The sequence below is a fragment of the Neoarius graeffei genome, chromosome 22, assembly GCF_027579695.1.
Source record: "Neoarius graeffei isolate fNeoGra1 chromosome 22, fNeoGra1.pri, whole genome shotgun sequence".
NCBI classification, from domain to species: Eukaryota; Metazoa; Chordata; class Actinopteri; order Siluriformes; family Ariidae; genus Neoarius; species Neoarius graeffei.
Genome location: NC_083590.1, coordinates 44,094,609 through 44,214,907, shown reverse-complemented (window position 1 = coordinate 44,214,907; position 120,299 = coordinate 44,094,609). Strand labels below are relative to the sequence as shown.

The 120,299-nt window shown below is 42.7% G+C and overlaps 1 protein-coding gene across 1 annotated transcript; it reads right to left on the bottom strand.

Annotated features, from left to right (window-relative positions):
* Positions 1–8,914: 8,914 nt before the first annotated feature.
* On the bottom strand, positions 8,915–73,271 carry fam131ba (family with sequence similarity 131 member Ba). The gene is made up of 6 exons (XM_060904069.1): positions 73,175–73,271; positions 48,258–48,476; positions 45,000–45,140; positions 15,011–15,303; positions 14,508–14,765; positions 8,915–9,148 (listed from the first exon to the last, which is right to left on the bottom strand). The coding sequence occupies exons 1-6, from the start codon at positions 73,269–73,271 to the stop codon at positions 8,915–8,917; spliced, it is 1,242 nt and encodes a 413-aa protein (XP_060760052.1).
* Positions 73,272–120,299: the final 47,028 nt, after the last annotated feature.

The window sequence follows — 120,299 nt, the reverse complement described above, 5'->3', positions numbered from 1 at the left end:
TTATTTTAGTTCTGGTGGACTATGCAACACGATACCCGGAAGCAGTGCCTCTTCGCAATATCTCAGCACGCAGTATTGTGGAAGCACTCTTCCACGTCATCTCCCGAGTTGGAATCCCCAAAGAGATTCTGACTGATCAAGGCACTTTGTTTATGTCAAGCACACTGCGCGAATTGTATGGGTTACTGGGAATTAAGCCGATCCGCACCAGTGTTTATCACCCACAAACGGACGGTTTAGTCGAACAGTTCAATTGCACCCTTAAGAATATAATTAAAAAGTTTGTATGCGAGGACGCACGCAATTGGGATAAATGGCTTGAAACCCTGTTATTCGCAGTGCGAGAGGTCCCACAAGCCTCCACGGGGTTCTCCCCGTTCGAATTATTATATGGGCGTAAGCCGCATGGCATCCTAGCTGTATTGTGGGAAAATTGGGAGGAGGGACCTTCACCAAGCAATAATGAAATCCAATACGTTATTGACCTGCACGCAAAACTCCACACACTCACACACCTAACCCAGGAGAATTTGCGGCAGGCCCAAGAATGGCAAATCCGCCTGTACGACAGGGGTACGCGCCTTAGGGAGTTTGCACCAGGAGATAAAGTACTCGTACGTGTGCCCACGTCGAGCTCCAAATTGATCGCCAAGTGGCAAGGACCCTTTGAGGTCACACGGCGAGTCGGGGACGTTGACTATGAGGTGAGGCGAACAGACAGGGGTGGGGCGCTACAGATTTACCACCTCAATCTACTCAAACTCTGGAACGAGGAGGTCCCCGTGGCATTGGTGTTGTTGGTTCCGGAGTAGGCAGAGCTGGGGCCGGAGGTTCAAAAGGGAACATTGACATCGCGTACCTCTCCAGTCCCCTGTGGAGACCACCTCTCCCTGACCCAACTCACGGAGGTTGCCCAGTTGTAGACCGAATTTTCGGACGTGTTCTTGCCCCTGCCCGGCTGCACCCGTCTCATAGAACATCACATTGAGACGCCTCCGGGGGTGGTAGTGCGCAGCCGCTCTTACAGGCTACCCGAACACAAAAAAGGTGGTTCGGGAAGAACTCAAGTCCATGCTCGAAATGGGCATCGTCGAGGAGTCCTACAGTGACTGGAGCAGCCTGGTGGTCTTGGTTCCCAAGGCCGACAGGTCGGTCCGGTTCTGTGTGGACTATAGAAAAGTCAATGCGGTGTCTAAATTCAATGCGTACCCAATGCCTCGTATTGACGAGTTGCTGGATCGACTAGGCACGGCTCGCTTTTATTTGACACTGGATTTGACAAAGGGTTATTGGCAGATCCCTTTGACTCCACTAGCCCGAGAAACAAACGGCCTTTTCCACACCGTTTGGCTTACGCCAATTTGTCACACTTCCTTTTGGGCTGTTTGGGGCGCCCACTACGTTCCAGCGACTTATGGACAGGGTCCTCCACCCCCACTCCACCTACAAGGCCGCATACTTAGATGACATAATAATCTATAGTAATGACTGGCCATGGCATCTGCAACACCTGAGGGCTGTCTTTGGGTTGCTGAGGCGAGCGGGTCTCATGGCCAACACGAAGAAGTGTGCGATTGGGCGGGTGGAAGTACAGTATCTGGGCTTCCACTTGGGCAATGGGCAGGTGCATCCCCAAATTAATAAGACAGCAGCGATTGCAGCCTGCCTGAGGCCCAAGACCAAAAAGGGGGTGAGACAGTTCCTGGGGCTGGCTGGCTACTATCATAGGTTTATACCTAATTATTCGGACGTCACCAGCCCGCTGACTGATCTCACTAAAAAGGGGGCACCAGATCCGGTCCAGTGGATGGAGCAATGCCAGTGGGCTTTCTCTGAGGTAAAGGCTGCACTGTGTGGGGGGCCACTGTTACACTCCCCTGACTTTTCTCTCCCCTTTAGGTTGCAGACGGACACGTCGGACAGAGGGCTGGGGGCTGTTTTGTCCCAGGAGGTGGAGGGGGAGGATCGCCTCGTGCTGTATATCAGCAGGAAGCTGTCAGTGCATGAGGGGCACTACAGCACAATAGAGAAGGAGTGCCTAGCCATCAAGTGGGCGGTTCTCGCCTTCCGCTACTACCTGCTGGGACGCCCTTTCACCCTCTGTTCGGACCACGTGCCCCTCCAGTGGGTCCACCGCATGAAGGATGCCAGTGCGCGGATTACCCATTGGTATCTGGCACTCCAGGCCTTTAACTTCAAGGTGATCCACAGGCCGGGGGCGCAGATGGTCGTGGCGGACTTCCTCTCCCATCAAGGGGGGGGAGTCAGCTGCAGGCCGGACGGCTGCCCGGCCTGAGTCGGGCAGTGGGGGTATGTGGCAGCGGGGGTGTGGTCAAGCGTCGGTCTTTGACCGGAGGGCGGAGTTAGGGAAGGTAAGTGGCAGAATCACTGCACCTGATGTCAATTAACCTGTGTTTGTGTGTCTTACCCAGTAATCGCACCCGATAAAAGTAGAGAGAGAGCAGAGGAAGAGAGCTCTCTCCCCAACCAGATGAGTGATATGTGTGTGTTTGTCTGTGTGGCTGGGAGATTGTGTCGGCTGAAAAGTGTCACAATAAAGAGTTTTTGCAATTCAGTTCTGTCCTGCCATACTTCTGTGCTCCACCCACCCACCCACTCAAAGTCGTACAATGACATATCTGTGAGTGGCAAAAGTATGTGAACCTTTGCTTTCAGTATCTGGTGTGACCCCTTTGTGCAGCAATAACTGCAACTAAACGTTTCCGGTAACTGTTGATCAGTCCTGCACACCGGCTTGGAGAAATTTTAGTTCATTCCTCTGCACAGAACAACTTCAACTCTGGGATGTTAGTGGGTTTCCTCACATGAACTGCTCACTTCAGGTCCTTCCACAACATTTCGATTGGATTAAGGTCAGGACATTGACTTGGCCATTCCAAAACATTAACTTTATTCTTCTTTAACCATTCTTTGGTAGAACGACTTGTGTGCTTAGGGTCGTTGTCTTGCTGCATGACCCACCTTCTCTTGAGATTCAGTTCATGGAAAGATGTCCTGACGTTTTCCTTTATAATTCACTGGTATAATTCAGAATTCATTGTTCCATCAATGATGGCAAGCCGTCCAGGCCCAGATGCAGCAAAACAGTCCCAAACCATGATACTACTACCACCATGTTTCACAGATGGAATAAGGTTCTTATGCTGGAATGCAGGGCGGCACGGTGGTGTAGTGGTTAGCGCTGTCGCCTCACAGCAAGAAGGTCCTGGGTTCGAGCCCCGTGGCCGGCAAGGGCCTTTCTGTGTGGAGTTTGCATGTTCTCCCCGTGTCCGCGTGGGTTTCCTCCGGGTGCTCCGGTTTCCCCCACAGTCCAAAGACATGCAGGTTAGGTTAACTGGTGACTCTAAATTGACCGTAGGTGTGAATGTGAGTGTGAATGGTTGTCTGTGTCTATGTGTCAGCCCTGTGATGACCTGGCGACTTGTCCGGGGTGTACCCCGCCTTTCGCCCGTAGTCAGCTGGGATAGGCTCCAGCTTGCCTGCGACCCTGTAGAACAGGATAAAGCGGCTAGAGATAATGAGATGAGATGAGATGCTGGAATGCAGTTTTCCTTTCTTTCTCCAACATAATGCTTCTCATTTAAACCAAAAAGTTCTATTTTGGTCTCATCTGTCCACAAAACATTATTTCCAATAGCCTTCTGACTTGTCCATGTGATCTTTAGCAAACTGCAGATGAGCAGCAATGTTCTTTTTGGAGAGCAGTGGCTTTCTCCTTGCAACCCTGCCAGGCACACCATTGTTGTTCAGTGTTCTCCTGATGGTGGACTCATGAACATTAACATTAGCCAATGTGAGAGAGGCCCTCAGTTGCTTAGAAGTTACCTTGGGGTCCTTTGTGACCTCACCGACTATTACATGCCTTGCTCTTGGATTGATCTTTGTTGGTTGACCACTCCTGGGGAGGGTAACAATGGTATTGAATTTCCTCCATTTGTACACAATCTGTCTGACTGTGGATTGGTGGAGTCCAAACTCTTTAGAGATGGTTTTGCAACCTTTTCCAGCCTGATGAGCATCAACAATGCTTTTTCTGAGAGCCTCAGAAATCTCTTTTGTTTGTGCCATGATACACTTCCACAAACATGTGTTGTGAAGATCAGACTTTGATAGATCCCTGTTCTTTAAATAAAATGGGGTGCCCACTCACACCTGATTGTCATCCCATTGATTGAAAACACCTGACTCTAATTTCACCTTCAAATTAACTGCTAATTCTAGAGGTTCACATATTTTTGCCACTCACAGATATGTAATATTGGATAATTTTCCTCAATAAATAAATGACCAAGTAGAATCTTTTTTGTCTCATTTGTTTAGCTGGGTTCTCTTTATCTACTTTTAGGACTTGTGTGAAAATCTGATGATCTTTTAGGTCATATTTATGCAGAAATATAGAAAATTCTAAAAGGTTCACAAACTTTCACGCACCACTGTATGCATTGTCTGATTAATTTGTTAACATTGTTACTGTGATTGCAACCAAAAACATGATTCATTGCTCATTTGAATATTGTCTTCCTGTTAACAGCTGTCCCCCCCTCCTCACCCCCTTCACACACCCTAGTCTGGTCCTGGTCTTGACTCAGTGTCACCCTGCCTTGGTCTTAGTCTTGACTTGTTCTCAACCGCTCAAAGTCTTGGTCTTGTCTCAGTCTTGATACACTCTGGTCTTGTTCATGACTTACTCTCAGTTTAGGTAGTCTTAACTACAACACTCCTATCTATTTATCTCCTCAAACAGCGATCTATAATCTATAATGAATGTTATCGATTTAACAAGCAAATATGTCTGTTTGTTGATTTACCTAAAGCAAAAACTTGTATCTACAGTATAACTCATTTAAAGGTAAGAAGTGCTACTGTGTTTATTTCGGATGCTGTGTGCAGCCATGTTGATTTGACCTCAATCCAGAAACTGTGAAGAAACTTGTACAGTAGTTGAGAAGACTACCCCAAGTTGATGAGTAGGAATTTCAAGTGAGTGGCGTTTTCCTGATTGGAGGTTGGGAATTACAAGTTGTGACCTCAAGTCAACATTCTTTCTAGTACTGCTTCCTGATCCTTAAAAGATCTTTCTTGGACAGTATTTAGCTAGCAGGTGGTGTGGTATTAACTTTTTTTTTAGTGTTGTATGGTTCATTTTTCAGTTTTGAAACTTTATCTTAAACTTGCAGTGTGCTTAACTATTTCAGCTGCAGACCATAATTTTTACATAAACACTATATGGCCAAAAGTATGTGGACATCTGACCATTACACCCATATTTGAACCTTTGCCAAACTGTTGCCACAAAGTTTGAAGTACACAGTTGTCTCTCCAAAAGTCTTTGTATTCTGTAGCATTACAATGTCCCTTTACTGGGACTATGAGGCCCAAACCTATTCCAGCATGACAATGCCTCTGGGCACAAAGCAAGCTCCATGAAGACATGGTTTGCCAAGGTTGGAGTGGAAGAACCCAAGTGTCCTGTACAGAGCCCTAAATTAACTCAACCCCACTGAACACCTTTGGGGTGAACTGGAACACCGACTGCACCCCAGGCCTCCTCAGTATCTGATCTCACTCTTGTAGCTGAATGAACACAAATCCTCAGAGCCACGCCCCAAAATCTAGTGGAAAGCCTTTCCAGAAGAGTGGAGGTCATTACGTACATTGTAAAACAACAAAGAGGGAATAAATCTGGAATGGGATGTTCAACAAGAAAATATGAATATGGTGGTCAGGTCATTTTAGGTCATTTGTTTTACAATTAGAAAATCTGTGCAGAATCAGAAAAAAAAGAAAAAAAAAGAATTATTCAACCCGATTGCAACTTTATTTGGATGCTTTCCTGTGCAGACTTCAATGCAATTTAGATTACTGTTTAAGATGTCTAGGTCATTATTATGTTGACAGTTTTCTCTTCAAACTAATCATTATCTCACATCTCGAGTTCTACTTCTCTCAGGTTGCTCTAATGTCTTTAAACTAATGATTCTTACAATGTATTACATGGTCATGTGTATGATATATACTGATACGTTTTCTTCACTTTGAAGTACATACTGAAGGATGATTATAGTTGTTTAGAGGAAATCACAAGCACTTGGTTGTTTTTTTTGCCCCAATCCTGATGTTCATTCTATCTTTATTTATTTTTCTCTTTTTCATTCAGTCTGAAAAGAACTTGTATGTTTAGTATTGGGTATGCAGGTTTAGTACAACCCCAATTCCAAAAAAGTTGGGACACTGTGACATAAATAATAACAGAATGTGAAGATTTGCAAATCATGAAAACCCTATATTTCATTGAAAATAGTACAAAGACAACATATCAAATGTTGAAACTGAGAAATTTTTATTGTTTTTATGCTCTTTTTATACCCAATCATGTTACTGACCTGTTGCCAGTTAATCAAATTAGTTTTTGGGTTTTTTTAACATTACAACTTTTTCAGTCTTTTGTTGCCCCATCCCAACTTTTCTGAAATGTGTTGCTGACATCAAATTCAAAATGAGCATATATTTAAAAATAAATAAATAAATTCTTAGTTTCAACATTTGATATATTGTCTTTGTACTGTTTTCAATAAAATATAGGGTCTCCATGATTTGCAAATTATCGCATTCTCTTTTTATTGACAGTTTACAAAGTGTCCCAACTTTTTTGGAATTGGGGTTGTATTAGGAATGATTTTGTCAGTTTATTTTCAATATAAGAAATAAAATCAATGAATAGAATGTGATGTAACAAATTCGCATTCCGATGAATTATGTATACAGTAAACGTTTGTTGGGGGAGCTAATACTTATGCAATAAATCATGACAACGATCGTGGCATTTGCATCTGTCATATTTGGTCAATGTTGAAATTTATGATGAAGTATTATGACGGTAATTTATGTTTGCGTGTGTGTGTGTGTGTGCACGTACATGAATTTTTCATTTCTTCTAGTCTGACAACTTCCAATCATACAGTGGCAGTCACTCACAGCAAGGTTTTTATTTACAACACATAAAAATACACACATAGTGGATATCATGCTCCAAGCGACCATCACAGCTCACCTTAAATCACTTGTCCTTTGAGAACGCAAGTTCTTTTTTTTTTATAAGGTCATGGTTTTAATCCTGTTTTGTAAACCAAAACTAAACAAACAAATTTCTCCTGTGTAAGGTAGTAATGATGCATATCTGACATCTCTCCATAACCATTACAATAATACCATCCTCATGAAGCCTTTTCCCATCTTCTAGACATTTTTATAATAAATAAATAAATATTGCTCAAGTCGCATAATGGACTTTATCACCAAAAAATACATACCCCTTTGACACAGAATTGTACTTTAAACACAGGGTTACTCCTGTGTTAGTGAAACATAGCAACTGAAGAGTCCATTCTCCATATATATTTATCCATCTAGTTATCCAAGTACTGTATTGAGATACACATCTTCTCTTATTTCAGACATAATTATGTTTTGTCCATTGTCCATTCCTCAGATAATTAGAATAAAGCCTACAATCAGTGAATAGCACCTTCTTTCCTTCAATTTCATCCATTATGTCCACAGTCATCTGGTCTGTCATGACAACAAAATAATTCACAGTAGTAATTTGTAGATATCAAAATTCATCAATACTTCAGTTTTGTTTTTTTGTCAAATGATGTTGAAATAATCACAGTATGAATAAATTAGTTAATTGACTTTGTTGTAACACCGAAACACTGTTTACTTTCTGCCTCATTTTTATTTAAAAAAACAAACAAACAAAACCCTCTGCTTCACATCTAAGACATTTTTTGTTTGTTTGATTGTAGTCTGGTGGTTACACTACTCTTTGGTTACTTTTCCACACAGCATCAGCTTCTGTGTAAGAATGCTTTCTGTCTTCCGTTACACCATTCAGGTCTAGCAAATAGCATTCTTCAGCTTTTAGATTGAGACTAGTGAGTGATGGAAATTGTATCTGAACTTCTGATTTTGACTGTCCAGGTAAATAGTTTTATCAAAATGAAAGGAAAAGAAAGGCCCATGAGTAAAAAACAAAAACAGCCCAGTAACAAACTTGGGAAAAGGCCAGATGAAATAAAAATGTAGTCACCAGCCAAGAGACTATACATTATTTTATATTCATAATAGTGCATATGTCTTATAATGTATAGCTGTTGAACATTGAACAGTATAGCACTGTTTCCAGTTGGGCAGTATTGTGCTTGCTTATATATCGTGTGTGTGTGTGTGTGTGTGTGTGTGTATGGCTGCTGGAGTGTGTGTGGAGTGAAGTAAAATATATCGGCAATACTTCACACAACATTATTTCCAAATGGTGAACAAACAGATAATGGTTTTGAGAATATACCTTTATATATACATGCAGTCATACAGTCATACCAACATACACACACACATACATACATAGAAACATCCATATCGTATGTACATAGAAATACATAATATTTTGTTGGCTTTTAATTTTATTACAAAAATCAATTTCAGTTATTACTATATGTATACTGGTAATTCAGTCACTTAAATATTCAGAATGCATGCACTTTCTTTTGGTTGTCTTTGTATGTTAGTATTGCACTGTTTTCTTTAGTTTCTTTTAAATGTGTCCTTTTATACTGGAAGTGTCTCTTTCCCTGGTCAGCAGAACACATATCAGCTCTACATCTCCACTCATACCATCTCCTTTAGTGCATTTTCAGAATGACATTTTATGATTATGTGATTATGTCCTTTATCACTCTTTATGAACATATAAGTCAGTGCATCTCACTGCAGAGTCTTCCACTGAGTGATTGACAAAAATATGAGAACATACACCTTGGGTTTGGGTGGTTATACATTAGCATAATTAGTTGTTAGTAGATACCCTCCTGGAAAAAAAAAATCAAATCTGTTAATTGGTCGCAACAACAACCACCGCCCCGTCCTCCACTTCCTCTTCTTTCAGGTCCAGGGATTGGATGATGCAGGATGTGACCTCAAAGGGCGTATGCTCAGGCATTGGCTCTGTGTATGACAAGGATGGGCTCACGCCACCAGGCATCGGACCCTCTCTGTGAGGCTGTGAGGTCACAACTGGTGTCATGGACATTGCCTCAGATTCCAATGTTAATGTGATGTCATCCTCCTTAAATAAGACAATTGAGAAAAGGAAACCACTTAATTATCATCACCAAAACAACATGAATGTCATGGCAATATTGGGCTTTCCAGGATTTCTTTGAACTTTTTTTTCTTCTGTGGCAGAATGATTGTATAACACACAACTTTAATAAAAACAAAGCAAAAATTTGGTGCACAGGTTTTAATTTATTTTGGGTTTTCTGAAATCAACACAGGATCAAAATTATACATACAGGGTCACGAATTTACATATGCCTACTTACATTATTAATTCAGTGGTGCTGAAAGTTCCAAAATGTCTTAACTTGCTACGGTCAAGGCCTCTTAACATCCTGTTAGTGATCATGATTGACTACAGCTGGTAGCTTCTCTGTCAACAACATAAAGAGTTTGTTTGACAGCACTCATTGGATTGACCAACACACAGTACAATAGGAAAGTCCAAGGAGCTCAGTGCAGATCTGAGAGAGAGGATCATAGATTTACACATTCAGGAACATCTCCTGGAGCCATTTCTAAACAACTGCAGATTCCAGGACCCTCAGTTCAAACAACTGTATGTAAGTACAAGTTATTGGGAGGTGTAGCCAGTTTGCCAAGCCACTTTGCTAGAAGAAGACTCAAACTGTCCCCCTCAGCTGAGAGGAAACTGGTTTGGATGGTCAAGAAAAATCCTGGAAGCACCAAGGTATAGGCCTGTCATGAACTGGAAGCTGCTGGAACACTGTTTACAATCAAGTGAGTTTTACATCACTATGGACTGAGAGACTGCTGTCCAAGAAAGATGTCCCTGCTCCAAAATCAACACCTATAAGCTTTACAGCTGACCATGTGGACAAAGAAAAAGCCTTCTGGAGGAAGGTTTAATGGTCAGATGAGACAGAGATTAAGTTGTTTGTCCACAATGACCAGATATACAGAGGAACATTGTACCATCTGTTAAGCATGGTGGTGATAGTATCATGCCCTGGTGCTGTTTTGCTGCCAAAGGAACTGATGCACTGCAAAATGTGGATGGAATAATGAAGAAGGAGGACTACTTCAGAATTCTTCAGCATAACCTCAAACCAACAGAAACTTGGACACTTCGACATCAAAGCTGGTTGTGGAGGATAAAGCAGGCTAATAGTCAAGTCAAGTTTATTTGTATAGCGCTTTTAACAATAGACATTGTCGCAAAGCAGCTTTATAGAATTTGAATGACTTTAAACATGAACTAATTTTATCCCTAATCTATCCCCAATGAGCAAGCCTATGGCGATGATGGCAAGGAAAAACTCCCTCAGACGACATGAGGAAGAAACCTCGAGAGGAACCAGACTGAAAAGGGAACTCATCCTCATTTAGGCAACAACAGACAACATGATTAGAACATTAACAGTATTAACATGAAGTCAGTTTCATTGATGTTATAACTCTTCAACTGGTGGAAACTTGAGTGCAAAACTGTTCATGATAACTGCAGTCCTAAAGTTAGCAAGTCAACTGTAGTCCTCAGCCATAAAAGCATTACTGTAAGTGTCCAGAACATCTTCCAAGTGTGACTTTCAACTGTCCATATGGGGCCATCCTCCACAGGAGCGATGTGATGAGACTCTGACCAGACACAGGGCATCAGGATGGATCAGGTAGGTCCGAGGAGCAGAAGAGGTCAGCATCTCGAGCTCAGGATTGACATCCTAATAGTAAGCTTAATATTAAGCTTAAAACAAGAAGACAGAGTTATCTATATCCCCTCCCCTATATACCAACTATATACCAAGTTTCAAGATATTATTTGTCACATTTTTCAAGTTCTGCTGCAGGAAACCAACCTTACCTCTTTACACTGACCTCAGCAGCCCATGGCATAAGCTCACTGGACCTTTGGTCCAGGTGAGCTAAAAATTAAAATTTCTCACATTTCTTAGTATCAAAAGGCACATATACAACCCCGATTCCAAAAAAGTTGGGACAAAGTACAAATTGTAAATAAAAACGGAATGCAATAATTTACAAATCTCAAAAACTGATATGGTATTCACAATAGAACATAGACAACATATCAAATGTCAAAAGTGAGACATTTTGAAATTTCATGCCAAAAATATTGGCTCATTTGAAATTTCATGACAGCAACACATCTCAAAAAAGTTGGGACAGGGGCAATAAGAGGCTGGAAAAGTTAAAGGTACAAAAAAGGAACAGCTGGAGGACCAAACTGCAACTCATTAGGTCAATTGGCAATAGGTCATTAACATGACTGGGTATAAAAAGAGCATCTTGGAGTGGCAGTGGCTCTCAGAAGTAAAGATGGGAAGAGGATCACCAATCCCCCTAATTCTGCATTGACAAATAGTGGAGCAATATCAGAAAGGAGTTCGACAGCATAAAATTGCAAAGAATTTGAACATATCATCATCTACAGTGCATAATATCATCAAAAGATTCAGAGAATCTGGAAGAATCTCTGTATGTAAGGGTCAAGGCTGGAAAACCATACTGGGTGCCCGTGATCTTCGGGCCCTTAGATGGCACTGCATCACATACAGACATGCTTCTGTATTGGAAATCACAAAATGGGCTCAGGAATATTTCCAGAGAACATTACCTGTGAACACAATTCACCGTGCCATCCGCTGTTGCCAGCTAAAACTCTATAGTTCAAAGAAGAAGCCGTATGTAAACATGATCCAGAAGCGCAGACGTCTTCTCTGGGCCAAGGCTCATTTAAAATGGACTGTGGCAAAGTGGAAAACTGTTCTGTGGTCAGACAAATCAAAATTTGAAGTTCTTTATGGAAATCAGAGACGCCGTGTCATTCGGACTAAAGAGGAGAAGGACGACCCAAATTGTTATCAGCGCTCAGTTCAGAAGCCTGCATCTCCGATGGTAAGGGGTTGCATTAGTGCGTGTGGCATGGGCAGCTTACACATCTGGAAAGACACCATCAATGCTGAAAGGTATATCCAGGTTCTAGAGCAACATATGCTCCCATCCAGATGATGTCTCTTTCAGGGAAGACCTTGCATTTTCCAACATGACAATGCCAAACCACATACTGCATCAATTACAGCATTATGGCTGCATAGAAGAAGGGTCCGGGTACTGAACTGGCCAGCCTGCAGTCCAGATCTTTCACCCATAGAAAACATTTGGCACATCATAAAACACGACAAAAAAGACCTAAGACAGTTGAGCAACTAGAATCCTACATTAGACAAGAATGGGTTAACATTCCTATCCATAAACTTGAGCAACTTGTCTCCTCAGTCCCCAGACATTTACAGACTGTTGTAAAGAGAAAAGGGGATGTCTCACAGTGGTAAGCATGGCCTTGTCCCAACTTTTTTAAGATGTGTTGTTGTCATGAAATTTAAAATCACCTAATTTTTCTCTTTAAATGATACATTTTCTCAGTTTAAACATTTGATATGTCATCTATGTTCTATTCTGAATAAAATATGGAATTTTGAAACTTCCACATCATTGCATTCTGTTTTTATTTACAATTTGTACTTTGTCCCAACTTTTTTGGAATCGGGGTTGTACATTACTTAATCAACACATATACCAACTTTCAGTCCATACCACTCATAGTTTTCAAGTTCTGCTCTGGAAACAAAACCTACCCCTAAGACTAACCTGAGAGACTAAATCTGAAATTGTTTCCATGGAAACATGAAAAATTTAAATTTCTCAAATTTCTTAGTATGAAAAGGCACATCTACATCACCTTGTTAACATGTATACCAAGTTTCAAATCTGTATCATGAATAGTTTGGGATACATGCTCCAGAAAAAAACATTGCTCTTAGAATCTAATTCAAAATCTGTTTTTTATGTAAAAATTTGAAAAAAAATTTTTTTTAAAAAATCCAAAATAGCAAAAGGCACCAGTTCACATGTTGCTTGATATGTATACAAAGTTTCATGAAGATATCTTCAGTAGTTTTAAAGATATGGCCCAGAAATGAAAACTTGACCGGATGGACGGATGGAACCCGTTTCTATATCCCCCGCCAAACTTCGTTGGGGTGAGGGATAACAAGTCCTGACCTCAGCCCTATCAAAAATATGTTGACTGCGCTTAAAAGTTGGGTCTGTGCCAGGAAACATACAAATTGAACTCAGTAATTCTATCAAGAAGAGTGATCAAATGTCCAACCAGAATTCTGCCAGAAGTTTGTTGATGGCTACCAAAAGTATCTGGTCAAGGTGAAATTTACTAATATTTAACTGAATATTTGGTGTGCTATATGTATATTTTTGACCTGGTGTTGTTTTCAGAAAACCCAAAAATAAATTAAAACTTGTGCACCAAATTCTTGTTGTTTTTTTTCCTATTAAAGATGCCTGAGGTACAGTCAAAAAGTTCTGGGACTGTTCCTGTTGCAAATGAACAGAGAGTGGCATGGTCATGCACGCAGTAGGAACAAGCAGTAATTCTCATGAGTCAATATGCCACATGATATCACGCTCTCAACATTGAGATGCGTGTTAAACATGTTTTTGTGACAATGTGCATGTGTGCATTTGCGATTAGCAATGGAGACCCTTGAAATGCTTCGGCAAGCTTACAGCAATAAAGCAATAAATGTTGTCACTGGAGGATGATGTTCTGCCCCTCTTGACACACGAATGCCAAAACACCTCACCCAGTTCATTGCTTCACTGCCATAGGCTTGCTGAAGCATTTACAGGGTCTTTGTTTCTGATTTCCCGAGTTGGACCCAGAACTTGATGTTTGCTCTCTCTGAGCCATAATAAAATTGCAAATGTGTATGTTAATCTTTTCTTTTAGTTTTTCTTTCTTTTTTTGTCAAAATCGTGTCACTTTTTACAATTTTTGGCAGTATATGCTTGACTAATGTTAGCCAAGTTGAACACATATTGATAGATTTTATTTCATGCAATGAACTTTAAATAGTCCCCATTTACAGAAAGTGAGAGTGCTGAATCAGCGCAAACAAGAAAATCAATAGGAGATGCTTTTCCTTTCAAGCAGGAAAATCAAGAGGAGATGAGAAATTACTAATGTTTGATGTGGGGAAGGGGACAGGGCTTCGAGGGTGTCAAGTAGAAGAGTTCAAGACACCTGTTTAAAAACACAGTTCAAAACTGTCAGTTATTCTAGATTCACATGTCGATTGATACACATACATTTTTATGAGAAAAAAAAGACTCTGAAAAAGATTTTTAAAGTATTTTTTAGTGAAATCTCATAGCAGCTACTCTAATGTTCAAATGAAGAATGGCCAAAGTTATTTTAAGTCACTGCTTCATAGAGCAAATACAATGCAGATTATACACTAACATAGATACTATTATTATTATTATTATTATTATTATTATTATTTTATTAAAAATGGCAAAGAACATACCTTGGCTTCCTCCTCCTCTTGTTGTTCAGGGATGCACTCATTTTCTGTAACTAATTCCTCGCCATATGATTCTGGTGTGCCCATTTCTGCCAAAGTTATACTCATGTGTCCCATTATTTCCATCTGATGTGGCTCCACTTGTGCTGCTGCCCACAAATCAGCCAGTCGTGGATGTGTGGGTGGACACAAGCTATGAATGGTGCTGTTGGGCGTAGCTTGCAAAGAATGGGAGGTGCTGTGTAGCCGATGCTCCAGTGACTAGAAGAAACATAGTTTAAAGACAAAAAATGTCAAACAAATAAATTCAATAACTTACCCAAAAGCCGTCACAAATTTACTGAAGGAACAAAGAAAAGAAATACTGCACAGCCATAAAGCCATGAAGGATGTACTATGTAGTGTGTAAATTAATAGCTTTTGTGTTGCACTAGCCCTGGTTTTGCAACTGCTCACTGTCAGATCATTGCTTGTAGTATTACATGATATATTTGAATTGTTCTGACCTGTTGCTGGTACTGCATGAGTTGCTGTTGCTGGTACTGCTTCATCTGCTGCAGCTGCTGTAAATGGCTCTGCTGCTGAAGTGCAAGCTGCTGCTGGGACAGATAGTGGGGGGAGCAGTCATAGCCTTCTCCAGAAGCCCCACTGGCTATGTAGGAGCCTGCAGCAGGAGAGGCCATGCCTGATAGCTCATTGCTGATTGGGTCCCAGGCATCAGAGGACGAAAGGCAGTACAGACCCTGGGAGACATAGGTGTGAGGCCATACTTCTGCAGATGAATGATGCAAAGGCTGATCTAGAGTACAAAGAAGTAATCAGAAAAGGTGATAAAGAGGAATGAGTTCTTTGGTCATTGCATTCTGATTAAATACAAATCAGGGACCAATTCCGCGTATCAAAAATAAACAATAAATTATACATGAAACTGTATCTTCTTTGGTTTATAACCTCAGGGGAAAAAACATACAGCCCTGTAGCTTAGTTTAATTTAATATTAAATTCAATGTTGTCTCTCAGTATCTGCTTTAACTGTCTCAGTCTCAGAAAAATGAATAATTTCTGCTCATCTACTCCAACAACTGCCTTCTTTCAGTTTTTGGCTTTTCCATATTTCCATGTGCTCAATAAAACATGACCTAAACCTGTCAATTTGCCTAGAAGTAGTATCAGTCAAAAGCAAAGTCAACAAAATAAATTAGGACTGCTGATATATGAAATTTCTTGACTTCTTCTCAGCCCCACTTTGCATGCAGTGAAATGCTGAAAATATCCAACTGATCAAATGAGCTAAAAACGGACTCATACTCAGGGACTCAATGGATCTAGTGAAGAGAAGAGTGCATCTCACTGTTGACCAAAATGATTCACTGTGGCACATTGCCGTCCCAATTTAAGCACTCCACACCAATAACTAATCAGTTAAATGAAAGGACAAACATGTACCAAAATAGATCATGGTTTAAAAATGTTTCATGTTAATAAAAAATTAAATAAAATAGGAGAGAACTGTTGTTTTTACCAGTCAACTGCATTTTATTGTTGTCTTGTTGGAACACGATTTTTTGGTAAAAAATAATGTTGTAAATACGACTATTTAGTTATTGAGTGCTCCACAACAATGAAACAGAGAAAGTTCAAATTACATATACCAATAGATAATTTATTACTTTGAAAGATGACATGCAGCTTTTGTTGATATTGTCACTATTTTCTTTATATGAAGACTATTTTTGCACAATAGTTAGGATGCCAGTGTCTACACCACAAGGGGGCCTGAAGAAACAAGCTACAAAACACTGACAGATAAACCATTTGTTTAAATATAGCTTTAAAAAGTAATGACCTCAAGATTAGCTGATTAAAGCAACAACAGTCTGAATGCAAGAGCAGCCAATCTTGGCCATAGCCAAAAAAACATTGTGTCAGTAATGGCATAGAAAACACAAGCTCAGAACAGCCTCCAAACATGGCTGCTCTGGACTACAACACCCAACAGTCACAGCACCCTCTGTCACCTGATTACTAATAACACCTGTCTCTCGTTCCTCAGCAATCACCTCGCCTACTTAAACCCAGCTCTCACACACTCGCGCGAAGTATTGTTTAGTGTTTCCGTGCCTAACTTTACTGAGCCGTTTACTTTCTGCCTGACTTCCTGTGTTTAGACCAATATCTACATTCAGTCTCTGATCTCGCTGTATTGTTTTCTCTGCATTATCCTGTTTGCCGATCGACTGACCCCTGCCCGTTATTCTGACTATGATTCCTGCTCTTCGTTTTGGCTCAGTCTGCAGTTTGCTTCTCCCTGCTCTCCCCTGCGCCTGCATCCATAAGTGCCTGCACCCTGACAGGATACTTCGCCACCAATGGATGCAGCAGAGGAGGCGAAGCAGAGTGCACTAAATGCTCAGGGGTGCTTATTAGGTGAACATCAGCAGATGCTCAGTGATCTCAAAACTAGGATGGTGCAGCTCACTGCTGTTATGTCGCAGGCCCTCCTAACGCGCCCCGCATCTTCCTCCAGCACCGCTCAGCTCATTCCACTACTGGAGAAGTTCTCTGGTGAAGCATCAAACTGTAAAGGATTTCTTCTCCGATGTTCCCTATATTTCTCCTCACTCACCGGAATCTCTGACGAACAGAAGATCGCTAAATTTCTCATGTTACTCACAGGCAAGGCTCTACAGTGGGCTAGTGCAGTATGGGAGTGCGGTGGTGAACACACCATATCCTATGACCGTTTCTTGGATCTGTTTAAGTGAGTGTTTGATTGTGAACCCAAAGGAATAGAGGTCAGAGAGAGTCTCTTGTCAGTCAAGCAGGGAAATAGAAGAGTTGCAGAGTATGCCCTGGACTTCTGTACATTGGCTGCTGGTAGTGGTTGGAATGAGTCTGCACTAAAAGCCACTTTTTGCCAAGGGTTACATCCAGAGGTGCTGAGTGAATTGCCCTGTCGCGATGAACATCTATCCCTCAACTCACTCATTGATTTGGCCATTCATCTGGACCACCTCATCACAAATAGACCCTCTCTGCAACCTACCACTACTCTATCTCCTGCCAGTAGCACGGCCACTCCTATGGAGGTTTCTCATGCTCGGCTAAAACAATCAGAAGGAGAGAGAGAAGATGGTGAGAGGGTTTTTGCTTCTACTGTGGTGAGTCCAGACATCTCATCACTAAATGTCCTGTCCGTCTGCCTCAGGGTGCTCTGGCTCATCCAGTTAACAGTCCACCCAGCCCAGTGCTTTCCATATTTAGTTATAAAGCACAATCCTTCAAATTACCTGTACTTCTTGAAGCTGCCAGACTTGACCCATATCCTCTCTGCATTTATAGACTTAGGGACAGAGGGGAACTTCATTGACTGTTCAATCATCCAGAGATTCAGCTTCCCCACAGACACCTTGCAAAGCCCGCTTAACATAAGGACCATCGACGGGGGTCCCACTGGGGATGGACTAATCTCTACCCATACAACCCCACTACAGATTCAGGTGGGTTCTCTCCATTCTGAACTCATTTCTCTATTTGTCACCCGAACTGCTCATCATGACATCATCCTAGGTTACCCCTGGCTTCAACTCCATGACCCATTAATCTCTTGGCAAAATAAAGACATTCTTCAATGGTCATCGGCATGTTTTCAAAACTGTCTTCATTGTCCTAAAATAACTGTCTTGTCCACCTCCATGAAGAGCCCACAGCCCAATTTGCTAGACAGTGTTCCTGCATGCTATCTGGACTCGAAAGAAGTATTCAGCAGAGGTAAGGCATGTGGCCTGCCCCTCACCATCCCTATGACTGAGCCATTGACCTCCTTCCAGGTACTACCCCTCCACACAATCATATCTATCCATTGTCCCTAACTGAACAATCAGCTATGGAGAAATATGTTGTAGGTACAATCACAGTTACTATTAATATTAAGTGATCAATCTCCTTAAATCAGTCTCATTAAATTTGAAGATTAACAATTATATTGAATCAATCCCATTGAATCATTTAATTTGACTCATTTGAATTGAATCATACCATAGAATCAGTCTCATTTGAATCGTTTGAAATGAATCATTCAAGTGAATCATTCAGTGAATCGTTCAGTGAATCATTCAGTGAATCATACCATTAATCCTGGATAAATTACCAAACAGCTAAATTATGGTATATTTCCAAATTATTATTGATCACTTACCATATTACATAAATCATCTGCACCTTTTTGAATTCTTTGAGAGATTGGGTGACTTCAGATATTTATTGGAACAAAAATAAATCAGTTTGTTTGATAAATGAATTTATTAAACAAAGCTAAAACTGGATAATCAGTTGGACTATATACAGTGAGGTGTGTGTGTGTGTGTGTGTGTGTGTGTGAGAGAGAGAGAGAGAGAGAGAGAGACACCTTGGGTGTTGCTCTTGAGAGGGTTGGCTCTTGTGGCTAACTCTGTGTGTTTGTGGGGGAGGAGTTAAGGCCCAAGGACCACCTCGTGGAGTTAAACAAAGAAAGGTGTGTTAGGTCTAGCTTGTTGCTATGTGAGACACAGGAATTTTGTTATCTGATGTGTTGGTATGTGTGAGTGTGTGTGGTAGGCCTGGTGAGGCCTACTGAGGCTAATGAAACAAAGGGCTAGCCGATAGCTAACCCACTAGCTCATAATACTGAAACCACTAACATCTTGATGAGATCAAGATGTATAATAATGAAATTAAAATGTTAGTAAGAATAAGAGAAAAAGGAGCATGCACAGCCTGTCTATTAAAACAATTGAGATTAAAACAACATAAATCAATTCAACACTCAACACGCTGCATGTCTTAACAGTGTAACAATAAACCTGGGTTTAAATTCACACTATTTCAATAAAAGCAAGTTCCTAAGACTATCTTAATTTATTTATGCCCAAAATGTTGACAGTCTTACTTCCAGTATCTCGCTTATATGCAAGATTAGGGAGATGTTCTAAAACTTCTGAGTCTCGCCGTTATGGAGCACGTGAGTCGAATCCATGAGTCGATTTCGTGGACAGAGAACTTCTCTTGATCTGATGCATCGTGGCTCGTGATGAGGAGGAAAGTCTCTGATTAACAAGGTGCACAGCGCTTTTGAGTTAAAAAGGATTCAATCGCTTCTTAACCTTTAACTGCCTGGGCTGCAGTCGTGAGGTCACTTCTAATATGAATAAACCGGTTGTAACTCACTGAGTTTAAAATCGCGCGCTCTTAGATTTTTACCTTGGCCAAGGGTAAGAAATTGCACTGAATGATGGATCTTGCAAGAAAGAGAGAAAAAGACGTCTTTTGGTGAAGAGCATCTCTTTATGTGCGTCTAGATTCCTTGAAATCTAGACACCAGAGACAAAGAGCTGGGAGCTTCCGCCTGGACTTATGCGCTCATGGCGGACTGATGTAGATGATCCCGCCCAGGCGTGACGTAGGTCACGCGGAAGTTGGCTGGGAGTTATAGTTCTTAGACACAAAATGACAGACTGTACCTACAATGTGCAAGAAGCCCTGAACCAAGGGTACATCAGACCATCCACCTCACCAGCTTCAGCAGGCTTATTCTTTGTCAAAAAGAAGGGAGGAGGTCTTCGGCCATGTATAGACTATCAGGGTCTGAACCAAATCACTGTGAAGTACCCCTACCTGCTTCCACTTGTGCCCTCTGTCATGGAACAACTACATTCCACCAGAATATTTTCTAAATTGGACCTACGCAGCACCATAACTTGGTCAGAATTTGAGAGGGGGATGAGTGAAAGATGGCCTTTAGCACCACTGCCAGCCATTTTGAATACCTGATAATGCCTTATGGCCTTTCTTCAGCATCAAGCGTCTTCCAGTCCCTGATCAACAATGTCTTAAGGGATATGCTGGGGAAATTTGTGATAGCTTACATTGACAACATATTAATCTACTCCTCAGACAAAGACAGTCACCACAAGCATGTCAGGTTTGTACTCTCCCGCTTACTTGAAAACTATCTCTATGTCAAGGCAGAGAAATGCAAATTTCATGTCCGCCAGATCTCATTCTTTGGGTGAGATCCATATCAGTTCTGAAGGGGTAAGCATGGACCAGTCTAAGGTTTCTGGAGTCACAACTTGGCCCACTCCCACATCTGTGAAAGAGTTGTAATGTTTCCTGGGCTTTGCAAATGTGGCAGCGGGGGCGTGGTCAAGTGCCGGTCTGTGACAGGAGGGCGGAGTTGGGGAAGGTAAGTGGCAGAATCGCTACACCTGAGTGTGATTAACCTATGTTTTGTGTGTGTTCTCCCCAGTAAACCGCGCCCTACTTAAGGAGGGAGAGTGAGAGCGGAGGGGGGCATTAAGAGGAGACTACAGTCTGCGTGTGCGCGAGCCAGTCTCCGGATGTTTAAATGAACTGTTAGACTGAAAAGTTTGGCAATAAAAAAGCCGTTGTGCATCCTGATCTCTGTCCTGCCGTCTTCTGTGCTCCACCCACACATTGAACTCGCTACAGTGGTGCCGAAACAAGGGAAGGTGGAGCACCGGTCCTGCAGCCCCATGGAATCCTCCCCGTTCGTGGACTTGGTCCACGCCCTCGCCATGGCTCAGCAGACCCAGCACCAGGCACTCATCACGCTCCGGAAGGAGCAGGAGCGCCGCTTCGAAGCCCTGGTGCTGGCTCAGCAGGAAGACCGAGAGGCGTTCCGGCGCCTCCTCGCATCGGCAGGGTCCACCAGTGCCCCGGCCGCGGGCCCATCTCCCATCACCTTGACTAAGATGGGCTCGCAGGACGACCCCGAGGCGTTCATCGCGTTATTCGAGCAGGTCGCCGAAGCCTCGGGGTGGCCGATGGAGCGGCGCGCCTCCTCCCCCTCCTGATGGGAGAGGCACAGTTAGCCGCACTACAGCTCCCCGCCGACCACCGGCTGGCCTACGCCGACCTTCGCCGGGCTGTCCTCCAGCGCGTGGGATGCACGCCGGAGCAGCAGCGCCAGCGCTTCCACGCGCTGCGGATGGAGGAAGTCGGCAGCCCGTTCGCGTTCGGCCAGCAGCTCCGGGACGCCTGCTGGCGGTGGCTGAAGGCCGAAGATCGCGACGCCGAGGGAATCATCGACCAGGTGGCGCTGGAACAGTTCATCGCCCGCCTGCCCGTCGGAACCGCAGAGTGGGTCCAGTGCCACCGCCCGGCGTTGCTGGATCAGGCCGTAGGACTGGCGGAGGATCATCTGGCGGCTGTCCCGGCGGCAGAACAACGGATGGCATCATCATCTCTCTCCTCTTCTCTCTCTCTTCCCCCTCCTCCCGTGTCCCGTCCTCGCCCCATTCCCCCACCACGGAGGCGGGGGCCGGCTCCACCCCAGCCGGCCCGCCGCACCCGTGGTGCCCTCCCATTTCTCCCTTCTGTGTCTGTCTCTCCCCCTCCTCAGGTGAGTGACCCTCAATCCACAGCTGCAGAGGGGAGGCCCGGGCCGGTTTGCTGGCGCTGCGGGGAACCGGGCCACCTGCAGCAACAGTGTGCCGCGATGGAGGTGGGGGCGGTGGTGCAGATCCCCGACGCGCCAGAGGCTGCCCTCGATCAGGCCGGAGCGTATCGCATACCGGTAAGTGTACAAGGGGCGACATATCAGGTGTTGGTGGATTCGGGTTGCAATCAGACCTCGATCCGCCAAAGCCTGGTGCAAGACGAGGCATTGGGGGGAGCACAAGGGGTGAAGGTGTTGTGTGTGCACAGGGATATTCACTACTACCCGTTGGTGTCGGTCAACATACATTTCAGAGGGGACAAATCCATAGTGAAGGCGGCGGTTAATCCTCGCCTTACCCACTCTTTGATCTTGGGGACTGATTGGCCGGGATTTCGAGGGTTGATGGCACGCCTAGTAAAGAGTGGGTCCTGCAGGTTATCAGGGGAGGGTCCTGGTGTCGCTTTGGCTGGAGCTGCAGTCGCAGAGCCGTCTGCGTCATCTCCGCGACAGAGTGAGGAGCCCCCGGCCCCTCCTCTTTCTATTGGGGAATCCCTCGCGGATTTCCCACTGGAACAATCGCGAGACGAAACTCTGCGACACGCGTTTGACCAAGTGAGAGTAATCGATGGTCAAACGCTCCAGCCGAACGCCACCCCGCCCTTCCCCTATTTTTCCATTTTAAAGGATAGGTTATACCGAGTGACGCAGGACACTCAGACAAAGGAGCGTGTCACCCAGTTGTTAATTCCAAAGAGCCGCCGGGAATTGGTATTCCAGGCGGCTCACTTTAATCCCATGGCAGGACACCTCGGGCAGGATAAAACACTCGCCCGGATAATGGCCCGATTCTATTGGCCGGGGATTCGCGACGACGTCCGTAAGTGGTGTACGGCGTGCCGCGAATGCCAGTTGGTAAATCCAGTGGCCATTCCAAAAGCGCCCTTGCGCCCCCTACCATTAATCGAGACCCTGTTTGAAAGAATTGGGATGGATCTCATCGGGCCATTAGATCGGTCAACACGAGGGTACTGTTTTATATTGGTTCTGGTGGACTATGCAACGCGATACCCGGAAGCAGTGCCTCTTCGCAATATCTCCGCATGTAGTATTGCAGAGGCCCTCTTCCACGTCATCTCCTGGGTCGGAATCCCGAAAGAGATTCTGACTGACCAAGGCACCTCGTTTATGTCACGAACACTGGCCGAACTGTATGGGCTACTGGGTATTAAGCCGATCCGCACCAGCGTGTATCACCCACAGACGGACGGTTTAGTCGAACGTTTCAATCGCACCCTCAAGAATATTATCAAAAAATTCGTAAGTGAGGACGCACATAACTGGGATAAGTGACTCGAACCCTTGTTGTTTGCAGTGCGAGAGGTCCCCCAAGCCTCCACGGGGTTCTCCCCATTTGAATTATTGTATGGGCGTAAGCCGCACGGCATCTTAGATGTACTGCAGGAAAATTGGGAGGAGGGACCTTCACAGAGCAAAAATGAAATTCAATACGTTATGGATCTGCGCGCAAAACTCCACACGCTCACCCACCTAACCCAGGAGAATTTGTGGCAGGCCCAGGAATGGCAAACCCGCCTGTACAACAAGGGCACGCGCCTTAGAGAGTTCACTCCGGGAGATAAGGTACTCGTCCTGTTGCCCACGTCGAGCTCCAAATTAATCGCCAAGTGGCAAGGGCCCTTTGAGGTCACACGGCGAGTCGGGGACGTCGACTATGAGGTTAGGCGAATGGACATGGAGGGGGCGCTACAGATCTACCACCTCAATCTGCTGAAGCTCTGGAACGAGGAGGTCCCCGTGGCGTTGGTGTCGGTAGTTCCGGAGAAGACGGAGCTGGGGCCGGAGGTCCAAAAAGGGTCATTGGCATCTCGCACCTCTCCGGTCCCCTGTGGAGACCACCTCTCCCCGACCCAACTCACGGAGGTCGCCCAGTTGCAGGCCGAGTTTTTGGATGTGTTCTCGCCCCTGCCCGGTCGCACCAACCTCATAGAACACCACATTGAGATGCCCCCGGGGGTGGTAGTGCATAGCCGTCCTTATAGATTACCCGAACACAAAAAAGGTGGTTCGGGAAGAACTTCAGGCCATGCTCGAAATGGGCATCGTCGAGGAGTCCCACAGTGACTGGAGCAGCCCGGTGGTCTTGGTTCCCAAGGCCGACGGCTCGGTCCGGTTCTGTGTGGACTATAGAAAAGTCAACGTGGTGTCTAAATTTGACGCGTACCCAATGCTTCGTATTGACGAGCTGCTCGATCGACTAGGCACTGCTCGCTTTTACTCGACACTGGATTTGACGGTGGGATATTGGCAGATCCCCTTGACTCCATTATCCCAGGGAAAAACGGCCTTTTCCACACCGTTCGGCTTACACCAGTTCGTCACACTTCCGTTTGGGCTGTTTGGGGCTCCCGCTACGTTTCAGTGGCTGATGGACTGGGTCCTCCGGCCCCACGCCACCTATGCGGCCGCGTACTTGGACGACATCATTTATAGTAATGACTGGCAGCGGCACCTGCAACACCTGAGGGCCGTCCTTAGGTCGCTGAGGCGGGCGGGGCTCACTGCCAACCCGAAGAAGTGTGCGATTGGGCGGGTGGAAGTACGGTATCTGGGCTTCCACTTGGGTAACGGGCAGGTGCATCCCCAAATTAATAAGACAGCAGCGATTGCGGCCTGCCCGAGGCCCAAGACCAAAAAGGGGGTGAGAGTTCCTGGGGCTGGCTGGCTATTATCGTAGGTTTATACCTAATTATTCGGATGTCACCAGCCCGCTGACTGGCCTCACTAGAAAGGGGGCGCCAGATCCGGTCCAGTGGACGGAGCAGTGCCAGCGGGCTTTCTCTGAGGTAAAGGCTGCACTGTGTGGGGGGCCACTTTTGCACTCCTCTGACTTCTCTCTCCCCTTTTTGTTACAGACAGATGCGTCAGACAGAGGGCTGGGGGCCGTTTTGTCCCAGCAGGTGGGAGGAGAGGATCGCCCAGTATTATACATCAGTTGAAAGCTGTCAGTGTGTGAGGGGCGCTACAGCACCATCGAGAAAGAGTGCCTGGCGATCAAGTGGGCGGTCCTCGCCCTCCGTTACTACCTGCTGGGGCGCTCTTTCACCCTCTGTTCGGACCACGCGCCCCTCCAGTGGCTCCACCGCATGAAGGATGCCAACGCGCGGATCACCCGTTGGTATCTAGCGCTCCAACCTTTCAACTTCAAGGTGGTCCACAGGCCGGGGGCGCAGATGGTCGTGGCGGACTTCCTCTCCCGTCAAGGGGGGGGGGGGGGAGTCGGCTGCGGGCCGGACGGGCGCCCGGCCTGAGTCGGGCGGTGGGGGTATGTGGCAGCGGGGGCGTGGTCAAGCGCCGGTCTGTGACAGGAGGGCGGAGTTGGGGGAGGTAAGTGGCAGAATCGCTACACCTGAGTGTGATTAACCTATGTTTTGTGTGTGTTCTCCCCAGTAAACCGCGCCCTACTTAAGGAGGGAGAGTGAGAGCGGAGGGGGGCATTAAGAGGAGACTACAGTCTGCATGTGCGCGAGCCAGTCTCCGGATGTTTAAATGAACTGTTAGACTGAAAAGTTTGGCAATAAAAAAGCTGTTGTGCATCCTGATCTCTGTCCTGCCGTCTTCTGTGCTCCACCCACACATTGAACTCGCTACAGCAAACTTTTACCATCACTTCATTCAGGGCTTCAGCACCATCACCACTCCTCTAACCTTGCTGTTAAAGAACAGGCCACATCGCCTCCAGTGGAACCCAGCAGCTGAAGAAGCCTTCAACCAGTTCAAGGCAGGCTTCTCCTCTGCTCCCATACTACAACATCCAGACCCAACTAAACCATTTGCGGTGGAGGTAGACGCATCTGAAATGGGAGTAGGAGGGGTGCTCTCACAATGATTCAGGGAGAAGCCCAAGCTGCATCCAGTAGCTTTCTTTCCAAAGAAGCTTACACCCACTGAGAGGAACTACAGTGGTGCTTGAAAGTTTGTGAACCCTTTAGAATTTTCTATATTTCTGCATAAATATGACCTAAAACATCATCAGATTTTCACACAAGTCCTAAAAGTAGATAAAGAGAACCCAGTTAATTAAGAGACAAAAATATTATACTTGGTCATTTATTTATTGAGGAAAATGATCCAATATTACATATCTGTGAGTGGCAAAAGTATGTGAACCTCTCGGATTAGCAGTTCATTTGAAAGTGAAATTAGAGTCAGGTGTTTTCAATCAATGGGATGACAATCAGGTGTGAGTGGGCACCCTGTTTTATTTAAAGAACAGGGATCTATCAAAGTCTGATCTTCACAAGATATGTTTGTGGAAGCATATCATGGCACAAACAAAGGAGATTTCTGAGGACCTCAGAAAAAGCATTGTTGATGCCCATCAGGCTGGAAAAGGTTACAAAACCATCTCTAAAGAGTTTGGACTCCACCAATCCACAGTCAGACAGATTGTGTACAAATGGAGGAAATTCCAGACCATTGTTACCCTCCCCAGGAGTGGTCAACCAATAAAGATCACTCCAAGAGCAAGGCGTGTAATAGTCGGAGAGGTCACAAGGGACCCGAGGCTAACTTCTAAGCAACTGAAGGCCTCTCTCACATTGGCTAATGTTCATGAGCCCACCATCAGGAGAGAACCACTAACAACAAGATGAGACTCAACCCTGGCAAGTGTACGGCCATGCATGTCTGCTTCACCCACAACTCTCCACCACTACCTCCTCTCACCATTGATGGTCATGAGCTGGAAGTTGTCAGTGTTGCAAAGTGCCTAGGAGTGACATTCCAGGTGGACCTGAGATGGGAAGCACATGTTACTGAAATAATCAAGAAGGGGAATCACAGGCTTTTATCTCCTCTGCCAACTATGGCAATTTCATCTACCCGTACATGACCTGGTGACTGTCTACACATGTTTTGTATGTACGGTCCTGGAGTATGCTACACCTCTGTGGCATCCAGGCTTAACTATTATCCAACAAAAGAAGATAGAAAACATCCCAGTGTGAGTGACAAAAATCATCCTAGACAACAATTTTACCAGTTACTCTGCGGCTTGTGAAACTCTACATCTCCAAGAACTCAAAGATTGACGCGTCACTTTGTGTCTGAACTTTGCCAAGAAGTTATGCAAGTCTGAACTGTACAGACACTGGTTACCTCAACTAAGGGGTGAGGTGAGTGGCAGGATCACAAGACAAAACAAAAACTTGACCAATTTCCAGCACACACCACTCATTATGCTAAAAGCCCACTACCCTACCTCGTTAAACTTTTAAATAATTTAATGTAGTTAGACCTGCCTATTGGTATGTGTTTACTGAAGATTATTGCCACAGTACTCGTAGTTACCTAATTCACTGTGTAAAATTCACCTACAGATTTTCTACTATAATAGTAAGGGTTTTAAGTGGCAGTTATTTTAAGTAAATGTTGATATATTGTAAATGTTTGATATAATGTCACCTTTTACTCTTTTTATACGTGTATAATTGCTGTATGGAACATGTAATTCAGCCCTTGGGCTGCGAGTTGTTCTTAAGAATAAAAAACCCAGTTACATAAAAAACCCAGTTACATAACACTGAACAACAATTGTATGCATGGCAGGGTTGCAAGGAGAAAGCCACTGCTCTCCAAAAAGAACATTACTGCTCATCCGCAGTTTACTAAAGTTCACGTGGACAAGCCAGAAGGCTATTGGAAAAATGTTTTGTGGATGGATGAGACCAAAATAGAACTTTTTGGTTTAAATGAGAAGTGTTATGTTTGGAGAAAGGAAAACACTGCATTCCAGTATTAAAACCTTATCCCATCTGTGAAACATGGTGGTGGTATCATCATGGTTTGGGCCTGTTTTGCTGCATCTGGGGCAGGATGGCTTGCCATCATTGATGGAACAATGAATTCTGAATTATACCAGTGAATTCTAAAGGAAAACGTCAGGACATCTGTCCATGAACTGAATCTCAAGAGAAGGTGGGTCATGCAGCAAGACAACACCCCTAAGCACACAAATCGTTCTACCAAAGAATGGTTAAAGAAGAATAAAGTTAATGTTTTGGGATGGCCAAGTCAAAGTTCTGACCTTAATCCAATCAAAATGTTGTGGAAGGACCTGAAGCAAGCAGTTCATGTGAGGAAACCCACCAACATCCCAGAGTTGAAGTTGTTCTGTACAGAGGAATGGGCTAAAATTCCTCCAAGCCGGTGTGCAGGACTGATTAACAGTTACTGGAAACGTTTAGTTGCAGTTATTGCTGCACAAGAGGGTCATACCAGATACTGAAAGCAAAGGTTCACATACTTTTGCCACTCACAGATATGTAATATTTGATTATTTTCCTCAATAAATAAATGACCAAGTATAATATTTTTGTCTCATTTGTTTAACTGGGTTCTCTTTATCTACTTTTAGGACTTGTGTGAAAATCTGATGATGTTTTAGGTCATATTTATGCAGAAATATAGAACATTCTAAAGGTTTCACAAACTTTCAAGCACCACTGTATGACATTGGCAATTGAGAATTCTTGGCTATCAAGCTGGCCCTGGAGCAGTGGAGACATTGGCTGGAGGGCGCTGTGCACCCATTTATGATACTAACAGATCACAAGAAATTAGAATGACTGCCAAACAACTCAACCCATGACATGCCAGGTGGGCCCTGTTTTTCACTCACTTTCAATTCATGAAATCATATCATCCCAGCACCAGAAATCCCAAAGCAGATGCACTTTCTCAAATCCACAAGTCTTCCACACCTCTGAACCAACTTCCGTCTTATCACCAGAACGTTTCACATAAGCCATCACCTGGGACTTAGACAAGGAGGTCAAACAGTCACCACCCCCTGACTCCTCCTGAGAACTGTCCATCTGGACTTCTGCACATCCCACCCAATCTCAGAGGAAGAGTCATCACCTGGGCACATGCATCCCTTGCCACTGGTCATCCCAGCAGTCACTGCACATACCAATTGATAAAGAACAAGTACTGGTGTGAGAACATGATTTTGGATATCAATCACTTTGTCTCCTCATGCTCAGCTTGTGCCCAAGCCAAGGTACCACATGCTCCACCTGCCAGGAAATGATATCCTCTCCCTGTACCTCAGAGACCCTGGTCACACATCGCCATCGATTTCATCACAGACCTATCACCATCCCAAGGTAACACAGTCACGATGGTAATCATCAACAGATTCTAGAAAGCAATCAGACTTACCCCATAATCAGGACTACCCACTGTGTTCCAAGCTGCTGAACTAATCTTTAACCATGTCTTCCAGTATTTTGGTATACCTGAGGACATAGTGAGTGACTGGGTCCCCAATTTGTTTCCAGACAGTGGTCCAGTTTCATGGAAAGACTAAGAGTTTCAGTAAGTCTCACATCTGGTTGTCACCCTCAATCCAACGGCCAGGTAGAGCATGTCAATCAGGAGGTGGGATGTTTTCTGCACATCTTTTGCATGCGAAACCAGGGGGATTGGGAACAATTCCTCCCATGGGCCAAGTATGCACAAAATTCACTCAAACATTCCACCACACAGCTGACCCCATTCCAGTGCATACTTGGCTATCAACCCCCCATCCCCCCATTCCCATGGGATGACACACCTACCCAAGTATAGGCAATTGACTCCTGGTTCAAGCATAGCCAGCAGGTATGGGAAGAGGTACACCAAAGGTTAGAAATAGTAAACGCACAGTATAAACAATATGCAGACAAATGCAGAAGTAAAAATTTGGCGTACTCTCCAGGAGATCGGGAATGGGTCTCCACGAGGGATCTAAGGGAGCCCAACTCATGCAAAAGAATTGCAAGCCTGGTACTGCAAGCCCATACAAAGTTCTATGCAAAATCAATGAAGTATCCTACAAACTAGAGCTCTTACCTCACAGCAGAATGGCATCAACTTTCCACATTTCCTGCCTGAAACCAGCCATCTAGGGTCCTCTAGCCACAAACACACCCACCCAAGAGCCCCCCCCAGACATCAAAGGCGAACCCATCTTCCACAAGATCTACAAGATCCTGAACTCCCGCCACAGACAAGGTCAGCTGGAGTACCTGGTAGACTGGGAGGGCTGTGGTCCAGAGGAGCAAAGTTGGGTGAGCTCCAGGTACATCCTGGACTCAATCCTGATACAGGAGTTCCACAGCCAGCATCCTAACAAGCCTGCACCTAGAGGGAGAGGGTGACCAAGAAAGATAGCTGCTCCCAGAGGGATCTCCTTGGGGGGGTTCTGTCAGTAATGGTGTTGAAAACACAAGCTTGGAACAGCCTCCAAACATGGCTGCTCCGGACTACAACATCCAAGAGTCACAGCACCCTCTGTCAACTGATTACTAATTGCACCTATCTCTCGTTCCTCAGCAATCACCTCGCCTACTTAAAGCATATACACAGAACCATGGCCTCAATTTTTGTTTATAAATGCCTTGAGACCTCAAAAATGGCACAGGAATAGTTTTAAGCATTAACAATAAATCTAATATAGTAATTTTTATGATTAAAGTGATTCATATAGGTAGCGGTCTGAGTGAATGACCTTGACGTCCATAACATCACAGCAGGAAGTCTATTGGTCTCATCGCCATTTCCACTATACTAAAACACAGAGCTGACTGCAATGCCGATCCTTCATTTTGAGCTAATTTATTGCCATGCCACGTAGATATGTTGCTGGCCAGTGAAGCAACATGACAGAGGCTGGATTTACGTTGCATTCATGGCCCAAGAATGTTCAAACTGCAAAGATTTCGACGCATTTTGCGAGAAGTTCATGGGCACATTGGGTGCCTACGAAGTGGTCTCTCCTCTGCTCTGCACATTTTACTGAAGACTTCTACGAGGCATCTGATCTGTTGAGGAGCGTTGGCTATAAGCCCGTATTGAAAGAGGGTGCAGTACCAACAATTAAAGGAAAAGAAAACTACAAGAAAAGGAAAGTTCATCTCATCTCATTATCTCTAGCCGCTTTATCCTTCTACAGGGTCGCAGGCAAGCTGGAGCCTATCCCAGCTGACTACGGGCGAAAGGCGGGGTACACCCTGGACAAGTCGCCAGGTCATCACAGGGCTGACACATAGACACAGACAACCATTCACACTCACATTCACACCTACGGTCAATTTAGAGTCACCAGTTAACCTAACCTGCATGTCTTTGGACTGTGGGGGAAACCGGAGCACCCGGAGGAAACCCACGCGGACACGGGGAGAACATGCAAACTCCACACAGAAAGGCCCTAGCCAGCCCCGGGGCTCGAACCCAGGACCTTCTTGCTGTGAGGCGACAGCGCTAACCACTACACCACCGTGCCGCCCGAAAAGGAAAGTTATTTATTTATTTATTTTTAAAGGAAAGTAAGTTCAGTTGTACCAGTTCTCCCGGAGTGTGAGCTGAGGATTGTTGGTAAAACCCAGGACGGAATGGGACGTGACATATTATCGCTCGGGCAGTGACCTCCCTGTGGTTGTTGCTAAAACTGGTGACGTCCCGTCCCGGGTTTTAGTAATTGCCTGAGCCAAGCAGTAATAGCAGAATACTCAGTATGGAAAAAATGGAGAATGAGTGGACCAGCTGTCTGATTTCTCTGCTGGATATGCTTGCCTCAGCAGCAATATCTCACCCTTACGTGGAAGAAGCAAATGAACGGAGAACTGAACAAACAACTGAGAGTCAGATTGTTTCAAAACAATTGACCACAAGATCGGCCTTCAAGAAACGAGAACACAGACGGGTAAGAAGCGACTCTCATTTGGATACAAAACAACAAAAACAATACGTTTACCTGCATTAAGATTAATACATGTAACTTGTATTGTGTGTTTAAGTTACCGGTATAAGATTATTTAATTTGCTTCAGAATGTGATCGTCTCAGTTCATCTGATTATTTAATTAGCCTTTTATGTTTTATCGGTGAAAATGCATGCATGTTTATGCATGTTGCATAAGTTATAACACCTATTCTGTTTTAATGAGAGTCAACCCACAATCAATGAAGTCAAATCAGTCTTAGTTGAGCAAGTCGGTAATGGTATTTCTTACTTTCACCATAAATTTTTATTTATATGACTTTGGTCTATAGCTGTCAAAGGCCTCGGCCTTAAAACCGGTTACCGCTGTGACGTCACGCACTCAGGGCTGGCTGGCTCAGTGGGGCAGCTCGAATGCCAACTTTACGGTCGAGATTAATTCTCAAAAATATATATTTTTTTAATTACCATTCATGCAGCATACAAGAGTATAAAATTTATTTAAAAATAAAGGTTCTGCGTATCTCCTTTAAGCCCAGCTCTCACATACTCACATCGTGAAGTACCGTTTAGTGTTTGTGCCTAACTTTACTAAGCTGTTTACTTTCTGCCTGACTTCCCGTATTTAGACTGTTATCTACATTCAGTCCCTGACCTCGCTCTATTGTTTTCTCTGCATTACCTTGTTTGCCAATCGAACGACCCCTACCCATTACTCTGACTACAATTCCTGCTCTTCATTTTGGCTCAGTCTGAAGTTTGCTTCTCCCTGCTCTCCCCTGTGCCTGCACCCGACACATTGACATAAACACTTGCTTTAATGTTTTTATTTCACAAGATTAGTCTAGTAAACAATCACTGAAGCTGCATGTTTAAAATGCTTTATTATTATGAATAGCATATTTTACTCCAGTTGGCTGTGGTTCAGACAGTGTTGTAATAATCAGGTGTTCATTCAAATCTCAGTGAATCTTAGGAAAGTGCTGACTGTCTGATTCAGGCACAATATTTTCATCTATGGTATTTAAATTGAAATGAAAGATTTGCTTTGTCATGCTGGCTTATAGTATGTGTCCACCTGCAAGTTTGCCATGTCCTATTCCTCAATGCAGCACTTTGCTGGAAAAAGTTCAGCGATGATCAACTTTATGCAAATGAGTGCAATGTGTTCAAGCAGGAGAAGACAACACCATCACTGAACTCATGTAAACATTATATAAACACAGTTAACTTTTTATCCAAGCTTTAGTTATTTCTAGGCTATTTCTCTGTATCCTGTAGAGCAGGGCTTTTCAAAGTGTGGGGCGCGCCTCCCCTAGGGGGTGCCAGAGTTCTTCAGGGGGGCGCAACGTGAGGAAAAATAAACCAAAATAAGTTACTATTGCAGACACTTAGAGAACTTCAGCTAGCCTTTGCCAGAGACAAAATGGATCGATTTTTAGTACCTAAATCTACAGTGAGTGAGGAGACAGAGTCTGGGACAAGCAAAAAAAGAAGGAAGTATGACCATGATTATTTAAAGTTTGGATTTTCATGGACTGGATCTGAAGATGCTCCACTGCCACAGTGTGTTGTCTGCCAAGAGGTGCTAGCTAACGATGCTATGAGATGTTTAAAATGTGTAAAACAAGATTTTTTTTTTTTTAAAAGCACAGATGTTTAAAATGTGTAAAAAACAAGATGTTTTTAAAAAGCACAGATGTTTAAAATGTGTAAAGAGGTTTTAATAAAGGTCATATGTTTTAAAAGTGTAAAAAAGATGTTTTCAAAAAGCACAGATGTTTAAAATGTGTTAAAAAAAGATGTTTTAAAAAGCACAGATGTTTAAAATGTGTTAAAGATGTTTTAAAAAGCACAGATGTTTAAAATGTGTAAAAAAAAAGATGTTTTAAAAAGCACAGATGTTCAAAATGTGTAAAAGAAAAAAATTAAAATGTGGACAACAACCATTTTTTAAAATACGAATGGAACATTAAGTATAGCAACAACAAAAATTGTAAGGGGGGGGGGGGGGGGTGCTGTTGTTTATTTGCTCTCTGGGGGGGGCTGACTCTCCCACACTTTGAAAACCCCTGCTGTCGAGTATTCAGAATGCTTCTGCTCACATGGTTCATAACCTCCCATATGAGCCCAACAACAGGGTTCCTGTCATGTCTTTCTCTTCTGCTTCAGTGTCCTAATTCCTTGGAGGTGGAATGAGCTTTGATCTACACTCAAAATGGCCCCATGCAGTTTGTATATTTGAGAGGGCTAAACTGTGTTTATATTATGTTTATATGTGATTGACTTTCAATCCTGAAAAGTCGGGAGTTATATGATATCGAGTTACACTATATTGGCAAAAGTATTTGCTCACCCATCCAAATTATCAGAATCAGGTGTTCCAATCACTTCCATGGCCACAGGTGTATAAAATCAAGCACCTAGGCATGCAGACTGTTTTTACAGTTTGGAGCTGGCCCCTTCCTCTTCCAACATGACTGTGCACCAGTGCACAAAGCAAGATCCATAAAGACATGGATGACAGAGTCTGGTGTGGATGAACTTGACTGGCCTGCACAGAGTCCTGACCTCAACCCGATAGAACACTTTTGGGATTAATTAGAGTGGAGACTGAGAGCCAGGCCTTCTCGTCCAACATCAGTGTGTGACTTCACAAATGCGCTTCTGGAAGAATGGTCAAAAATTTCCATAAACACACTCCTAAACCTTGTGGACAGCCTTCCCAGAAGAATTGAAGCTGTTCTACCTGCAAAGGGTGGACCGGCATCATATTGAACCCTATGGATTAGGAATGGGATGTCACTTAAGCTCATATGTGAGTCAAGGCAGGTGAGCAAATACTTTTGGCAATATAGTGTATATCTAGTGCTGCAATAGTCTAGGTGATAACAAAAAGGAAACAAAATAAATTTAACTCAGTACATAAATAATATAAAATATGCTTGCATTAAAGGACAATTTCAAACCTTCATATGTACATGAATAGACTTCATGTTAAAACTATAATGAATTTCCTGGTTATACAATTGCACTTTTTGACCATATAGGACACTATATGGTCTTATAGGACCTTATAGAAGCGAGTTATTTATAATCACACTCTGCAGTGTCACCCAGATGAGGAGGGGTTCCCTTTTGAATTTGGTTCCCCTGTTCATATCATCTCAGGGAGTTTTTCCTTATTAACACTGCCTCTGGCTTGCTCATTAAGGATAAACATAAATTCACGTTTAAAATTTATATCCAGAATTTATATATTTCTGTAAAGCTGTTTTGTGACAATGTCTGTTGTTAAAAGCACAATACAAACTAGAAAGGCAATCAGTAGTGTACATACCTCCACCAAACCACATATTATCAACATCAAAATCAAGTCACTTGCACCAAGGATAATGCTAAAGCTGTACACCAAATTTCATCAAAATCCATTCACTACTTTTTGAGTTACGTTACAAAAAGGCAAAAAGTCCTGGATCCACATACATATCTGGATTTGCATCAAAATCTACTCAATTGTTCCTTGGCCCATGGGCCAAGGAACAATTGAGTAGATTTTGATGCAAATCCAGATTGTGATGCAGTCCACCTTTCCTCAGAATTTCATCAAAATCTGTTCACGACTTTTTGAGTTACATTGGGAACAGACAAACAAACCTGCCCTAGGTGGAGTTAGTAATCCCCCAACTCTGCCATTAGAGCCCTTACAGCGGAGCGAATGGGTGATGGCTCGGTGGCATAAGTGTAGAGCCAAAGCTACCGCTGAGGCTTGCCCACGGGAGCACCACTCCTCTCCGTGTCATGTGTCGAACAGGTTTGCTCTCCTTAGTGATGCACCCGCTGAGAAACCTGAAAGAGCTCTGGTTATAAGGGACTCTATCATACTGACTGTACAGCCACTGCCAGCACCTTTGATCTAAAGGTGGGGCTATTAAATATTAGATCTCTTGCATCTAAAGTGCTAATGGTTAATGAACTCATTACTGATCAGGAGTTTAATGCACTTTGTTTAACTGAAACATGGATGAAGCCAAATGAATATATAGCATTAAATGAAGCTAGTCCTAATGGATACAGTTATATACACCAGCCTCATCTAACTGGCAGAGGAGGAGGCGTTGCGGTTATTTATAATGATTATCGAGGTATAACACAAAAACCTGGTTATAAATTGAATACATTTGAAGTTCTTCATACTAATATCATGTATGTAGCCTCGAAAAATAAGTCTACCCAGTTAATTCCGTTACTTATTATTTACAGGCCCCCAGGGCCATATTCTGAGTTTCTTTCTGAAACTCAGACAAAGCTTTAGTTGTCGGAGATTTTATTATTCACTTCGATAACCCAGAAGACCCTTTGAAAACAGCATTTGTGTCCATTTTAGATTCAGTAGGGGTTAATCAGAATGTCATAGGACTGACCCATAATTGTGGTCATACCCTTGATCTAATACTAACATTCGGGTTAAACGTAGAAAATATAGTCATACTTCCACAGTCTGAAGTTATCTCAGATCATTATCTCATCTCATTCAAACTATGTCTGAGTAATAATATATGCACCTCACCATGCTACTGTATTAAACGTACAGTCACGTCAACTACTGCACAGAGCTTTATAAATGATCTCCCAGAGTTATCAACTTTGATTGGGTCACTGTCAGCCCCTGCAAAACTTGATCAGGCAACTGAATGCTTAGAGTCAACATTCCGCCATACTTTAGATAATGTAGCTCCTCTTCAAAGGAAAATGGTCAGAGACAAAAAATTAGCACCCTGGTATAATGATGACACTCGCACATTAAAACAGACCACTCGAAAATTGGAACGTAAATGGCATCAAACAAAATTGGTAGCATTCAAATTAGTGTGGAAGGAGAGCATCCTGAAGTGTAGAAAAGCTCTTAGTGCTGCTAGATCAACATATCTCTCCTCCCTAATAGAAGATAACAAAAATAATCCTAGATTCTTATTTAATACTATAGCAAAATTAACCAGGAATAAGTCCACTAGAGACACATGCATACCTGTAGTATGTAGTAGCAATGATTTCATGAATTTTTTTAATGACAAAATTGAGAATATCTGCCAAAAAATTCAAACTACTAATTTAAGGTCAGACAATGTAAGTAACAATACAGTTAACAATATAACTGTAGTTAACAATATAACTGTATCAGATCATCAATTAGAATGTTTTACTCCCCTAAAAGAAACTGAATTACTTTCATTAATCTCGGCATCAAAAGCCTCAACTTGTGTACTAGATCCTTTACCTACACGTCTATTCAAACACATAATACCTGAAGTAACTGAACCGCTTCTAAAAATAATAAATTCTTCTCTTACAATTGGCTATGCACCCAAATCCTTTAAACTCGCAGTTATCAAACCCCTGATTAAAAAACCTGACCTTGATCCCTATCAGCTGTCCAATTATCGGCCAATATCAAACCCTCCCCTTTATCTCCAAGATCCTTGAAAAAGCTGTGGCACAGCAGTTATGCTCATATTTACATAGGAATAGCATCCATGAAATGTATCAGTCAGGATTTAGACCTCATCATAGCACAGAGACAGCTTTGGTTAAAGTAGTAAATGACATACTGTTGGCATCTGATCAGGGCTGTGTCTCGCTGCTTGTGTTGCTTGGCCTCAGTGCAGCATTTGATACCATTGATCACGCCATTCTTCTGGACAGACTAGAAAATGTTGTGGGAGTTAAGGGAACGTCCCTCTCCTGGCTCAGGTCTTATTTAACTGATCGCTATTAGTATGTTGATATAAATGGTGATGTTTCTAGACGTACTGAGGTAAAGTTTGGTGTTCCACAAGGTTCTGTCTTGGGTCTGTGAGGGAATTTTTAATGGATGAACATTATTATTCTCTTTGTTTCTGTGTGTTGAGCTCAAGTGACCTATAATGTGAGAGATGTTTTGGCCGCATTGGAACGTAAATGGCATCAAACAAAATTGGTAGCATTCAAATTAGTGTGGAAGGAGAGCATCCTGAAGTGTAGAAAAGCTCTTAGTGCTGCTTTCTTATGTTGACTCTTATGTTTTGGCCGCTTTTCTGTGGCCTTGGTGGTAATGAGCAGGGTGCTTGAGTTCGTCCTAACTACGCATCTTCTCATGATGTAACCACCTTTCCTGACCTCGGTGGTGATAAGCAGGGAGCTTGAGCTCTCCCTAACTCGCATCCGCCTGCACATACCAGAGCACGCCAGGTGCACGCTTTAACAAAGCTTCATAGAAAATCTTGAGCCAATCACGTGAAGACACAAGCAGTGAGTGAATGCTTTCAGAGTATAATAGATAACATTCCTAAAACACAACTCAGAGTGCGCGTACTCTCGGCATCATCAGAAGTGATGTCCTCTTCTATTCTTCTCTTTCCTTTCCTATTTTATATATCTTTTATATGATCTATTATAATAAATGACTGAAAAGACAACTGTTAAGTGTTCTGAAGTGTTTATTAGAAATTTCCATTACAGGTCCACTGCTTTTTTCTTTATGTATGTTACCTCTGGGTGATATTATTCGTAAACATTGTATTAGTTTCCACTGTTATGCTGATGACACACAGTTGTATGTTTCTGCAAAACCTGATGAGAGACACCAGCTTAATAGAATTGTGGAATGTGTGAAGGACATTAGACACTGGATGCTTATTAATTTCCTTCTGCTTAACTTTGACAAGACTGAAGTACTTGTACTAGGACCACATGCAGCTAGAAGTAAGTTTTCTGATTACACAGTAACTCTGGATGGCCTTTCTGTTTCTTCACATGCAGCAGTAAAAGACCTCAGAGTGATTATTGACCCCAGTCTTTCATTCGAAACTCACACTGATAACATTACCTGGATAGCTTTCTTTCATCTCAGAAATACCGCTAAGATAAGATATTTAATGTTACTACATGACACGGAAAAACTAGTTCATACTTTCGTTACCTCCAGGTTGGAATATTGTAATGCCTTACTGTCTGGATGTTCCAATAAGTGCATAAACAAGCTCCAATTAGTTCAAAATGCAGCAGCAAGAGTCCTTACTAGAACTAGAAAATATGACCACATCATCCGTGTCTTATCCACACTGCATTGGCTCCCAATCAAATGTCGTATTGATTATAAAGTACTACTATTGACCTTTAAAGCACTGAATGGTCTCGCACCACAGTACCTGAGTGAACTTCTGTTCCTCTATGACCCGCCACACCTACTTAGATCAAAAGGTGCAACTATCTGCTGGTACCTCGTATAGTGAAGGCTACATCAGGGGGCAGAGCCTTTTCTTACAAAGCCCCACAGTTATGGAACAGTCTTCCAAGTAGTGTTCGGGAATCAGACACAGTCTCAGTGTTTAAGTCTAGGCTGAAAACATATCTGTTTAGTCAAGCCTTTTGTTAATGGTGTTTATGAGGTAAAGGAGTAGATCTGGAGGGTCCTCAGACATAGAGTGTTTTGGTAAACTGGGATGTATGGATGCTGTCAGTCCCCACTCGCTTGCTCACTCAAGTTTGACGGTGTAGTGGCTGGCTGCTTTATGTCCCAGGGCTCCCTTATGCCTGAGTTACCTTCTGGCTCTCCCCTTTTAGTTATGCTGTCATAGTTAGTTGCCGGAGTCCCTGCTTGTACTCAGTGCAATATGTATCCTGTTCCTACTTATTCAGGTGACATTGGGCAATACCTAACAACCTGTGTTTTCTCTCTCTTCCCCCCCCCCCAAAATCTGTCCCTCTGAGTTACATGTCGGTCCTGGGATCGAGATGTTGACCTCTTCTGCTCCTCGGACCTGCCTGATCCATCCTGGTGCCCTGTGTCTGGTTGGAGTCTCATCGCATCGCTCCTGTGGAGGGCAGCCCCATGTGGACAGTTGGGGGTTGCACCTAGAGGACGCTCTGGACTCTTGCGGTGGTGCTTTTGTGGCTGTGGACTGCAGTTGACTTGCTGACTTTGGGACTACGGTTGTCGTGAATGGTTTTGCGCTCGGGTTTCCATCAGTGGGGGGTTTATAGCATCAACAGGTTTGTTAGGACTGTTAATGTTAGTCATGTTGTCTGTTGTTGCCCGGATGGGTTCCCTTTTGAGTTTGAGTTTTGGGTTCCTCTCGGTTTCTTACTCATGTCGTCTGAGGGAGTTTTTCCTTGCCACCGTCGCCACAGGCGTGCTCGTTGGGGATAGATTAGGGATAAAATTAGCTCATATTTTAAGTTTTTCAAATTCTGTAAAGCTGCTTTGCGACAATGTTTATTGTTAAAAGCGCTATACAAATAAACTTGACTTGACAAACAAATGAAAAGTCATGCAGAGCACAAAACTTGCGAAAATCACAAAGAAAGGGAAGTTATGACCAATTAGGTGTTTTTACAAGATTTGACCTTGGTGACCTTGACCTTTGACCCTGACCCACCAAAAACTAGTGGTGTCTGTGTGACCCTAGTGAGTTGTCCTGTGCATTTTGGTGAAGATTGGTCAAGAAACGATGAGGCTAGAGCACCAACAAACAAACAGACAGATACAGTACTTCCAAAAATCTCCGATTTTCACAAGTAACAAGCAAACAGTGGTGAAAACATAACCTCCTCCAACAAAATTGGCGGAGGTCATAAAATTGAATTGAATTGAATGAAGACTAATATGATTAAATTTAATATTTCCAGGCCCGTCAGAGTTACCCTTGGCCTCTTGGGTGCTTCTCTGATTAAAAGCCCTCCATATTCAGTCACTGACTTTTGGTGGATGGCCTCCCCTAGGCAGAGTCATAGTTGGTCATACTCCTTCAATTTTTTAATAATAATTTTAATGGACTAATGCTTTGTAGGATGTTCAAAGTTTGAAATTTTTTAAATAACTAAACCCTGACTGAAACCGTTCTGGAACTTTGTCCTGGAAGTGATTTGTTTTCTTGTATGTTCACTAACAAACTCTGGGGTCATTCCAGGAATAATTACATTTGTATTGAGCTCATATGGCATTTTATTTGCACACAGGTCAACTCCATTCAACTAATAATGTCACAGCTGATGGCAACTATATTGATTTCTCCCCCACATTTGAATAGTATTGGCTATTTTTGTAGATTCATGACATTATCCAAATTATGCCCACTTCAGTTCTGGCTTGTGACTGTCATCAGGACCCACTGAACAGATGTAGATGCTGCACAATGGGCAATATTTATAGCTGTGAAGTGTTCTGCTAGTCCCTGCCCTTCAAGGATGTGTTCCATGGTACATTTCAGTGGTGGGGGCATTTGTTGAGGGCCTGTCCTATGAGAATGGACAGGGGTGTTCAGGGATGTTGGAATATAACTAGTCCAGCTGTGTTGGTTTCATGATTCTGAACTCTGTTCGTGGCTTCTTTGGCAGCAGACTCAAAGTGCAACCTTTGCACAGAGGGTTGATTTTCACATGTCTGTCAGAGAGGATTGGACTAACCTGGTCCTATATCCAGGCCTCCTATCACTGCTAGGATCAGCATTCCCAAAGAGGGATCAACTTCTGAATACTGGAACAATCCTTTTAGTGTTAACAGTAAAATGGCTAAAATGTTGCCAGTGCATGCAACATGCAAGGCATTATATTAAGCTTTCACTAGATCATCTACATTCAGTGCTTAAGCAGCATGCGCTTGGACATAACGCTTCACCTAGGGAAACCCAAACGTCTTGTGATCCATCATATTAGCTCAGGCACTGTTGAAAGTGCGTTTGTCTATCCAAAGCCTCGAGAAGGTAGCTGAGGTAGCATGAATTCCACTGGCCTGGATTTTTGGGTGTTGCTGAGGCTGGAGTTGAACATGTCCGTTCAACTTCTAGGTCATTACCAGCTTGGAAGAATCACTCTAATGCAGCTATAGACATAATATCTTCACTTTTCCTATGAGAAGCAGTGAGGATGACTAGTCATTGGACTATAAGGTAAATTCTGTGTTGTGCAGTCTCATTTCCTAAATTATTGATCGGCCATATTGTTAATTTGCCCACAAAATAACTAATAAATAAGATAAGATTGCTTGCTGAGCTTCTTGCAATGTTTATTAGTTGTCACTAGGCATGGGAGTTTGAGTCTTGTGAGCTGTTTAGGCTGTGATATCACAGTTTATTGAATCAATGTAAATTAACTGTCAGGGCAGGGGATGTTCAAGCTAGACAATAGTCAATTATCATGGTTAATTCTGAGGCATAACTGGCAGCTGTCTTCAGCTTTTGGGGGATTCAGACACGGGATTCTTCAGTTAACCACTCGGTGTCCAAGGTGTGGAGAAGAGAGAAAATACCAGTCAACTATGCAAGCAGCAAAGAACCATAACTTCACTGGGCACCTAGACATTGGGAGATATGCACTATTCTAAGCAAATAACACTGAGGGAAAGCTCAACTTGTCAAGGAGAAAGTAGGGTGAAGCAGAATGAGATCTGGCTTCTGCTTAAGCTAAGGTCTCACATAGCCGGAATTACTTCACAATAGACTCCGGTAAATGATTTTGAGCCTTCCAGAGGTCAACCAGCACACGTTCCAGCTTCCTCCTGAGAGCCGGGGAGCTTCCTTGACAACTGGGAAGGCATGGCTTCCATGCCCGGGAAGTTTTGTTGTGTTGAAAATTGCCGTGTGTCAAGCATCAGATGAATTCATCCATCGCAACTGTGAAGGCATCCATGAGCATCCTTTAGGCATATGTGAGCATCTTTGAGGCATACGTGAGGATTATGTAAGCTACCAGGGGTTACCGTAGCATTCTGTTGCAACCATGGAGCTCAAAATGTTCACAGAAGAACATTATACAGAAAGTGAAAAGTTTACCTCGGGGACATGGCTTATTTCATTTTGCCCTGGGTATGCCATATGACAGCCATGAAAACCATACACACTGCCATCATTGCCATGAGGCCATGCATCACTATACATCACTGCTGCCACTGGTTTACCAGAATTTTCTGTTGCTACCTTCGTGACTATCCTGGCTGCATTTACATATTTACTCTGCCCAAATTTATGCAATGGATCACCTCCAAAATCTGCCGGAATGACCACAGTAGCCCCAGCCATGGTTGTCATGGATCAACTGGCTATGTGTGACCTTAGCAGAGTTCCATAGTGTTTCATTACAAAAATGCTTGTGACGTAGTACAAAACAGACTCAGTGAGGCAGAAGCAATGAAAGGAGGCTATTCTCCATTTTGGAGGACAGATTACCCTGTAGCTGCTAGGAGGATGGCTCCATATTGTGTACAACCCCAAATCAGAAAAAGTTAGGATAGTATATTGAAATCACAACTGAAAACAATGATTTATAAATGATTTTTGACCAGAATTGCACTCAAAACAGTACAACAGCACATTATTTGAGGTTTTATCACATGAATTTTATTCTCATCTCATCTCATTATCTCTAGCCGCTTTATCCTGTTCTACAGGGTCGCAGGCAAGCTGGAGCCTATCCCAGCTGACTACGGGCGAAAGGCGGGGTACACCCTGGACAAGTCGCCAGGTCAACAAGAAGCAATCTTGATTCTTGCAACATATTTCAAAAAAAGTTGGGATGGTAAAGCATTTACCATTTTATTATGTTTCCATTCCTTCTCACAACACTTCAAAGATGTTTAGGGACAGAAGACACCAAGAGATGAAGTGTTTCAGGTGTTATTTTGTCCCATTCTTCCTGAAAACAGGTCTTAAGGTGTGCAATAGTATGGGGTCATCGTCATATTTTTTGCCTCAAAATTCACCACACATTCTCTGTTGGGGACAGAGGGGACAGGCATCCTCTTCTTGTTGAAATATTGTTGAAATATGTCTTGTTGAAATATTCCTGGAAAATATGTCACTGCTTTGAAGGCAGCATATGTTGCTCCAAAAGCTTCATGTACTCTTCTGCATTAATGCTGCCATCACAGAAGTATAAGTTACCTTTGCCAAGAGCACTGACAACCCCATACCACGACAGACCCTGGCTTTTGGACTTGTTGCTGGATTGTCCTTTTCGTTCTTGATCCAGAGCACACGGCATCCATTTCTTACAAAAACAAGAACTGGAATACTGATTCATCTGACCACAATACATGTTTTCACTGTGCGATGGTCTGTCTCAGATGCCTCCGAGACCAGAGAAGTAAACAGTGCTTCTAGACACGGTTAACATAAGGCTTCCTTTTTACACATTAAAGTTTTAACTGGCGTTTGTGGATGCAACTCTGTATTGTAATGCTTGACAAAGGATTGCCAAAGTAATCCCGAGCCCATGTGGTTATATCAGCTAGAGATGAATGACGGTTCTTGATGCAGTGCTATCTGAGGGACAGGAGATCACACGTGTTCAGCTTAGGCTTCTGCGCTTGCCCAATATGCACCAAAATTCCTCCAGATTCCTTTAATCATTTAATGATTTTATGCATCATAGAGAGTGAAATCTCCAAATCCCTTCATATTGTTTTTTGAGGAACATTGATTTAAAAAATTTCAATAATTTTCTCACACATTTGGTGACTAACTGGAGATCCTTGGCCCATCTTTTCTCCTCAAAGATTAGGCCTTTCCTGGATGCTGATTTTACACCAAATCATGATTACGATCACCTGTTGACATCACCTGTTTCAAATCACATCATTATTTAATTGTTTTACCCCATTACTAGCCCTAAATTTTCCCACCCCAATTTTTTTTGGAATGTGTTGCAGGCCTGAAACACAGGAATGGATGTATAGTAACAAATGAAATGAAGTTGACCAGATAAAACATCAAATATCTTGGGTTCATACTGTCTGCAATGACATACAAGTCAATGTAAATTTAGAAATCCTTGCTTTTTTATTTGCATTTTCCATACCATCCCAACAATTTCTGATTTGGGGTTGTACAAAGTCTAAAGAAGAAACTGAAAGATTACTGTATCACAACAGGATTTATTACAAACACTGTGTCATGCATTATTTTCTACTTTTATTGGAAAATTGGATGTGTCCAAGAAGCTATTATGAGTTAAATTAACTTAACTATTCTTTTCCTAATTTATTTTCAAGAAAGCACAGAATAAAAACAATGGTGATCGTGCAATCTTTTATAACAGGTGCCATTTATCACCTTCTGACCTGAAGCAGAATTTGATGGCAATAAAAGTACCTTTTCTGTCAAATAATTTATTCTTCATTTAATATGACCTGAGAGTTGATTGAGCTTGAGTTGACCATCCTGAATGCTAGTTATGTATGTCATGATTGCAAACATATTGATATCTAATGTACAGTATGTGCTGATCATCCTTACCTCTGCTGGTAATGCTCTCCTGATTAACTTCACTGAGGTGTGCTACACTGCCCTGGTTGGAGTCAGCACAAAAGCTCTCCCCATCCATAGAATTCCAGGCCAGTAATGTAGCCTCAGAAATTGCAAATTGCTGCATCACTCCTGTTAAAGAAGAAGAAGTAAAAGTGGACTGTTATGGTCTATTAAAATAGTCTGAAAATTACACTCATGACAGAAATCAACAAATCACCCATTCCACTGAAATTCCATCCATCCATTATCTATAGCCACTTATCCTATTCTACAGGGTCACAGGCAAGCTGGAGCCTATCCCAGCTGACTATGGGCAAGAGGCAGGATACACCCTGGACAAGTCACCAGGTTATCACAGGGCTAACACATAGAGACAAACAACCATTCACACTCACACCTACTTGACTGTAGGTGTGAATTTGAACAGTTGTAGCACTTGAAGGAAACCCACACAGACACAAGGAAAACGTGCAAACTCCACACAGAAAGTCCCTCGCTGGGCTTGAATCCAGGACCTTCTTGCTGTGAGGCGACAGTGCTAACCACTACACCACCATGCTGCCCCACTGAAATTCCCACCTCAATAAATTAACATTGTCAGAAACAGGAAAATAATCAACAAGTCAATAAACCTGTACGTGAAGTGGTAGAATATTCTCCTTTTTCTACCAAGCATGACATGAATGTGCCACAATATACTGAATTGATGTTGTGGTTACATGTAAGTGTCAGACAGTTGACACTGAGTGTACAATTCACTGGTCAAGTGGTGCATAAGTCTATAGTCATGTGTTGGGTCTCAATTCCCATCTGCTAATTCCTGATTATGTGCATATCTCTGCATACAGCTCTTAGGTTTTACCAATTAGGAACTTGTACAAACAAACATTTATTTTAGTCTATTAATTCTTGCAGATTTTCTAGTTAGTTTGTATCACTGCACCTTTAACCACGTTTTATTAAATCACTTTGGAATGCAACATTTGCTAAATTACTAAATGTGAATTTATCCAACAATGTTCAGTATGACTGGAAATACTTCACTACATAAGCTGTATATTCTTGTCCTATTGGTAAAAAATAAAAAAATCACAATATCCAAGGGCGGCACGGTGGTGTAGTGGTTAGCACTGTCGCCTCACAGCAAGAAGGTCTGGGTTTGAGCCTCGTGGCCAGCGAGGGCCTTTCTGTGTGGAGTTTGCATGTTCTCCCTGTGTCCGCGTGGGTTTCCTCCAGGTGCTCCAGTTTTGTCCAAAGACATGCAGGTTAGGTTAACTGGTGACTCTAAATTGACCGTAGGTGTGAGTGCGAATGGTTGTCTGTGTCTATGGTGGGGTTTACACTAGACCGTATCAGCGGATCATCAGATTAATGTTTTTAAAAATGATTAGCGTGCACACAGCAACGCCAATACATGATTCGCGTGCACACAGCAATGCCAATACACGGATACGCTAATCACATGACTAATTCGGCACGTAAGTTGAAATGCGTCAGTGCGGCTCATCGCTTCCTCCTCAGCGGCTGCGCTCCAAATCACTCCGCCCTGAACAGCGAGTGCCCTCTGGAGGGTGCACACTCCGGCCCTGCGCAGCTCACAGAGCGCGCAAGTGAAGCGCACTAGCAGTGATTCGGGACTGAGCCGCTGTGCGCAAGTCACTCACCACTTGCAAGTGGAAGGATGGCAAACCTAAAGACAATCATAACTACACAATGGGCAGTATTTGCATCAGTATTTGCAGTATTTTCATACTTTTATACTCTTTAATGAAAGGTGATACAAGGCGGAAGTCCGCGCCGTTTTTCAGCAGTCGCGTCACATGACCAATGCCAGCGAATCAGGAAGGTGGATGTCACAGTGACGTTGTCCAATGACGACGCCAGCTAGAGCTCAGCACAGCGTATCTGCGTATTCTCAATGTTTACACAGCACCGGACCAGACACGATCTGGATTGAATACGTGGACCCTGGCGGATTCCCGTTTCCCGGCGTTTCCAGGCGTTTTAATGTAAACGGACAGTGCATCCGCGAAGAAAACGAGACAGATACGGTCTAATGTAAACTTGGCCTATGTGTCAGCCCTGTGATGACCTGGCGACTTGTCCAGGGTGTACCCCGCCTTTCGCCCGTAGTCAGCTGGGATAGGCTCCAGCTTGCCTGCGACCCTATAGAACAAGATAAAGCAGCTACAGATAATGAGATGAGATGAGACAATATTCAATAAAAGCACATATTCAGGGTTCTAACTCGACCAAAATATCAGCATAATGGCACCAGTCATAACGACCTTAGGCCCCCGAAAGCTCACGGGTTCTACATGCTAGGAGATGCATTCTAGTGCATTTCCTGGCACTTGCAGGCCTCCCTGAAAAGTCACTCTCTTTTTTGGTAATATTAATGAGATTTTTTTGCCAAAAGTTGCTTTGATTGTTTTTGATTGAAGACTTATAATTAATATATAATTAATTATATATTAATATTCAATTATATTAGTGACATATTTATGGAATAAGGATAAAACTACCAGTTGATGTTCACCAAGTGTCATCTTTATTTTCAGCTTCAGCCATTCAATTACAATACATGACTATCCAGATCTAACTCGTATCATACCTTCCCCTACTGACCGTTACTCTGATGGTTTCAATGCACTGTGTTGCATCATAAAAAAAAAATTGCCGGGGACCAGCACGTATTATGTGTATCTGGAGGATACACATAATATGGATAATACGGATACAAAAACATGGATGGCACTTCACTGCAAACAGAGCATAATGAAGGAGGTAACCCTTCATCATGGTTAGCACGATCAGTGACAATCTCCACACGGAACTACACGGGCAGCTATGCACTGGGCGCTTATGTGGACAGGGAGTGGAGTATGTCCAAATGTAGAACATTCGCATGGTGGCGCACCGCCAACGCCATGTGGGGATAACAAAATAAATTAAACAAAAGACCACATTTTCAAGATTGACAAGTCTTTTTATTAGTGTAGCGGCAACTTTTACAGGCGTGTCAGCAATATTGTGGGTGTAGCGGTAAGGAAACATTGCATATCAGCCTGATACACTGAAAAGGCCTAGTTAGAACCCTGCATACTGTACTGTATTTCAGGAAATATGGAAAAGTTTTTTTTTTTTCCCATGAGCACTTCTTCTTTCTTTGATTTGAACATAATGCAGAAAAATGATTCGAAGAAGAATGCTCTGAAACATTATCTTTTGATTCATCAGTTTTACCAGCAGCCATTCGTGCCTCCTTCTCCCCATCACTTAGGTCACTATAGGCATCGTTCTCAAGTCTTCTTTCCCTCTCGCGGTGCAGGTTGGAAAGACCTGCTCCCCCTATTGGCCCTGCAGATGGTTTGCCCCAACTCTGCCACTCAATCATGTGGGCAACACGGCCTTGAGCCATAGCTGTGGGTTTAGTTACCTTGTCCTTCATGGACCTGGTCACACCTACAGAAAAACACAAACATAAAGTATAAAACAAATATTAAGTGGTAGCCATACCTGCATGTTTTACTTGACATGGTTTTGTAGTATAGTGTGTAATTCTTCAGTCATGCTGAATATTGCATGTGACTGCATGACTGAGCTCATATTGTCTAGAGATAAAAATTAACAGGATGTACATGAAATTTGGACACAGCTGTGGCATGCTTCTGCATGCTTCTAAATGGAAGGTAATGAGAGTATCATGTCAAAGTGTTATGAATAATGATTGTGTTTTAAACCATAATTGAGTCACAAACAATTGTTATGACCTACATCTTTTCTATTTTAGTTTCTAGAGAACTAAAATAGAAAAGCAAGCAAAAGCATTATTGATTTTGAAAAGGAAATGGTGACACTAGCAGCTATTAGGCTTTTGATCTAATCCATTTCCTTACCAGCAGGAAGGGAAAAGTGATTTCAGACACATTATTCCACAGAATTCATTACTCAGTTTAAAAAACCAAGATTCATTCTCCTGTAATAATAATTACAGTGCAGCGAGAAATATCTAAGGTGCACATTAGTGCACCTGATGATTTTATTCTACTGATAAACTGCCTAATACTGTAATAACAAATATTAATCATTAATTCATCTTCAGCAACCACTTTATTGCAGTAGTGATGTATCCAGAACTGATCCAGATGGGAACCTGGAGGAAACCCAAATGGGGAGAATATGAAAAAATTCTACAGAGAGAGTAGGCTGGTTTCCATTAACCTGCTTAATGCACAATATGAAAGTGCAAACTAAAAGACAAGTAATGAAAACGTGAATTTTGATTTTTTTAAAAAACTTCTCATATTATGCAAAAGTATATATACTCACATGACGTGTTTTTTTCGGGTGATTTAACAAAGCAATATTTTGCAAAATTGAAATGGAAACACATTTTTTCGCATTTAAACTTTCACATGACATGCAGTTATAATAATTGTGCCAACACTTGTCAGGTCTTGGAGATCTGTCACCATGTTTAACTAGAATGACTATGATGAGAGGAGAAAACCCAGCATAACATCACTCAAAACCAGAATGTATGTGTGGGTCGATGGGTGTGTGCGTGCATGTATGAGAGAGAGAGAGAGAGAGAGAGAGAGACATGGCCTGGGAAAAGCCATCAGATGTATCTGAATTATTGTAAACAGCCAAAAATTAGGAAAAAAAGCAGGTTTTACATAAATGTCATTTTTCTGCCAATAATATATGTGTGACTGCCTGTAAAAACCAGATGTTGCTATAATTTAATTCTGGAAAACAACTAAAAATGACAAATTCCATTTTTTTCTGTCAGTAATGTACTTTGATACCGCTACTTCATGAAAAAATACTGTATATTTCAACAAAATGACATGGAAATACATTGTAACCCTGCAATAATGCACTCTTTTAGTACAAACTTTCGAACTAAGTTTGTGCCCCCCCTTAATTCTAAAGAATTAATGACAATGAGTCCGAGTCTTCAAAAAAAAAAAAATCACTGAGCCATGCGCTCCTCTTCCCCAGAAACAAACAATAAGTGACCGAGTCCACAGTCAAGTGAATATGTGTTAATGCCATAAAACAAAGGCTTAACTCGCCTCGCTTAGGTGTCGATCACTAACGGTTATTGAGAATGGCGATCATTGACTTCAAAAAATCCTTTAAAAAGACTTAATTTTATTAACTAAAAGCAGTTTTCCTCGAGGCGGCACGGTGGTGTAGTGATTAGGCCATCCTTAAAAAAAATCCGTTTCCTGTCCACCGGGTGAGCAAAAAAATTTTCAGTCAGGAGGGAGGGATTTTATTTTTTTTTTATATGGATGGATAAGAAATCGCAATGGTGTTTGCTTTTTCTTTCAGTACTTTTTTATTACAAAAGCAGACACATTTAATAAAATGACAGTTTAATCAACTGAAACTTGTACAAAAACTTTAAGTTAGCATTTTAAATGCTGACTTCAACATTTGCAAAACTTTTACAAAGGTACTTAAAATGTCCGACACGTGGACTTTTTGTAGTTCTAAATCGACCGTTAGGCCTAGTTCGGATGAAATTACACTATTAAAATGATCACTGAATGATTTGTTTTTCTGAATCTTTACTATTTTGTTGTTTGCTAGAATACCATTTTGCGATTTCACACTTAAGCAAATGTTTGAAAACTCCGGATCTCCTTCTTTCATGGTGGCTGCCATTTTTTTGTGCCGCACGGCGCAGAGCTGATTCAGTTCAGAGTGTGCACGCACTCGGCGGAGGCAGTAGTGTGTCAGGGAGGGAACAGAAGCAGAGATAACGCTTATTTTGTCTCCGGTAAACCAATCTTCTCTCATTCAATTACGTGCTGGCATCAAAAGACACTGTTGGTTGTAAATGAAACCAAACTGAGTCGTTGGAGTGTATTTTCATACACAAATGGAGAAATGTTCGCTGAGTGTTTAATTGTGTAGCCACCACTGCAGACCGTTGTCGTTGTTAATTCATAGCATGCTCAGCTGCGTGAATGTGTCATGCACCAAAAATAAGAGATTTAGAAGCCAGGAACGCCTCATGATGCAATACGCAAGAAAAGAAAAAAGATTTACTGCCATTTTACTTTGTAATTAAGTAAAGTGAATAAATAAATGGTCTGTGGAAAATACATTTAATCCTGGGAACTGCGTGCACAGGAGTTTATTTTGTGTTTGGCTACTTATTTGTCATGGCTGGCTAGTATGAGCCTTAGTGGAAAGCCCTGGGAATGCGTAAATGTCAAGTTCGATTTTAGATTTACGAACCCGAAAAAAATGTCGAAAAACCGGCGTTAAAAAAAAAAAATTTAACCGCACAAATGGCACTCACCCGGCCGGTGGACCGGAAACAGAACATTTTTTAATAATGGCCTTAGCACTGTCGCCTCACAGCAAGAAGGTCCGGGTTTGAGCCCTGTGGTCGGCGAGGGCCTTTCTGTGCGGAGTTTGCATGTTCTCCCCGTGTCCGCGTGGGTTTCCTCCGGGTGCTCCGGTGTCCCCCACAGTCCAAAGACATGCAGGTTAGGTTAACTGGCGACTCTAAATTGACCGTAGGTGTGAATGTGAATGGTTGTCTGTGTCTGTGTTAGCCCTGTGATGACCTGACGACTTGTCCAGAGTGTACCCCGCCTTTCGCTCATAGTCAGCTGGGATAGGCTCCAGCTTGCCTGCGACCCTGTAGAACAGGATAAAGCGGCTAGAGATAATGAGATGAGTTTTCCTTGAGTTTTTACTCTGTAAGCACTGTTGTCATGGCTACTTATAAATGTAAGATATTCTTCGTTGAAGACAAACTTCATATCCTGGACCGTCTATAGCAGGGGTCTTCAATCCTATCCGCAAAGGGCCGGTGTAGCTGCAGGCTTTCATTACAGCCAAATTGGAGGCTCACTTGATTGTTGACTGGAGACGAGGGTGAAATGATTAAACAAGTGAAATCAGGTGTAGCTCCTGCTTGGTTGGAATGAAAGCCTGCAGCCACACTGGCCCTTTGTGGATAGGATTGAAGACCCCTGGTCTATAGTGTGGTGAGAAAGCAACAAATTTATCTAAAGAATATGGTATCCTGAAAAAAAATCAACTTTTAAAGCAAAAGAAAAGAGCTCTGAGACTTTGTCCATAACTGCAATCAACATGACAGGCTGAAAAGGAAGAAGATGCGGCAAGCAAACGATGGCAAATCTGATTCTATTTCCTTTACTTTGTAAATATGTAAGGGAATTAAGCGTAATTATAAATTAAACACAGTTGGTCTTGTTTTACGCAAGAGTGAGTATTTGGTGTGACAAGTGGGTTCATTTCACTATTACAAACTTTTCGGTATAACAAACTACTTGGACATCCCCCTAGGAGTCCATTATAGTGGGGTTGCAGTGTATTCCTATTTAATCTACTTTCTAACCTTGCCTTGGCTCTCTGCCTGCAAAGATCATGCTAGACAAGGAGCCAGTTTAATAAATGCAGCAGTAAATACACTCAGTCTGTCTAAATATGTCTAAAACCTTGATAGCTTCAGTATGTGTGCTTTCCTCACAATTTCCTTAAGGTTCCAGTCAAAGAGAAATACACATAAGCCTAATCAATTCAGTTTGGGATCAGATAACAAACAGCGACTGACAAATGGTTTGTGATTCACGTGCGCCATCACATTGTCAAAACAGCTGAACAAACTCAATTAATTAGCAATTATTTTCCCATCCGTGATCGTGATCAATCGAGTCAAGAAACAACATGTTCAAAATGCTGTGACCAGACATAGACTGATTTAACTTTCCTTATCCTTGTGATACATGCAAAAGGGAAACATACTCTACATCAGTTCAGGTAAAGCTGTTATAACCTGTTAGTTTATGTTAAATATCACCATGTGAAGGGTTTTCCCAGACTGGCACACACCTACAAATATAGATATATAAATTGATCCAATGATATCTATATACTGTATATACAGTAAATCCTGATGGGAGTGACCTCTTCCAGCATGACACCAAAAGGACAAGAATAGGACACGAAAGAGAAGGAAGAGGATGTAGTCAACCAGATGTCAACCCATTTAAACAGCTCCTGTATGTATGCGAGATTTTGGGCCAATGTGTTTCATAGCACTCTCTATCACCATCGTCAAAACATCAGTTGAGTGAATTTTTGGAGGTGTTGTGTAGTTTTATAAGGATATTGGATTGTTTTTCCAAAGCATCTTTGAGAATCTTTGACAATAGAGACTTTAGATGTCAAACCTTGCCTCTTACTTTCTTTAAAAACATACAGTACAAATATTTTTATGTAACATTTTTTTTCACTCAAGCCAATCATTTATGATGCCGATCCTTAGTGGTGCTGACATTGATCTTGTTTTTTTTGGGGGGAAAAAAATCACTCAAGTGCTGATTCACTATCACTGAAGTAGTGATACTGCTCTCTTCTGAATATGAAAATTATTCAGTGTATTAATTCTGTATTTTATTGAGGATTAAATGCACTAAATCCATTGATATTATACTGTATGACATGTACAGAATGATCTCCTTTAGGGGTTCCTAGCTACACAGCTTTCATTTCTAAGATGTTGATATGCTAATTACTGATCCCCATTCAACCACTTAGGGCCATATCATGGCCAGGAGGGGGCCCTCTTCTCCATGCATGTATTGTGTTACATATTAAGCATACATAAATTAATTCTTGTGTATTTAAGGATAATGATTGCTAAAAAAAAAAAAAACCTAGAAGGGCACCGAGTAGAGTGCATACCTCTGTCAAGCCACATATTAGCAACATCAAAATCAAATCATTTGAACTGAGGATAATACTAAAGCTGTACACCAAATTTCATCAAAATCTGTTCACTAATTTTTGAGTTGCGTTGTGAAGAGACGAAAATATCTTGGATCCACACACATATCTGGATTTACATCAAAATCTAATCAATTGTTTCTTGGCTTATAACCAACCTTTCCTCAAAATTTCATCAAAATCTGTTACTATTTTGGTGCAAAATGTAAGGAAAGAGAGAAAAAAAAACAGTATGCATCAAGAGCAGAGAAATAATGGATTAATATTGGTTTTATTTTTCAAATGTTGCCTCAGGTCAGGCTATATTAAAGCTAGACGGCCTTATGATTTCATAAAATCAGTGAAATTTAGTTCCCTCTGAAATTTGGTCATTGTGATATATGTTTATTTCTGTAATATCTATAAATAAATAAATAAATAAATACAGGCCATTCTGTGGCTGGGAAGGTATTTAATTTGAAGGGATTCTGTAGCAAATAATGTGCATGAAATTGCTCATTTTGCGCAGTGAAGCAGACAGAGGAAGCCTGTGTGTGTATGCACAGGTTTACCTTCTTCTTTTGGGTTTTACGGCAGCTGGCATCCACAGTGTTGCATTACTGCCATCTACAGGTTTACCTTTGACTGTGCACTGACAGTTCCATCATTCTGTCGCTAAACGAACTGCTGATCACACCAAGGTGCTCGCTGACCGCCGATATTTATTAGTTTGGTCCTGCATTTCCTTTCCTTCACAACATGTCTTTTATTCTCACTTTCTGTCACTGTAGTTGGTCTTTCACGTTTCATTCGTACACACATCCTCCATTTTTTTCTCCTGTTTCAAATTTGTATCCCACAATGCCTTGCGCGAATGGGGAAAGCCCACCACGTGATGCATGACATAGTATCTTGAATTGGGTCATGGTGAAGCAGGAAAATATAGTGGAGAATTTAGGGCCACGTGGCCCTAAAATCATTAATTGTTCTATTTAAAAAAATAATAATAATAATAAAATTGGAAGTCATCTCATTCATCTCATCTCATTATCTCTAGACGCTTTATCCTGTTCTACAGGGTCGCAGGCAAGCTGGAGCCTATCCCAGCTGACTATGGGCGAAAGGCGGGGTACACCCTGGACAAGTCGTCAGGTCATCACAGGGCTGACACATAGACACAGACAACCATTCACACTCACATTCACACCTACGGTCAATTTAGAGTCACCAGTTAACCTAACCTGCATGTCTTTGGACTGTGGGGGAAACCGGAGCACCCGGAGGAAACCCAAGCTGACACGGGGAGAACATGCAAACTCCGCACAGAAAGGCCCTCACCGGCCACGGGGCTCGAACCCGGACCTTCTTGCTGTGAGACAACAGCGCTAACCACTACACTAACCACTGGTGAAGAGCTGACTACAAACATGGATAGCTCAAACTACAACTCCCAGAACACACAGCGCCCTCTGTCTCCCGCCTTCTAACACACAGCTGACATCCATTTCCTCATCCCCTGCATATAAACACCAGTCACACTGCTCAATACTCAATGCGAAGTATCATTCCGGTTCACCGGTCAGACCAAGCCTTGTTATCTCTCTGACTGCCTTTCTAGCATTCTGAGCTTTGCTAGTGTTTCTTGTTTCCTCGATCTCTGTTTACCTCTGATGTTCTGTTTGCCGATCACCTGACCCTAGCGTGTTTACTGACCTTGATTCCTGTCTCTCAATTTGGCTTGGTTCGCTATTCTAAAGCTGTTTTCCGCCGCACATACATCCGTAATGCCTGCGTACTCACACTAGTTAGCTAGGGAAAGTCTAAACCACTCACTCAGGTAAACACAGCAAGCCTACTAACTCCAACAGATGCTCACCGATCTGAACACCAGGATGGCGCAGCTAACGATGGTTATGTCGCAGGCCCTCCTAGCGCACACCGAATCTCCTCCTCTCCTGGTGTTGGAACTCCCTACACTGGAAAAGTTCACTGGCAACCCCGCCCCGTGTAAGGGCTTCTTGCTACAATGCTCTTTGTATTTCGCCACCATGCCGGATATCCCGGAAGAACATAAAATCAGTCTCTCCTCTCCAGTAAAGCACTCTGTTGGGCTACAACTGTCTGGAACAAAGGTGGAAAGCCAACGGGGTCATATGAACTGTTTCTCTCCCTCTTCAAGAAGGTTTTCAACCACGAAACCAAGGGAATCGAAGTCGGGGAAAGCCTTCTCAACACCTCACAGGGCACTAGAAGCATCACTGAATATGCCCTGGATTTTAGGACCCTCGCAGCATCCAGTGGATGGAACGACCCAACACTCAAAGTGGTCTTTCGCCAGGGGTTGTGCCCTGAGATCCTCAGTGAGCTTGCATGCAGGGATGAGAACCTCTCACTGGACGCCTTGCTCAAACTGGCTATTCATCTGGACCAGCTGTTGAAACACCGGCCTTCACTCCTCACAGATAAGAAACTAAACCCACCTCCAGAGGACCATGAACCCATGGAACTCTCTCCCTCACAGTTGTCCCACACTGAGTATGCCAGATGGTGTAAAGAGGGTTTGTGTTACTACTGTGGGAGCGCCGATCACCACCTCCAGCACTGTCCAGTTCGACCTGTCCGGGGAACCTCCACCTAGAGATCCACTTCCTCCCCAAGTCTGGTGAGAAAGCTCCACTCTAAGTCCTTCAAAATCCCCGTATTACTGAAGCTGGCATCCTCCACTCATGTGTTGTCTGCCTTCATAGATTCAGGAGCAGAGGGGAACTTCATCAGCCAAGCTCTCGTACAGGAGCTCCACTTGCCAGTCACCTCTGTGCAGAGCGCACTTAGCATCCGGACCATTGACGGCAGACCCGTAGGCGATGGCCTGGTTACTTCCCGGACACAGCCACTTCAAATACCAATAGGAGCCCTCCATCACGAATTGATATCCTTGTACATTACGACCACTGATCACAATGATATCATCCTTGGCTATCCCTGGTTACAACTGCATGACCCCCTCATCTCCTGGCAGAACAAGGAGATACTCCAGTGGGCACCTACATGCTTCCAGAGCTGCCTGTCTTGTCCTCAACTCATCGTCTCCTCTACTTCAGTAGAGGGCCCACTTCCAGCCTCCATGGACAACGTTCTTGAATGCTACCAGGATATTTCTGAGGTCTTCAGTAAGGGGAATGCCTGCAGACTATCACTGCATAGACCCTATGACTGTGCCATCGAACTGGTACTGGGTACGGCACCACCACGAGGGCGCATCTACCCCCTTTCCCAGAAAGAACACGCTGCCATAGAGGAATACATCCAAGAAGCTCTCAAACAAGGTTACATCCGGCTGTCAATCTCCTGCCTCAGCCAGCTTCTTCTTTGTAGAGAAACGAGGAGGTGGACTACAACCCTGCATTGACTATCGAGGGCTAAATGAGGTCACCATCAGGTACCTATATCCTCTCCCACTGCTACCAGCAGCTCTGGAGCAACTCAGATTGGCCAAGATCTTTTCCAAGCTGGATCTCAGAAGTGCCTACAATTTGATCTGGATTAAACAAGGTGATGAGTGGAAAACAGCATTCAGTACAACCACTGGTCACTTCGAAAACTGGGTCATGCCGTATGGACTATCTTCAGCTCCCAGTGTGTTCCAAAGTTTCACCAACGATGTACTGCGGGACATGCTGGGAAAGTACGTCATCACATGCATAACATCTTGATTTACTCCTCAGATTTCCACAGTCATCAAAGCCATGTCAGAGCCATATTAAAACGGCTGCTTGAAAACCACCTCTGTGTCAAGGCTGAGAAGTGCAAATTCCATCTAGACAAGAGCTCCCTCTTGGGCTTCATCAGCTCAGGAGTCAGTATGGATTCAGCCAAAGTGTCGGCCGTCACCTCATGGCCGCAACCCAAGTCAGTCAAAGACCTCCAGAGGTTTCTAGGTTTCGCCAACTTCTACCGCCGGTTCATCAGGAACTTCAGCACCTTGGCCTCACGTTTGACCACCCTCCTGAAAAAGGGTCCCAAATACCTTAGGTGGAATCCTCAGGTGGAAGAAGCCTTCAACCAGCTCAAGGCCACATTCACATCGGCTCCCATTCTCCAACATCCAGACCCCACGAAGCCATTTGTCATAGAGGTGGATGCCTCTGACATGGGAGTTGGAGCCATCCTTTACCAACGATTTGGAGAAAGGCCAAAACTACACCCAGTGGCCTTTTTCTCCAAAAAGCCTACCCCTGCCGAGAGGAACTATGACATGGGCAATCGTGAGCTGCTGGCCATCAAGCTAGCCCTAGAAGAGTGGCAACACTGGCTAGAGGGAGCAACTCACTCGTTCACCATCTTAACCAACCGGAAGAACCTAGAGTATCTCAAGAAGGCCAAGAGGCTGAATCCACATCAGGCCAGGTGGGCACTATTCTTTACCTGGTTTAACTTCTCTATCTCCTTCCGACCAGGGTCCAAGAACACTAAAGCAGATGCTCTGTCCCGGGCTGTAGATCTGTTACCCAGAGACACAGAACCCCAATCCATCATCCCACCCTAACATTTCATCCAATCCATCACATGGGATTTGGACAGCAAAATTCGTAAGTCTCAACCTCAGACTACTCCCAACAACATCCCACCTGGTCTTCTCTTTGTGCCCATATGTCTATGCAGCAAACTCATCACCTGGGCGCATTCCTTTCCTGCCACTGGTCACCCCAACAGCTATCGCACCTACCAAATGCTGAAGAATAGGTACTGGTGGGACAACATGTTGACCGAGATCAACCATTTCGTCACTTCTTGTTACGACTGCACACAAGACAAGGTTCGCTGAGCTCCTCCGGCCAGCAAACTTGTGCCTCTACCTGTCCCACAGCGACCATGGTCACATTTGGCAATCAACTTCATCACAGACCTTCCTGCATCCCAAAACAACACTACAATCATGATCACCATAGACTGGTTCTCGAAGGTCTTGAGGCTCCTCCCTCGTCCAGGCATTCCCACTGCTGCCCAAACAGCAGAACTCCTGTATCAGCAAGTCTTCCGCTACTACGGCATCCCTGAGGACATCGTAAGTGACCGAGGTCCTCAGTTCATATCCAAGTTCTGGTCATGCTTCATGGCGAGACTGGGAGTGTCCGTTAGCCTCATATCAGGTTACCACTCCCAGTCCAATGGGCAAGTAGAGCAGGCCAACCAGAAGATCAGCTGTTTCCTACACATCTATTGCATGTGCAACCAGGGGGACTGGGCACATTTCTTGCCATGAGCCGAGTATGCGCAGAACTCACTGAAGCATTCTGCGACTCCGCTAACACCATTCCAGTGCATACTCTACTACCAACCACCCTTGTTCCCCTGGGACGACGCACCCAGTCAAGTCCAGGCAGTCAATGAATGGTTCAAACGCAGCCAAACTGTTTGGGAGGAGATTCACCAGCAACTAGAAGTTGTCTGCACGAAATACAAAGCCTATGCCGATTGTCATAGAGGAGAGACCCCCACATACCTTCTGGGAGATCGAGTATGGGTGGCAACAAAGAACCTATGAGAGAGACAAACCTGTAAGAAGCTCCAGCCACATTACATTGGACCCTTCAAGGTACTACGGTGCATCAATGATGTCTCTTACCGACTAGAATTTCCACCGCACAGCAGAATCTTTTGCATTTTCTATGTATCCAATCTTAAACCCATCATTCCAGGTCCACTCTCCAAGAACACATCCACTCTAGACCATCCCTCTCTGAACCTCGACGGAGAACCCATCTACCAGGTCAACAAAATCCTCGACTCCAGGCGAAGAGGCAGCCAGATCGAGTACCTGGTAGATTGGGAAGGATATGGGCCGGAGGAACAGAGTTGGGTAAAGTCCAAAGACATGCTCGACCTGCTGCTCAAGCAGGATTTCCACACTCAGCATCCCAGCAAACTAGCACCTAGAGGTTGAGGACGCCCCCAAAAGACTTTAGCTCCCGAAAGTAGCTCCTCGGGGGGGGGCTCTGTCAGTAAACCCGCTGGTGAAGAGCTGACTACAAACATGGATAGCTCAAACTACAACTCCCCAGAACACAGTGCCCTCTGTCTCCCACCTTCTAACACACAGCGGACATCCATTTCCTCATCACCTGCCCCTGCATATAAACACCAGTCACACAAGCATTCAATGCGAAGTATCGTTCTGGTTCACCAATCATACCAAGCCTTGTTATCTCTCTGACTGCCTTTCTACCATTCTGACCTTTGCTAGTGTTTCTCGTTTCCTCGATCTCTGTTTACCGCTGATGTTCTGTTTGCCGATCGCCCGACCCTAGCGTGTTTACTGACCTTGATTCCTGTCTCTCGATTTGGCTTGGTTCGCTATTCTAAAGCTGTTTTCCGCCACACATACATCTGTAAGTGCCTACGTACCCATACTAGTTAGCTAGGGAAAGTCTAAACCACTCACTCAGGTAAACACAGCAAGCTTGCTAACTCTTAAAAGCTAGTTTATATTGCAAAAACAAATTCATAGCGGTTTTCAAGTTTTGTTTCTCAAGTAACTCATACTTGCTAATGGAGTTTTTTTATATAATGTTTATATACTTGTCATTTCTACTTCTTTGGTTGGAGAATTAATATGAGCTACAGGTAGCTAGCAACATGCATTATTAGCTAGCCAAGTCATTCAAAAATCATTTCAATACTGTTAACTTGGCAAGCTTTTTTAAATTAAGTTGATAAAGTATGATTTTCTAAATGGCTCAGTAATGGTTGTCACAGTTTATAGTTTAATTATAAATTAGTTTTCATCAGCTCCCTTTCGCTAGATACTGTAGCTTTGATTTAACTTGTTCAGGAAGACTGAGGCAGTCATTAAGATTAGCTTAAGTTGTAATATTGAATAATAGCTAAACATAGCCTTGTTTGCAAAGTTAGTTGTTTAATTAATGTGAGAAAAGACAAGTCTTCTGCAGGTTTAACAATTTGAAATTTGCTTAAAAGTCAGGTTTCTAATGTGATGTTCTTTCCTACTCCCCCCCCCTTTGCAGGGGATATATTCAACTGTCTAAAGCTACATTTAAATGTAGCCTTTAAAAATATATATATATATTTGGGTAGTAAATTGGATTTGGGCCACTTTTGCCTGCTGTGTGAATGTAGCCTAAGTGCACCTGAGCCATTGCAGCAATTTATACTGTCCCTGCTGAAATAAATAATACCTTCAAATTTATATACGTAAGTAAAGTCTTTTTCCTTCAAATGTGATGGATTTGTTACTTGCATGGCTGTGTGAACAGCAAACAAAAATTGAATCTGCCATTATTAATTCCAATTTAGGCCACATTCATATGTGGTACTAAAATCTGATACAGTAGTGTTTGAAAATTTGTGAACCCTTTAGAATTTTCTATATTTCTCCATAAATATGACCTAAAACATCAGATTTTCACACAAGTCTTAAAAGTAGATAAAGAGAACCCAGTTAAACAAATGAAATAAGAATATTATACTTGGTTATTTATTTATTGAGAAATGATCCAATGTTACATATCTGAGTGGCAAACGTATGTGAACCTTTAGGATTAGCAGTTAATTTGAAGGTGAAATTAGAGTCAGGTGTCTTCAATCAATGGGATGACAATCAGGTGTGAGTGGGCACCCTGTATTATTTAAAGAACAGGGATCTATCTAAGTCTGATCTTCACAACACATGTTTGTGGAAGTGTATGATGGCATGAACAAAGGAGATTTCTGAGGACCTCAGAAAAAGCACTGTTGATGCTCATCAGGTTGGAAAAGGTTACAAAACCATCTCAAGAGAGTTTGGACTCCACCACACCACAGTCAGACAGATTGTGTACAAATGGAGGAAATTCAAGACCATTGTTACCCTCCCCAGGAGTGGTCAACCAACGGGACTGATCAACAGTTACCGTAAATGTTTAGTTGCAGTTATTGCTGCCCAAGGGGTTCATACCAGATGCTGAAAGCAAAGGTTCACATACTTTTGCCACTCACAGATATGTAATATTGGCTCATTGTCCTCAATAAATAGATGACCAAGTATAATATTTTTGTCTCATTTGTTTAACTGGGTTCTCTTTATCCATTTTTAGGACTCGTGTGAAAATCTGATTGTTTTAGCTTATATTTATGCAGAAATATAGAAAATTCTAAAGGGTTCACAAACTTTCAAGCACCACTGTATGTGAGTGCAATGACTGGAAGATGGCTTTAATCACCACTGCAGGTCACTATTGAGGTATTTCACCTGACGTCACAGGGTCACGTGACGCCCCGGTGTCCGCCATTTTGAAGGTCAAGCTAGCTAATGTCAACAACATAGTAGCTAGTATGTTACTGTAGCAATGTTTACGTTCAGTCATTTGGATGACTGTTAAAACCTTTCAGTCTCAAGTTTTTCCTTTACTGTATTTACTAGTTTACTGTAATTATGATCCGGCAGCTATTTACACCGGATCCAGTGTAAATAGCTGCCGGAGCACGCTCCAGCTTGCTTCCCCTCAAATTAAGCAGCGCGCTCCAGCTTGCTCCCGGAGTGCTCCGGCTGAGGTTCCGGAGCGCGCTCCGGCTTGCTCCCCCTCAAATTAAGCAGCACGCTCCGGAGCGCGCTGCTTAATTTGAGGGGGAGCAAGCCGGAGCGCGCTGCTTTATTTGAGGGGGAGCAAGCCGGAGCGCGCTCCGGAACCTCGGCCGGAGCACTCCGGGAGCAAGCCGGAGCGCGCTGCTTAATTTGAGGGGGAGCAAGCCGGAGCGTGCTCCGGAACCTTGGCTGGAGCACTCTGGGAGCAAGCCGGAGCGCGCTGCTTAATTTGAGGGGGAGCAAGCCGGAGCGCGCTCCGGAACCTCGGTCGGAGCACTCCGGGAGCAAGCCAGAGCGTGCTGCTTAATTTGAGGGGGAGCAAGCCGGCGCGTGCTCCGGAACCTTGGCCGGAGCACTCTGGGAGCAAGCCGGAGCGCGCTGCTTAATTTGAGGGGGAGCAAGCCGGAGCGCGCTCCGGAACCTTGGCCGGAGCACTCCGGGAGCAAGCTGGAGCGCACTGCTTAATTTGAGGGGGAGCAAGCCGGAGCGCGCTCCGGAACCTTGGCCGGAGCACTCCGGGAGCAAGCCGGAGCGTGCTGCTTAATTTGAGGGGGAGCAAGCCGGAGCGTGCTGCTTAATTTGAGGGGGAGCAAGCCGGAGCGCGCTCCGGAACCTTAGCCGGAGCACTCCGGGAGCAAGCTGGAGCGTGCTGCTTAATTTGAGGGGGAGCAAGCCGGAGCGCGCTCCGGAACCTTAGCCGGAGCACTCCGGGAGCAAGCTGGAGCGTGCTGCTTAATTTGAGGGGGAGCAAGCTGGAGCGCGCTCCGGCAGCTATTTACACTGGATCCGGTGTAAATAGCTGCCGGATCATAATTACAGTAAACTAGTAAATACAGTAAAGGAAAAACTTGAGACTGAAAGGTTTTAACAGTCATCCAAATGACTGAACGTAAACATTGCTACAGTAACATACTAGCTACTATGTTGTTGACATTAGCTAGTGCTAACAGCTAGCTGCTAGTACACTGCTACAACGCAGACACCGACCCTAATAATACAGTTCTTGGTCATTGCCTGGTAACAGCAAATTTATAACGGGCCATGTCTCAACAGACTAAGAAGTTATTTCAATGACATTTAATAACATTTTGTTTATCCTGTGGACCGAAAGTAAATGAAAATGTGAACAAACCTTAGCTGTAATAAGATGGCGACCACCGGATCCAGGGACGACCCGCTGATGTAGGCATGTTACCCAGCCTGACACAAAATATTTGTAGGCATCCAAACTCTTATACGCTTTCAGATCAATACCTGTGTATGGCGATGGGTTTTTAACGACATAGGTATACAGATCATGTGGGCCGAAGTCAGGTAAAGACGAGGGCTTCGTGTACTTCCGTACGTCAGTGAACAATCCTGGTGGAAGCAGGTAAACGTCGTTCTCTAAGCCTGCTAACCTCAATTTTTGCAAATATCTCTCCCTCTGCTCACCCTGTAAATGCCCTACGTCGCTGGATAGTGAAGGTGTTTTCTGCATCTCGCTCCTTTTTCTTTTATGTTTTTGGCTTGTCGCCTTCCTCGCATTCAAACTGATTCGAGCCGTGACGTCCAAAATGGCAGCCTAACGATGCATCACATGACTTGGTCACGTGGGTGAAAAACCTCAATAGTCACTAAGTGATTGCTATACAGTCTGGTCAGTGCCCCTTCCACAGTCAAAACCTTTGTAATTTGTCTCAAGCTTGTTTGTCTTTGTACTATTTTCAATGAAATATAGGGTTTCCATAATTTACAAATATTCACATTGTTTTTACAACCCCGATTCCAAAAAAGTTGGGACAAAGTACAAATTGTAAATAAAAACGGAATGCAATGATGTGGAAGTTTCAAAATTCCATATTTTATTCAGAATAGAACATAGATGACATATCAAATGTTTAAACTGAGAAAATGTATCATTTAAAGAGAAAAATTAGGTGATTTTAAATTTCATGACAACAACACATCTCAAAAAAGTTGGGACAAGGCCATGTTTACCACTGTGAGACATCCCCTTTTCTCTTTACAACAGTCTGTAAACGTCTGGGGACTGAGGAGACAAGTTGCTCAAGTTTAGGGATAGGAATGTTAACCCATTCTTGTCTAATGTAGGATTCTAGTTGCTCAACTATCTTAGGTCTTTTTTGTCGTATCTTCCGTTTTATGATGCGCCAAATGTTTTCTGTGGGTGAAAGATCTGGACTGCAGGCTGGCCAGTTCAGTACTCGGACCCTTCTTCTACGCAGCCATGATGCTGTAATTGATGCAGTATGTGGTTTGGCATTGTCATGTTGGAAAATGCAAGGTCTTCCCTGAAAGAGATGTTGTCTGGATGGGAGCATATGTTGCTCTAGAACCTGGACTTTCAGCATTGATGGTGTCTTTCCAGATGTGTAAGCTGCCCATGCCACACGCACTAATACAACCCCATACCATCAGAGATGCAGGCTTCTGAACTGAGCGCTGATAACAACTTGGGTCGCCCTTCTCCTCTTTAGTCCGAATGACTCGGCGTCCCTGATTTCCATAAAGAGCTTCAAATTTTGATTCGTCTGACCACAGAACAGTTTTCCACTTTGCCACAGTCCGTTTTAAATGAGCCTTAGCCCAGAGAAGACTTCTGCGCTTCTGGATCATGTTTAGATACGGCTTCTTCTTTGAACTATAGAGTTTTAGCTGGCAACGACGGATGGCACGGTGAATTGTGTTCACAGATAATGTTCTCTGGAAATATTCCTGAGCCCATTTTGTGATTTCCAATACAGAAGCATGCCTGTATGTGATGCAGTGCCGTCTAAGGGCCCGAAGATCACGGGCACCCAGTATGGTTTTCCGGCCTTGACCCTTACGCACAGAGATTCTTCCAGATTCTCTGAATCTTTTGATGATATTATGCACTGTAGATGATGATATGTTCAAACTCTTTGCAATTTTACACTGTCGAACTCCTTTCTGATATTGCTCCACTGTTTGTCGGCACAGAATTAGGGGGATTGGTGATCCTCTTCCCATCTTTACTTCTGAGAGCCACTGCCACTCCAAGATGCTCTTTTTATACCCAGTTATGTTAATGACCTATTGCCAATTGACCTAATGAGTTGCAATTTGGTCCTCCAGCTGTTCCTTTTTTCTACCTTTAACTTTTCCAGCCTCTTATTGCCCCTGTCCCAACTTTTTTGAGATGTGTTGCTGTCATGAAATTTCAAATGAGCCAATATTTGGCATGAAATTTCAAAATGTCTCACTTTCGACATTTGATATGTTGTCTATGTTCTATTGTGAATACAATATCAGTTTTTGAGATTTGTACATTATTGCATTCCGTTTTTATTTACAATTTGTACTTTGTCCCAACTTTTTTGGAATCGGGGTTGTATTTATGTTTTACACTGTGTAAAACAAATACTGTGTAAACACACTTTTTTGGAATTGGGATTATATATTTTAATGCAAATCTGGACATATATGTGGATCCAGGATCTAGATATGTATTTGGATCCGAGATTTTTTTTGCCTTTCCCAGCGTAAAAGTAGTGAACAAATTTTTGGTGAAATTTGATTCCAGTGATTTGATTTTGATGATATGTGGCTTGACAGAGGTATGCCCTCTACTGTGTGCGCTTCTAGTTTGTCCATGCCTCTGTTATCCATAACCACTTATCCTGTGCAGGGTTGCAGGCAAGCTGGAGCTTGTCCCAGCTGACTATGGGCAAGAGGCGGGGTATTGAGGTATTTCACCCACGTGACCAAGTCACGTGATGCAGCCATTTTGGACGGCACGCTTAAGTCCTTCAGTGCAAGGCAGTATGAGATGGTGGAGACCTTTGCACATTTTAACAAGAAAGTAAGTTGTGATTCGTGTTAAATTGGATCTGTCTTTTATCACAAACACTGTACCCAGCCTTGGTATGGAGCCAAGGTTGTCGACAGAAGTCAGCAGTTTGAAACGGTACAAGGTAGGCTATGTTCACAACACTGTCTTGTTACTCGGGGGATCCGAGATCCCCTGAAACAGACATGAGATCCTTTGAAAACATGATTTGGGAAATGTTGGGGGGTCTCTAAAATATTGGCAAAATGATGTTTATTGACATAGCAATCGTGTGTAACGGGAAGCATTTGCATATCCGAAGTGTTGTTTACATGACAACAACTGCTGCTGCCAGGTTGGTTGTTGAGTAGCCTGACTTTTTTTTTTTTTCTTGCGTGTGGTATCATTGTTGACGCGAGGTTGTTTTTTGAACATGCCAATGCGGACACGATTTCCCCTGATGAGTTATGACTTCAGACGCGATGCGTGTGTGGAGTCCGCGTGATATGTGCATAAGATAGGCTTCTCATGTGTTTGGAGATCCGCGCTCTTTTTTTCTCTCTTTCTTTCTTTTTACTTAATTTCCCTGTTTATTTCTGTGTCCCGTTTCTTTCTAGCCTTTGTTATTGCGTTTTATGTCTGATGTCTGCTACATGCAACCCTAGACAAATTAACACTGCCTTGTTTCACTGCTCAGATGGGTTAACAAACACTGACCCATTTACTTTTTGCTATATATTTTATCAAAATTGCGTTAACTGATAAACTAACCTGAAATGAAATGATCACTGCAAAGTCTGGAGTACTCTGTTGGCTCCCAATCCTGTCTCTTCACAGCTGTAATCCCTCTTGTCTGGGTCAGTAGTAAACCGGTAGTGATGTGTCGGTCGCGAACGATCCAGTTCAAAGAGCCGGCTCTTTGAAGTGAACGACGGGAGCCGAGTTGGGGAGCCGAATTATTTTTTTGTCCTTAGGTGCCTCAGAGAGAGAGAGACTTTCACAAAAAAAGTTGCTGTCCGATTGCGTCTTTGTGTTGTCTATTACCATTCAAAGGAAAAAAAGTAGCATGGTGTACGCCTACTTTTTTTGGTTGTCATTCACAGCTGCGAAAATACGAAAATTGGTGTAATGCTTAAAGCTGTGGAGCGCAGGGGAGAGGAGTCTGTGAGGCACCTGAGGAGGGGAAAATCAGCTGTGTATTTTATATTGGTAATATAACATAGTTTTGCATTATGTTTGTGAGAAAAGAATTTATTAATTGGTAAGTTTTATTTCTATAGCTAGAACATTGTTACACTGCTATACTTTACAAAGCTTTACAATGGCTACAAAAACTAAAAAATAAAATGGAAAACATCCTATTGATAAAATATAAATAATGTAATTAATTAACTAGTTAATTGCAGCAATTAAATCAAAAATAAAATCTCAGGAGCCGAAAGAGCCGGCTCCTTATAGTAAGAAGAGCCAAAAGAGCCGGCTCCCGAAAAAGAGCCAAAATTCCCATCACTAGAAACCGGTAAAAGGAGCGTCCTGCACACTGTCCCTGTCTGTTGTGGCAGCCCACAGCACAACAAGCAAACACCATGGTTATTTATAGAGTGCTTACTGACAAATTAATCTATTCTAGGTGTCTGTAACACGTTTTTTTTTTCAAGCCGGTTCTCCCTCTCTGTCTGCAGCGTTAGTATGTAGCTTGACGTTCAAAATGGCGGACACCGGGGCATCACGTGACCCTGTGATGTCAGGTGAAATACCTCAATACCCTGGACAAGTCACCAGGTCATCACAGGGCTGACATAGAGACAAACAACCATTCACACTCATTCACACCTACGGTCAATTTAGAGCCACCAATTAGCCTAACGTGCATGTCTTTGGACTGTGGGAGAAACCAGAGCACCTGGAGGAAACCCATGCAGACACGGGGAGAACATGCAAACTCCACAGAGAAAGGCCCCCCATCGGCCACTGGGCTCGACCCAGAACCTTCTTGCTGTGAGGCAAGAGCGCTAACCACTACACCACCGTGCCACCCCTTCTTGTTTGTATTATTATTATTATTGGTGGTGGTGTTGTAAGATGATGATGATTATTATTATTATTATTATTATTATTAAGTGGGAGAGAGAGCACATTCACATAAAACTTTTATTACAGTATGTTGTTTTAATTATGGTGAATTACCTGATTGTGTACATCCTGTTGGTGCCCCAAAGAAGCATAAAATACCTGTTTAAGAGTTCACTCATTTTCATTTGTCATGTAAATAGTTTAGTAGGAATATTGTCTTTTTCAGAATAAGGGCAAAAAAAAAATTAGAATATTTTGTGCATGTAAATGTAGTAATTGCTGCAGTAATACCTTGACAGGAATAATTGTTTCTACAAAGCACAAAGGCATAAATGACAGCTACGTTTATTCATTTTGTTGCTAAAACCTGTATTAATGACATGCTAGCATTTAAGCCTGTGAAAGTTTACAGTTTGGGCTGCAAAGTGGTTAGCGCTGTCGCCTCACAACAAGAAGGTTCTGGGTTCGAGTGAAGTGGCCGACAGGGGCCTTTCTTTGTGGAGTTTCCATGTTCTCCCATGTCTGCAGGGGTTTCCTCCGGGTGTTCCGGTTTCCCCCACAGTCCAAAGACATGCAGGTTAGCTTAATTGGTGGCTCTAAATTGACCGTAGTTGTGAATGGTTGTTTGTCTCTGTGTGTCAGCCCTGCAATGATCTGGTGACTTGTCCAGGGTGTACCCCGCCTCTCGCCCATAGTCAGCTGGGATAGGCTCCAGCTTGCTCGTGACCCTGCACAGGATAAGCGGTTATGGACAATGGATGAATGAATGCAAGTTTGCAGTTTCTTTTTCATAAAACACAGGCTCATGTGGATGATAATAGTGTAGCATGCTAATTGTTAGCATTTAGGTCCACCAAATTTGTTTTTATTTGGTTTCATGAAGGGTAAAAAAAAAAATCATCCCCTTATAATTGAAGTTTTTCAACATGTTAATTGTTAACCATTTAGTATCTGTCTTTTATTTATTTATTTATTCAGATGTTGCCCTTCTGGTTGCCTCAACAGTCAAAACAAATGTGCTGTGGGTAATTGTTTCCAACTAAAATGTCCACAAAACATTTTTCCAATCGCCTTCTGGCTTGTCCATGTGATCTTGAGCAAACTGCAGACGAGCAGCAATGTTCTTTTTGGAGAGCAGTGGCTTTCTCCTTGCAACCCTTCCATACACACCATTGTTGTTCAGTGTTCTCCTGATGGTGGACTCATGAACATTAACATTAGCTAATGTGGGAGAGGCCTAAGGCCAAGTTTACATTAGACCGTATCTGTCTCGTTTTCTTCGCGGATGCACTGTCCGTTTATATTAAACCGCCTGGAAACGCCGGGAAATGGGAATCCGCCAGGGTCCACGTATTCAATCTAGATCGTGTCAGCTCCGGTGTTGTGTAAACATTGAGATACGCGGATACGCTGTGCTGAGCTCTAGCTGGCGTCGTCATTGGACAATGTCACTGTGACATCCACCTTCCTGATTCGCTGGCGTTGGTCATGTGACGCGACTGCTGAAAAACGGCGCGGACTTCCGCCTTGTATCACCTTTCATTAAAGAGTATAAAAGTATGAAAATACTGTAAATACTGATGCAAATACTGCCCATTGTGTAGTTATGATTGTCTTTAGGCTTGCCATCCTTCCACTTGCAAGTGGTAAGTGATATGCGCTGGGATCACACACACAGCGGCTCAGTCGCGAATCAGTGGTTGTGCACTTCACTCGCGTGCTCTGTGAGCTGCGCAGGGCCGGAGTGCACACCCTCCAGAGGGCACTCACTGTTCAGGGCGGAGTGATTTGGAGCGCAGGATGCCTGCGGAGCCGAGCATATCCATGTATTGGTGTTGCTGTGTGCACGCAAATCGTGTATTGGTGTTGCTGTGTGCACACTAATCGTTTTAAAAACGTTAATCTGATGATCCGCTGATACGGTCTAATGTAAACATGGGCTAAAGTTGCTTAGAAGTTACCCTGGGGTCCTTTGTGACCTCGCCGACTATTACACGCCTTGCTCTTGGAGTGATCTTTGTTGGTCGACCACTCCTGGGGAGGGTAACAATGGTCTTGAATTTCCTCCATTTGTACACAATCTGTCTGACCGTGGATTGGTGGAGTCCAAACTCTTTAGAGATGGTTTTGTAACCTTTTCCAGCCTGATGAGCATCAACAATGCTTTTTCTGAGGTCCTTAGAAATCTCCTTTGTTCGTGCCATGATACATTTCCACAAACATGTGTTGTGAAGATTAGACTTTGATAGATCCCTGTTCCTTCAATAAAACAGGGTGCCCACTCACACCTGATTGTCATCCCATTGATTGAAAACACCTGACTCTAATTTCACCTTCAAATTAACTGCTAATCCTAGAGGTTCACATACTTTTGCCAGTCGCAGATATGTAATATTGGGTCATTTTTGTCTCATTCGTTTAACTGGGTTCTCTTTATCTACTTTTAGGACTTGTGCGAAAATCTGATGATGTTTTAGGTCACATTTATGCAGAAATATAGAAAATTCTAAAGGGTTCACAAACTTTCAAGTATGTATTCAATACTTGGTGATGTGACCTCTGTCTGAACAGGAAGATCAGAATTTATGCAACTTTTACATTGATGCTCAACTTGTCATTCTTTATAATTTCATGCTCCCAGGAAGGAAAGAGTATAACAGTGAAGGAGGATTTCAGTGGTAGGGGAATGAGATAATGGATCTCATTACCATTTGGGGTGATTTTGCTGTGCATACAAAATTAGAAGGCACATTTCTGAAACGTTCCGTGTTTGAAAAGATCTCAAAAGGAATAGCCAAACTCAGCCATGGGAGAACCTAGTTCCAGTGCCAAAAGAAAGTGAAAAAGTTTAAAAGCAAAAGTTGGAGAAACCAAGGATATGAACCAAAGAAGTGGCCATGGCTGAACATCCCTGTTTTACAGCAAACACTGAATGCATCACGTGACACATTGTTCCTTTGTATTTAGAAGTGTGATCTGTTTGGATTAATTTTAGATGTTGGCCTTCACTGAAGACAGTGTGAACAGCCTAACAAAAAAAACCTTTTTGGATAGTAAATTGGATTTGGGCAACTTTTGCCTGCTGTGTGAACGTACGTAGCCTCAGTGCACCTGAGCCACTGCAGCAGTATATACTGTCTCTGCTGAAATAAAAAATTATTTCAAATTATATAAGTAAAGTGTATTTTCTGTTAAGTGTTCACTCTAATAAAAGAAACAAATCATTGTGCTGTATGTACTGGTTTGACCCACCTGCTGGACCTGTCCTTGCTCGTACAGATTTTACCAGGTCAATTTTTATCAATCTTTTACAAGGATTTTTAAGCAATTCATAGCACTGTGAATCCCCTTTTCCACTCCTCAATATGTGAAGAACTGGAACAAGGACAAATATGATGAACAGGAGGCTTTTTATTGACTATAAACATGAGGTCACAGTCATGGGATGACAATTTTGCTATTAGTGTTTGGCTAAGAATATTAGTTCTTATTAGTTCCAGAAAGAAAAAAATAATGACCTGGTTGTCCAGAATGTATGTAAGTAGAATTACAAATTTATTTATTTAGCTTTTGCCATAGGAAGATATATATATATATATATCATGGGAAACCACAACAGCTTGCACCAATTACAGTGGCCCCATTGTACCAAATCTGCATGTCTTTAAACTGTGGGGGAAACCAGAGCACCCAGAGGAAACCCACGTGGACAACATGCAAACTCCACACAGAAAGGCCCCTGTCGGCCGTGAGGTTCGAACCTGGAACCTTCTTGCTGTGAGGCAACGGTGCTAACCACTACACCACCGTGCGGCCCAAATATACTCGTTTGTTTGTCACTGTGTGTGTGTTAGCTTAGCCATATTTACCCCTTTCGTTGCAACACCACAGGATGTTTAATTTCCTTGAAACATCTGTGTTTGCATTAGTACACCTTCAATTAAGTTATATGATGCCAGTGGAGTTATTATCCTTGTGAGGACATTGTCTTTCCTTCCTGCGCCATATGGCACATAGGGCAGCGCCGATCTCCATTTCTGTAGCCCTTGGCCTCTCACCTATTACATAGCTAGGGTTACAGTGGGGGGCTAGTCCTCTGGTAACTGCGAGAGTTTGACTCCCCACTCGCATCTGTATTGCAGTGTGCCTTGCCAGATGGCAGCAGGTACCATTTTTATGATGGTCTTTGGTATGACCCGACCTTGAGTAGAACTCGCAATCTCCTGATCGAGAGGTGAACACGCTAACCTAACCTTAACCTCAGGAACCAAAAGAAAGCCTTTAGGGTTTTTTTTTTTTTAACTAAAGCTATAGTTTTTATTTTAAAAAAGACATTTGGATGCTGGAAACAATTCATCCAAATTATATTCCCTCAATGGTGATGGAAAATGATGTCTGAGACATTGGTGTTTAATTGGGTTGAGATTTGGGTTGTGGCCTTGATTTATAGAATGTTCAGACTCATCAAACCATTTAGTGATGCCTCATGTCCTGGTGATCCTGGAAGAGACCATTCTCATGAGAATAGAATGGTTTCATCATAAGACAAAGGTGATCAATCAGTATAACTGTCATGCTTGAAGCACAACACAATAATATTAATATTCACAACACTGCAGTAAACTCACATTAGCACACTGGACAAAACCACAGACACTACATCAACACTCTCATCAGCACTGAAAAACCAAACAACACAATTCCCAGCAGCAAGTCTGTGGTAATGGGTTATGCACTTATATGAACCATTGTTTGTGCCCTGGTTGGATCTGATTGGGTGTTCATCAATGGCTTGCTGTGGCCATTGACCAGCATTAATTAATGGCAGCAGGATGTGAAACTTGAAGGGGAAAGGAAGACCCACAGGGGCAGCCATGTTGGCTCCACTCGCCATCTCCTCCACTGGAGCCAACATGGGGTCAGTTACCATCTACCGGGACAGACACACACCTGACACACCTGACAGAGAGGACTTAGCCAGAGCTCCAATCCCGTAGGCGTTGGAGTTCCGTTTGAGACGAGGCAAGATGGAGGTGGTGTCCTCCATAGACAGCTGGAGAAAATATCAATAGCAGATATGGAGGAAGAAAGGAAGGAATGAGCATTCAAGAAAGAAAAAGAAAGACAGACATGGACACACCTAGTTATTTGTATGCTATATTCCTGATCTATTGTGCAGAACATATATCAAAATGGTACAGAGGATATCAACCAGTAGTCAGATCAGATATATTCATTAGCAGAACAGCTACACTGATACTACTGAAACTACCGGAACAAAAAATCTTTCTGCAGTGAGCAGATGTCAGAAAGGTGAGAAAATAATAACCATGTTAATACAATACCAGATCATACATATTAATGGATACTGTGCAGAATAGTCTGATCTATTTCCAATTTATTTACATTTAGTGTGCTGTTAATTTTTATGACTTTTCCTAGCTTTGTAGCTTTGTTTTCCCTTTATCTATGCCACTTTTCCTGTGAATCCCTGCAACCTTAAAACAACTTTATCTGCAAAATAAAAAAAGTAATCCTTGTGTTTAAGAAACATGTACAAGTACAAAGTGAACAGAAACATAACGTGAAACATGGAAGAGATAGAAAAAATAGAGGTCTATTTTTTCTATCTCTTCCATGTTTCACGTTATGTTTCTGTTCACTTTGTACTTGTACATGTTTCTTAAACACAAGGATTACTTTTTTTATTTTGCAGATAAAGTTGTTTTAAGGTTGCAGGGATTCACAGGAAAAGTGGCATAGATAAAGGGAAAACAAAGCTACAAAGCTAGGAAAAGTCATAAAAATTAACAGCACACTAAATGTAAATAAATTGGAAGAGAAGAGGGAGAGGTCAACTACTCACTCACATTGATTCCTTCCCAAGAAAATTCTGCTCGTCCATGCTGAAGAGAGACAATAAGATAAGAAGGAGTAGATGAAGTCAGAGGAGCAGGTAGAGTGAGAGATTTAGCAGAAAGAAAATAATATATGGTCAAAGGTTTGTGGACACCTGACCATAACACCCATGCTGCACTATTATTATTACCTCTGCCAACTTTGTTGGAGGAGGTTATGTTTTCACCTCTGTTTGTTTGTTTGTTTTTTGTTTGTTCCCAATATAACTCACAAGAATAACACACCTAGTTATTTGTATGCTATATTCCCGATCTATTGTGCAGAACATATATCAAAATGGTACATAAAGGATATCAACCAGTAGTCAGATCAGATATATTCATTAGCAGAACATCTACACTGATACTACTGAACTCAGTGAGTTACTAACTCAGTGGATGGATTTGTATGAAGTTTTGAGGAAAGGTGGGCCATGAGCCAAGGAGCAATTGATTACAACCTCAATTCTAAAAAACTGGGACACTGTAAATAAAAATAGAATGCGATAATTTGCAAATCATAGAAACCCTATATTTCATTGAAAATAGTACAAAGACAACATATCAAATGTTGACACTGAGAAATTTTATTTTTTTTTAATATATGTTCATTTTGAATTTGATGTCAACAACACATTTCAAAAAGTTTGGGACATGGGCATGTTTAGCACTGTGTTGCATCACATCTTCTTTTAACAACACGCTGTAAATGTTTGGGAACTGAGGAGACCAATTGCTGTAGTTTTGAAAGAGAAATGTTGTCCCATTCTTGCCTGATATAGGATTTCAGTTGTTCAACAGTTCAGGGTCTCCTTTGTCGTATTTAGTGCTTCATAATGCACAAAATGTTTTCAATGGGAGACAGGTCTGGACTGCAGGCAGGCCAATTTAGCACCCGGACTCTCTTACTACTGAACCATGCAGTTTTAATATGTGCAGAAAGCGGTTTGGCATTGTCCTGCTGGAAGAACGAAGGCCTTCCCCAAAAAAGATTTTGTCTGGAAGGCAGCATATTGCTCTGAAACGTCTATATATCATTCAGCATTAATAATGCCTTCCCAGATGTACAAGCTACCCATGTCATTTGCACTAAAGGCCTCTGCATGCTCTTGTGACAAGGCTTTCGCAGATAGCTTTTCGCAGACAGTTGTAATTTATCGTTGAGCGGGGAGTAATAGGCGTGCGCGATGTTATTCACCGCCACAACACAAGGGGGCGCGAAGTCTCGAAATCGCTAGGAGAAGTTGGTGGGTGTGGTTAGTGGAGTGTTTATCCTCTGGTTACTTATAATGACTAGAACTGGAGTCGTATAGATGTACGTACTTCCTCACTTCCTCGATCAACCGCTCTTCATGCTGCTCCATCTTCGCTCGTTTTTAAAAATGGCGGTAGTGAAAACAAAACAAACCGGGAAAGTAGGGAAGCGGAAGTGCGTGTACAGTGGATGTAGAGTGGACCAATCAGAGCCCTCTTGTCTGTGACGCTGTCTGCGAGGCTTCTGCGGTGGTCACAATTTTTGGGAGGTGCGCGCAGAGCGTCTGCGAAGGGGGGGGCTACGCAGACGCCATCTGCGACGCCATCTGCGAGGACTGCATTGTCAGCATAAATTGGCCTTAATCCACCCTCATACCATCACAGATGCTGGCTTTTGAACTGTGCATTGATAACAAGCTAGATGGTCCCTCTCCTGTTTAGACTGGAGGACATGGTGTCCATGATTTCTAAAAAGAATTTCTACTTTTAATTTGTCAGACCTCAGGACAATTTTCCACTTCACCTTAGTCCATCGTAAAAGAGCTTGGGCCCAGAGAAGGTGGCGGTGTTTCTGGATATTGTTTATATCTGGTTCTAACTTGCATTTGTGATTAGATTAGATTAGATTAGATTAGATTAGATTAGATTAGATTAGATTAGATAGAACTTTATTGATCTGTTTGGGCAGGTTCCCTCAGGGAAATTAAAATTACAGTAGCATCGTTACAGGATAAACAGAGAATAGAAATAGAGAAAAACTTCTAGATAAATTAAATTAGGTATTTACATATACAAACATAAAAAAGAATAAGAATAAGATATGGGGAAGAGGAAGGGGGGGAAAAAAGGCCAACAGAAGAGGTATTGCACATTGTATTGCACATTGCCCAGTATTGCTTATTGTCAGACTAGGCTACTGCTCCTTCCTGTCCTCTGTCCTCCTGTTACCCCCCCCCCCCCCCCAGAGAGGAGTTGTACAGTCTTATGGCGTGAGGGACAAAGGAGTTTTTAAGTCTGTTAGTCCTGCACTTGGGAAGGAGCATTCTGTCAATGAACAGGCTCCTCTGGTTGCTGATGACGGTGTGGAGAGGGTGACTGGCATCGTCCATGATGTTCACTATTTTGTCTATAGTCCTCTTCTCTGCCACCATCACCAGAGAGTCCAGCTTCATGCTGACCACAGAGCCGGCCCACCTGATCAGTTTGTCCAGCCTGGATGTGTCCTTCTTGGATGTGCTGCCCCCTCAAACACACCACGGTGTAAAACAGGACACTGGCGACCACGGACTGATAGAACATGGACTGATATACTGATAGAAGTATAGCCTGCTCTGTCCCTTCCTGTACAAGTGGTTGGTGTTGCAAGTCCAGTCCAGCTTGCTGTCCAGCCACAGCCTGAGATACTTGTAGGAATCCGCAGCCTCCACCTCAACTCCCTTGATCAGAACTGGTCATGACCTTGGTCTGGACATCCCAAAGTCAATGACCAGCTCCTTGGTCTTCGAGGTGTTGAGCTGCAGATGGTTGCTATTGCACCAAACAGCAAAGTCCCTCACCAGGCTCCTATACTCCTCCTCTCTGTTGTCCCTGATACACCCCACGATGGCTGTGTCATCAGCAAACTTCTGAATGTTACACAGCTCTGAGTTGTAGCAGAAGTCTGCGGTGTACAGGGTGAAGAGAAGAGGGGCCAGCACCGTGCCCTGGGGTGCTCCGGTGCTGCTAATCACAGTGTCAGATGTGGTGTCCTTCAGCCTGACGTACTGCGGCCTGTCGGTGAGGTAGCTGGAGATCCAGGTGACCAGGCAGGGGTCCACTCGCATCCTGTTCAGTTTGTCCTGAAGCATAAGGGGCTGGATGGTGTTGAAGGCACTCGAGAAGTCCAAGAAGAGGATCCTCACTGTGCCATTTTCCTTATCCAGATGCGAGTGGGCTCGGTGTAACAGGTAGAGGATGGCGTCTTCCACACCAACACCTGCCCGGTACGCAAACTGCAGACAGTCCTGGGCATGTTGCACCTGGGGTCTGAGGAGGCTGAGGAAGAGCCGCTCCAATGTCTTCATTAGATGTGAAGTGAGTGCCACTGGTCGGAAGTCGTTCAGCTCGCTGGGCTGGTTCTTCTTGGGAACTGGAACAATGCATGATGTCTTCCAGAGGGTGGGCACTCTCCCCAGCTGCAGGCTGAGGTTGAAAATGCATTGGAGTGGTTCACCCAGTTCAGCAGCACAGGTCTTCAGTAGTTGGGGACACACCTTGTCCGTGCCTGCTGCTTTCCTGGGGTGAAGCTTCCTCAGTTGACCTCTGACCTGGTCTGCAGTAATGCATGGAGGAGTCCGTGTTGAGGAGGGGGAGGAGGGGGCTGCTGTGATGACTGGGGGGAGGTGTGTTGAGGGAAGGAGAGATGGCTGCAGTGAGGGGGAGGGTGGGGGGAACGTGGGTTGGTTGAACCAGTTGAAGAAGTCATTCAACTTGTTCGCCCTCTCCACTGTCCCCTCAACGACTCTGGTCTTTTGTGTTGTGGCCTGTGATGGTTTTCACACCTTCCCAGACCTCCCTCATGCTGTTCTCCTTCAGCTTCTGCTCCACCTTTCTCCTGTAGCTGTCCTTAGCTTCCCTCACACAGCGTTTCACCTCCTGCTGTGCTGCTTTCATCGCCTCCCTGTCCCTGTTCCTGAAGGCGGCCTTCTTCCTGTTGAGGACAGCTTTGACTTCCTGTGTTACCCATGGTTTGTTATTAGGGTAACACCGTACAGTCTTAGTGGAGGAAACCACATCTGCACAGAAGTTGAGGTAATCTGTCAGACAGTGTGTCAGCCCCTCTATGTCCTCACAGTGTGGGCTAAGCAGCACATTCCAGTCTGTGGTGTCATAGCAGTCTCTGAGGGCATCTTCCATGTCAGGGGACCACCTCCTGATGAAGCTAGTTGTTGCAGGCTGCCTTTGGACCAGAGGGGTGTACTTCGGCTGTAGATGAACCAGGTTGTGGTCAGACTTCCTTTGTGGGGGGAGGGGTGTGACTCTGTATGCATCCCTCACATTAGCATACAGCAAGTCAATTGTCCTGTTGTTCCTAGTTGGACAGTCCACAGCCTGGTAAAAAGCAGTCAAAGTAGAGTCCAAAGTAACGTGATTAAAGTCCCCAGAAATGATCATAAATGCCACAGCCTTGCTGTGACAGAGTGAATCCTCTCACATGCAACAGCTGCGTCTGCCCTTAGAGGGATGTAAACACAGTTGGTGATCATGTGACTGAACTCCCTCGGCAGATAATATGACCACAGGCTAACGGCTAGCAGCTCCAAGTCCAGGCAACATAAGACTGTCTTTACGGAGATATGTCCTGGGGTACACCAGCGGTTGTTCACGTAAATGATGAGTCCCCCACCTTTGCCTTTCCCGCATGCTTTAGTGTCTGTTGGCTCTCACAGCAGTGAATCCCCGCAGGTCCACATTAGCATCCAGTACAAGGTGTGTTAGCCATGTGTCCATAAAAATAAAAAAGCTGTTCTCCCAGTAAATCCGCTGGTTGTTCAGTGCAGATAGCTCGTTGACCTTGCTCGGCAGCGAGTTCACATTCCCCAAGATAATGGAGGGAATGGATGGTTTGTAATGCCGCCAGTTGTCCACTAGCCTAGCCTTTAGCTTAGCCCCGGCTTTGCAGCCTCTGGGTTTCCTTCTCAGCTCAGCTGGGATGGGGTGTTGTATCCCGGCTTGTCCCATTGTTTTCAGGGCCAGCAGCTCCTCTCTCAAATAAGAGAAAAAACTGGCTCCTGGTTGCCTGTTAAAGTTAAAAATATCCATGGGATATGAAGAAAAACACACTCTGTCTTCGTAAGATGAGCAGAAAGTAAAAAGGTGGGAAAAAAGAGGTTAAAAGAGCTAAAAACTACAGAGCTACTGGAGAGGCAGCTGTCTCACACAGCACCCAACACAACATGCAGTGGATGCAGTGATGAACTGTCTTCACAGATGATGGTTTTATGAAGTGTTCCTGAGCCCATACAGTGATTTCCACTACAGTCTGCTTTTAATGCAGTGTTACCTGATGTCCTGAAGATCACAGGCATCCAATGTCAGTTTTCAGCCTTGTCTCTTGCATACAGAGATTTCTCCAGATTCTCTGAATCTTTTAATGATCTTCTATACCATAGATGATGTGATCCCCAAATTCTTTGTAATTTTACATTGAGGAACGTTATTCTTAAATTGTTGCACTGTTTGCCCACACAGTCTTTCACAGAGCGGTGAACCCCTCCCCATCTTTACTTCTGATGGGCGGCATGGTGGTGTAGTGGTTAGCACAGTCACCTCACAGCAAGAAGGTTTTGGGTTTGAACCCAGTGGCCGGCGAGGGCCTTTCTGTGTGGAGTTTGCATGTTCTCCCCGTGTCTACGTGGGTTTCCTCCGGGTGCTCCGGTTTCCCCCAAAATCCAAAGACATGCAGTTAGGTTGACGTGGGGCAGCCTTGGGCTGAGGTGCCCTTGAGCAAGGTACCGAACCCCTGACTGCTCCCCGGGCGCTCTGGGCTGCCCACTGCTCTGGGTGTGTGCGTGCGTGTTCACTGCTTCAGATGGGTTAAATGCAGAGGATGAATTTCACTGTGCTTGAAGTGTGCATGTGACAAATAATAATAATAAAGGTTTCTTCTTGAGAGACTCAGCCTCTCTGGGATGCTCTTTTTATACATAATCATGTTACTGACCTGTTGCCAGTGAAGCAATTTTTTTTTAGCATTACACCACTTTTTCAGTCTTTTGTTGCCCCTGTCCCAACTTTTCTGAAATGTGTTGCTGATATCAAATTCAAAATGAGCATATATTTTTCAAAAAATAATAAAATTTCTCAGTTTCAACATTTGATAGGTTGTCTTTGTATTATTTTCAATGAAATATAGGTTTTATATGATTTTCAAATTATCATATTCTGTTTTTTACGTTTTACACAGCGTCCAAACTTTTTTGGAACTGGGGTTGTATATAGAAGAAATGATGTAGTCTTCAGCCCTGTACTGACTACTGAGGTCTAAATATGGTTATGGTCAAGTAGTATTATCTGTTGCCACAAGTACCTGCTTCCTCTGAGCAGGTAGGAGGAGTTACCAGTTTTGATCTGTGCATTGCTTACAATCTCCATATACAGTGGTGCTTGAAAGTTTGTGAACCCTTTAGAATTTTCTATATTTCTGCATAAATATGACCTAAAACAACATCAGATTTTCACACAAGTCCTAAAAGTAGATAAAGAGAACCCAGTTAAACAAATGAGACAAAAATATTATATTTGGTCATTTATTTATTGAGGAAAATGATCCAATATTACATATCTGTGAGTGGCAAAAGTATGTGAACCTCTAGGATTAGCAGTTAATTTTAAAGTGAAATTAGAGTCAGGTGTTTTCAATCAATGGGATGACAATCAGGTGTGAGTGGTCACCCTGTTTTATTTAAAGAACAGGGATCTATCAAAGTGTGATCTTCACAACACATGTTTGTGGAAGTGTATCATGGCATGAACAAAGGAGATTTCTGAGGACCTCAGAAAAAGCATTGTTGATGCTCATCAGGTTGGAAAAGGTTACAAAACCATCTCTAAAGAGTTTGGACTCCACCAATCCACAGTCAGACAGATTGTGTACAAATGGAGGAAATTCAAGACCATTGTTACCCTCCCCAGGAGTGGTCGACCAACAAAGATCACTCCAAGAGCAAGGCGTGTAATAGTTGGTGAGGTCACAAAGGACCCCAGGCTAACTTCTAAGCAACTGAAGGCCTCTCTCACATTGGCTAATGCATGATAATGTCATGTAATGTAATGTCATAATGTCATGTTCTCCACCATCAGGAGAACAGTGAACAACAATGGTCTGCATGGCAGGGTTGCAATCGTGTGCCTGGCGGTTCTTTCCGTGGAGGATATTGAAGACATCTACCTATTCGGAACCATGATTACAGGACTTTTGCTGATTGGATTAGGCATTGCCCTGGTTTATCGAGGAAATCAGAAAAAGGTGACAGCTGTTCAAAGCCCCATAAAGCTGCCCGACATGATTGAAGCGGTGAGCAGAGCTATCGGTACTCAGACTGTGACTATTCAGAACTTGAACCGCAACATGGATAACATCATGGAAAAGCTTTCGTCTTTGCAATGGAAATTGGATCGATTTGGAGACCAAAATGGACAGAATGGACATATGGAGTAGGCATGCAAAAAGAATGCATCTGCTTGCCAAGACCAAACAAATTCCAATCTTATCTACTTTCGGCTCCCTTAGCCAGCACTGGCCAAGGCCATTGCTGGGACAACAATTCCCCTGGAGAACACTGCTGTGAGACTCTCTTGTATTCCTCCCCCCTCTTCCCGCGGTCGCTGCTTCACCCCCAGTGTGACAAGCGGGTGCGTGACCAGCGCCATCATGGCTGCAGGAGCAGACGGCTGCTTGCTGGTGCTGGGTTACCTCTACCTCCTCCCCTCCCCCACGCCCCTTTTTACCCCCCACCCCTGATCGCCACCCTCCCCCCTCAAGTCCCGAGTTTTCATGTTGTAAAGTGTACTTGTGTTATTTTGTGCTTATGTGCTGAGGTTTTTTTAATGTTGCCACACTGTACTCCTCACAGGAGCATAGTGTGGGGGTTGTTTTTTTTTCTCCTCCCCTCTCCTCATGTTACTCTGTATCTTTTCTTTTCATCCCTGTCTTCCTGTCCTGTTACTCCCCCTTGTGTGTATGTGTGTATGTAAGGAATAAAGGGTTCATTCATTCATTCATTCATTCATTCAAGGAGAAAGTCACTGTTCTCCAGAAAGAACATTGTTGCTCATCTGCAGTTTGCTAAAGATCACATGGACTAGCCAGAAGGCTATTGGAAAAATGTTTTGTGGACAGATGAGACCAGAACTTTTTGGTTTAAATGTGAAGCGGTATGTTTGGAGAAAGAAAAACACTGCATTCCAGTGTGGTGGTAGTATCATGGTTTGGGCCTGTTTTGCTGCATCTGGACCAGGACAGCTTGCCATCATTGATGGAACAATGAATTCTGAATTATACCAGCGAATTCTAAAGGAAAATGTTAGGACATCTGTCCATGAACTGAATCTCAAGAGAAGGTGGGTCATGCAGGAAGACAATGACCCAAAGCACACAAGTCATTCTATCAAAGAATGGTTCAAGAAGAATAAAGTTAATCTTTTGGAATGATCAAGTCAAAGTTCTGACCTTAATCCAATCAAAATGTTGTGGAAGGACCTGAAGCAAGCAGTTCATGTGAGGAAACCTACCAACATCCCAAAGTTGAAGCTGTTCTGTATGGAGGAATGGGCTAAAATTCCTCCAAGCCGGTGTGCAGGACTGATCAATAGTTACCAGAAATGTTTAGTTGCAGTTATTGCTGCCCAAGGGGTTCACACCAGATACTGAAAGCAAAGGTTCACATACTTTTGCCACTCATGGATATGTAATATTGGATCATTTTCCTCAATAAATAAATAACCAAGTATAATATTTTTGTCTCATTTGTTTAACTGGGTTCTCTTTATCTACTTTTAGGACTTGTGTGAAAATCTGATCTTTTAGGTCATATTTATGCAGAAATATAGAAAATTCTAAAGGGTTCACAAACTTTCAAGCACCACTGTATGTGAGTGCAATGACTGGAAGATGGCTTTAATCACCACTGCAGGTCACTATAATCATTAAGTAATACCATACGGTCTGGTCAGTGCCCCTTCCACAGTCAAAGCCTTTGTAATTTGTCTCAAGCTTGTTTGTCTTTGTACTATTTTCAATGAAATATAGGGTTTCCATGATTTACAAATATTCACATTGTTTTTATTTATGTTTTACACTGTATAAAACAAATACTGTGTAAACACACATTTTTGGAATTGGGATTGTATATTTTAATGCAAATCTGGACATATATGTGGATCCAGGATCTAGATATGTATTTGGATCCGAGATTTTTTTTTGCCTTTTCCCAGTGTAAAAGTAGTGAACAAATTTTTGGTGAAATTTGGTGTCCAGCATTCATATTATCCTATGTTCCAGTGATTTGATTTTGATAATATGTGGCTTGACAGAGGTATGCCCTCTACTGTGTGCGCTTCTAATTTGTCCATCCCTCTGTTATCCATAACCGCTTATCCTGTGCAGGGTTGCAGGCAAGCTGGAGCTTGTCCCAGCTGACTATGGGCAAGAGATGGGGTACACCCTGGACAAGTCACCAGGTCATCACAGGGCTGACACAGAGACAAACCATTCACACTCATATTCACACCTACAGTCACATTAGAGCCACCAATTAGCCTAACGTGCATGTCTTTGGACTATGGGAGAAACCAAAGCACCCGGAGGAAACCCATGCAGACACAGGGAGAACATGCAAACTCCACACAGAAAGGCCCTCATCAGCCACTGGGCTCGACCCAGAACCTTCTTGCTGTGAGGTAACAGCGCTAACCACTACACCACCGTGTCACCCCTTCTAGTTTGTATTATTATTGTTGTTGTTGTAGGATAATAATAATAATAATAATAATAATAATAATAATAAGTGGGAGAGAAAGAGAGAACACATTCACATAACTTTTATTACAGTATATTGTTTTAATTATGATGAATTACCTGATTGTGTACATCCTGTTGGTGCCCCAAAGAAGCATTATAAAGACCTGCTTAAGGGTTCACTCATTTTCATTTTCATTTGCCATGTAAATAGTTTAATAGGAATATTGTCTTTTTCAGAATAAGGGCAAAAAAAAAAATAGAATATTTTGTGCATGTAAATGTAGTAATTGCTGCAGTAATACCTTGACAGGAATAATTGTTTGTACAAGGCACAAAGGCATAAATGACAGCTACATTTATTCATTTTGTCGCTAAAACCTGTATTAACGACATGCTAGCATTTAAGCCTGTGAAAGTTTACAGTTTGGGCTGCAAAGTGGTTAGCATTGTCACCTCACAGCAAGAAGGTTCTGGGTTCGAGCAAAGTGGCTGACAGGGGCCTTTCTTTGTGGAGTTTCCATGTTCTCCCCGTGTTTGTGTGGGTTTCCTCTGGGTGCTCTGGTTTCCCCCACAGTTCAAATACATGCAGTTTAGGCTACTTGGTGGCTCTAAATTGACCGTAGGTGTGAATAATTGTTTGTCTCTGTGTGTCAGCCCTGCAATGATCTAGCGACTTGTCCAGGGTGTACCCTGCCGCTCGCCCATAGTCAGCTGGGATAGGCTCCAGCTTGCTCGTGACCCTGCACAGGATAAGCGGTTATGGACAATGGATGAATGGATGGAAGTTTGCAGTTTCTTTTTCATCAAGCACAGGCTCATGTGGACGATAATAGTGTAGCATGCTAATCGTTAGCTAATTGTTAGCATTTGGGTCCCCCAAATTTTTTTATTTGGTCTCATGAAGGTTAGAAAACAAAAAAAATCACCCCCTTATAATTGAAGTTTTTCAACATGCTAATTATTAGCCATTTAGTGTCCGTTTATTTATTTATTTATTTATTTTTCCAATGTTACCCTTCTGGTTGCCTCAACAATCAAAACAAATGTGCTGTGGGTAATTGTTTCCAACTAAAATGGGAGAATTAATTCGAGGCAAGTGGAAATTTCAACTGGGGGCATGCCTTCGCCTTTAGGGTTTCTATAAATTATATATGTCTGATATGACTCTAGAGCAGGGGTCACCAATGTGGTGCCCGCGGGCACCAGGTCGCCCGCAAGGACCACACGAGTCGCCCGCAGGCCTGTTCTAAAAATAGATCACTATAGCGCCACTTACCAGTGAGCTGCATCTAATTTTTTTGTTGCTATTCTTTTTTAAATCACACTTGCATTGGTGTAAATTTGAAAATGGCAATAATAAAAATTAATTAATTAATTAATTAATTAATTAAAAAATTCATTCAAATTAGATTAGAGCTAGCTGGTCTCCACAGCAACGGTTGCCGTGGAGACCAGCTTGCAGCAAAGCGAAGGTGAGGAGATGATTTACCCCCACAACATGCCAGAAAAAAGAAAGAAAACATACCATTTTCACAATGAATGGGAGGAAGAGTTCTTTTTTACAACTGTGAAAGATTCCTGCGTGTGTCTCATTTGCGGGGCGACTGTGGCGACGGCAAAGCGGCACAATGTGGAGAGACATTTCAGGACGTGTCACACAAGCTACCATGCTAACTAGCCACCAGGAAGCCCACTACGAGCAGAAAAAGCCCGCAAGTTGAAGGCAGCTTTGTGCAAACGGCAGTCTTTATTCACGAGACCGGTGAAAAACTCCCGAAAAGCAACTGAAGCCTCATTTAGAGCTACACATTTCTTGATTAAGAAAAAGAAGGCATTTTCAGACGGGGAGGTTTTCAAAGAAGCAATGATGATAATTGCAAAAACTGTGCTTAAAGACGAGAATTATGGAACCGATGTCATCTCCACTCTCTCCAATGTCCAACTGGGGGCATCTACAATGGCTAGAAGAGTGTCGGCTATGTCCGGGAACTTGGCTGATCAGCTGGACCGGGATCTGGCGAAGTGGAGGTGGTTCAGCATCCAGTGTGACGAGTCCGTGGACAGCAGCCGTACAGCACAGCTGATGGTCTTTATCCGGATGGCGTTTGATGATTTCTCCACAAAAGAAGATCTTCTGACACTGCTGCCCCTAAAGACAACTACAAGGGGAGTGGACATCTATAACGCGGTGAAGGAGTTTTTCGTGGAGAAAAAGGTACCATTGGAGAAACTGGTATCAGTGACTACCGACGGCGCTCCTGCTATGATCGGCCGACATACAGGATTCATCGCGCACTGTAAAGGTGACACAGAGTTCCAAAACTTTATGCATTACCACTGCATCATTCACCAGCAGGCGTTATGTGCGAAGGTGATCGGCTTTGGACACGTGATGACTCCTGTCATGAAGATAATAAACAACATCCGCTCCAGACAGGGCCGGAGTGGGCCCTGTTTTCAGTCCGGGAGTTTAATTCACATTCAGGCCACTTTGAAATGGAGGAGGAATTTGAGTACATTAAAAAAGATAAAACAAATAACTGTTCTTTCACAATGCTTTTTATTTTGTTTAAATTCAGGTAGTGACAATGTATGTTGTTCGTCGTTCTCTTCATTACTTTAGGGTTAATAAAACTTCCATTACGCAGTAGTTTAATGACCACAAACGTAATGCAGAGACCGACGAACGATTTCATCTAGTATGAGACGGGGCTCCACTTAAAATTGGATGGTGTGTGGCCGCGTGTCTAATCCGCATATACATTTATCTGTGTCACCAACATGTCCCAAAGTTCCTTAGTGAAAATATTTGAAAACACATCCAAAGGACATGCATCTTCAGAAATCGGCATCTTCGGCCCGGGTGTGGGAATGAACTTTTACGTCGGGGGCGAAATCCAGCTGACTGCCACTCCAAATAGCAAAGCAGCAAGTATGGCTGATTGTTTCGCATTATTTAAGATGAATTACACAACACATTTTTAGTCACAGTCTTAAAATAACGAAAGCACCCATCTCGCGTGCATTTGAACCAATGCTTGTGCATTACATGCCGCATACGCCTCGAAAATAATGGCAAATCAACAATGCTGGGTACTCAGCAACCGGCAGATAAAGCATGAGGGCGCATTAGGCAACTCAAAAATGGTTAAATGAAATGTAGGCTAAAGCAAGTGTTCGATTCTGCTTAGAATATTGGCATACGCATACACCTCTTCTAAGTTATATATTTAACAACAATTATTTAACATCAAATATGACTTCTAGGCCTATGTGTTCATAACCACAATGTGCGCACGCCTGTGGAAATGCACGGTGTGACAGCGAGATGAAATAGGCTGGATGAGGAAATAACGCGCAACAGCACATTTGGGACCTGTTCATCTAAAATTGTTAATAACTGGGATGTAAAGCAATGTCCGGTTCTTCTTAGAATTAAGACATACACCACATCTATACCGTGTAAATTGCGAGATTTCACATGACATCAAAAAGCTGAATTGACATCGCAAACTATCGACACATTATAGGCCTAGCATAGACTGATAAAATTGACAAACAGGGTTATCATACTCCATATCTTTCGTAACCTACCAGCTGGTCTTGAGAACATATCTGTCAATTTGGCACATTTTGCCTTCCTTTTTTTAAGCTTCGCCCTTTCGGTTCCACCTGGCCTCTTTCTGCCCTCCATCACTGACACGCACTGTTTCGCGCCAATGTTGTTTAAGTTCCCCGCAATACAGAGGAGGAATCTTGGACCAAACCAACTGCAATAGAGGGGAGGGGAGAGTTTCCTTATTTGGTAGCGCCTATTTAATCTGCTGCGATGCTGTCGGCGTCTGGGCTCATTATCCCATTATCTCTAGCCGCTTTATCCTTCTACAGGGTCTCCAGCAAGCTGGAGCCTATCCCAGCTGACTACGGGCGAAAGGCGGGGTACACCCTGGACAAGTCGCCAGGTCATCACAGGGCTGACACATAGACACAGACAACCATTCACACTCACATTCACACCTACGGTCAATTTAGAGTCACCAGTTAACCTAACCTGCATGTCTTTGGACTGTGGGGGAAACCGGAGCACCCGGAGGAAACCCATGCGGACACGGGGAGAACATGCAAACTCCACACAGAAAGGCCCTCGCCGGCCCCGGGGCTCGAACCCAGGACCTTCTTGCTGTGAGGCGACAGCGCTAACCACTACACCACCGTGCCGCCGGCGTCTGGGCTGCCATGTGAAAATGCAGAGTGCAGTTGAATTGATGATTTAATGCAAGAATAAGATCAGTGACCAAAATTAGTGAAAATTATTTTCCCCATGCTCCAAGCAGGCCACCATTGATGGTTTGGGCCGGGGATGGTCCCGGCTAAATATAGGGCCACCCCGGCATTGGCTCCAGAGCTAAACGGCACAGAACATTCAAGGTGCTATTGGAGGAGCTGTCAGCTGAATATGGTGACCTGCTACTGCACACGGAAATCCGATGGCTCAGCAGGGGATGAATTTTGCTTCGTTTTTTGTCACTTTTGGCTGAAATAAGAGTTCATGCAATCCAAAGGCAAAGACACCTCGCTGTTGGAGGACACTGAGTGGACACTTGACCTTGCATTTTTAACGGACATTACTGGGAAACTGAACCATTTGAACTGTGAGCTGCAGTAAACCTGTTGCTGACATGATAAGTGCTTTAAATGCATTTAAAGCCCAGATGAACATTTTCTCTGTGCATTTACAGAGAAAAAAGGTGCTGCACTTCCCCTCTGTGCAGATGGTGCTGAAAGACAGTGCTTCAGCATCTGAGACTTTTGACAAAGTTGCAGAAAAGTACTCTCAAGTCATAAACACACTTGGGCAAGAGTTTGAGAACAGGTTTTGTGACCTTGATCAGCTTGAGCCATGTGTGTCGTTCATTTCCAATCCTTTCATGAACGTGGACACAACTTGCATTTCTGAGCAACTAAGTGCAAAGTTCAGCTTGGATGCTGGACAGGTGGAAATTGAAATTGTAACATTGCAAAATGACCTCCACCTCAAAGCCCATCAGGCTGCACCAAACTTTTGGTGCCTTGTTGACACAGAAAAGTACAGTGGTGTATGGACAGCAGCTATGAAGGTTGCCAGCCTGTTTGGTTCAACCTATCTTTGTGAATCAGCCTTTTCTGACATGAACTTCATCAAGAACAAACATAGAACACGCCTCACTGATGCACATCTGCAAGACACACTCAGAGTTGCAGTGTCAAGTTACAGCCCAGATTACAATACACTGGTGAACAGCATGTAATGCCAGGCTTCCCACTAACAGACAAAGAAACAGATATCAGATGTTCTCAGTGGCAACATGGCAGTGCCATGGCAAAGTTGAGTTCAATTATTGAAAAATCGTGACAAATGTGTTTGTTAAATGTAATATATGATGATTTTGTTAAAAAATGCTGCAGATTTGGTGATAAATTCTGAAAATCTGAAAGTTGATTTTTGTATGTTGCATAATTGATAATCTGTACAAACATGGCGCAACATCGTGTATGATTTGTTAAAAATTGTTTGTGGCTGTTGAAAATGTTGAAGTGATCATTTGAAAATGTAAATACTTGCAGAGATTTATAGAAATAAAGTGTTGCATATTGACATTTATCTGTTTCCTACCTTGTTAAATCATTGTTTATTGTGAGAAATCATAAACATGATCAGTGTCTTCACATAGATGAATATCATTGATTATTAATAATAACATATAATTAAAGGCAAATTCAGCAAATGTGTTATTTCAGAAGTGCGTATCAAACTGGTAGCCCTTCGCATTAATCGGTACCCAAGAAGTAGCTCAGTTTCAAAAAGGTTGGTAACCCCTGCTCTAGAGGGAGCTGAGAGGGATCTAAACACAAAATGAATCATTATGGGTTTGGTTTTTTTTCTTTTGCAATTTCCTACATTACTGCATAAGACAAACAGACACACACGCAAACACACACAACCCCCCACACAGTTTTACTTACATAATGAAATTCATAGCATCAATTTGAAAAGGGATTAGCACACAAAATGTCTGATTATGAGCCAACTCAGTCTTTGTATGGGTAGGCTGGTGACACTGGAGTGACACTGCTATTAGACAGGAAAAGAAGGGAGGTGTTGAAGTGGAACAATTGATGAGGTTATGTCTCTGAGGATAGGAAGCCAGTTACATGACTTTACTGTAGATAATGGAGGCCCCCTGGAGGCAACCTCTTGTGGCCTTTGTGAGAAACATAATATTCTCGTGCCTAGTGAGTTACATGTTATCTGTTACCTGGTGAGGATAAATTCCCTACTTGTTAGCCCTGTAAATTATGGTACAGCATGCAACTGTTGTGTTTGAGTATATCAACCTATAGTCATGGATATCAGAGCTTGAGTCAGAATGATGTCATGCAGGGCCGCTGACAGCTTTGGCTGGGCCCGGGACAAAATGCTCTGAATGGGCCCCCCCAACACCCCCCCCCCCCCCCCCCCCTTATCCCAGTCTCTACTCACTCTAACCCTTAAATGACAGGTATTCAAAAACCATTCAACCAGTCAACAACCATTTTCATTTTAGCATTTCAACATTTTTACAGTTTTAACATTTCCTTAGTCTGCAACTATTCAGGTGCGAAATGCAATGCACCGGACTTTTGTTGTGCGTGCGTGCGTACTGTCCAGTGTGAAAAGCAGAGAAGAACACACCGCTCGAGAAACGGCGGGATATGATTGCGGGCTAATGTGAATATTCTTAGCTTCAATCAGATATATGAAACACAATGTTATTAAGCCGTTGTGGTTATGAAATGATTCAATGCCCTGTGCGTTTGATATGGTGTTCAGTGTGACTTGCTCTCCCCTCGTTTGTAACATGAATTGCATGCCGCGCGTGCCTTGGTTGGGGTTACTTTACGGGGCTGGAAAAAGTTGGCTGTGTCTTACCCAGTGATGGGAATAACGGCGTTTCAAATAAACGGCGTTACTTTTTTTAGTAACGAGTAATTTAACTAATTACTTTTTACATCGTTATAACACCATTCCCATTACTTACAATAAAATACTATGCGTTACTTTATTAAAGCTGTTTTCATCTGGCACGCTGCTCGTTCAGCCTTTCTTTAAGGCCAATTTATGCTGACAACCCAGTCCTCGCAGACGGTGTCGCAGATAGTGTCTGCGTAGCCCCCCCACCTTCGCAGACGCTCTGCGCGCACCTCCCAAAAATTGTGACCACCGCAGAAGCCTCGCAGACAGCGTCGCAGACAAGAGGGCTCTGATTGGTCCACTCTACATCCGCTGTACACGCACTTCCGCTTCCCTACTTTCCTGGTTTGTTTTGTTTTCACGACCGGCATTTTTAAAAACACGAGCGAAGATGGAGCAGCACGAAGAGCGGTTGATTGAGGAAGTGAGGAAGTACGTACATCTATACGACTCCAGTTCTAGTCATTTATAAAAAAAATAGTTCTAGTCATTATAAGTAACCGGAGGATAAACACTCCACTAACCACACCCACCAACTACTCCTAGCGACTTCGCGCCCCCTTGCATTGTGCTGGTGAATAACATCGCGCATGCCTATTACTCCCCGCTCAACAATAAATTACAACTGTCTGCGAAAAGCTATCTGGGCAATTCCATGTAAATGTCAACCTCACAGGAAATCCCAAATTTCAAACTAAACAAACAAACTAAATAAATAAACAAATAAATAAATACATACATAAATATTTTGATCACCTAATATGTCACTGTCAGTCTTTCTCTCTTATAATGTAAAACCCAAGCTAAAATCAACTTTGATCATGTACAATTCTATATTATTGCCACAAGCCACAGAAATGTATGCTAAAATCCACAAAACAGCAAAACAATAGCCATCCTAAATATTATTTAAGAACTTTGATAGTTTTAGCTGATATTTAGAGAGTTTTTCAAAGGGTTATGGTGGTTAAATTGCTGATTTTCTAAACATGCCATGTCTATTTCAGACGCGTCACATCCATAACGGAATTTCGTCACATCCATAACACTGACTTTTCCTTCCAAAACTCTGCATGAAATAAAAAATATTTTAAACAAAGATTTTTTTAATATTCACCTTGGACCCCTCTATCAAATGGATATCTCCATTTCGACATTAGGTTTACAATTTCACAGAGTTTGATAAAAATGTACAGTCACCCAAGAAAAGTGATACTTTTTCTGTCACATCCATAACGCATCTTTTATTGGCATTTTCTGGCATGCCCTAGATGTACTATGGGAATTGTTCTTGTTCTATCACTTCTCCAGTATGGTACAGCCTTAAAATATGCAACACCTGTTTAAATACTGGGAGACAATAAAACATGCACTGGGTCATTTGTTGCCATTTTGAGTTCAAGTGTCACGTCCATAACGCTGGAATTCCTCTCCTGCGAAAGCCTTGTCGCAAGAGCATGCAGAGGCCTTTACTCTGCTTTCGTGTGGGGCGGGGAGACACGAGACAATGGCACAGTAAGCCAATCAGAGTAGATTTGGACAACATACGTAGGTAGGCCACGCCTACTGTGCGCTCTTTCAATCGGAAGACACAGCGATGGCGAGCGGTCAGCCCAGCACTGCGCTTTCACATTGTAAATACAGCCATTACTTTTCATTACTTGAAATAAAAGGCAAGAGTGTTTACGTGCAATGCACATTATGTCGAGGAACAAAGCGTTTGTCCTCGTCAGTAGCCAGTAATTAGTAACATAATTTTAATAACTACAAAATATATTACATTTGATAGATGTCTTATCTCACATTGTCCCACAAAAATATTAATATAGTGTAGATAACGTTACTAATTGGTTCTGTTAAGTGTCCATTTCAGTCATTAAACACATTTAACATTCACTTTTATTATGATTACACTAATTAATTTGATTTTTTTTGAGGGGGAACAAAATGTAACGGAATAATTACTTTCCCTGGTAATTAGTTACTTTTATGACAAAGTAACTCCGTTACTAACTCAGTTACTTTTTGGGTAAAGTACCTAGTAACTATAACTAATTACTTTTTGAAAGTAACGTGCCCAACACTGGTCTTACCTGGCTCAGCTGCCCCACTGCCTTTGCTAGTACCTGCTGCATCATCCGAATCTTTTTTAAAATATTTATGCAGTGAGCCCCTGAGTCTCTTGGTTTCTTCCTCTTTTCTTTTCTGTGCTCCTGACTTGTGCATGTTGGCAAATAGCACGCACGCTGATTGTCGAAGCGCTATGATCGAACGATGTCGTTTTTTTCCCCTTAATCAAAGAGTCAGACCAAACCATTTTTACATTAGGGGTGGTAGGGGGTTCTTGACGACTTTTTCAAAGACGATAAAGGCAAAAGATCTAGAAATCATTTATTGAATGCAAATATAGCACATTTCTCCCCCAAATCAACACATTTTGAAATGAAATAAAATAATCGCAACTTCATGAGAGCCCAGTTCTGGGGCCCCCCCCATTCCTGGACCCGGGACAACATACCCATTTGTCCCCCCCTGTCGGCGGGCCTGATGTCATGTTATTGGTTTATTCAGAGATTTGAAAACTTGTGTTATAGTCCTTGTAGATTACATTTTTCCTGTTAAAGATATGTTTGAACCAACACGTTTTGATTCATAAAAAATATTGAGCCCATTGAATATGATTTTATTCACAGAATGCTAAGAGACTTACTTCCTTAGCTTTGTTTAGATTACCTTTAGATTTGCAGAGTCTTCTATAAAGTGCAGTAAATAGCACTAAACATTGCACCAGTAGGCTCAGGTAAACTGTTTTATAAGGAAATTGGGTGATAAACAGTTCTTCGGGAGACTTTAAGTGTCACAATAGCTTCTGATTTGTCAGATAATCCCTGAATAGTCAGCATTTTTTTTGTCTGAAAAGTGGTTAATTAGAGACATGTTGTTTTCTTTTCTGACATACAATTTTGTCTGCAATAGTTCAAGTTCATGTAGCTCTTTATTGCTAGCACAACCTTATAGAGTTAGATAAAATAACATGCATGCAGAGTGCAATAAGAATTAGAAGGGCACTCAGTAGAGTGCATACCTCTGCCAAGCTACATATTCAGATTTGCATCAAAATCTAATCAATTGTCCCTTGGTCCATGGCTCACCTATCCTCCAAATTTCATCAAAATCTGTTCACTACTTTTTGAGTTATGTTGGGAACAGACAAAAAAAAAAAGAGGTGAAAACATAATGTCCTCCAAAAAGTTGGTGGAGGTAATAAAGAAGCATGCAGGGAGGGGTTAATGGGGAAACAATGGGCACCTACAGTGGGCTGAGTAAGTAAATACTTAAAATCACAAAACCATTACAATAAAAGACAGTGACGTTACACTAAACACTAGCAAAGTCCATAGCTGCAACCTGAAATGAAATTGTCTAAGTGGTAGACAGTAGTTCTTGCTCGAACCAAACTACTAAGATGACATGTGCAATATAAAGTGGACAAGTATCTGTGCAGTGGGAGAAGGATATTAGCTGGGAGTAGAGCCAAGGGTGTGTGGAGGGGGCAGCATGGTGTTCAGAAATCTGACAACCTGGGGGTAGAAGCTTTTACCCAGTCTGGCAGTCATTGAGCAAATTTTGAAAACACTCTGCTGAATGGCAGAGGGGCAAGAAGACTACTCAGTGGGGTGTGAGGATCATCCACAATGCTGAAAGCCTTGCAGGATGCAGTGTGTGTGTGTGTGTGTGTGTGTGTGTGTGTGTGTGTAAAAAAGTTTGCGTGTTAATGTCTGTGTAAAAAAAAAAAATAGCATGCCTAAGACTGATAAAATATTCAATATATATGTGGTTAGAAGTTTTCATACAGGGACATGAATATCATGGCAATATTGGGCTTTCAGAGATTTCTTTAAACTGTTCATTTTCTGTAGCAGAATGATTGTACAACATACATATTTAATAGGAAAAAGAACAAGAAGGTGTTGCACAAGTTTTAATTTATTTTGGGTTTTATGAAATCAACACACTGCCAAAATTATATATACAGGGTCAGAAATATATATACAACACACCTAATATTTGGTTAAATGTCCCTTAGTAAGTTTCACCTTGACCAGATGCCTTTGGGAGCCATCAACAAGCTTCTGTCAGAATTCTGGTTGGATATTTCACCACTCTTAGCAGAATTTGCAGAGTTCAATTAAATGTGTGTGTTTCCTGGCACAAACCTGACTTTCAAGCATAGTCCATATATTTTCATTAGGGCTGAGGTCAGGGCTTGCTTTAAAGGACATGGGACATGGATTTTTTTCTGGGTATAATTATGTATAAAGGACATAAGAAATGCCATCTAAATCACTGCAGGGTGTCAAAAATGTGAAAATCATCACATTATTCAACTTTTTTATACATCAGCGTAAAACAATGATTCGTTAATTAGCTAGGTGGTCACGTGACCCGTGACGTCACAAAAACTTTCCAAGGAGCCAGCGCTTGGGAATCTAATGTAAACAGGTTACCGAAATGGACACCATCGACAGTGACATTCCCGATGTTTCACAGAGATGTGAAGTTAGACCCTATCAATTCGAACCGATAGCTGGAAATTCACATGAACATGGATCTTGTATTTACTCTGACGGGTCAGATGATTGAGAGTGAGAGTTCATTCAATCCCCATGAAACTGAAAGCGGTCGGCTCGATAACACTTCCTGGTAAGTTAAAAACAATTCTGCTCAAAGGCTAATGATCTGTTGAAAGAAGTATTATTTTTGTATCATACATTGAAAGTTCATCATAGATCTAGCTAAAGTCCGTTGCAAGCTAGTTTTTTTTTTTGCTGACATTTTTCGAGATTGATTGAGATACAATGCTTCCAGAGTCCGAGATGAAAACATTCAAAATGGCGAAACGCCATCACACAGCCAACAACACTACGCCATTTGGCGAAAGAGATGAAAATTTAAGAAAAGTTAAACAAACTTACCAACATAACATTTATTTAAATGTCCATTAATGTTACAGGATTTCTTGACTGTCTCTACAGTGTAGGAATGTTAGGCCCTGTATATTATGGCGCTATCACTGCCTCCATGAACCCGGCTATACGGCCTCTTAAGTTTGGCTTGGCAATTAATATCGCTCAGTACCTGAGTATTAATGTTGAAAGAATCCTCAGTGAAATGGTCCGAACACAGTTTGTGGGAAACAGTAGGTGCAAAGTTTTTTCTACAGCAGTAGTGAGCCCACACTTTCCTCAGCTTCGGGTCCTTGGGGAATGCAAAAAAACTTACTCCAGGGCATTTCCCATTGGAATTATTGCAACCATAAGCAGCACAATACACTATGATGTTCAATGTACGTTAAAGACTATAAAAACAATTTTCTTGTCATTCACTTCTCCATTCATCTACCCACTTGTGCTGTGCCCGAAAGTTTTTGTGACGTATGATCACGTGACAGCAGCTCTTCCGGTTGTAAAATATGCATATCGGAGCTCGAGCAGAAATGCTATATAATCATCACGAATATAACGATTTTGCTGAATTTAATAGATGATTTTGTATTTGTTGATGCAATTAATTCATATTTTTAATGGAAAGAAACTGATATAGCATGCATTTATGTTTCATGTCCCATGTCCTTTAAGCTTAATGCCTGCTATATCCTCCACAACCAGTGTATTTGGGGTCACTGTCCTGTTGGAACACCCAATTGTGTCCAAGTTTCTGATGGTTTGAGGTTATGCTGAAAAATTCTGAGGTGTTCCTCCTTCATGATTCCATCTACTTTGTGCAATGTAGCAGTTCCACTGGCAGCAAAACAACCCCAGAGCATGATGCTACTACCACCGTGTTTAACAGTTGGTACAATATTCCCCTATACCACTAGTCATTGTGACCAAACAATTCAATCTTTGTCTCATCTGTGTCAGCTGCAAACTTTAGTTAAGCTTGAAGGTGTCAATTTCAGAGCAGGGACTTCTTTCTTATATATGGAACCAATTTTGTGCCAAAATGTTCATACAATACTTTTGAAATATCAAACAAAAACGACAAATCAAAATACAAAAAAAGAAAAAAAAAGTCAATTTTTTTAGACTGGCAAACAAATTATTCGTGTAATCGTGCAAAATATCAGTCTATTACTCTTCAGAAACCTTTTATTTTTGTTCCGCGTCTTTCTCAGTTTTGCTTGACGTAATTTATTTTGGTTGCGATTCCAGCTTTCTCGTTTGCGCTCCCTGACTTTTTGCTTGCAGTTTTGGCACAAACTTCATATGTGGGTGGGCTGTCCAGGAATGCATTCCCCTTGGGTAACTTGCGTTTGACTGAGCTATGCTCAGCCATTCCCTACTCAGATTCTGGCGGACTGTTTGACGAGTGACCGATCCATTGATGGTAAACAAGGATCAAGTGGACTTCAGTGGCGACTATGATATTGAATTTACACTTTGTTGAATTAATTCAATATTGTAGTCACCACTGAAGTCCACTCGATCCTTGTTTACCGTCAATGGATCGGTCACTCGTCAAACAGTCCGCCAGAATCCGAGTAGGAAATGGCCGCAACAGCCGCCGGGGAAATCGCTGAGCGTAGCTGTCAGTCAAACACAAGTTACCCAATGGGAATGCATTTCTGGACAGCCCACCCACACGTGAAGTTTGTGCCAAAACTGCAAGCAAAAAGTCAGGGAGCGCAAACGAGAAAGCTGGAATCGCAACCAAAATAAATTACGTCAAGCAAAACTGAGAAAGACGTGGAACAAAAATAAAAGGTTTCTGAAGAGTAATAGACTGATATTTTGCACGATTACACAAATAATTTGTTTGCCAGTCTAAAAAAATTGACTTTTTTTTCTTTTTTTATATTTTGATTTGTCGTTTTTGTTTGATATTTCAAAAGTATTGTATGAACATTTTGGTACAAAATTGATTCCATACTTTATACAGCAGCCTCTCAGTCCACGGCAAATTAAAACTTGCTTGACTGTAGACAGTGTTCCAGCAGCTTCCAGTTCATGGCAGGCCTGTGCCTTGATGGTTCCTGGGTTGTTCCTGACCATTTGAACCAATTTCTTCTCAGCTGAGGGTGACAGTTTGGGTCTTTTTCCAGCAACGTGGCTATACCTCCCAATAACTTGTACTTACATGCAGTTGTTTGAATTGATGATCCTGGAATCTGCAGTTGTTTAGAAATGGTTCCAGGAGACATTCCTGAGTATGTAAATCTATGATCCTCTCTCTCAGATCTGCACTGAGTTTCTTGGACTTTCCCACTGGTCAAACCAATGAGTGCTGTCAAATAAACCCTTTTATTATGTTGGCACAGAGAAACGACCAGCAGTAGTCAATCATGATCATTACCAGGAAGTTAAGAGGCCTTGGCAAGTTAAAAGACATTTTGGAACTTTCAGCACCACTGAATTAATAATTTAAGTGAACATATGTACATTCTTGATCCCGTATGTATAATTTTGACACTGTGTTGATTTCAGAAAACCCAAAATAAATTAAAACCTGTGCACCAAATTCTTGTTTTTTTTCTACTAAAGATGTCTGTTGAACAATCATTCTGTCACAGAAAAAGAACAGTTTAAAGAAATTGAAAGCCTAATACTGCCATGACTTTGTAAGTAAGCTTCTGACTGCAACTACAGGCTGAATGAATCAAGTCAGTGGCCCAAAAACCTCAAGTATCAAATCAAGCATTTGGCCTTAAGTTTGGCATATGTGCTCCAAACCAAAAATACTGTATCTGTGAAGACTGTGTAAATGGAAGTTGTATTCAGTAGTTCTTACCTGATCTCCATCTTTCCTGACAGGAACTGCATCAGCTGCTGAAAAGAGAAAGGGAGGGTAAAAGAGCAATTAGAAAAGACAAGCGTATGCAAGCTCTCTGCCATCAATTCCATCCATCCATTATCTGTAGCTGCTTATCCTGTACAGGGTCACAGGCAAGCTGGATCCTATCCCAGCTGACTATGGGTGAGAGGCAGGGTACACCCTGGACAAGTCACCAGGTCATCGCAGGGCTCTGCCATCAATTAAGTCTCATTATTTGTTCATGTTCACAAAAAGTAAAAAAAAAAAAAAAATCGCCATACCATTTATCATTGATATCATTTTCTAGAAATACATGAAAGTGCATTGTCTGTTCTCTGTCAAATCTCTGTCAGATCTAAAGTAAAATGCTGCCAGATAAATAAATAAAATTATAAATAATCTAATAATGTTCTCTATCTTGAAACCATGAATGTGTATAAAACCACATATGACCATTTATGGTGCAAACATCCAGCCTCATAGGAAACATAGCTCTTTGGAAATTCACTTATCTCGCACTAATTTGATTGCCATCTGGACAGACAAGTTTTATCTCATAGGAGATATGTAAATACATTCTTATAGATGTCACCCAGTGAGCCCACCTGTAGCGCTAATGCTGATCAGATCAGGGCACAATAGCATTAATCAGTAAGCCTACGTCAAGCAATTAAGTCTACCTTCTCTGAGTAAAGGTTAGCATTTTAGCTTTTTCAACTAAGAAAGAAAACTAAACTACCTTTAAAGCCATGGGGTATTTGTTCTGTTGTTCTTGTTTATTTGATTATGTTCATCTTAGTTTTACCCAAATCAATATGATCATGATGACTCACATATTGTAACTCAATTGTATGTAAATATGTTATACTCCAAATATGATTATGACCTTGCTATGTGAAGAAGTGCTAAGAAGGTGCCCTCCTATCTTGTTTGATCTATCTTATCGTGTAATTGAAGGTCTGTATTTAAGCTATGTGGAGTTTTGTTTTTGTTTTTTTTTAGACAAATCAGACCATACTCAGACCAGACCCAACCAAATCAGACCAGATACCAAACATATTCTGGAAACACTGAAACCACTGATGATCAGACCATTATTGCATTTCACTTTCTCATGTCTATTTCACCTTTTGTGTGCACTTAATAAATTTTCAGTACTTCTACAACCTGGCTCATGGCTGATCTCATGATTCCTGTATAATTTCTGTACAATAGGGCTCTCTCTTATTTCTACTAAATCACATCATTAGTCAAGTCAAGTTTATTTGTATAGCGCTTTTAACAATCAACATTGTTGCAAAGCAACTTTACAGAATTTGAACAACTTAAAACATGAGCTAATTTTATCCCTAATCTATCCCCAATGAGCAAGCCTGTGGCGACGGTGGCAAGGAAAAACTCCCTCAGACGACATGAGGAAGAAACCTCGAGAGGAACCAGACTCAAAAGGGAACCCATCCTCATTTGGGCAACAACAGACAACATGATTATAACATTAACAGTTTTAACATGAAGTCAGTTTCGTTGATGTTACAAACTCTTCATTGACGGAAACCTAAGTGCAAAACTGCCCATGACAACTGCAGTCCCAAAGCCAGCAAGTCAACCATGGTCCTCAGCCATAAAAGCATTACTGTAAGTGTCCAGACCATCTTACAAGTGTGACTTTCAACTGTCCATATGGGGCTGTCCTCCACAGGAGCGATGTGATGAGACTCCAACCAGGCATAGGGCATCAGGATGGATCAGGCAGGTCTGAGGAGCAGAAGAGGTCAGCATCTTGATTTCAGGATTGACATGCAACTCAGAGGGACAGATTGGGTGGGGGGAGAAAACAAAGGTTGTTAGGTATGCCCAATGTCACCCGAATAAGTAGGAACAGAATACATTTTGCATTGAGTCCAAGCAGGGACTCCAGCAAAACTAACTATGACAGCATAACTAAAAGGGGAGAGCCAGAAGGTAGCACAGGCATGAGGGAGCCCCAGGACATAAAGCAGCCAGCCACTACACTGTCAACAAATTTGAGTGAGCAAGCGAGTGGGGGACTGACAGCATCCATACGTCCCAGTTTACCAAAACACTCTCTATGTCTGAAGACCCTCCAGACCTACACCTTTACCTCATAAACACCATTAATAAAAGGCTTGACTAAACAGATATGTTTTCAGCCTAGACTTAAACACTGAGACTGTGTCTGATTCCCGAACACTACTTGGAAGGCTGTTCCATAACTGTGGGGCTTTGTAAGAAAAGGCTCTGCCCCCTGATGTAGCCTTCACAATACAAGGTACCAGCAGATAGCCTGCACCTTTTGATCTAAGTAGGTGTGGTGGGTCATAAAGGACCAGAATTTTGCTTAGGTACTATGGTGCGAGACCATTCAGTGCTTTAAAGGTCAATAGTAGTATTTTATAATCAATACAAAATTTGATTAGGAGCCAATGCAGTGTGGATAAGACAGGGGTGATGTGGTCATATTTTCTAGTTCTAGTAAGGACTCTTGCTGCTGCATTTTGAACTAACTGGAGCTTGTTTATGCACTTATTGGAACATCCAGACAGTAAGGCATTACAATAATCCAACCTGGAGGTAACAAAAGCATGAACTAGTTTTTCTGCGTTGTGTAGTGACATTAAATTTCTTATATTAGCAATATTTCTGAGATGAAAGAAAGCTATCCAGGTAATGTTATCGATGTGAGTTTTGAATGAAAGACTGGGGTCAATAATCACTCTGAGGTCTTTTACTGGTGCACGTGAAGAAACAGAAAGGCCATCCAGAGTTACTATGTAATCATAAAACTTACTTCTAGCTGCATGTAGTCCTAGTACAAGTACTTCAGTCTTGTCAGAGTTAAGCAAAAGGAAGTTAATAAGCATCTAGTGTCGAATGTCCTTCACACATTCCTCAATTCTGTTAAGCTGGTGTCTCTCATCAGGTTTTGCAGAAACATACAACTGTGTGTCATCAGAATAACAGTGGAAACTAATACAATGTTTATGAATAATATCACCCAGAGGTAACATATATAAAGAAAAAAGCAGTGGACCCAAGACAGAACCTTGTGGAACACCAAACTTTACCTCAGTATGTCTAGAAATATCACCATTTACATCAACATACTGATAGCAATCAGTTAAATAAGACCTGAGCCAGGAGAGGGTCATTCCCTTAACTCCCACAACATTTTCTAGTCTATCCAGAAGAATGGCATGATCAATGGTTTCAAATGCTGCACTGAGGTCAAGCAACACAAGCAGCGAAACACAGCCCTGATCAGACGCCAACAGTAGGTCATTTACTACTTTAACCAGAGCTGTCTCTGTGCTATGATGAGGTCTAAATCCTGACTGATACATTTCATGGATGCTATTCCAATGTAAATATGAGCACAGCTTTTTCAAGGATCTTGGAGATAAAGGGGAGGTTTGATATTGGCCAATAATTGGACAGCTGACAGGGATCAAGGTCAGGTTTTTGATCAGGGGTTTGATAACTGCTAGTTTAAAGGATTTGGGTACATAGCCAATCCTAAGAGAAGAATTTATTATTTTTAGAAGTGATTCAATTATTTCAGGTATTATTTGTTTGAATAGACATGTAGGTAAGGGATCTAGTACATAAGTTGAGGCTTTTGATGTGGAGATTAATGAAAGTAATTCAATTTCTCTAAGGGGAGCAAAACATTCTAATTGCTGATCTGATACAGTTATATTGTTAACTACAGGGTCACTTACATTGTCTGACCTTAAATTAGTAGTTTGAATTTTTTGTCGGGCATTCTCAATTTTGTCATTAAAAAAAATCATGAAGACATTTCTTCTACATACTGCAGGTGTGCATGTGTCTATAGTGGACTTATTCCTGGTTAATTTTGCTACAGTATCAAATATGAATCTAGGATTCTTTTTGTTATTCTCTATTAGGGGGGACAGATATGTTGATCTAGCAGCACTAAGAGCTTTTCTATACTTCAGGAAGCTCTCCTTTCACATTAATTTGAATGCTATCAATTTTGTTTGACGCCATTTACGTTCCAATTTTTGAGTGGTCCATTTTAAAGTGCGAGTGTCATCATTATACCAGGGTGCTAATTTTTTGCCTCTGACAATTTTCCTTTTAAGAGGAGCTACATTATCTAAAGTATAGCGGAACGTTGACTCTAAGCATTCAGTTGCCTGATCAAGTTCTGCAGGGGCTGACAGTGACCCAATCAAAGTTGATAACTCTGGGAGATCATTTATAAAGCTCTGTGCAGTAGTTGATGTGAATGTACGTTTAATATGTGCGTGGTGAGGTGCATATACAGTATTATTCCTCAGACATATTTTGAACGAGATAAGATAATGGTCTGAGATAACTTCAGACTGTGGAAGTATGACTATATTTTCTACATTTAACCCGAATGTTAGTATTAGATTGAGGGTGTGACCACCATTATGGGTCAGTCCTATGACATTCTGATTAACCCCTACTGAATCTAAAATGGACACAAATGCTGTTTTCAAAGGGTTTTCTGGGTTATCGAAGTGAATATTAAAATCTCCGACAACTAAAGCTTTGTCTCAGGAAATAACCAGGTCTGAGATATAATCTGCAAATTCAGAAAGAAACTCAGAATATGGCCCCGGGGGCCTGTAAGCAACAAGCAATGGAATTAACTGGGTCGACCTATTTTTCAAGGCTACATACATTATATGAGTATGAAGAACTTCAAATGTATTAAATTTATAACCAGATTTGTGTGTTACACCTAGATAATCATTATAAATAACCGCGACGCCTCCTCCTCTGCCAGTTAGACGAGGCTGGTGTATGTAACTGTATCCAGAAGGACTAGCTTCATTTAATGCTATATATTCATTTGGCTTAATCCATGTTTCAGTTAAACAACGTACATTAAACTCCTGATCAGTAATAAGTTCATTAACCATTAGCACTTTAGATGTAAGAGATCTAATATTTAATAGCCCCACCTTTAGATCAAAGGTGCTGGCAGTGGCTGTACAGTCAGTATGATCTAATTTTATATTGATTAGGTTACTGGAACAAACTCTGAGTATTTCTACATTTTTGTTGAGCTCGGTGAACAGACACAGTCTCAATGTAGTGGACCCTGAGTGACAACTCTGTGCAGCTAGCAGACAGTCAGTTTAGCCTGTTCATCTGCTCCCTGGCCTTGGCTCTGGATTGTCAGAAATTAACTAGGCCTGTTCTGAGACTATGACCGATGCTGCAAGAAATAAGAGCAGCACCTTCTCGAGTGGGATGGATACCGTCCCGCCCTAACAGACCAGCAGTGCCCTCAAAATTATCTCAATTATCTATAAAGCCCACACTGTTTTCAGAGCACCACCTGGACAACCAGCAGTTCAGCGACCATAACCTGCTGTAAGCTACATCGCCACGCTACATTGGGATGGGGCCAGAGAATACTACAGCATCGGACATCGCCTTTGCTAATTTAAACACCTCTACAAAGTTACTCTTAGTAACCTCAGACTGACGAAGGCATATATCATTAGCTCCTGCATGGATAACTATCTTTGAGAACCTGTGCTTGCCTAGGACCCTAAGGTTACCTGCTATGTCCAGCGCCCTGGCTCCTGGTATACACCTGACTAAAGCTGCTGGTGCCCCTAAAGGCTGAGCTAATTTCACGTGCCGTATAATAGAGTCCCCTATAACCAGAGCTCTTTCAGGTTTCTCAGTGGGTGCATCACTAAGGAGAGCAAACCTGTTTAACACATGAAGTGGAGAGGAGTGGTGCTCCCATGGGCGAGCCTCAGCTGTAGCTTCGGCTCTATGCTTATGCCGCTGAGTCGTCACCCATTTGCCCTGGTGTAAGGGTTCTAATCCTGGAGTTGGGGGATTACTAACTCCACCTAGGGCATCCAGACTTTCCCCTACAGAAACTACACTGTTCTCATTCTCACTCACCTTCTTTAAAGCCTGGATATGCGCTTCTAAAACTATAATCTTTTCCATCAGAGAGCTAACTAATCTGCACTTTTCACAAATAAAGCTATCACTAGCGACGGAGGAAGAATGACTAAACATCCTGCACTCAGCACACTGAACAGGCTGAAGGTGTGCCCTGATGAAAGGATTCACGTACCTTAATCGAAGATCTGTTGATATTAAAGCAGATCCAATGTGGATGGCCTCCACTTGTGGTCTTTACGCAGGAGGAGAAAAAAAAGAAAGCTTCCGGTCTTGGCATTCTTACAAAAAAAGAAAAAAAGGAAAGCGAAAGTGGAAAGTACAAAAAGGAAAGCGAAAGTCCAATAAAAAAATGAAGATGATACCTGAAAATTATTTGTAGAATAAATAAAAAAGATTCATGATTAATGCCAACACTCGCGGAAAAAAGACTTGTCGCAAACAACTCAGAAACCAGGAAGTGCGTAGCCCAGAATGCGCATGCGCAAAAATCCACCAGTCGTAGGCACATATACATTCGCATATGTCTGCATATGTCTGTATGCATATGTCTGTATGCATTTCCTGATATCTGTGAAAAGATGCCATCCATCCATCATCTATAGCACTTATCTGTCAGGGTCACGAGTGACCTGGACCCAATCCCAGCTGACTTTGGATGAAAGGTGGGGTACACCCTGGTTAGGCTGCCAATCTATCACAGGGTTGACACTGAGATGAACAACCATTCACATTCACGCATATGGGCAGTTTTGAGTAGCCAGTTGAACTAATCTGCATGCCTTAGGACTGTGGGAGGAAACCAGAGCATCTGGAGGAAACCCATGTAGGCATAGGGAGAACATGCAAACTTCACACAGAAAGGCTCGTGAGGGCCATGAGGGTTGAACTCAGAACCTTCTTGCTGTGAGGTGACAGTGCTAACCACTGTGTCCAGTTTTATGGATATAGATTTTCTCTTGAATCTTTTAACAAACTTATTCTCACATTTGTCATCATTCTCAATTAGTTTCTCAAGTTTGCCCTCTACAGATCATATTTATTTTTGTAAGATGTTTCTAAAGCAGTGTGCATAGCATTGAATCACAGAGAGGAACACAAATTATTTTGTACACTGGTCATCCCTCATGTCCTAGAATCAGGGACAGTTTTGCTTTCTTGGACTCCTGACCACAGATAGCTATGGCAATGTCAAGATTGGAACTCATGATCTCTTGACATTAGGGTGAATGCTTTTCTAATTTTGCCATGAGGGAGCAAAGAAAAGGTTTCTAACTCCCAAATCCCCCAAAACCTACATCTAGTAGCTTTCAATGGTGTATCTACACTACTAGGTTCTCTGTCAAAACAACGGGGTACACAGTAAGTTCTGAAATAGACAATATAGCCGAAGGTATGTGGACACCCGATCATCACACCCATATGTTGCCACAAAGTTGGAAGCACACAATTATACAGTATGTCTTTGTATACTATAGCATTATAATTTCCCTTGACTGAAACTAAGAGGCCCAAACCTGTTCCAGCATGACGATACTCCTGTGCACAAAGTGAGCTCCATGAAGACATGGTGTGTTCAGGTTGACGTGGAAGAACTCGAGTGTCCTGCACAGAGCCCTGACTGAACTCCATTCCATTGAACACCTTTGGGATGAACTGGAACACCAACTGCACCCCAGACCTCCTCACCCAACATCAGTGCTCTCTTTTCACCCTTCATGAGTTTCACTGTCCTCTGTTTCTGAACATGGTGTCAGAAATGGACTATGGTTCAAAGGCATGTACAGATAGATCCACTCAGTTTTGATGAGCATATCGCTGACAACTGGCATAAATAAATGTATGTGTGTGCTCATTGCTCACGTGTGTATGCATGTGTGTGTTCACTGCTTCGGATGGGTTAAATGCAGAGAGGAATTTCACAAGTGTACATGTGATGAATAAAGTTATTCTTCTTCTAAAAAAAGAATGGTGCATCTACTGCTTTGCTGAGCTACAATGAGACTGAAGGTGACTGTGTTGTCTGTGGCACTGAAAACGATCACATGCTGACAGGTCACAGATGTTAGCATGACTAGTTGGCCAGCTATTTCAAAAGAGCTTCCCTGTAGTCTATGTGACTCTTTTACCATGAGAGAAGAGCTCAGTGTTCAGGATGAGCTAATGCACAGTCATACTCATGGTCCTTAACTGCTGCATGTATATATTTTAATAGCAAGGAGAAATGGTGCTTAAGAGACATTTTGCTCTTCATGGTATTCCTCACACCCTCATGAGTGACACTGCAAGTCAATTTATGTGCAATGACTTTGCAGTTTGCAGTGCATGTATGAAGAATGTAACTAGAGGAAAACAAGAAAATAAGCTTGTTCCTCTGATTGATGGGTAATGATGTGCATATAGAATGAGAGTGTACAGAGTGACAGAGAGGATGTAAGGAAGTAGTAAAAAAAACCTGTCTCACTCTGCTGTCTCAGATTCATGATTCATTTGTACCTCACACAACTGCTGTGTGTGTGTGTGTGTGTGTGTGTTAATTGCTGGGCTCTTTTTCTGTAAGTACAGTGGAGCCTCTGAGCATTGGGGCCATTTCCACAATCAGGTTTTCTTACCCTGGAGAGAAAGCATACAGAATATTGGAGTTGAGGAAAAGAAAATGAACAAGGCAAAAGTCTGGAGGGTAAAAGAGCATATTTAAATGATGACAGCTATGTAGGGAGAAAATGTATGTAGTTTTTGAAAAACTGTTTCATTCATTTTTAGTAACTGCTTTATCCTAGTCAGGGTGGCAGTGGATCCATAGCCTATCCCGAGAACACTGGGCACAAAGCAGAAATACACACTGTAATGTATTGCAAGGCAGCACACAGCCATACACATTAACAAGTTCATTCACACTTAGGTACTTTTTTTGTGAGGGGGATATAAAATATCCATCCATTATCTTTACTACTCATCTGTCAGTGTCACGGGGGAAGCTGGAACCAATCTCAGCTGACTTCAAGCGAGAGGTGGGGTACACCCTGGACAGGCTGCCAATCTATCACAGGGCTAACACAGAGACGAACAAACATTCACACTCACATTCACACATATATAGGCAATTTATACCCATTTTTGACCAACACTGAACAGGTTCTTAAACCACTTCTGTTCAGGATTCTTTGAACCTTGGTGCCAGCTAGCAAACTGCGTTTTCACCAGTTTTGAGAGGAACCATTGTAATCAAGGATGTGTCATGAACAGAGGGTGTTGCACAGTGCACAATGGACAATGGAAGTAAACAGTAGTAGCAAAATGGCAGATTGTATTGATTACCTGTGGGCTTTTGTTCTGTTATTGCAAATACAGTATTTGTTTTTATTCCATCTTTCCTGAAGATGTAGCCTTTCCCACTGCATTCTCCATTGCTGCATTTTGCTTCATCTCCAAACTAATGACACCTCCACTGATGTCATGGTTCATTCTGGAAAAACTAGCTACATTTTGTTTCCAGCTGGGAACCAACTTTTCAGGTTCTGAACCAATTTATTTTTGATTGAATAATGTGGACCTAGAACATGGAGGTTGTGGAATCCCCCCCCCCCCCCCCCCCCCAAAAAAAAAATCTCTCTAATTTAGCCTTGGCCAATCTTACCAATCAGTCAGGCCTCCCCTATCATACAAGAGTGCACAGCCTCACCCAAGCTGGACAGTTGAAGACTTGAAAAAGACCAGGTTTTTTGCATATAGGTCAAATTTTCTAATCTTCATTTGTCCAGTTTCAGTGAGCCTGTGCCTATGATAGCCTCAGATTCTTGTGCTTGGCTAACAGGAGTGGAATCTGCTGTGGTCTTCTGCTGTTGTAGTCCATCCACTTCAAGGATTAATGTTTTGCGCATGCTGAGATGCTTTTCTGCTCACAGTGATTGTAAAGAGTGACTGAGTTATTGTGTCCTTCCTTCCTGCCAGATTGACCCAATCTGGCCATTTTCCTCTGACCTCTCTTATCAACAATAAATTTCCTGCCACAGAACTGTCGCTCACTGAATATTTTTGTGTAAATGCTACAGACTGTTGTGTGTGAATTTCCTATGAGTTCAGCAGTTTATGAAACAGTCAAATTAGCCCTTCTGGTACCAAGATTCATGCTGTGATCAACGTCACAGAGATCACACTTTTTCTTCATTCTGCTGTTTGTTATGATCATTAACCTGTATCGTATCCCACAGCATTAATAAAGCTGATGAATCTATTCTGGATCAGACCCATTAACACAAATGGAGTGTCTTATCTGTGTAGATCCCTGGTGAATAACCAGACCATGTTACCTGAATGAAGCATTGGGTCTGCAATGTTAGTCTGCCTGAACCCTTTTTTTCCCTCTCTCACTACACACTGAATTAAGACATGCACTGCCTTCCAGGCTTGCTCACTTCTCTTCATCTAATCATCAGTGGAAACCATGGAAACAATAATGGTTGGTAAGCTAACACACATTGGAAGAGGGTGAGGCCTGTAGAGGATTAAATGAGAGAACTTCATCTGTATTTCACTCAAGGGAGGTAATGACTCAAGTCCTGTTGGCTGTTGTGAGACAGAACACCCCATGCGATTTTTAGAGGTATCCACTTCAACAATGAAGTTGTTGACTTATTAATAATTTATTAGGGTAGAAGAAGATACAAGTACTGGTGATCGGTGCTTCTTGAGATGCTGAAAAGCTTGAATTGATTTTTGAAATGAATTGAATTTAAATTTGCCTTTAAGGAGTGAAGTGAGGATTGCTACCATGAAGCTGAAGCCCTATATGAACCTCCATTAGAAGTTGGCAAACTTTAAATTCTCCTGCAATTTCTTGGATGTTTAAGGTCAAGACCAAGATGATATCACTTCTACTTAGTCTGGCCCATTTCAACAGCTCTTGCGTTCAGAATGAAGCTGAGAAATGAGGCAGAGGTTTGGTGAAAATTACCTTTATCCAGATTATTCATGAAAAGGGATTTCTTTAAAAGCTTCTCTTACAGAGTGTCTCACACATTCATTAGATATTCACAGTGCCCTCATCTGGTAATGAAATTCTCTAATTTGAATAAAATTTTAGGTACGCCATAAGTCCAGTTTGGTGAAGATATGTGTGTCTCAAGTTTCTATGGTTACTTAACTCTTAAGCGTGTCACCTAAAGTCAATGCTTTTCTTTATAAATTCCTCCAAGGCTACTAAAGAACTCAGCAATGTTTGATATCAGGATGAAATTGATTGATTGGTTTCCTCTGTCTCGGGACTTCAATTTGAGCTGTTTGGCAAAGAAGTGAGCTACAAGTGTTACAGCAATATAAGAAGAAGAAGCATTTATTTGTCACATGCACACTCAAGCACAGTGAAATTCATCCTCTGCATTTAACCCATCTGAAGCAGTGAACACACATATGTGCACACACAAGTGAGCAATGAGCACACTCACATACCCAGAGCAGTGGGCAGCAATGCTACAGCGCCCGAGGAGCAGTTGGGGGTTAGGTGCCTTGGGCACTTCAGCCCAAGACTGCCCCATGATAACCTAACTGCATGTTTTTGAACTGTGGGGAAACTGGAGCACCCGGAGGAAACCCACGCAGACACGGGGAGAACGTGTAAACTCCACACAGAAAGGCCCCTTTTGGCCACTGGGCTCGAACTCAGAACCTTCTTGCTGTGAGGCAACAGTGCTAACCACTACACCACCGTGCCACCCTAGCAATGGGGCCCCATTCACTCATTCCAGGATATGGAAGGTTTGGACTGGCTAGCAAGGGAATACCCAACAATATGGGGGTATGGGTCACCAGAAAGGAAATAGTTTCAGCATTGAAGAATCCTGTAAGTCCAGTGACTACAGGTCTGTTTTCCATGGCATGTATCCTCAGAGGCCTGGAAGGTACAGACACTCAGAACAGAAGCTGTATGTTTCACTTGGTTCAACAATCTGTTCCTGAAATGGGGTGATCAAGAAGTTCAAACTGGGGAAATGTTTACTGTATGGTCATTTGGTTGTGATAAATGGCAGTGGCCATGTGTAGTGCTCTCTCACAGGTAGACTTCTCTCCCAGACACAGTTTTAAGTTGTAGAGTCAATATAAGGCGATTAAGCATTACATGTTGACTGAATTTACAATTCACTTATACATACAAGTGAAAAAAATATATACTTTACATAAAGCATCAAACAAGAACAATAATGTAGTGTGCAGGCTTTAATTTCATGCTGCAGTTTGGATTTAAATGCTTGTTAAAATGGAGCTGAATGAGGTGGATACAATGTGTTACGTGATGCTACGGGTGATGCCTCACACAACACACCTCATGTAAATTGGCCTTAAGAGCCATAAACATAACCATATTTAGACCTCACTAGTGAATGAAGGGCTGCAGGCTACATCCTTTCTTCTCAACAAAGCCTATACCCAGGGGTGATGTGGACAGGCAGAGATAACCAAGGGACAGTGCATTTTAGATATATTCATCCAGAGCCAAACACTTGGGAAGGCACTAGGGGTATGTTTTGCAACAGGAGAAAGTGGAAGGCTACCAAAATCTATTAAAGACCAAATAGATTATGTGCTGAATTGTGTGTCGGGGTGTGCAGGCTTTAATTTGATACAGTGGTATGTTGAAATTGATCCGAATGAGGGCAATGCGATGCATTATGTGATGCTACATGTGATGCGTCACACAACACATCAACAGCACATCTGGTGGAAATTGGCTCTAAGAGGTCTATATTTATTATCCCCTTCGGACATAATGTGTACCATTGTACACATGAAATTCCATAGCACGAAGTTCCATAGCATTTTTCCTTGTGTCTGCAGTGGCGGCTCCAGAGATTTTTCCTTAGGGTGGCAAAGGAGGGGCATAGGTTCCAGGAGGTGGGCATAGGTTGTCGATGCAGCAGTTTATGCAAATCGTAGAAATAATTTTTACTTATGCTCAAGAAAGACTCACAATCAAGTCATCTTGTCAAATATGTATTGAGCTATTGTACCATCAAGGAAAACGGATTCAACCATCTAAACCATTTTTTCTGAAAGTATATTCCCAAGCAATGAATGGAACTATTCTGCCCTAGTGATGTATCAAAAAATAGACAGATAGCGAACGGTTTAGATTGTGGATCTTTACTGAAGACTTCAAACTTATACAGATGTGTTCATCCTCGATTTCCGTAAAACTAAAAGAAACAAATTAAGTATATCACTAAACTAAATAGCACACAGGCGAAAACGTGAGCTAGGCTGACCTGCTAGTAATGCTAACAGAACGTTTCTTTCTGGGTGAAACCATTTCAAAATTCCGGGGGTGGGGTGGGGTGTGAAATAACGTAAATAACTGTAGGTAGAGATGAGATGAGGGCTTAGTATATCTGTAGATAGATAATTGAATTTCAAAAATGTGTTTTAATAAATAATTATTTTTAAAACAGGGAGGCAACTGGGGTGGCAAGACATATTTTTACAGTGGCAACTGCCATCTTTTGCCACCCCTTAAAACTGTGCCTGTGTGTCTGAAGGGGTTATTAAACCCCTTATATATATATGTATATATATATTAGTGCTGTCAAAAATGTCGTGTTATTAACGCGTTAACTTGACTCAATTTTAACGGCGATAATTTTTTTATCGCGAGATTAACGCTCTGTGACATGATGCCACGCCCCGCACAGCCAGAGTCCTCTGCCCTCCCCCGAAGCGCCACGGTGCTCGGCTTAAGTTTTTCGTTTTCCCATCGGCGGCTCCAGCCCCACTTTGCAGTGGCTGTGACAAGACGTGTTATGCTCTGCAATAAAAAAAAAAAAAAACATTGGTACAACCAGTGTTCGAACTATGCCGATATTTTCGGGGGGTCCCTTATTTTCCCTTGGGGGGGAGGGGTGCTTGCGCTTGTCTCAGAGCACGGCTCTCCATCGCGCGCTCACTTCGGATATGCAAATGCTTCCCGTTACACACGATTGCTATGTCAATAAACATCATTTTGCCAATATTTTAGAGACCCCCCAACATTTCCCAAATCATGTTTTCAGGGGGGCGGCACGGTGGTGTAGTGGTTAGTGCTGTCGCCTCACAGCAAGAAGGTCCTGGGTTCGAGCCCCATGGCCGGCGAGGGCCTTTCTGCGTGGAGTTTGCATGTTGTCCGCGTGGGTTTCCTCCGGGTGCTCTGGTTTCCCCCACAGTCCAAAGACATGCAGGTTAGGTTAACTGGTGACTCTAAATTGACCGTAGGTGTGAATGTGAGTGTGAATGGTTGTCTGTGTCTATTGGCCCTTTTCCACTACCCTTTTTCAGCTCACTTCAGCCCGACACGGCTCGCGTTTCAACTACCAAAAACCAGCACGACTCAGCTCGTTTCAGCCCTGCTTAGCCCCTAAAACTCACACCGTTTTGGAGTGGGGCTGAAGCGAGCCAAGCCGTGCCGAGTGAGGCTGGGGGCGTGAGCAGACACTCCCCTGTGCACTGATTGGTGAGGAGGAGTGTCCTCACATGCCCACACACGCCCCGCGAGCGCGCTGGGATCTGTAAACACCGTAAACCCGGAAGAAGAAGAAGAATTACGAATTACGAGAATTTCTGAAGCCTTATGCGCCTCGCCTCATCTATACGCTCTTGCCAGTATCTGTCCGCGTTGTCGGTGACAACAAGCCACAGCACCAAGACCAGCAACACTAACGACTCCATGTCCTCCATGTTTATTGTTTACTATTCGGGTCGTGAGACTACCGCTTAAAAGATCACTGAATCAGTGACATACAGAGCATCGTGGACGAGTTCGCGGAGCGCAAGGCTCGTCGTATGCCCTTCAAATAATGCGCGCAGTAGGCTATTGATGTTTTATTATGAGCCATGTACAGTATGTCGCCTAATGTTTTTTTGTTTCTGAGTTACATGTTCGTTTGAAGGACTTAATGTACAAAATAACATAGTTGCACCCCGTAGTGTTGAAATTGGTAAACACAGTGCATTCAGTGAGGTTTGCACCGCCCTCCTTTTATTTCTGACTCTTCCTGTCACCGTTGCAACCTCTGAGCGCTCATTCGTATGCCCTTCAAATAATGTGCGCAGTATAGGCTATTGATGTTTTATTATGAGCCATGTACAGTATCCTAATGTTTTTTGTTTCTGAGTTACATGTTCGTTTGAAGGACTTGATGTACTAAATAACATAGTTGCACCCGGTAGTGTTGAAATTGGTAAACACCGCAGTTGCGGACATTTTGTAGCCTAAAATGATGTTATGATAAGCTTTAATAAAGGGCCCGGTCATTTGCCCCGCCCCCGGCCCGGCTCTGACTTGTTCCGCCACTGTCACTGATGTCACTGTTTGCGCTGCTTAACGACATCACGTGACGTCCACCCACTTTCGCTAACTCCACCCAATGTGTCCACCCACTTCCAGCCAGCACGGTTCAGCGCGGTTGTAGTCGAAATGCAACTCCAACAGCCCCGCTCAGCTCGACTCAGCTCGACTCAGCACGGCACGGCTCAGCCGCGTTTGTAGTGGAAAAGCGGCATATGTGTCAGCCCTGTGATGACCTGGCGACTTGTCCAGGGTGTACCCCGCCTTTCGCCCGTAGTCAGCTGGGATAGGCTCCAGCTTGCCTGCGACCCTGTAGAAGGATAAAGCGGCTAGAGATAATGAAATGAGATGAGATGTTTTCAGGGGATCTCATGTCTGTTTCAGGGGATCTCGGATCCCCCGAGTACCCCCGTAGTTCGAACGGTGAGCAAGCCCATTCACTTTTTTATGCTGATAAGAGAATTACAATGGTTTTTCATGTGACAAAAATGTGCGATTAAATTGCGATTAATCGCGAGTTAACTATGACAGTCGCGACATTAATCGCGATTAAATATTTTAATCGCTTGACAGCACTTATATATATATATATATATATATATATATATATATATATATATATATATATATATATATATATGAGTGATTCCACGCTTATGGGTACTGAAATGGGGACATGAACTTATTCACCTAAAACCATTTCTTTTTTTACCATCAGGTCACAAAACATGTAATCTTTAATGAATGATATGTTAAAAGATAACTTTAATTTTCTGAGATGTAATAAAAACATATTTATATGCCAAAGTCAAGCCTATGAGTTCCAAAATGATGTCTGTTACATTACTTCTGTTACGATTGTCCATCTCGCGTCTGTTACAAATTAATTACAATCTAGCTATATACCATGTTAATCTTATTTAAAGAATGTGTATGTTTATTCTACTACACATGTTTATTAATTATATTTGCTAAAACATCACCTTCCTATGTTTCAAAAAGTAATTCTACATTGTTAAAATTGAGAATATATATGTCCACAACACTTCTGTTACGTTCTGACTTTGGCATATAAATATGTTTTTATTACATCTCAGAAAATTAAAGTTATCTTTTAACATATCATTCATTAAAGATTACATGTTTTGTGACCTGATGGTAAAAAAAGAAATGGTTTTAGGTGAATTTTTAAAAATAAGTTCATGTCCCCATTTCAGTACCCATAAGCGTGGAATCACTCATATATATGTGTGTGTGTGTGTGATTTTGGGTTGTTGTTTTTTTCGTGTGTGTATATTTTTAAATTCCCATTCTTATGTTGGTTTGGGTTGACAAATGATATGGAAAGAAGCCATCAGTGAAGCCTCATCTATTGAGGGGGCATGTCCAACTCCACTATAAATGGTAGTGTGGAATCAGGGTCTTTCAGAATGAAAGCATTGGTAAAAGGTGTAAACAGTAAGATGTGAGGGATGCAGCAAGTTCTGAATGAAGCATCAGTAAAAATAGGTCTGAAGTGCTTTGACTATGTGTTGCCATTTGGTTTCCGTTAGCTCCTTTCCTCATTCATTTTTAACACCTGTACACTCAGGTTATAGCCCAAAAAGGATAGCGTTATCTAATGGGGTTCAAATTTCTCAGGTTTAAGGAAGAGGTTAATCTGAAGAAGACATTTGAGCATTTATTTGAATCTGACATGTTCTTGCATCTTAAGTAGAATGGAACACAATGTCATATACAGCACCCTCTAAAATTATTGGAACCAGAAGGCCAATTCTTTTGTTTTTGCTATACACTGAAGACATTTGAGTTTGAGATTAAAAGATTAACATGAGATGATAGATCAGACTTTGAGCTTCATTTCCTGACATCTACATATAGATGTGTTAAGCAACTTTAGCAACATGCCACCTTTTGTTTAAACACACCCATTTTTGAAGAGATAAAAATATTTGTAAAATGACAGGTGTTTCATGTTGCCCAGGTGTGCTCTGTTAGATTAAACAATAAATCATTTAATAGCTCTGAATGTCTACTCTTAGTTTGAACCCTGGTTTTATTCCGTGAAGATACTATGTGTTGCTAAAAAGGAACTAGATAGAATTCGACGCCAACGGCGTCGATGGAGATGCCTCCGCCTGGTAGACTACACACCTTATTGAGTTGTGATTTGGGGATGGACATTTGACCTCATAGTAATCATGACCTGGTGAAATTACTTGTATTAGCCTTGGAGATATTGTGTTCACAAGGTTTTCAGACAGACATTTGACCTCACAGTGACCTTGGCCTTAGACCTTTTGATCTCAAAATCTAATCAGTTTATCTTTGTCCCCAAATGCACAAATGGTGAAAGCTTGGTGAAATTCCTTTGATTTGCCTTGTGTTCACAAGGTTCTCGGACAGACATTTGACCTCACAGTGACCTTGACCTTAGACCTTTTGATCTCAAAATCTAATCAGTTCATGTTTGTCCCAAAGTGCACAAATGGTGAAAGTTTGGTGAAATTCCTTTCGTTAGCCTTTGAGATACCATGTTCACAAGGTTTTGGGACGGACGCATGCACGGACGCACGCACGGACGCACGGACAGATGGACAACCCGAAAACATAATGCCTTCTGCACCTTACGGTGGCAGAGGCATAAAAAACAACATAAAGACCAGAGAGCTGTCTATGGGACAAAAACAAGCTATTTTGAAGTTGAAAAAAGAGGGAAAATCCATCAGATCCATTGCACAAGCAACAGGAACAGCCAATACAACCATTTGGATGGTTCTGCAAAAGAAAGAAACCATTGGTATACTAATAAACAGACATCAAACAGGTCAGCCAAGGAAAACAACAGCAGTTGATGTCAGTAACATTGAAAGAGCTGTGAAGAAATACTCCAGAACAACTGCCAGTGACATCAACAACAACCTCTCAGGGCAGAGGTGAAGGTATCACAATCAGCCAAAGAAGGCTTTGAGAGCAGAAATATATAAAAATAAAAAATAGAGCAGAAAAATAAAGCAGAAAAATAAATAAATAATAAAAAAATAGAAAAAAAAATATATTGGACATACCACAAGATGCAAACCGCTCATCAGCAGTAAGAATTGGGAGGCCAGATTGGAATACACAAAGAAATATAGAGATGACTCACAAAAGTTCTGGAACCAAGATTAACCCATACCAAAGTGTTGGAAAGGCCAAAGTGTGGAGACTAATCCAAAACATATGAAATCATCAGCCCAACATGGTGATTTTAGTGTCATAGCTTGGGCTTGCATAGCTGCTTCTGGAACAGGTTCAATAATCTCACTAATCACAAAAGAAGAATGCAATAGTTTGGTGATGTCAGTGGGTCACCACTTAATGCAGTCATGCCACCAAATGTATGCCACCAAATGCAACATGTTCTAAGTTGTGTAAGACATCTAGGTGGAAATATTAGGAAATGAAAAGTGTTATTAAAATGACTGGTGGAAAATGATTTTTTAATGCGCTGCTGGATATTTGAATGTCCCCTTGGGGATAAATAAAGTATTATCTTATCTTATCTTGATCTATAGTCTCATTTTCATGTTTTGACCTCAAATACAAATGTCTTCAGTGTATAGTAACAACAAAAGAATTGGCCTTGCTGCTCCAGTATTTTCAAAGGGGACTGTATGTGCATAATAATGAACCGGTTCAGCATATGCTTGAGTTCAAGTCAGTTCAATTTTATTTGCATAGTGTTCTTAACAATAGACATTGTCACAATGAAGCTTGAGAGAAATATATAAATTCAAATACAGAAATAATATAAATACAAATTTTAAACATATGAATTTATAAAGGGGAGGCATGGTGGTGTAGTGGTTAGCACTGTCACCTCACAGCAAGAAGGTCCTGGGTTTGAGCCCAGCAGCCGATGAGGGCCTTTCTGTGTGGAGTTTGTATGTTCTCCCCGTGTCTGCGTGGGTTTCCTCCGAGTGCTCCGGTTTCTCCCACAGTCCAAAGGCATGCAGGTTAGGCTAATTGGTGGCTCTAAATTGACTGTAGGTGTGAATGTGAGTGTGAATGGTTGTTTGTGTCTATGTGTAAGCCCTGCAATGACCTGGTGACTTGTCCAGGGTGTACCCTGCCTCTCGTCCATAGTCAGCTGGGATAGGGTCCAGCTTACCTGCGACCCTGTAGAACAGGATAAGCGGCTACAGATAATGGATGGATGGATGGATGGATGGATGGATGGATGGATGGATGGATTTATAAATTTATCCTTAACAAACAAGCTTGAGACAAATTACAAAGGCTTTGACTGTGGAAGGGGCACTGACCAGACCGTATGGTATCACTTAGTGATTATAGTGACCTGCAGTGGTGATTAAAGCCATCTTCCAGTCATTGCACTCACATATATGGAGATTGTAAGTAATGCACAGATCAAAACTGGTAACTCCTCCTACCCGCTCAGAGGAAGCAGGTACTAGTGGCAACAGATAATGCTACATTAGATAATGCTAATGTAGTAGTAGCGCTGACGCAGAGCGGCGGCTTCTCCAGTAGCTCCATCCGTATCGCCTTTCTTTGAGTTTAGCGGGGTTTTTTTGTTTGGTTTTTTGTCTTTTTTTTGCAAGGCTAAGAAGATGGAGGGGCAGTGGAGGTACAAACTCTCGGTTCCGTTGGTGCTTATGGGGAATGTGAACTTGCTAACCAACAAAACTGATGAGCTGGAAGGACTGGTGAAAACCCAGAGGCTCTACAGGGAGTGTAGTTTGTTATGTTTCACGGAGACGTGGCTTAACAGCGACACACCGGACTTTAATGTGGAGCTACCTGGATTCACTACAGTGAGAGTGGACAGGGACATGAAGCTGAGCAGCAAGTGCAAAGGTGGGGGACTCATAAACGTTAAGGTGATCATCTGCTGCTGGGACATTGAACTGTTAGCGGTGAGTCTCCAACCGTATTACATGCCTCGGGAGTTTACACACGCCATTTTCACCTGTGTTTACATTCCTCCGCATGCGGATGTGCAGGTGGCACCTGGATTCACTACAGTGAGAGCGGACAGGGACAAGAAGCTGAGCAGCAAGTGCAAAGGTGGGGGACTCCTAAACGTTAAGGTGATCATCTGCTGCCGGGACATTAAACTGTTAGCGGTGAGTCTCCGACCGTATTACATGCCTCGGGAGTTTGCACACGCCATTTTCACCTGTGTTTACATTCCTCCGTGTGCAGATGCGCAGGTGGCATGTGACGTCATTCACTCCACCATAGCAGCGCTGCAGACACAACACCCTGAGGCTTTCTTTGCGACCTCTGGGGATTTTAACCATGTCACTCTGGACTCCACTCTCCCTGCCTTTCATCAGTTTGTGGACTGTCCCACTAGGAAATACAGGACCATAGACCTATCATATGCCAATATAAGGGATGCATACAGGGCGATCCCACTACCACCGCTGGGGAGATCTGACCATAATCTGGTTCTCCTACAGCCTCAGTACAAACCAATGGTTCTGAGGCAGCCCACCACCATGCGCTCATTCAGGGCCTGGTCTCCTGAGGCAGAGGAAACTCTTAAGGACTGCTTCAAGATGACTGACTGGAATGTACTGTTAGACCCGCATGGGGAGGACATTGAGGAGGTGACACACTGCATAACAGACTACTTGAACTTTTGCAGGGATGTTGTTGTTCCCACAAAAACTGTACGCTGCTTTCCAAACAACAAGCCCTGGATTACCAGTGAAGTTAAGGGCCTCCTCAACCAAAAGAAGAGGGGGTTCAAAGATGGAGACAGGTCAGAGCTGAAGCGTGTACAGGGGGAACTCAAAGTCCGGCTAAAAGAGGCCAAGGAGTCATACAGGAAAAAGGTGGGCATGAAAACAACATGAAGGAGGTCTGGGATGAGATGAAAACCATCACAGGCTACAAGAAGAACAGTGGCAGCTCAGCAGATGGGGTCATGGACAGGGCAAACCAGTTTAACCACTTCTTCAACAGGTTTGATTGTCCTGCTCCTGCTGCTCCCTCCTCCCCTCCTCCTGCAGCAGTTGTCACCTCGTCACCATCACCTTCACCGGCAGATCAGCCCTCACCCCCACCACCAACATCATCAGCATTAGAGCCATCAACACCTCCTGCAGACGGAATACACATCCACTCCCCCAGTCCCCCCATCTTCACCGCAGACCAAGTCAGGAGAGAGCTGAGGAGACTCCACTCCAGGAAGGCAGCAGGCCCAGACAAGGTGTGTCCCAGGATGCTGAGGGCCTGCGCTGCCCAACTGGGGGAGCCCACTTGGAACTGGGCTCCCCCAGGAACTGAATGACTACAGGCTGGTCACCTTGACATCACACGTGATGAAGACCATGGAGTGACTGCTG

What these genes read in the sequence shown, in the direction of transcription:
- fam131ba (XM_060904069.1), bottom strand. Translation starts at nt 73,271, where the DNA reads ATGGAGGACACCACCTCCATCTTGCCTCGTCTCAAACGGAACTCCAAC. An exon ending in CTCTCTGTCAGGTGTGTCAG is followed by an intron (nt 48,477 to 73,174) that starts GTGTGTGTCTGT and finishes GTTTTTCTGTAG; the next exon opens with GTGTGACCAGGTCCATGAAG. An exon ending in AAGAGGAGGAGGAAGCCAAG is followed by an intron (nt 9,149 to 14,507) that starts GTATGTTCTTTG and finishes GTCTTATTTAAG; the next exon opens with GAGGATGACATCACATTAAC.